This window comes from Cuculus canorus, chromosome 17 (genome assembly GCF_017976375.1).
Source record: "Cuculus canorus isolate bCucCan1 chromosome 17, bCucCan1.pri, whole genome shotgun sequence".
Classification (NCBI taxonomy): domain Eukaryota; kingdom Metazoa; phylum Chordata; class Aves; order Cuculiformes; family Cuculidae; genus Cuculus; species Cuculus canorus.
In genome coordinates this window covers 13557439-13701617 of record NC_071417.1, presented here as the reverse complement: position 1 = coordinate 13701617, position 144179 = coordinate 13557439, and the positions used below count along the sequence as shown (strand labels likewise).

At 48.0% G+C, this 144179-nt stretch overlaps 1 protein-coding gene across 6 annotated transcripts; it reads right to left on the bottom strand.

Annotated features, from left to right (window-relative positions):
• Positions 1-54454: 54454 nt before the first annotated feature.
• Positions 54455-139236, bottom strand: TBX5 (T-box transcription factor 5). 6 transcript variants are annotated; one of them, XM_054082778.1, is made up of 9 exons: positions 139126-139236; positions 93833-94008; positions 92096-92190; positions 89345-89464; positions 88302-88449; positions 85747-85899; positions 76140-76231; positions 64863-65089; positions 54455-56311 (listed from the first exon to the last, which is right to left on the bottom strand). In XM_054082778.1, exons 2-9 carry the CDS (start codon positions 93977-93979, stop codon positions 55728-55730), a joined length of 1566 nt encoding a protein of 521 aa, XP_053938753.1. In that variant the 5' UTR covers positions 93980-94008; positions 139126-139236; the 3' UTR covers positions 54455-55727. The 6 variants fall into 6 exon arrangements, with proteins under 6 accessions (XP_053938753.1, XP_053938749.1, XP_053938754.1 ...); XM_054082774.1 differs by lacking the exon at positions 139126-139236 and adding an exon at positions 101824-102570; XM_054082779.1 differs by lacking the exon at positions 139126-139236 and adding an exon at positions 101120-101327.
• Between the last annotated feature and the right edge of the window lie 4943 nt (positions 139237-144179).

The following is a 144179-nucleotide window of genomic DNA, read 5'->3' as shown; positions in this document are numbered from 1 at the left end:
CCCAGACACAGCACTGCCAGGCGCATCCATTCTGGGAAAAGCCCGAGGACTCTGGTTCCCAGAGCTGTCAGAGCAGCACTAAATCCACCAAGAACATGTTCAAACAAACATTACAGCAGATAAAGGATCAGATAGTTGGATATCTCCGGCTCCTACCTGAGAGCAGCACAATTGTACCCCGCCTGAATTTCATTCTCTCTGTATATCTTATATATAAGCCCCATCCTTCCCCTGCCCCTTCGCTTCTCCTTTTATCTAATTCTGCCTAAAGTCACCATCCTGTCTCAGGGCAAAGTTCCCACCGCTGCCAGCCCCTCCCCTCCTTTCTCTCGATAACCCAAAGCATTTTCGGCCCAATTTGCCTGTGCTCAGCTCTGTGGGTAAGCAGTAACTTGCTCATATAAGAGTGTTTACATTTGAATATAAGTACAATTACACCAGCCGATCTAATAGTCTTCTCTGTATATGTTACTGAGTACTTAGGGCCATTTTTTTGAAAGCCATTATGCTCATGTGATTTTCCTCAAAGCCTTTCCAAGGGATTTTGTTTTGACAGGAGGGCATTAAGGGGGTGAAACTGATAGCATAAGTACCACTTACAGACTTTGATCAGCTTGGGTCATAATTCTCTTGGAGAAACTCTTGTATATATTAGAGAGGGAAATTAATTTTATTGCTGCTGTGCTTTTTTTTTTTTCTCTGCTGGTAACATCCAAGCCCTTCGTGTTCGGAGCTGAAGCACAAGCTGAGCTGTCCCCCTCCCGAGGGGAAGGCACTGGAAAGAGGCTGTCAGCATGGCTTGGGCCCTCAGCTCAGTGCCCACGAGGATGGTTCTCTCTTACACCACCCCACAAGGTAAGGAGAGACACTTGCAAGCCTCTTCCTTCACATGTGCTGGATTTTAATGTTCTACAGATGAGTTACAGCAAAAATATACTCTTTTTATCAGCCTGTAAATACCCAAAGATAAGGAGGTGACTGGATCCCATAGATACTTAAGTAGCACTTGGGATGCCCAATTCCCAGGTTTGAGAAGAGCTACGTGATAACAATAAACGCATCAAATGTTTCTGCACTCATAGCACAACTTCTATCCCCAGCGTAGCCAGTACTCCAGGGAGAGGAGCAGAACTGACCGGCACTGCGTGCTTTGATGTGAAGAGACGTTTCCTCCCAATTGGCCGTAAGTAAAGCTCCTAACTCTGCATCTCATGCGCACACAGGGGAACAGCTGAGACTGTTCGGCAAGGAAGGAGATGAGCCAAGCTGAGACAGGGGTACACCATCACCACAAACACAGCTAGTGAGCCACAGGGGCTCAGGTGCATATTTGAAGCAGACTGAGTAGATACGGAGGAAGTAGACAGAAAAAGTTAAACTTGGGTCATTGCAGCTTTTGGCCAAATGAATAAGACCAAAGGAACAGCTCAGTGGGGAGATAGTGAAGTACCAAAACCACAGCACATCTGAGCAGGTCACAAAAAGAAACAAGGAAAATCATTCTGAAACTCTCCTTTTGCATTTCTGCTAGTGTTTTTGTTGTCTGTTCAGGTGGTTTTCCAGCCATCACTTTCTCTTGGTGCCACTCAGTGAGATGAAGGGACAGGAGAGCATGGACAAGCAACCTCTGGGAGCTGATAGCCATCTGCAGTTGTCACATCTCAGCAGCACCTTGTCAGCAGGTAGGAGCTGGCTGTGATCTGTACCCTGCAGTGGTCAAGAACATTCCCTCCTTAAAGACAAGTGGAATGCTGTCACCCAGAAGTGCAGGGTTGTGTGAATCTGTTCCCTCCTCCTTCCCAAAAAATAGCCCATGACTTGGTCTCCTCCACCGGAGGACAGAGAACTACACTATTCACCTTCCTGTGTTCACTGTAACACATTTACAAGATATTTGGAGTGGAATTAATCTCACCTGGCACTGACAATCTAAAAGCGATGTCTGGTCTAAGCTAATATTTAGTCTAACTGTAATGAGAAGATAGATCGACTCCTCAAGAAGATTCTTTCCACCTCCTTCACCATCTCTGGAGGCATCAATTTTTTGCCAAGTACAGTAGGAAAAGCACAGACGACTGAAGCAGAAATGTAACTTTTCTTTGGCTAGAGCCAACAAGATTCCTGTCTTCATTTGATATCTCTACAGTGATCCAGAATCTACATAATAAAGAAAAAAGTACTAAAAAAACCCTATAAGGAAGACCTGTAACAGAACAACTCCCTGAAAGGCAGAAGCGGCGTGCATTACCTGGGTTAGCCCATCCAGGTGGGCTACAACTGTGCTTCAGCCCAGCTGAACAAAAAGCTTCAAGGACTTTCCTCCTAGTAATACCGCAGTCCATGCTGCCGATGGAACATGTTTAAGGCCTACAGCTTGAATGAAGCCCAGATGAACTTCCAAAACAGTCACAAGCACGATACATAGAATCTCATAATGATTTGGTTTGGAAGGGACCTATAAAGGCCACCAAGTCCAACCACCCTGCAGTAAGCAGGGACATCTTCAACTTTATCAGTTGCTCAGAGCCTCATGGAACCTGACCTTGAACATTTCCAGGAATGGGGCTTCAACCATCTCTCTGGGCAACTTGTGACAGTGTTTCACCACCATCTGTAAAATACTCTAATATCTAGTCTAAACGTACCCTCTTCTAGTTCAAAACCATTTTCACTTGTCCTATCGCAACAGGCCCCACTAGAAAGTTTGTCCCCATCTTTCTCATAAGTCCCCTTTAAATACTGAAAGGCTGCAACCAGATCTCCCCAGAGCCTTCTCCTCTCCAGGCTGACCAAACCCAACTCTCTCAGCCTCTCTTCATAGGAGAGGTGCTTCAGCCCTCAGATTATCTTGGTGGCCTCCTCTGGTCCTGCTCCAACAGATCCATGTCCTCCCTGTGCTGAGGGCTCCAGAGTTGGACACAGTACTCCAGGTGAAGTCTCACCAGAGCAGAGGGGCAGAACCACCTCCCTCTACCTGCCTGCCACACTGCCCAGGATATGGTTGGGGTTTTGGGCTGCCAGTACATATTGCTGGCTCACATCCATCTTTTCATCACCCAATGCCTCCAAGCCCCTCTCTGCAAGACTGCTCTCAACTCATTCTCTGCACAGCCTGTATTGGTACTGGGATTACCCCAACTCGGATGCAGGACTTTGCACTTGGCCTTGTTGAACCTCATTATGCTCACACTGGCCCACTTCTCCAGCTTGTCCAGGACGCTCTGGATGGCCTCCTGTCCCTCAGGCACGTCAACTGCACCACTCTGCTTGCTGCCCCCTCAAAACTTGCCGAGGGTACACTCGATCCCACTGTGTCATCAATGAAGATATTCTTCAGCACTGGTCCCAGTACAGACCCCTGACTGGTATCACTTGTCACCAGTCTCCGTCTGGACATCAAGCCATTGATCACTACCCTCTTCCACGACCATCCGAACAATTCCTTATCCATTGAATAGTCCACCTATCAAATCCACATCTCTCCAACACAGAGAGAAGGATGTTGTGGAGATCCTCTATTGCTAGAGGCGGTAGTAAATAGATGCAGGAAAAATACTGGGATCTCATTTCGTTTGAAGTCTAACTGGGACCTAACTCTGGATCAGCAGTTACGTAGCCCTAATTCAACTCACATGTGAACATTTCGCTTTAAGGGAATGCTTCAATCCCTGTCCAGGTCAGCCCACCAGTCAAACAGAGCGAACCTTGGTCTGAGATCTCCCTGGAAGCAGGATGCTTTTAGCAGCATTGGGTCCTTTGACAGGGCGATACATCACTGACTGGTACTGAAAAGAATAGCCCCTCTTCATCCTTACCCCCGCTCCCTGCCAAATCCAGATTGGAATGGAGAGCGGAAATGTTTGTGCGTAGCTAGTGAAGCTGGTTGGAAATTTTTTGTCAAAACATATTTCCATCAGAAAACAACACCCTGTTGGCTTTGGCAAATTTTTGTTCAGGAACAAAGTGGAGAGAGAAAAAAAAATGTAAATGTCAGCGTGCCCTTTTGACATTTTCCTCAACGAAAAGGATGGACTTTCTTCCTTTGAAATGGCTTTTCCTTGACATTCATTTTCTACATTCAACTCAAAACAAATCAACTTTTCTACCAAAATGGAATTTGTCAACTACTCTAAGAGGTTTGGGTTTTTTTTCCTTTTGGAATTCAATACACAAATTCCAGGATGTTGGCTTTTTCCCAGTTCAGAATGGGATCTGAGGGGAAAAAAATGACCTGTCACTTTTTTCTGTCAAGTCAAAGATTCATTCTTCACAACAGCCAGGTCCCTGCAATCCTCTCACCTGATTTTCTTTCTTTTTTCCCCCATCCTGGAGAGATGTTCACCTTCAACTTCACTGTTCCCTGAATTTTCAGCACTAGCACTACCTTTCTGCTTCTCTTCTCCCAGACCCGAGTTGACATCAGACCCCCTCAGAAAAACCCAACAACAACTCGTGTATCGCACATTCAGCTGGAATGCAGCAGGTGTGAAATGTTTACCCTGGAGACCACCAGTTATTTCTGTCATCCCAGGGTTCAGCTGTGGCTCAGCCTGGGAGCAGGAGCTCTCTATGCCCTCTCCTGCTGCTGCTGGCCAGAGGGGCAACCATCCGCTCTCATCCTGTCTCTACCCAAACTCCCCTTCTCCACCAAAGACTGCAATCTACAAGGACTTTCCACTCCCTCTCCTGCAAAAACACAAATGTGGGGAGGAAAATCAACTGTGTCTTCTATAAAACCAGCTCCGATTTTTCAGCACAGGCATTGTCTGGTGAAATGCGATCTGCTTTTTCCTCTATGCAATAGGTTCCCAAAACAACAGGGAATTTAATTCAAGAGAGCTTAATATAGATGCGTTTTGCTTAAGCTTAACCATCTGCACCAAAGTGCTTCGTCTACGCTGACTGTGTGGCCGTCTCCTGCCGTCAACAGATGGTCGATCTACAGGGAGAGAGATCGCCATCGCATCGCTCCATTGGCCATAAAGGGCTCTTGGAGCTACAGTTTGCTCAAACGAATGGCACATCATTTCTTACCTTGGAGCGCAGTTCTGGACTCAGACCAGCTTTGGCACACGGGGAACTGAGACTCTGCTCCATCACTGCAGCATTTCCCAGCCTCTTTGCTGTAAAAAATAAGAACAAAAAGGTCTCAAATACGCTCTCATCTGACCTCAGTAAATACAGCTGCCGGTTACTGAGTACTGACATTACAAACAGGCTCTTTAATGAACCTGGAAAATGAGCAGTCCTCAACACAACGTCCTCAGCTTTTTTACCTACACATTCCGCTGGCATTGAAGGTCGTAAGTGCACAGCAGCAACCGCAAAGCAGGCGGCTCAGGCAGAGCAGAGCTGTGGCCTTTACTGTGCCATCCTGCACAACACAATTCCCAGGCAACGGCTATCAGACCCTCACAGAGCCACCGACTGCTACAAAGGGATCCATGAGAGATCCTAGGGAAAGCAAGTCTATAACCAGGAGCTTAATATGCCCGTGCAAGGCCCGTGGGGAATTTGGGGGGGAATCTGCAACTCAAAAAAAATATTGAAAACAGCTAGACTAAACCTCTATGTTTTACTCAGCCAAAGCTGATGAAATGTCTCCCTCCTCATCCCCACATCTCTCCTACACGCGGTAGATTTATCTTGCTTGAAACTGCTTAAATGTTCCTGCAGGGACTTTCCAGCGTACGTCTGCTCTCCGGCAAACAAGCAAACCTGCAAAGCCAAGCCACGCTCAGGTCCTGCCTTGCCCAAAAGCGCAGGAGTGTTTGAAGCCAGTGCCAAGGACTCCCCTTGGGTTTACAGCTGATTCAGAGTTAGGGCCAAACTCCAACTGTATTTCACCACAGGCGAGACCAAGCACCTCAGAAAGCATCATTCCCTCCCATCTTGGTAACCCTGGGGAAATTGTACCACAAAATAGCATCGCGATACAATTCAGCCACCCTGGCTTCTCCCTCAAGCGCTGGGGAAGAGGACTCTGAGCACAGAGCCAAAAAGTGACTGCGGCATTTTTGGTCAGTCTGATACACTCGGGGAGCAGTGGATTTCACCAAGGGGTTATAGGCTGCCAGACCTCCCCGGTGTGATGAAACTCAGCTGCTGGAGGCAGGAGAAAGCACTTTAGATAAGAGGCCAGCGGAAAGGAGCAAGCGTTCTAGATATTTGATGCTGTCAATCACAAATCTCACAAGGTCCATGTGGAAGAGGCTGGAGTTCAGAGCTACAAACATTCACACCTCTGTCCCACCAGGCAGGAGAGCTGCTGCTCTCAGCTCAGGCGGCCGTGCTGCACACACAGGACCCCCCACACCCTCCCTGGGATGATGCCTCCGGCACCACAGCCAGTGACCCTCAGTGATGCACAGAAATTCAGGCTGACAATTTATTGATAACACCAAGCGACACCTCAGCTTCTCTATGGACCTGAGCCCACCCTGTTCAGAAGGACACAGGTGGTACGAGCCAGGGACATTTTCTGAAGTCCCACCTGGCCTTGCGCTTTCCTTCCCTTCCCTTCACTTCCAGATGCCTTCATCAAGGACAATCGATGCATTGCAGCCCTCCCTCTCCTTACTGATAAAGGAGAAGTTCAGGGCTTTGCTCAGGTGCTGTGCTGACAAGGCAGGGGGAGTAACCCCAGGCTTCCTCTACAGAGTACCTTTTCAGCACTGACTTTCTTGGCTTATCTCTTGCTGGAAAGGAATAAAGGAACAGAACTGAACAGTACTTAAAATATACACAGACCTACTCAGTGGATCAAATCATTGATATCAATCAGTCTAGATTTAGACTGGGCATTAGGAAGAGTTTCTTCACTGTTAGAGTGGTGAGACACTGGGTTACAGGTTGCCCAGGGAAGCTGTGGCTGCCCCATCCCTGGAGATGTTCAAGGCCAGGTTGGATGAGCCTTGGGCAGCCTGAGCCAGTGGGATGTCCCTGCCCATGGCAGATGGGGTGGAACTAGGTGGTCTTTAAGGTCCCTTCCAACCCAAACTATTCTATGATTCTAGATCTCAGAGCAGCAGAGCAGCGCTGGAGACTACCAGAGAGAATCTAGCCCTAAACACTAGTCAGGATATTTAGCTGTATCATTTTTTCCTGCAAAAGCATCACTGTTATAATGTTAGAATTGCATAATTCCAGTCCTTGTGAAGGGAAAGCTGAAGTCAAGGAGCTGCATTGGCCATACTCCATGTCTCCATGAAAGGTAGTTGATGGTTATGTCTAAGCACAAACTCGCATGAAACACTGCACAAGTCTGGTGACATCAAAAGGGCAAAGAAAAGAACAAGGTGAGCCAAAAGTTGCATTTGCTTTGCCTTAAGAGCAGTGCGACCAACTGCCCTTCACGCTAGGAGTGCTGGAAAACAGCAGCATTTATTTTGGCCAGCCGAAAAGTGGAACGATGAAACAGATTAAAGGATGAATAATTGTATTTTTCTTAGATACAAAGAAACTCTTCAGTGGAAATATCTGTTTCCCAATATTTTGTTCAGATCTCTGCATCTGCAAACAAAATTTGTTCCGTAAATATTTAGACTCTTTCAGAATCATTTTCACATGCTTGACCTGAACAGTCCAACAAGCCAAAATCCCAGCTTCCTCCAGAGAGCGCAGCATCACCGGCTTATTTTGTCCTTGTGTAAAGGTTCTCTTCATGCATTATGGAGACTTTAATTGTCAAAGGCATTTCACACCTATGTGCTTTTTAATACCATCTCAATCAGAAAGCTTCCAATTCCCAGCTTGCAGCTGCCAGCATTCCCGAGCACTCCAGCTCACGCAGCGCTGCTGGGGACGGCAGCGTGGGCAGATGTGGTGGCATGCCATTTTTCCAGCCTCGTTAGCAGAAGCTCAGATGCTTCATGGTTCAGAACCCGGGCTCCTCTGCAGCACAGACACTGACAACAGCCAGAGTTACATGTGAAGCTACGGAAGCAAGCAAACCACTAAGGAAAGGACAGCATGGATAGCAGCCTAGGGTTGCTACTTCTGACATTTGGAGCAACATCTATTTTTACTCATTTTCCTGGTTCAAGGCACAGGAGTTCAGTCTAACCTGGAATTAGCTTCCGTGCACCGCCAGTGGAAACAGAACTCTTGCATTTCTTGTTCCCCTCTCTTTGAAGGGGTTGACCGGCCCTCTAGACCTGCCCATCCTTCTCCAGTGACTATAACAAACACCTGAAAACTCAGCAGAGGTGACACACCGCCTCTCTCGGTGACTCGGCTCCAGGAGGTGCCCCTGCTGGGGAGCAGCAGGAGCAGGGCTGCCACACAGAGAATGGAGCTGGCAGCTAAGGGTAACCCCAGCACAGACATCGCCCTCACTAATGGGCTGCTGTCCTGCAGGGTCTGAACATGGCAGGGACCACTGACAGTGCCACAAAAAGTGAGCTATGAACCAAGTCTAGAGCCCACCCAGAGCAGAAGAGGACAAGGACAAATCCAAAGACAGAACTAAAGTTAAAGGGTCCATCCAGAAGACAAGTCACCTGCAGCAGATATCCCAGGTCCAGCTAGGACAGGAGCCACGTTACTTACTTGTCCAAAGATAATGCAGGAGGTTGAGTTGGAGATAAGCCACCTACAGCAGACACTCCAGATGCACCACAGAGGCAGGGCAGGAGACAATCTACCTACAGCATAAATCACCAGTCCATCCAGGAGACCACAGCCATATCAGACACACCTACAACAAGGCCTAAGAAGGGAGCAAAGCTCCAGAGCCACCCTTAAATAGAACTCGAGGGTCATGGGAAAAGAGAGGGATGGGTGGAGGCTCCAAGTGAAGCTCGTCAGGTCAATTAAGGCCACTTAATGCCTCAACACAATTAGCTTACACCTGCTCCTGTTGTGGTGTCGTCATAACAGGTGAGAGGTTGGTGGGACAACCTCAAGGGACCCTGGGTCAGGATTGGAAAAAACACTTGAGAAAACAACTCTGAGGGCAGTAAGGACCTGAGCACGTGCTACTGACCAGGCTAGTGAGACAGGATAATGGGAAGCCAACAGGAGGATCTGATGTGGTGGAACTGCTGAGTGGTGACTGGAGGGATGGATGTGCCATTTCTGCCTTCAACAGCAAATAGGAGTTGTTTCTCATTGTTACACACGTGCCTGTGAATTGCTCAGATGCTTCACCTGTACCTGTTCCAGATGTACATCAGAGCAAAAGTCTTCCCTTGTAGCGCTCCTTCCCAACCAACAGACTCGCGTGCTGGTAAACATCCCTAAGCCATCAAACCACCTCTTTGTTTCCTGGGCTCAAAATGCTCTGGTTTGAGCACGTACACAGCAGAAAGGAAAAACCACCACCGTGACGTGGAAGACAACCCTCCACTGCACCTCTTGGAGATGACTTTGAAGGCGCACAAAGTTTCGTACAGCCTGCGACTCCGATTGTCGCTCCGCATCAGGCGTGCGGAACGAAGTGGGCTGCCAGTAGCAGGCAGGGGAGGGGGAAACTCGAAACGCTCTCTGCTGATTGCCGAACCGCCAGGCGTGAGGGCAGTTTCCAAGAACACATCGCCGTATTGTACAGCAGAGGGAGGCCTTCAGAGCACGCTTTGACTTTATGCCAGGCCTAGGCAGTGTGCTGCTTTGTATTAATTTGTGTGACTTCATGAATAAACTGTGCTTGGCTTGTATATGAATTTTAAATGAATTGTTAACACATTTTTATGAATCGAGGAGGAGGTGCTAGCTGGGGAGGTTGACTGTTTGTTGTTTAAAGCAGAGGAAATCAATCATGGTTTTTCACAAAATAAAACTTTATTGAGCTGTAATAAACAGACACTCCTAAAAAGCATTTAAAACCACATAAAAACCAAGTGGAAGGTGCTCAGCTGCTTCAGCACGAATCACAGGTCCGTGAATGCCTATCTATATTAAAGCTCCTCTTTGGTTTTTTTTCCTACCACCAAGGAGGATGCATTAAAGTGCTACATCAGTGCTTTCATGGCAGGTGGAATATGTGCCTACAGCCCAATGTCTGGGGTCACTGAGAGCCCCCGTGCAGCAGCTCCCAGGTGCCAGTTTGGAGGTGTTTTGATGCAGGATGCTTTGCTGTGCCAAAGGCTGCCTGTTGCACTTTGTAATGCAGGAATACACCCACCATCTGTGCTTTCTGCTCCCATCCATCCTCTCCCATCCTTTCCAGACCTGTAAGACGGTTGGGAAACGCAACCACTCGCCTCTACTTCTTCATCCTTCTTTTAGCAGTGGCAAAGGGGGTTCTGCTTAAGGTTGTTGCTGAGGAACAGGGAAAGCAGCAGTGAGAAAACTCTGGGGATTTCCCTATGAGCATCAGGAGCAAAGTGGCTTTAATTAAAAGCAGAGGAGCCGCTCTTACTATGGTGAGTCCCTCCCTCTCCTGCTATCTGCTGGCTGCTGCTGCTGGGAATGGGAGGCCACAGAGCTACAGAAAAGACACCTACTTTAAAGGGAGGTCACTTTGGCCATCGCAAGGAAAGTACTCCTCTTCCTCTATTCCACAGCCTCAAGAATGAAAAACTTCAAATGTCAGCATGGATGAGAGAGAGAGAGAAGAGAAATGAGGGAGACGGATAGGAAAAATGTGCAGGCTTACATGACTTCCAAGGTTTTTGCTGCTAGGTGGCAATTGGATCTCCAGCAGAGGGGGTAGAACATCTCCTGCAGTAGAATGAAGGCAATTCCCTCACTGTAATAGAGGTGTAAATAGAGAGTAAAAAGGAGATCGAGACCAATAGAAACCTCAAGTGGAGAAAGTTCCTGCAAGCCGAGTAAGCCAAAACTCCTCCAGCCGGGAGACAAACCAATTCTGCTCCTTTCCCTCCTCAAAATCCAAGTCATTCATCTTGGAATGGGAAACTCAGACTGGAAAACCAATGATTGGATCTTAGTGCTTCCATTACAGGCTTGCGTTACAGTGTTTTTCATAAAAGGTCCTGCAGACTGAATGACCAGTCCCTGGTTTGCTTCCAAGGATTATTTAAACTTTTCCATATTTTGTAGGTCTTGATTTGAACGTATGACTCTGGTCAGTGCAGTGATTGATGTCGCTAAAAACGCACGTTCCCTTCTTCCCCTCCCCCTGCTCCGGAAAGTATGTGTTTTGGAATGTCTTTGGATTGCTTTTAATAGTGAGCTTCTCGCTTGGAGCAGATCGCTGGTGTTTGTTGCTAAAATAAGTGGATTACTTCAAAATGCAACTCCCTGGTCCTCTGCCCGTGCACGCTGCTGCCATTTTGTGGTGGCTGAGGACAGCAGACAGCTTTTCAACACTCACAAACTGAAGGAAAATACAGTGTTGTTCCTTCAGCTGCAGAGGGCAGGTTTCTGCGCCTTTGTGTCAGGAGGCTGCAGTCCCCGATGTCTCATGAAACAACAGATTGGATCATTTTATGGCGTATCCATCCTGCACATAGCCCTGACGCTGATGTGTGGGGCCAGCAGGGTTCCTTCCTTGTCACCAGGTAATGCTATTTTTGCATTGAATATCACAGAACAGTGGCTTCAAATGGGCTTCTTCATCTCAACTCGTGCTAAACGTCAAAGCTGAAGGACAGAGAAAGAGCTGTCCAGACATCTTCAAGATCAAAGGGGAAAGGGCAGCCTTTCTAACATGCCACTCATCCACTGCCCCTGAGGCACGTCTGCCGCTGGGATGGGCTGTTCCCCAAAGAAAAACATTTCCATTTCTCCTCTAAGCTTAAAAGACTAACTTAAATTATACGTCATACTCTTGGATCACAAAGTCCAGAGTGAAACTTGTGCTGCCCGTAGCTGCACAGAGCCCAGGACATCTTGGAGTGCTTCCTGGGCCAGAAAGCACAAGGTTTATTTATGACTTTTACACTCATAGCACCTGTGCGCTGGAAGAAACAGCATCTTCAGCCCTCCTGCGCGGAGTTAAAAGAGGCAGGGAAACAAGTCAAACAAGAGACTTCAAAGCTGGGACCAGAACATTCGCTGCGTAGGGATTGGTGCGGTGTGGGATTATGGTTTGCCTGAGTCTTGGAAATGCAGCATCGCTCAGCAGAACAGAGCTCGTAAAAAACCTAGACTCTTGTGGGAGACAATTAAATCTGACCAGTGTAAACTCATGATTTTCTAATGGAATTCAAAACAAAGGATGGATCCAGGACATGCAGAGACAAGACAAGTCTTACCAGCAATAGGTTGTTCTTTAGGTTGGGATTTGCTAACATTTCACTTACCTTACGATGAGCAAAACTGTCTTTCACCAGGCAGAAAAGTATCGAAAACAACGTCTTGAAACCAATGGATTTGAGATGTTAACACCACAAAAGTATAAACTCCAGCTCATTCACAAAATTGCAAGGCTCAATGGGTAGAGAAAAAAGACTTCCAGTAACTCCAATCCACAAGAGAAGATTGTAAAAGAAAGCAGAAAAAGAAAGAATAAGAAAGAGTAAAGGTGGGGTTTCCACTATGTGGCTTCTGAGCTCGTAAGAGGTCACAATTTTCCAGCCATTCTTTGAAAATATAAATGTTAGAAATAGGCTTTATTTAAAGAAAATGAAAGCTCAAGTAATTATATGGCTTCAAGAGCCAGGACTCTAAGAAAAACACCAAGTATTTCAAGAACTGGCAACGCTGTCTGTGGAAAACGAGTGAGTCATGTTGTCTTTTTGGACTTCTGGATGGTGGAGGGAGAGTGGTAGAGCTGCTCCAGAGCAGCAGAGACTTTGCTCAGCTGCTGGTGTGGCTGTGGTCCACTGGCCATCTTCCCAGCATCACTGCACGTGGCTGCGATGGAGGACATGGAGGATGGCACCACCAGAACCGGGGATGCAGAACCTGCTGTGCCCTCAGGTACCTGCCCGGGGTCAGAAGGGTCAACGGTGCCGCAGTGTGGGCAAGGAGCAGGGCGATGATGAAGGGGAGTCCCTGGACTCGCAGGCACAATGGGAGCAGGCCTGGAGGCACGTCTTGGAGGAAACCCATTGCAAAGCAGCAGCTGCCAGCCTTGCAGGGTGGTAAAATCCATTCTTTTCCCAGGCAAAGACTTTGAAATCCTGAACTCTTCTTTCTTTAAATGAATGCAAACGAACCTGGAGTCATCCTGCCCAGAGCTGGAAGAGAAGGGTAGAGGAAGGATCAAAACGCTAAAAGCAGGTGGCACCATGGGAGCAGGGGTATGTTAGGCTTTGCTTGAAGAATGCCATCAATATTTTAGCAGTCCCAAAGCAGGTTTGTTGTTTTTCTTGTGTTTAACATCCTTCCGGTCTACCGTTCCTGTAGCCCTCCTGCTCTTCTTTGTCCTGCTTATGTCTCTGGTCCCGGTACGTTTTAGTTTACTTTCCCAAAGGGAGAGTCAGAGAACCTCTTCAGTCTGCTTGTCCGCTGTATGAAACAGTCAGACGAAGGGCATCCCTGGAATCAGGTCATGGCTGTTATCTTGGGTCTGAAAAACTATTCTACCTGAAAAAAACTTTTCTATCTGAAAAACCAGCCCCTGTTTCATTGCAATATCTGTACACTCACCCCCAGCCATGCTGTGCATCTCAGAGGACACTCTCCAGGCATCAGAAAGCCTCTGAAGTCATCGCTTGGGTGGCAGTGGTGGGACAGAGGGCAGCCCTGAGAAAGGAGGTAGGGACACTCTACTGGCTGGTGGTGCCCTCAGTGGGAGAAGGGGTGAGTGGGGTGTTCTGGGTGAGCAGCAGAGCGCACCCTGAGCATCCAGCTCCCCAAAGCCAAGCTGCAATCCATCTCAAGGAAATGGGAGCAGCTCATTACAGGGATTACTTCCAGACAGCCAGCTGCACAGACCAATAAGCTCCCCATTGATTTCTGACTGCCCTCCATCCCAGCAGAGGGAGTTCGGAAGACACTTCTGCATTGATCCAACCTGTTGTTTCCATAATGGGGTTGTTGCCAGATGAAGTTGACATTAAAAACAACAACAAAAAAATGTTATTTTAATGTGTGCTGAATCTCCCACGGCTCCAAGGAAAAGGCATTGGTACCATGTCAAAGAAATGATCCCCTTTTCCTTGACAGCCCAGTGAGCGGGGTGACAGCTTCGCTTCACCTCTCTCATACGCACTATGTCATTGCTGATACATCTTGAAGTCACAGTCAATGAATTGCAGCCAATGTTGCAGTCAATGGCAAAGATCCCATGGCTATTCTGGGGCACAATTAGCCCAAAGAGTCCCATCACCCTGTTCACGTTCTTTGTGCGATCAGCCAGACCATCGGTACTAGACCTGACTGTAAATGTTGGGATCAGGAGCTCACAGTCGGGGACGCGGTAAAAGCAAGCAGTTGCAGGGCTGTCTGGCTTCCCTGGGACACCAGAGAGGACTCCAGGGAGCTCTGGTGACTCCAGCAGGTCCCCGAGGGTGAGAAAGGTCCTACCAGCAGAGTTGCTGACTGGATCCAGGCCTGAGGAACAAGTTCTCCAGCCAGAAGTTAGGTGATTCAATCTGGATCCTATGCAGCCCACCCTCAAAGTCATATAACACACACAGCCATTTTTTTACCTAGACTAAACCAGTTTTCTCCCTCACCGTCATTTAATTGGCTCCACTGGGCAAAGAGACACTTATTTTCTGTCTTACAGAACTCTATTTCCCCTCGCATAGCAATTGAAGACACTAATAACTCCATCTAATTACAGAGTGAGTGATCCTTGTTAAGGGGAACGGCAGATACACTGGTATTATTTATGTCACCTGCTTTGCTCCACGCCGTGCTCCAGCCAGCTCCACTTGCTTTTTTTAGCAAGCACATTTCATTTTTCACTCCCCACTGTCATCCCCTTCCCTGTCTCATTCAGAAACTTCACCCACTCATTCTATCACCGCCCGTCTCTCTGCTACCCTGTGATATAAATCAGTATTAATTATGCTGGTAAAATCCTTTAAATCACTCATTGTCCTCATTATTATTATTAATCTTTGCCTGAAGGTGACACACGCAAACGCAATCTCTTCTGTTCCCCTAGCAAGGATTTTAATGGGTTTACTGGCTTGGCAACCCAGCTGCAACACTTTACACAGAGTTTCCTAATGAGGCCGTGTCCGGTTGGTTCTGCATCCCTCATTTTGGGTCCATCCATCCCCTGCAGGATGGTTCACAGCCTGGTCTGACCGCTCCCTTCGTGGATGGGGTTAAAATAAACCGCTTCGGGGTATATTTCTCTTGTGAGCATCGGGCTTGCTTTGGGATCACTGTTGCAAAGACTCTGTGCTGGAATCATCTAATGAAAACCACATTAATGTATGCAAGAAAGGCAACATTTGTCTGAGATTTTCAGAGTGGTTAAGCAGGCAGGTGTTAATATTTTTCCCCCCTCTCAGTTATCTCACAAACCAAAGGAGCGGAAGTTCTATAATTCTGGACAGTGCAGAAGAACAGTGTGTGTAAATACACAAATACCCCAGCCTCTTTCCTCCGCTGCCTCCCTTGATCGAGAAAGACAAATGTAAGAAATAAATTGGAACTAAAAAAGCTGGAAGCCAGCTCCTACTCCTGGAACCAACCCAGATCGAGCACAGAAGCCAAGGTGGCAGCTTCTGCTTTGGAGAAGGTCCCCAAATTGCAACTGCACTCATGGCACGCAGCCTAAAAACCCGTCTCTTTCCTCTGATGCCAGCCAAACGGCATATCTCTACCCTCGAACCTCCATAAGCTGTATTTTCCAGTCCACCTCCCCCGTGCCCCGGCAGGACAGCGCTGGCCCTGCACAGCTGCGATGGTGCAAGCCGACCTCCAGCCCCCCAGGAGCAATAATGCATGGGAGTATCGATCCTCGCACTTGTCACTTCGGATGGACGTGCCACTGCTAAATCCCTAACCTTTAGCTGCGCCTGGAGTCTATAAACTCCCACTCTCTCCTCTCGCCGGGCAGCGAACACCGTGTCCAACAGCCTATCAGCGGGAGAACAGCCTGTCCCCTGTCAAAACACACAAGGTGCCACCGTCCCAGGGGAATGCCGACGGGTGCTGACAGCGCTCTGGCTGCCCTGCCTGCCCCACCATCCCGCCAGCACCCCAAAACCCGCGCGGAGCAGCACCGGGGAGCTCCGGCTGCTCTGCAAAGGGATCCTGCAGAGTGAGGACGAAAGGTAGTCCGCTTGCTGCCTCCAAGACTTCTGACAGACGAAGGCAGGTAGTGAGCTCCGGGCAATTTATTTCTAGCAGGCAACCAAAAATCCCCATGACAACTTAAACCAGTCATTAACTATTTCAATAAAGACATGACCACACCAGAGCTGGATCCTGCCTGGGAACTCAGATATCATCTGAGTGTTTCAGAGACACTCAAAACCTTTGTGCACCCCGGCAGCTTTGAGGCATCCTTGGTTTAAAATTAATGTCTTTCAGTGGGTAAAATACAGCCTGGGCTGGTATGAATCTGTTGGCAACCTCAAATAGCAGGAATTAAGCACTCCTCAGACTCTTCAGAATAAACAATTTGCCTGAGGCTTAAACTCCTGCAGGGCAGTTCCTTTCCCACGCAACAAACCACCCTCTGGATGCATGGGTTTGGTTCAGTCTTTTTAAGCCTCATCCCGGTAGGACCTTCTGCCACCACTCTGCTGCACAGGGGCTGCGTTGCCCTGTGTCCTATTGCTCTGACAGACTTTCCATCACTCCACCCTCTGGATTAGACTTCCCTGGGCAGTCCCCACAGCTATACTGTTCATAATACTTATCCTAAGGTATGACCAACACCTTCACACATTCACGTGGCTCCGTCTTTCCTTTCCAGGTCCTAACTATTCATTTACTAAGTCTAGGTTTACCATATGGGGGGTTGAACCCTGTTAGACTTGAAACTCCTTCCCTGTCTCCCTCCACGTGGGAGCTTTGCTAACCAGCATCCCGCTGCGATGAAGCACACCAGCTCTGATCTCAACCCAAAACTCTTTTTTTTCGGTCATTTGTAAGGAATCTCACCATCCCTGTGGGTTACGAGGACCCTCCAGTAATAACTTCTGAAAACCGCGGGTCCATTTCAATCAACTCAGGCAGAAAAAGTCTCCAAAGCATTAGTAGTTGGCTCATTTTGATGGCTGCAGGCAGCTGGATAGAGGGAAAATGTTGTATTATTGCCCTGACTGGGAGAGGGACCACAGCTGGAGCTCAGCGAGGCCGTTAAATGCTGGAAAAGGCACAAAGGGGAGAGATGTTCGAAAGGCCTCAACCTCAGGAAATGTTTCAATCAGAGCTCACACCTTATTAGGCACTTGATAATCCAGCCGTGAGACACAGATCCGCAGGAAACCAAGCTCTCCTTGTGGATCAACTCCTGAAAAAAGAACCCCACAAGTCAAATACAACTTATACAAATACAACAACACAAATGCAGCAAAAAGCCTTTCATAAAGCAGAGACTTCTGGAGCAGAGGCACTTCTGTATCCCCCTGCAGCAGCAGAGATGGGCTCAGGGCTGCTTGGAAATGCAAACGCTGTTGCTAAAACAGAGAGAGAGACGCTAAAAGACAATGAAGAGCATTTCCACTCAGATTTAGAGAGGGTTGTAGGTGTGAAGTTCCACTTCAACGAGTCTGAGGAGCTAAAAGCTTTGAGAAACTCTACCTACTTCAGGATGACTTGGTTTTAACAGCAACTCTTGCCTGGATTTCTTCTTATTCTCTTTTTATCCTATTTTTATGAAAGCTGTGACAAGGTCAATAAAACCGTTGAATTCATATCAAAACCCCATTTCTCTAACTGGAGAAGATCCCCATGGCGAATGAGGTAGCTACAAGCCAGTAGCAAACAAGGTTTGATTAATTTGATCTTGATTAGAGCTAAAAGACTTTTTTTGGCTAGAGTTATATTTTGAAGCAAAATAACTGGAAATTCAATCACAGCAAACCACTCTGTCATACATTTTTTAAGTACAAATAATTTGGCAAGCTCAACAACAGAGAAAACTCCAACACTTTGTTTTGTTATTTTAAAGCAAAACATTTAATTACAGTCCACTTTAACTTAAAAATATCTTCCCATTTCCTTAAAAATTAGGCTCAAGATTTTTCTAATGCAAAATGAAATTCATTTGAAGTTGAATAGGAGGTTTTTTTGGCCAGAGGTTATCGTTGCTTATTTTCTAATTCATCAAAGTAAACGTAGCTGTGCTGCTGCTCATTCTCATGCGAACTGGACTGACACCGTTTCTTTCCTTAGCGCTAACAAATTCAAAGCTGCAGACTAAATAACAAAGCATAATATGAACTTTTGTGTGGCCAAACTTGTGGCTCGAGTGGGGATTTCAAGTTCAGCTTCAAATGCTACTTGTTGCTGTAGATGATACGCATGTTTGTAACCATGTTCTTAATGTGGGATGCGGGAGAGGACACATACTGGTGTTTTCATTTAACGTATCGCTAATATGAGGAGGTTTAGGAGTCCTGAGCTGTGACCTTCTCTTTCCCAGCAAGCTGCAAGTCCCAGCCCTCACTGGACTGGCGACTTCAGCCAGGAATTCCCTCTGGTTTCCTACTCAAACCACTTGATTCCTCCTGCTTCCTTTATTATTACTTTTAACGATCCCTGACATGCTTTTGGCAACCTCCTCAGAGATAATCAGGTTGTAGCGCTTGAGACCAGCTCCGCTCAGATAAAGCAAAAATGAGTGATAAAAACCAGCGATGTATGTGCAGATCAGAGGCAGGGCAGCAGAGAGCACGCTGGGGTTTGGACTTTTGATCAGAAGAGAACGCACGTTCCTCCTTAGTGCTGTAATACAACAGTCACAGGATTTTTCTGTATCAATTGTCAGGACGGGGTTAGAGCTGGAGCCTGCAGCCCTGTCTGCAAGACTCAATTCCCTTCCCTGGTGTATTGGACACGGCTCCTATTTTCTACTCTCACAGATATTTCTTAATACAAATCATGCCAAATGCTAGCAGACCTCAATTCTCTTGCAGCTAGCCTTCAAATCTCAGCCTTCCCAAGGGTTAAACCTGAAACATTTACAAGATAACAGGAAACTTAAAGGGAAAGGAGAGGGGAAAAATAAAAGAGAAAGAAAGAGAAGGAAAATAATCCAGCAACAATATTACAAAAAAAAAAAATCCCAAACAAAAAAAAAGAATCCCAAACCGAAACAAAAAAACAAACCCAACCCACCCTGTTGTTGTATCTGCAAATATCTCCACTCCAACTCTATTGATTTCATTGCACCTCTGCTGCCTGACCCATTAAGCATGGCTCACTGGCAAGGTGTAAGATATTCGACATCTCTTGTGCCTGGAGATGTTCAACACCTCTGCAGCTTTTAAATTTTATTAATTTAGTAGCAAATTCATGTAAACCTCTGAGCGAGAGGAATTTGTTCACAGCCCAGTTTGAAAGTGGTCCTTCCAGTCTGTGTCTTGACTCATCAGGGTTGACACCAGGGCTTGATACCGGCTGGGAGTTATCTATTCAACATTGCCCATCAAAAGTTGGCTGTCCTCAAGCCACATCTGTAGACCGTGTGAAGGGACTGACACCTCAGAAGGTCTTTCTTCCCACCTAAAAATGGCAGTTGGTTTGAAGGATGGTCTCTTGGGCTGCTCATCCATTGACTACAGATGGAGTCGGGACAACTGGAAGTCTGATTTGTAGATGAGGAGAGTCACTTGAGGAGAATCCCTCTCCTCCAGCATGGCTAACATCATTTCTCATCCCTCAGCGATGGGCTCCAGACATGCTGTCAGGCTTTGACAATCAAAATACGTTGGGATACACAACAGGGTTGCATGTCACAGCCTTTCCTTGGGGAGAAAAGTCACAGGGAAGTTCCTTTCCAGGGAAAAACAGGGACTGATTTTCCCACTTTTTCATGGATGTTTTCTTCTGTATAAAAAGCTGCCTTTGTTTCTGCACTTTCTCCTTATGCCTGTGCTCTGGAATGTTATTGTCTCTTTTTCCAGGACACTGGGCAAGAGGGCTGATAGAAGCAGAGGGCAGGGGGTTATCAGCCCACACCACAGCGTGGAGAGACCACAGACCAACCCGCCTCCTCCTTGGCATCAGGGGCTGACCCTGCCTGTGGGGATTCCCATTGCCATGGATGTGACTTCACATCATTTGTCAGGTGAAAACCCTGCAACCTGTATCTCTGACAAGATATCCAGAAAGCCCAGACAAGCGTCATTAAGCCTCAAACCTCCCCCAGATACAGTTTATGGAGAGAAAAAAAGGAAGGAAGCATAGGGATAAAACCCAACCGTAGGCAAATTCATTGACATCCCCACCGGTGTCCACTTCCTAAACCCCCAGGTGCATGACAGTACCCTGCAAAGGATGCTCCTGGATTTGGTGCAGACTTGATTGGGGCAAAAATAACAGAAAATGTTGCAGATTAGCAGACAGGGACCAAGGCAGAAGGAGAGCCTGACCAGCACAGGTCCAGCCTGCATGAAGTCCTGCCTTGGCATCCAGGAATGACATGAAAATGAATGCAATTCTGGCGTCCTGGGTGCTCTGAGGGATGAAAATCAGGGCCTGGTCAGTGCTGAGGTGAAAATTTCACCAGAGAAAACTCCTCCACATGCGAACGCACTTTGGAAACACCCAAGTCTGCAGTAGTTCCCACATCTTCCAGTGGGAGAAATGGTCTGTCTTTCCTAATCTTCTTCCCAAGTTTCTCCGTATGCTTTCCAATACACTGTGCCTTTTCCTGGAAGACGATTAGGTCAGTGGTTTTCCATATAGTGGATAATTCAGCCTCATGGGTCAATGCACAGATTTTTATCTCAGCTCTGAGTTCCCATCAGCCTGGCAGCTTAAGCTCTGACTGCTCGTAATGGATGTGCCTTCGCTGGTGTTTCAGCTTGATCCCGATCCTTACCCATAGTGAATCGCAGCCACTGGTGAAAAAAGACAGTATTTATCCCATGGGGATGACTCTGTCTTTTCTGGTGCTGGGTACCTTAAGAGAAGGTGCTGGCTAACTGCAGGATTTGGCCTATTGCTTTTGGTTGAAAATGTTACCACTGGTAGTACCTACACTGCTACTAACTTCAAATGGAAGTTTATATGAGTGAGGACTCCTTGAGACCTGAAAACCTCCTGTAATTCACATTTACCAGTCCATCTCTCAGGCAATCCCATTTACTGCAGAGGCACATCAAGAGTGTTCCAGTTTTACTCTTTAGGCAACAGAGAATAAATAGAACATTATGGAAACTGCTTACCACAGCCCAGGAGCAGATGCTCTGCAAGACCAGCTTTTTCCAGGCAGATGCTGGATGTTTCCTTGTTGTCCCCTCATTCTGGAAAGCCTTTTCCTTCCAATATTTTGGAGCTTCTGTTGCTAGTCTCACCCAAACTCATGAAATAGCATAACATTTGGAGCCTGATGCTCCAAAGGTCTGCTGTGACTTTGGGTGTGGTTGACCATGAGTGGTCACTTACCCTGCTATATTGCACAATTTCATGACACCTGCTATAATACACTCTGGAACGCTCCTGAAGAGACACAGGAGAAATTCTTAAGATGCATTTATCTCACACCACAATACATTCCATATGCTTCAGCAGTGGAGGAGAAGGGAACTGGTACATTGAGTTACCTTTGGTAAATCTATCATTCCCGGCTGGTGGGACAGGGAGGGGGGAGCAGGCAGAGCTTATCAGTGTTTTCTCTGCCTTTACAGCTGGAAGAAATTTACAGCCAAACACACACTTCTGTTGCAAAGGAGGGATAAACCCTCCCCAAACGTGCTTACAAGCCACTGTTGTTATCAGAGGATCAGGGGGCTTTGGATTACCTTTATTGCTGCCCACCAAGGGCTCTTCTAGCTTCTGCCCTTTGCAGAAGCCATTGGGCAAGCTCCTCCAGCAAGGGACTGTGATGTTCCCCCCAACCATCCTCTTGGAAAGCATGTTGACAAAATTTAGATCGTCTGTGAACATAGGTTTTTCTGAAGACTGCTGACATGGTAGGTTTTGCCCCCTCTTTCCAAAGCTCCCTCTTTGGGAAGCTCATAACCAAACTTTTTTTGCCTGCACACTGCAAAAACATTTTCTGCCGGGGAGCTTTCAGGTCCCACAGCCTCCTCCTGTTGCAGGAACCATGCAGAAGGTCAGGTGCATCGCTGTGGGTTCTGCTCTACAGGTGCTACAAGCTAAACATATGTGGGACCCAAATGTCTACCTGATTTGTGATTCCATTTGGACCTCACTCTTGGGCAGGGAGCGTTTTATATCTGAAATTCACGTTCTACTTTTGGCAAACCAGCAGTCTTTGAACACCCAGCTACTATTTTGGTTTCTGAAATGTCTATGGGCGTTTTAAAATGGAATTTTATAGGCTTTTTATTTACTCACCTTTCAGCAGCACTGCTTAATCTTCAGGATTTCAATCCACCGCTGAGCTCCTGCAGTCCCATGGAGAGGGTGAACTCTGCAGCGGAGGGAGCCCTGTTCTGACCATGAAGGCTGAGGATGTCCTCAAGATCTGTTGGGAAACGGGAGGGCAGCAAGGTAATTCATTGTTATCTAAGCAATTTAACTTATTTATGATTGCTTTTTACAATTAACATTGATTGTTGGTTTATATTTAGTTGATAATTATCTAAATGGCTATCTGAACTGCAGGCAGACTAAACAGTGCTTAAGACAGCCCCATCCTTGCGACTAATTTCTGCTGTTAAATATAGAATCAGGGAATCCTAGAATGCCCTGAGTGGGAAGGGACACACAAGGATCATCGAGTCCAAATCCTGCCCTGCACTGAACAACCCAAACATTCACACGGCGCGTCTGAGGGTGTTGGCCAAACGCTTCTGGAATGTTGTCAGGCTTGGGGTTGTGACTGCTTCCCTGGGAGCTGCTCCAGTGCTCCACCACCTTCCTAATGTCCAACCTAACCCTCCCCAGGCGCATCTTCCGTCCAGGTCCTATCTTCCTCAGGTCCTATCATTGGTCACCAGAGAGAAGAGAACAGCGGCTGCTCCTCCTCCTCCCCTTGTGAGGAAGCAGCAAACTGCAATGAGGTCCCTCCTCAGTCTCCTCCAGGCTGAGCAGACCACGGTAGATATCATATATGCTGGATTTCCTTCAGAGCACATTTTTCTGCATTCAAGTTTTTCCAGTTACATAAAAATACCTCATCGCTGATGCGCGTCTCTAGAATAATAAACCCTGTACACACCTGTGTGCGCACGTGGCCCACGATTCCCAAAAAACCTGTTCACTATTAAACCAGGGTTTGCTACCCAGAAAGCCAAATATGAAAACAGAGTGGGTTCATCATAGAAGGGAAGAAAGTCCATGAGGAAGTAGATGTAAAACTCAGGCTTTCACTGCACTCTAGCAAATAACCAATGAAAGAATAATAACTTGAAAGACACGGGGCCAAAGTCTGCGCTGGCACGACTCCATCAAAACCGGTGGACCCAGGCCAGCAGCGGATGTTTCCCACTTCGTCAGCTGAATGTGAAGAGTTTATTTTCCAAGGCACTCCTCCTCTGACTTCAATTCCCTGTCATTGATCGATGGGTGTCCCAAAGATGCTGAGTGGAGTAATCTGTCGCTTACAGAATTGGTACTTTGCTGTATATAAAAAAAACACCGTCTCCAGTCTGGAAATGGCAAAGAGATATTTTGCTTCACGCAGCTGCCAAAAAAAAAGATAAAAGAAAAATTATAAGCTAGAGGCTGCGCTTTCTGAGGCGACTGCCAATTTCTTAAAAGGATAATCCCTGTAGATACAGCATTATATGACAAAAGTCCTGCTGTGGAAAGGCTGCCAAGTTTTAAAATATCATCATTTAATCTCTTGGCAATAATACAAGTCCAATTATGCTTTTGTTTTTATTTTTTATGGGGGCTAATAACATATTTGTATGCATTATAGCGGCAACATGTGGTCTGAAGAAGGTTAATTTGCTCTGCAATAAATAGCGCCGTGCAAATCCAGACATGGCTAATACAGACTGAACCAACAGACAAAGTCATTGATGTTAGAGCTGAAACATGGAGAGGAGGGGAACATTTGCCAAGCACCTGATTCTGTTTCAACTCTTGTTTCCAGAGCAGCTGATAAAGGCAACAACAGGTTAAATCCAGTTCTATTAATGCAAAACTCCTGGTATTTCTACAGATGAAATTATTTGGGATTTGCAAAAAGTTTTTAAGGAGCTGGGACGCAAAAATTGACTTAGGGAAGGATTTTTCTAGACAGAAGAGCATGAATTCAGGGTCCTCACAATACCGGGCAGTGGGAGCAAGGATGCACTGGTGAGATGTAATGAAAAGCTGAGTGGGAAGAAGCCAAGGTGGAATGGTTGTGAAAACACTGATGGGGCACTCAGATCTGAGTAAGGAAGGAATTACATTTGCTATTATTATTTGTACATAAGCAAACAAATACCCTTGTTAATATTATCAGTACGCAAAACATTCAAAGTTTGGTGATCTATACATAGCGATACAACATTATTGCTGTGCCATCATAATAGTGACTTTGCATAGACATAGACCATTTTATCTGCAATATATACCAAAGAAATAATAGCAAGCAGCTCATTCACAGCAGCCCTGTCCCTCTGCTCCCTCCCACTGCCCGTCCCGCTCTGCCCAAGGCAGAAACCCTGGCTGTTTATCACCCAACCCTCCCATCCGGACAGGAGCCGGTCGCGTGGGATTGTTCACCTGTCATTTTGTTTTGCTGTAAGTTCTTTTATTGAGAGGGCAGGGCTGGATCCAGGGAGCTGGGCTTTGAAAATGGGCCCCCCGTGGAGGGGAAGAAGGCAATAAAGCCCTACCCTTCTGTGCATCGCACAGGGCTTTCGCCTTGCAGCAAAGCAGCAGGAGTTGGGGAGCAAGCGAGCATAAGGTCATCGGGTTTTGAAGAGGAAGGCTCTGCTCACAGGGGGAGGGGGAATGTCTCTGGTCTGCTTGGCTATAGGATTTCCTGGGTCTTTTATAATGATGTGGTCGCCCAGGGTTGTTTGGCTTTAATGAAGCGATTCATGTCCGGTTTGCTAATCGCGTTGGAGAGGTGCGGAGCTGCCCCTGCCTCACGTCTCTTGCTCTGAAGATTGGTATTTTCCATCTTGGCTAAAGGGAAAGGAATTAGGTTAGGAGGTTTATATTGCACAACCGCTCTGCAGGTGTATTATAGCAAGTAGTCCCCACGAATGCCCATAAAGGCAAAATGCCCAATTCACTTGACACAGCTGAAATCATTTGTCTCAACTCTATTAGGAGAAAGGTTCCTTCAGAAACAGGCTGACCCTGGGAAAGAACTCGTGTCCCTTTCCTAAACCTCATCACAGCAGACTTATTTTGTTTGTCTCAAGCCCCAGCTTCTGTAGTCATGCAATTACAGGGTAACTCGTCTTTAATTAAAAAAAGAAATAGAAGAAATTGAGAATGGTTCCTATTTGGGAAGGCTGGAACAATGTGAACCTGTAAAGGATCAGCAAATAAAAAGCTCCCCTACTAGCACTATTGTCAAGATTATTGCTAAAGACAAGAAGAATGTTTTCAGATGCTTTCATGACTCATTCCAAGTTACAAATTTCGAATGTCTTAATTCACACTCTAACGTTGGGTACCCAATTTGGCTGCAAGATGTACAGGGTGAGGAACCAGAGTGGTGGCAGCACTGGCTGGTGGCTCCGGGCATGGCATTCCCATGGGCTGGCAGAGACAGCAAAGCTCTGGATGGGGCAGGAGCTCATGGCCACAAAGGAGAGCACTGGGACAGAAATGCAGAAATGAGCCTTACTGGAGTTTTCCATCATCCACATCTGCCAAGAGGGAACCGAAGCAGAATGATTTCCCCAAATGGAGGTTTCATCGCTTAAAAGGATTCCCCGCGTAGCGGTTAGTCCAGACCGCACTATGTAGCGTTGAAAGGGTCAGCAAGGACTGGCAGCAAGAGCTGCCCTCGCGGGGGGATGCGGGGAGGGGGGAGAGCCCAAGGGGAGCACATTCACGTGCATGGCTGCAAACACGGGTCTCCTGCAGAGATGGCCCCTCTGCCATGCTCTTTGGTATCTCCAAAGTGAAATGGATTAGCAGCTCACTTTCAATCAGGCTGAATTATGAGTGCAGCGATTTGCTGGACATTTTACATGAACCAGAAGATGTGTTATCTGATGAAAATTGCTTAATTTAATATCCTGGCCTGACAAGCAATGAACTGTACATCTCCTGGAGAATTTACCAGTGCAGATGATTTTACTTAGCTAGAAGGATTCAGCAGTCAAACCACCTTTCTGCCCCTCAAAACTCATGGCAGAAAACTGACCAGAGAAACACTGAGGAGCTGCTGGTGCCCAGGTTACCAGCAGGCTGAGGAAAAAAAACAAAGGGTTGTTTTTTCCAGCAGAAAATATTGCAGAATTGCATGCACTTTGTCACTGCCACCCAAAAAAGAACAGTTCTTGGGAAGGAAAAGTAAAAGTCATAGGATCATTTGAATGGAAAAGACTTTTGATCTGTGAGGCCAACTGTACCTGTCCACAAAAACACCAAGAAGCAGATCAGATCTAACTCCCAGCGCTGCCTTGAGGATGCAGGATGTAATGCCCTACCACAAAGGCCAAGCTTCAGAGCAAGGCTTCTAGTTATGCTGCTCTGATAGATGGGAAGTCCTCCTGTGAGCTGTGTACAGGATGAGGAACCAGAGGCAGACCTCTGTGTGCCATGCCTCAGGGTACCTCAGGTGAACGAGTGTGGGCTCATCCCAGCGAGCTCTTGCTAATCCAGGTTTGGGTAGAGACAAACAGGAGGTGGGTGAGGTTGGTCTTCAAAGCGGGCGAGAGCTCTCGCTTACAGTAAGGACCTAGACAGAAATTAATCTGCCAGCAGAATTCTCTGACGGAGCCGGCCATTCCGCCATGGCCTGTGAGTACTAAGCCCAAGTGTATGCCTGTTTCCACAAGGAAGCTCTTCCAGGCTGATCCATAAGCACGGAATCAGTGGACAGGCTCAAAACGCAACTGCAGCCGGAGCAGAATTGTTCCTCAAGCCTTTGCAGATTCACAGGGAAGCATAAGTCGTAGGAAAAGCATCCATTACCCTGACCTTTCTCCTTAAACAAAAGAGACCACAGCAGTCTGCAAAGATGGATAAACCTTTCCTGCTAACTGCACGGGCGGAAAGAAAACAGATGGGCAGCTCTGTATAAACCAGACCTACCAAAGCACATGCCATCAGGCAGCCGAGGGCTGAAGGATCCTGAATTACCGGTCTCTCTTGAAGATCTTGCCATAAACCAGTTGTATGTACTCCCCACGCTTCCTATGAGGTTCCTATTACTGTAGACACAATACATGAATGTAGTTATGTAGACTTTATTCGTGCTGGCAATCTTATCCAAATTCAAAGCGTTTATTATAATTGAAGGCTATTCTGATCTATGGTTATGTTTTTAAACAACACATAATTAAGGGGTAGAACTCATTGTCATAGGGCGTTGTAGAAGCCAAAAGCATCAATGGGTTCAAATAACAATTAAAGACATTGAAAGATGCATTAAAGGCAATCTCACACAAGAATGTGGATATGATCCCATAGTTCAGGAAGTCCTCCAGCTGCAAATTGCCATGAGTTGGAAGAGCCATAGGAAGTATCACCAGGGGCTTGTCACAGTCTTATATCTTGCCCTAAGCATTTGCTGCTGGCGCATTAGAGACGGGATATCGGGCTGGACGCATCTTTGATCTGAGCAAGCCCATCTATTGATGTCTACACAGCATGACCTCTAAGAGATCCACTCTTTCCAACAGGCACTAGGCCAGGGCAAGCCTAGATTGTGGTTTAGGTTTGAAACATACAGACCCAGCTTATAAGCTGTACCTTCTCCATCTAGAAGACAGAGCCAGAACCTCAGGTCAGGAGACTGGTACATCTTCCAAGCTCCAGTCTGAAAAAGTCCTTGAAAAGGGAGGTTTTATTAAAGGAATTTTCTATGACCGGGAAGAAAACCTTGAAAAACAAATGTTGCAATATTTTCTACAATTTTCTGATTGCTTAAGTTGGCAATGCTTAAAAAAATAAATATCAGAGGAAAACATTAGCATCATCCCAGTTCACAAACCATGCAGCTGAGTTTCCTGCAATTATGGTGCCAACAGGGATCAGCATAGCCAAGGTGCAGGAGATAAGCTTCAGCCTGGGGAAACGGCTTTCCCAGGTGACGTGCATTCCCTGCATTTGCAGGGTTCATGAAAGAGCTCCTCTTTGAGGGGAAACTTGTTGGAACTTTGGTCTTACTTTGTGGTGGCGGTTTTGTGTTATCCCAGGAAAATGCAGCGTCAGAAAACATCGCTTAGAGATGCTTGTTAACATAGTGTAGGGTTTAGGCTGAAAGAGGGGAGATTTAGATTGGGAAGAAATGTTTTCTTGTGAGGGTGGGGAGGCCCTGGCACAAGTTGCCCAGAGAAGTCATGGCTGCCCCATCCCTGGAGGTGTTGAAGACGAGGTTGGATGGAGCTTGGAGTAACCGGATCCAGTGGGAGGTGTCTGTGCCCGTGGCAGGGGTGGAACTGGATGGGCTTTAAGGTTCCTTCCAACCCAAACCACTCTTCAATCTTACAATTCTAACATTAGAGGCAAATCTCTTTAATTTCAAACAAAATAGCTGAAGAATCCAGTCAAGACCTTTGTTGCGCTAGGAAGGAATCAGCGGTTCACACTCAAAGGTGCTTTAGAAGGCCCTTAAATATACCTGAGCAACTTGGAACTTCACCTACTTGAAACAAATCGCTGGAAAATGAGGTGGATTCCTCAGGAGTTGTATTTGATTGGGTTAACCTTCGTGTTGGTGCAGGAGGTGGCACGGATCTCTTGATGGCTCCTTGATACGGCACAAAACTGATGGTGACCATTCAGCAGCAGCTGGAGAACAGCACATCTGGAATTTCCCAGACTTCAGCTCAGGGAATCCTCCAGCTGCTACAGGTACTCATTTGTGTGATAAAAACAAGGGCTGACATGAAGCAAGCTGGGTTCAAACCTAGTGGTATTTAGGCATCTAACTCCCACTGGGGAAAATTAAGTGCCTTTGAGATCTCTGACAGGATCTCTTCGGCCACGTGGAGGCTGCGTGGGAGACCAGAGTGTGAAAACAAATATATTTACAGGCATTATTCAGAGCTATAAATGATGGCACCAAATAAAATACAAAGGACAATCTGGCCCTAAGATTTAGGCCTATGCCCTTTAATGGGGGAGTGTTTTGCAAGGACGGAGAGATGTCATAATCAAAATTAGCTCTTTAACTTGTTCTTAAATGGAAATCAAAGGGACCATCATCTGAGAAGTCATTTAGTCTCTGAAGATTTTCCACCCACTGAATTTTTGGCCAGCCAGGGCCTAGAGAGGACTTCCCTGCAGTGTCTTGGGATGGCTCAAGAAAGCCTTAGCAATTAATAAATGCCAGGCTTGTGGGCACAGAGGGGCTGGGTAACACCGCACCTCCCTGCCATAAGCCTGGGAGCATTCACATCACATTAGGCAACACCGAAGGGGAGGCGACAGCCCTGCAGCAGCCACAGCCCAGAGTAGCAGGGAAACCGGAGGGGACACAACAGCTGCGGCCACAGCGGAGCAGCTCGACGGAGCTCGGGCAGGGGGGAAATGGCACAGGAATTATACTGCGGATAGCAAGGCTGGTAAATGGGATAGGACAGGCTCAGGAACAGCCTGGCTGAACTCTTGCTCTGGTTTAGCAGCAACGAGAGTAGTAAGTCTTGGCACAGCCTGTTGATTTAATAAAGCCCTTAACAGCCCCCCGGAAGAGCCAAGCAAGTTCAGGACACTGGCTAATGTACAAACGGACAGACCTGAGAGGCCCTGCATGGTACAAGACACCACCCTTGAATCATCTTCCTAAATCCCTGCGTGTCCCTGCTCCACTGCTGTAGCTCCATCGCATCTTCACCTTCTACGTGACCAGGTGGGGCAGGGACACCTTTCCTCTACTGAAGACATTGTTCCAGCCTGACCACAGCTGACCACCCACATCAAGAAGGTCCCCTCAGCCCACGGCAGCCACTGATCCACACTCATCTCTCCATCCCAAAAAAAACCTACCTCCTGCTGTCGAACCCTCTCCAGCACACCTGGGCAAAAACCACACTCATTTTTATCCCAGGTGTAGCCTGGATGGCCAGGCAGCGCTGTAAGAACACAGCTGTCATGGAATCATTTGGTTGGAAAAGATCTTGGAGATCATCATGTCCAACAATACCTGTCCACCATTAAACCATATCCCTGAGCACCTACACCAGCTACCAGTTTTTTATATCCCTCCAGGGACGGTGTGTGTCCCAGCACAGCACAGCAAACGGTTCCCCTTGGCCAGGGAGATTCTGAGAGGCCAGTTTTGTCAGCAGCTGACAGACAGAAGCACAGACTGGAGAGCAAACCTTTTAGCAAGTGAATGAATGTGGCACAGAGCTGGAAAATAAGGTACTCCAGAGAAAGAAATATTTTAGGCTCACAAGAAAGCGGAATTCTTTTCAGCTTTTGAGACAGATTATATTGGCCAGTTCATGTACCAGTTATCACCCTCCCTAGCAGTTTACAACCTGCAGGGTTTGCTCTTTTTGTTGCTTTTTTTAGCCTAACAAAATGCTCTTGGCTTTGCATGCCCTGTTTTGTCTTCAGGCTGGCACGGGTCAAACTGCTTTCTGCCCACATAGAAGTGTTTATGTAACAGGACAGTTTCATTACAACAAATTTGCTTAGGTAAAAGAGCCAGCTAAGATTTCTTATTGCTGTCCATCGCAGGAAACCTAAGTGCTTTTGTAGTCACAGCTTCAAAGCAGCTCCTGGATGACAAATCCCTGTTCTGAGAAGGAACAGGGGAGTTGTTTTTGTTTGTATGGTTGATTTCCTTCTCTATTTGTGATTTGACTTAATGTGGGAGTGTGTTCGGGTTGCAGGAGGTGACTTGCTTAACTGTCAAAAGACTTCTTCAAAGGCACAGCCTTTCCTGCAGGCAGCCAAGCTGTGAATTTACCCTCTCCTCTTCAGAAATCGATTGTACAGCCAGATCCCTTCAACCAAGAATGCAGACCTGTCAAATCTCAGGCACCGAGCAGGAGACACACAATCTGCTCTGACCCTCTGCTCCCTTCCAGCACAGCCCAGCAATCCCCTGCTCCCTGACCCCAGGTGCCAGACACGGCCCCTCTTGTGTTTGGCAGAGCACCCACGCCTGGTGCCGGGGTGGTCACTGTCCCGGAGAGCAGCTGGGAGCCCGCATCCTGCTGCTGGAGGATGCCCGGTGCTCGGATGCTTCTCTAGCCACAGCTGTCCTCCAGCTCTCCCCTGGTGCCCTTTCCCTCGTCGCTGCATAACCGAGCACAGCATGATCTTCCACGTCAGTGATGGAGAAATCAGAGAATGGTCCACCTCCACTTTGTGAGCACTTCCCTCCTGGCTTGCGCAGGGTATCCCACAAGAATGCAGCCATCTCAGGCCAGGATCACTTTCGTAAAGCAGGAGAGAAGATAAACTTTTTCCCCTGCTTTTTCCTGATTTACATTTTCATTGCCTAATGGCTTGTCCACAAACATCCCAGCTTGGTTGAGTCTTTGACATGTAAAGCATTTCCAGAAATTCTTGCTGCCATCCAACAAGAAAAATGGGTAGGACTGGGCTTTTTTTTTTTTTTTTAAAGGAAAAAAAAATTAGAAGAGACTCCTCACTTTTCTTCTGTTTTCTTCTTTCTAGTGTGACTTCGTCTCTGGCTTTCCCAAAGCAACGCGCTCATTTATCAGGCTTGGGAGTTCTTACGCATTGGCAGACTCCACGGCTTTCTGCTTGGCTCAGAGCTTTCAGCCACCATATGGAACGAGTTGCACGTTTTCACTCCTTATCGGAGTTTAAGATGGAAATATTTCCTTGGTTCTTCTCGGGGTATTTCTGCAATTGCACACATGCTGGGAGTATTTAACCCTGACATTGCTGATGAGTAGCTATTACTATTAAAATGCCATCAAAGATTGAACTGAAAATCTTTTACAGTGAACTATGCCAGCAGATTGATTCTGTTCGTAGTTACAAATAGTTCCTTTAATAGTTTTGGAGTTACATGCATATAACAGAGAAGAATCTGGCTAGCTGTCTATTTGTCTGTCTGCTTGTCTCTCTAAAGAGACAACTTTTTCTCCCCCTCTGCATCTTGATCCAGTTTTGCTTTAGTGCTGTTGTAGCTGCAATAGTCTAAAGAGGTAAGAAAAGCTATTCCCTCTCCATCCTGCCTCTATTATGTTAGATGACAGCTGAAGACAGACAATTTTTCAGACACAGCTCTTCCATGCATGCGCCGAGGAATTTTCTCTCTTCCATACCAAGACGCACATCATACTCAGGTTTATTCGAGCCCCCTTTGTTAGCACAGACTACCAGACACGGTAAGCTGAGTATGAGCTCACGCAAGTGAGGCTTTCTACGTTAGCGGTAATAGTATTGAAAGCAGAACTGTCCTCCAAGATCACCTGTAGCCTGGGAAGCTCAGGACACATAGGACTGATCTGAACTCTCGCTCTGCCTTCCTCCCTCAGGTCACACCAACACACCAGTAACAATGCTGGGATGCAGCTTTCCTGCTTTTCCAAGGCACTTCAGAAGATAAAAAAGCCAAAGCCAACCGTGGTGCGGAGATCAGGAATGGCCTCCCCAAGCCCTGACTCACATGTCCATAGCTCTGCTGAGGACCCCCAATGAGCAACAACCTCAAAGCTCAGTAGATGCAAAGGTCTGGCTGCCCCGGCACAGGTCGGGGGAAACAAGTAGGGTAAAACCTTTCCTACTCCTCCACTGTGCTCTGCGCAGCAACAGTGACAATTTCTGCTCAAGCTGCCACCTCCAGCACTACAACCAAGGCATCGGCGTTTCCTCATTAGACACTCAAGCCTAGAAACTCTTGGATGATATCAGTGATGATGCGTGCATGTAATTTTTTACAAGTTAGGACATAATAATTTGCACGTCTTCGGTAAGCTGAGAACGAAGGATGAAATCCCTAAATCCACATGCAGGGAAGAATTGCAGCAAAATTTAGAGGGTAAATATAATGCCAGACCCGAATCTTAGACATCAGTGTCTCTTCCTTAGGGTCTCTTCCTTAGGGTCTCTTCCAAGGAGGTGGGGAACTTCCATAATATGCCACAACAAAGGCTGGAGTCTGTATCAATTCATTCTTCATTTCATTTGGCATTTTGTGGCAGCTCAAATAAGTCACTGCACTCTGTAAAAATACTTTCCACACTGTTCAATCCTGCTTTTCTCATTGTGTGTGGTTTCTGCACATATTAAGACCTGTCCTCTGTTATCCCATAATTTAGTCTGCAGAGGTAGAATACACAGGTCTTCAGCGTGAAGGGAACTGAATACAACATTCAGGCTAAGAAATGCTGGCAAAAGGTTGTAAAGCGATATTATTATAAAGAGAAAATAGGGCCTTGTGTCCATATACCTGAGACTGGACATTAGTCCTCCATTTGGTTATTTTTGGTCAACTTTAATGTTTTCTTCCATACAGACTTCACCTTATTTGTATGGCTGGCCTTAGAACATTTCCCTGCAAGCAACATGTTTTTCCATCAAGCTTAACATTAGTCCTACATTGTTTTCCACGTTAGATCCACTGGTTTCAGCATTAACTCAGGGAATTCCAGCACTAACTCCAGCTGCCAAAACTTCACCTTCGGTGAACATACATCATCAGTCTCCAGAATTGTTAAAAACTCCATGGTTTCCATGGAAATCATTGTTGATACTAGTCTACATGTCTGCTTCCTGTGCCTATAGTTAACATAGCAGCAAAAGAAAGCCCTATTTTGCAAAATTTCTCTCTTTGTGATGGAAAAATAAGTATGGCTAAAAGATAGAGGAGAGGGAGGGTGCTTAAATTCCAGGTCCAAGGTCCAAGGAAGCTGTCTGCCAGGAGCTGAAGCCACACTGACGCTGCAATCTGGGCAGGAAGGTGCCTGTCCACTACCTCTCCTGCCTTTCTTGAGTGAGATGGGGCAATGATTGCACAGCATTCATTTATCCATCTATGTTTGCATTAATCTGGAGACAAGGGAGATAGCCAGAAACACATCCTCTGCAGTACAAGGTGGAAGATCTACCTGTGGTCAAAGAGAGACGCTGAAGTTGCTGGCAGAGGATGGCTCGGGTAGAGATGGTGTAGATACACTGAAGGATGAGAAAGCAATAGCCAACTTGTACCATCCAACAGAGCATATGCACCACCTATGATGGGTGTAACTGCTCAGCCAACCCTCTCTACTGATAGCCAAAATGAGCCAGACAAAGAATTTTCCTTCTTTTTGCTCCTAGTGAACCTGTGAGCGCACTACAGTCAAAGACCTCTTTGGACACTTGGGCAAAGCAATAGGAAAAAAAAATACAAAACCATTGGCCAACTTTAACCTCCATTACAGGATGGCCAAAAAGCTTCATGTAGCTTCCCACGTGCTTGTCTCCTCCTGCACCAGCTTGTAGGATACAGAGAGACATGACCTAAGGGAGAGTTTGGGTTGAGTTCCTAGCAAGAAAATGACATTTCCCCATGGAAATGGGTAAGCCTGGAAAAGCACCAGGTTGACACTGTACCAGTCAATTTTTTCCTTATGTTCAAAGGAAACCCTAGATATGTTTTCTAAATTGCTTTCCAGTCCTTTCAGCGAACAGGAGGCTTTGAAAATACATTCTGAAATCCTTCTCTTCATGTAGATGCATCTGTTCTTTCTCTTCTCCATCTGGACAGCAGCACAGGTACGCAGACTAGACCCTGGCCTTTGGCCGACGTGATCGTTCCAAGTAATTTTTGGACATGAAATAAAAAATCAGTCCAAAGCTTACTCTGCAAAGGGCTTTTATTTCCATTTGAGTCCACTTCAAGGGGCTGCAACAGGCTTCGTTTTGTTATTTTTGTTCCGCTTTCCAAAATAATAGCCGAATGATCCAAAGTTTGGATTTAGAGAATTATTGGGCTGTTGCTGAAAAAGCAAATAGCAGAAGCTGCACCTCTTTGCTTGTGTCTCTAGAGCTGAGCCTTGACCACTAATTGTACATGAGATTAAGTCCTTGCTGTCATCCTCTAATTCAAGATCAGACTCCTGGACTGACTTCAGACAGTTGCATTAGGCAGAAGTAAGAGCTGACGCGGCCAAGAGGTACCGTTATTCATCCTGACGTTGGCTGGTAGAGAGCAGGCACCTCGTGGAGGCAGGAGGTGACTGCTGGCTGCGAGATGGCATGCTCGTGGAGCCAGGACAGAGGGCTCAAGCTGACACATCTGACATTGGTAATCTACTGCCACTTCTGCAGTTAAAATGCAGCCTGGAGAGGAGCTGGGGGAGAGATTTTGGCTAAGGGAAAGAAGAGATAACTAATGAGGCAGCGCGCCAGAGGCTTCGGGAGAGAGAGACAGACTCATATCTACCTGCAATATTTAAGAAGTACCATGCCAGGAGGAGCATCTCTGCCAACTTCCCTCAAGGATCTGAGTTCACAGAGCAGGTGTTTTGGCTTCACACAAAGCACTTTGGAAACTCCTGGAAGTAGTGAGCAAACCGAAGTGTGGGAAACCGAAGAAGCCAAGGCTTCGCAACAGGGCAGCACCGCGACAAGTTTGAGAAGAGGAAACCAGCTTCCAGCTTCACCCTCCTCTGCCAGGAGCTGTGCTGCCAACAGGTGACAGAGTGACACTGTGCTCTGGGGAGGGACAGGGCCAGCGGGAGGGTTGGGAGCACTGCTCCGCTTCCTCCTCAGAACGCTGGCCGGAAAGGCACAAAAGAAGAGGGAGGTGAAGCACATCCATGCACAGCTGAGAAATCTGGAGCTTGCTGTTCCAAAATAAATGCTTGGCTTCCCGAGCTTGACATCCTGCCTCCCCAGGCAGCCAGGACATGATTCCTCCTATGTAACGAGCCACCCTTTCCATGCACCAAACCACTTCTCTTTCTCCCTTTTCAGGGCCAGATGGGAGGAAGTCTTTAGTGCTGGATTGGAAATGGCCAATGGCTTTTCCATTCGTGGTAGATTCTATCATTTCCTTGTGCAGAACACACAGCCCCTGCCATGACCTAGAATTAGACAAGAATTTCCTCTTTAAAGGTTTTTTTTCCAACCACTTCCTTTTATTTTGTTCCCCTCTTCTTTGAGCTGGAGAGCAGCACAAGATGAAGGGTAAGGTTAGGATTTTAGCAGAGATTAGCAAGCTCACATCCAGACTGAATTAATTTTGATCAACCACCGATTGCCTATTTGGTGAATGAAAGGATGGACATAAGCTGACAATGTGCACTTACAGCCCAGAAAGCCAACTGTGTCACGGGCTGAACAAAAGCAGCAGGGAGGTGATTCTGGCCCTCTAGTCTGCTCTGATGAGACTTTACCTGAAGCACTGGGTCCAGCTCTGGAGTTCTCAGCACAAGAGGGACACAGACCTGTTGGAGTATGTCCAAAGGAGGCCCACAAAGGTTAATGGAACACCTCTCCTATGAGGACAGGCCACGATAGTTGGGTTTGTTCAGCCTGGAGAATAAAAGGCTTCAGGGACACCTTATAGTGGCTTTCCAGTACCTATAAGGGGCCTGCAAGAAACCTGGAGAGGGACTTTCTGAAAGGGCACGCATAGGGATAGTAGATAGGATAGGGGGTAGTGGCTTTAAAACAAAAAAGCTAAATTTAGATTAGATACAGGAAAAAATTCTTTACTATGAGAGTGATGAGGCACTGGAGAAAGGTCGCCCAGAAGCCGTGGCTGTCCTGTCCCTAGAAGTGTTGAAGATCAGACTGGATGGGCCTTTGAGCAACCTGGTCCAGTGGAAGGTGTCCCTGCTTATAGGAGAGATGTTGGAATTGGATGATTTTTGAAGTCTCCCACAACCGAAACCATTCCACATTTCTGCGATTCTACTTGTTTGTCTGTCCAACAGTGGTAAACCCCCATTCCTTGTCCCACAGTATGTGGCCCATTTTGTAGAGGAGCCGCTCGTGCATGACTTTCATTGACATCCAGGTTGTAAACCAGTGATTAATCCTAGTGCCTAGAGATTTTAGCCAAGTCCAAGAAAGCTTTTTTTGTGGTTTCTACAGACAGCCATTCCTCATGAATTGCCTTTCAAGTTCATCTCTGAACTCAAGAAAAAACAAAAACATTTCGCTTTTTTACTCTAAGGCAATGTTTTCTTTCCCTCAATTCACTTGGGTCAGCAAGAAACTTTCCACAGATTTTCCCAGGTCTCTTCTTTAGGAACAGAGCAAAATTATTCATGGAAAGCAGTCCTCATCTTCTTGCATGCTGAAATGTTTGCTTTGGAGGGTAAAAGAATGTATGTGTCAGTGGGGTGAAAAATGAAGATTAGGTGTTCTCACGCAGTTATCCATCTCCTGGGCCCACCTCTGTGAAATAGTTGAGCAGGTGCATAATTTGCCGGAAAATGAAAATGTACAGTGAGCTTGTGCTGAATGAAGCACAACAATGCTGGTGGAGGTGCAGTAGGCTGAGCTCAGCACATGCCCAGCATCGGACATGGTTTGCAGTCCATGCAAGCACAGCGATCTTCACTGAGCTTGCCGAAGATCCCTTGAGATCAATAGATCTAAACAAACGGTCAATGTTAACTATTAGGAGTTTTTTTCTGGTCTAAGCCTTGGTGAAATATAAGTGCTCCCTAAGGCTAGTCCTTGGGCAGAAATCTTGGCTTTACAGAGGCCACCTCTGTCTCCCGCACACCTCACAATGGACAGAGAAAGCAGAGAATCCGGCACTCTCCATTGGCCTTGCAAGCTCAAGCCCACGCCTGCTGGAAAAGTTCTCTGCTCCATCACACAGCACGCTTGCCAGCCTCTGTAGATGTTGGTTTGGAAAGGATTTGCCGTGAGTGGGAAGAACAGCAAGAACAAGGCAACAGACTCAGTGAAGAACTATAGGAGCCCAGGAGGGGCCACATCTGACGAACCACAAGCTGCACAAAACTTCTCCTTTCCAAACAGGAAGAAGAAGTTGTCTTTTATTTTATCATCGCACTTCGCCAATCCATGGAACTTTCTGGTAAAGCATCCATCATTTTTTCTAACACAAGTCCACAGCTACCTTATACCTAAAGTGAAAAAGAGGTCCTAGACCAACGGGCTTTGGCCAAAGCATGGTTGTGTCAGTGGTCTATGTTCCATTCACCTCACTGGTGCCTCAATCTCAGCATATTTGATTAAAGCAGAGATATTTCAGTTTTGACCAGCAGATTAACTCGCTGCCCATCAAAGAGAAAGGAAAAGTTCTCCTTGATTTGCAGTACCGCACTGGGCTCTGGGGTGTTGAACCACAAAGTCAGCCCTGGGGAAAGCCTCAAGGCGGTCGGTTTCCTTTTGTAGCGCTGTATCTCTCTTTCTATTTCTAGTGCACTTTAAAGTACAGGAGGTTGTGTGCTTCTTATCGCTTCCAAGCAGTGCTGTAACACAAGCAGCAGACAGTCTGTGCCAAAGCATGAGCTAGGAAACAGGTCTAATGGGGATTTTTCTGTTGTTGCTGCTGTGATTATTATAGTTTGTTGTTGACTTTGTCTCTGCTTTGCAAGAATGTAAACACCAAGAGCAAATATCAGAATAGAAGCTGCCTTTCTGTTGATCCAGCCACTGTTTCCCATCTCTATTTATCTTTCTGTCTAGGCATACGAGAGGCTTGGAGCAGAAATCTGACTCTGTGCCAACACCCTGTCCTCACCCAAAGCCAGAGCACCACCTCTCCCTGCTGGGCCATCCCTGTAGCCATGTGCTTTACCTGGGCTTTCACTGCCAAACTGACCCGCAGCGTCTCTAGGAACCAGAGGACATGTGTTTTGTTCAAAGAAAAAGCCTGGATAAGTGTCTTAGATTTGATGTCTAAATTTTCAGTTGCTAAATTGAGATGATGAGGACACCCAGCCCCAACTGCAAGATCTCTCTGGGAGGTAGAGTCATCTCCCACAAGGAAAGCATACACAGGGGTTGGGTTACACGGCCAGAAACTCCACGCTGCCCTGGAAGTGTGGTAGATGCTGCTCTTGTGGGGATATTGCATGTGCTGGTGCAGTCTACGCAAGGTTCCCATATATGCTTCGGTGATTTAATTTGTTTTTTCAACAGGTTGATGATTACAGCACTTGTAGGAACAAACATCAGCCGGACGCAAGCACCAGGTGCAGCTCACAGGCACATTCCCCCAGAAAACTGTACGGGCGCTGCTCTATTTGGGTGTGTTTGCCCCAGGGTCTTGGTTCAAGGCAGCCTCGTGCACAACAAGCCAGAGAGGGAGTTTGTTGGAAAAGCCCCTTTCAGGGGGCCATTAGACAGGTCAGGACACAGATCACAGGAGACAATCGTACAGAGGGTTCTCAGGAAACGCTGAGAGCCCCAAAACCCACCCCTGTTAAGGCTTATTGCATCTCACCCCTCTCCTCTCCCCATTTACTTTCGCTCCCTCCCCTCTGAGCTCCACACAAAGTCTTTTTTCTATTAAAATATCTAGCTGGGTCTTAGAAGCACATAAGGCCCTTGTGGTATTCTTGGTAACTGCCTCCACTTCACTGCCCTGTCAGGGAGGCTTTGCCTGGAATTCCCTTCTTCCTAACAAGAAAACGGTGACCCCACTGACTTTGAGCCTCCTCACTAGGACCTGTACAAGCCATTACCCTGCTCAGTTCCTTCCTAATTTGGAAAACCTCAGTTTAGAGGTCATCCTCTCCCCTAAAGGTTATGCTTTGGACCTGAACTCATCCTGATTGCCCCAGTCCATAGGACAGTAACATCCTTCTTTCTGACCACAAGCAAAAGAATCATTGATTTAAGTACAATCCCTCCCACAAAGTGATGCCACAACTGTATCTTGTCTAAGTTCCAAGCTGATTCCTTACTAAAGTGAACCCCAGTGTTCCATATCTTTTTTTGGCTGTGGTTTTTACCCCATTGTAGCTTTAGAGCTGAAGGCATCAAAAGATTTCTATGATTTATAAGGCGGCTTTATATGCCTTCCTCCTTTCCCTTTTGTTCCAGTAGTCTGGCCTCTCAACATGACCTTGAAAGCATTCTAACGTCTCATTGTATGGCTTCAGAAGTGCATATATTTGTGCCAAAAGTGATTATTGACCAGGAATTAAAGTGATCTTGTTGTTTAGACCCTGGAGAGCAGAGCAGAAAGAAGCTGTTTGGTCCCTTGTCTCGAGTAAGAGCAGAAGCTAAGTCTATAAATGCTGTCTGTCTCTCTGCTTTACTCCCTTTTGGACACATCTTTCAAAGCTTCAAATGTGATATTCCAAAAGTTACAACCTTATCAAAGGAGAAGGAACACAGCCCAGTCACTGTCATTCCCTAAAGTATTGAAAATGATATACAAACAAATAAACCCAAAAATTACATCATGAAAAATTCTACTGGCGCTTTTGAAAGACAGCGTCTATACAGGGCTGTGCGTTCCAGCCCCTCGAGCACTGCAAGCTCCAGGGATACCGAAACTCCTTCCTTTTGCGAACATTAATAAGGCATATCTTGAGGTCATTGTTCACACCAAAAACCAAAGCTATCCGACTTCTCTTATCTGCTCCCCTGTCCTTATCCAGCTGGAAAACACTGTGTATTCATTTAGCCATCTTTCAGACGCAGTCTACTTATTCATTAGATCCCGAAATTGAGGCTCCAGTGCCTTGGACAGAATGTTAAGCACTTGAAAGAGGAGGGATGGATTTATCAGGGATGTGGCTTTCCACTTGGGGCCATCGTTCCTTGGGGACCCCGTGGCTCACAGTCAAAGGGAAGGGCTGGTGCCAGTGGGTTTGACGCTCACCCTTGCAGAGGAAACTTCTCAGAGACTCCAGACAGACAGCTGATCAAAATGATGGTAGCAAAGAGAAAAACAAAGGGGTGGAAGCCCCTCAGGAGGTGGAGGAGCAAAAATGGGATGGAAGTACAGCCCAGATTTATTTTTCTTTCACTTCCAGTGTGACTTCTACCCCTGTATTCACTCCAAGGGAAAACAGTCTGAGTGGGCACCAGGGGAGACCTACAAAGTCAAGACAGACTAGAGGAGAGAGGAATTGAACTCACTGGGGTACAGCCCCCTGGGTTGCACCCAACTTGGCTACACAATTCCCAGCCTACGCACCCACTTCCCAGAGCTCGAAGGGCTACTCACCAGCTGCCGTACCTCAAAACACCGTCCTTCCGCTTACAGCTTAAACAACCAACACACGGGACAGCAGTCCCTCTCCTTGCAGGAGAAAACTCAAGCCTAAAGGGGCACCTTGGGAAGCCCTGAAATAATCTTCTCCCAGGTGAAGCAGCCATCCCTCCACCACTCCAAATTGCTCCCAGCTGCCAGGGAGGAGGAGCAGAAGTGAATGATGTTAGCTGAGTAAACAGCTTGATGGACAGGCAGACAGAGATTTACATCTACATACACACACATATATACTTGTATATTCATAAATTTTGAGTTGAATGGGTAGAGAAAACTGCAGCTTCTTGAGGCAAGTTTCTGCTCCACAGCTTATTTGACCTCATATTCTGTTTCTCCCTTGCTAAGCTAATAATCTCACTTGTGGAAACTTATCAAGTGATGTTTGACAATCCGGTAACTATATTGCATCCAGCAGTTTTTTGTCCTGCTCCATAGCAGCAATATCTCCAAAGAACTCCTACTAAAGCCAGGACCACTCCTCATAAATCACACACACACATTGGCTGTCTCTTAATCAATCTTCCACGGGTGTTCCCTCACTCAACCTCACCACCATCATCTTGAGGCTTTTCCTGGCAACTTTTATTTTTCCCCCTCCCCTGCAAAAGAAACTGCCTGGCCAAGCTCAGGGTCTTTGGCTTTTGTGTTTTCTCCCTGGTAATATCCTGCTACCACTTTTCTTTTTGTGGAAGTCTCAATGGTCCGTAGGTATCTTCTTCAAAAGGCTGAAGAGGTTTTAACTCCCACAAAGGCATCAAACTGGCATCTCTACTTTAGTGTTTTGTTGCCCACCAATCAAGTAGATTAAAAATGTTTTATAGAAACCTTACATATACTTTATATATACATACAAATCGTCCCCCTTCACTCCTTTCCCCTATTACTATAGAATGAAGCTACAGATCTCCGGGAGTCCTTCACTGGTGTGTAGAGAAAGCCTTTTCTCTTGATACCTGTTTTTCGAGAGGAAAATGTAACTTTTCAACAGAGTGATAATTTTTAACTTGAGTTACCCAATATATCTAAAGACAGCTGACAAATCAAAGCCAGGTTGGATGCAGCCTTGAGCACTCTGATCCAGTGGAAGGTGCTCCTACCTATGCCAGGAGTGTTGGAACTGGAGGATCTTTAAGGTCCCTTACAACCCAAACCATTCTATGATTAAAAAAGTGAAACATTTCCTTGCGTTGAATCGTCTTGTAATGAAAAGGATTGATTTTGCCATAGCTTCAGTATTGGACAACTGTTTTTAGGCTTTCATCTCAGCCTCTCATGAAAAAACTGCTCTTTGCTGGTAAAAGAGCTCCTACTTCTAATTTATAAAAAGTCATTTTAAAAAGCAGTGAGGGCATTTTTAATGCCTATTTTTGGTAATAGCTCAGGCTGAGCACCACGTTGACAAAGCTACATGCCTTCTAGTGCCGAGCTGGCTGACATCCAGCCAGCTGAGGGCATGGGCAGCGAAGGTCACGTCTACTTGCAGAAGACCAAATAGATGTCCCCTGAAATTCCTCACAGGTTCTGTGCCTAAACACACAAGGTGGCATCAAAAAAGCTCCATCCCTGAGAATAGCTTTGATAGTCTTTCACAAACAGAAGCTAGGAATTAGCCCAGGGACGCCCCTTCTCCACCCCTGTCTTTTCCCTGCCTCCCATCAAGGTCATGGAGAACGCCTGCAGTGGCGAGATGTTCTGTGTGACACCACCAGGTAGGGACATCATTGTCAGTGCATCTGCAGCAGCACAGAGAGAGTTTAAACTGCCTCTCCCAGCCAGAACAGAGGTTCCCAGACCAGAGGGCACAGAGCTGCCCTGGGTACATAGGCCACTTCACAATGGTATTTGAAGTGCTTGAATGCAGCCCAGGGAGCTAAGTGCCTTCTCCTGTGCAGCATGTGGTCCCTACGCAGAGTGGGAGCTGCCACCACTGTCGGCTGCTGCTTCCGACATGCACACAAGCAGCTTCCCAAATGTCTGTGCTGAGCTGGGGACCAAATGTGCCCTTCACTGGCTGCGTTTTGGGGCTGGGTAAAGCACAAATGTCACAACTCAGGGTAAAAAAGCTTTTCCAAGTAGTGTCTCTCTACTGCTGCCCTGAAGCCCTCTGGGTCAGAAAGTAAAATATGAAAAACTGGCATGTTTGATTTTTTTTTTCCTCCTTTGCTGATAATAAAAGCATGATGTGCATAAAATTGCATCTTACACTCCTTCCCCCTGGACCGTTTATGTGAGATAACTGCTCTGAACCATCACTGGAGCTGCCCAAAAACCTTGGGTTGCCTCAGCAGTCTGAGTCTGTTTGGGATGTTGGGACACAAAGGATTTCTTAGAGGGAAAAAAATAAAAAGATGCTGTTTCTAAGCAACTTTAATGTATAGCCAAGGGAGACCGCTCCTCTGAAATTGAGCCTGTTGTGTCTAAAGTGTTAGCCACTTGAGATAGCACAGAAGAGTCACAGTCCCTGCCCTTTTTATATCTATTGCCTAGTTCTGGAAACCATCCTCCAAGTAGTCACTTGGACTTTAATAGGATGAATCATTGTTAAATCCATCATGTGCTTATAAATATTTACATGAATGGGCCTTAAATAGAGATACCGTGGAGGGGGAAAAGCTACAAGATGCAGCCAGAGCTGAAAGACGCTTGTCTGGAGCATTTCAAATCTGCTCTTTCTTGATTTGAGATCAAACTGTCCCCCCAGGTACAGAATTACTAACCCCATCACTTGGGAGATCCCTGGAATTTCTTCTGCTAATAAACGCCACCAATAAGAGCAGCGCCCAACACAGAGGTAGCAGCAACACTAAAGAGGTAACTAATCCAAGGTAATAAATATCTCCTGGCACCAGGAGCCTTAGGACTATTCATATTTTGGGATTGGCTCATGGAAGAATCTAAATCTACAATAAGAAGCCCATGCTCATCCAAAAGAGATCATGGAGAAGCAGCAAAGAGCAGCACAGAAAGGACAACTCGACAGTGCCTTTCCCCTGAAGAGCATCCAAAGCACACGTACATACACACACATACATATACACACATATTTACTCCAGTGAATGCTGTTCCCCTCTGCCATCTACCTTTAGAAGAAATTCCTAACGCATCATCCCCTCAGACATCAATTCACTGTGTCTTTCTTGGTTTATCCTTTATTCAAGGTATCACACTGTATACATGAGATCAATTCCAGTCTTAGACCAAAGTTTAGGAAACTTTGAGACTGTTTCTTGCAACCACGTGTGTTGTTTTTAAATAGCACGTACACACCGAATACTGTCAGATAGGCAGGGTACATTCAAAGCCATGGTAAAAAAAAAGCTCCTCAGAGTTAGTGGTAAGATTCCCACCAATCTTAGCAGCTTTCAGATCAAGCCCTCTACGAGATAAACCTTAGGCCCCTACCAGACTTCTCTGGCACAGGGTCTGGGAGGTTTGTCTTTGGCTTTGAGACTTTGAATTGGGGCCAAATGATTGCAGCTCCTGGTTTAAGGGAAAAGGAAACAGAAAGGAACTACGGGCTTAAAGGATTAGAAGGAAGAGCTAAAAATAAAGAAGCAGTGCCAGACCCTAAACTTTTACAGCTTTCATTGCAAAGAGAATGGGTTTTCCTGTTGTTTTACTGCGGGAATCAGCCTTCTGTACAGCTTAGAAGACCAGGACACTGATGAAAATTTTAGTGATACTGCTCTCAAAGAGCAGAGTCGTTCTGTTGTTCTCCCTGCTTCCCGAGACTCATCCTCTGGCTAAACATGAAGAGCAACAAATGATTCAGCCTCTTCCTGGTGAGCATTTTTCAGCACTTCATGCGATTCAAATGAAGAGTTACAGCCCATCAATGTGAAAAGATAACACAATTAAAAGACGTTGGGCATTTCTACTCACGCAGCCTCCGACGGGGACCTAAGCACAGAGAAATATCCTCTTCTCTTGCCATCCATCTCTTGCCTTTTCCTTCAGGTCTACGTTATCCTTTTCACATCATCCAGACAGAGGTGGCACCGAGGAAACGGCGGTGGAAAAGAAGTTGTGGGAGTAATAAACGGGTAGATACCAAGCTGATTGGAAGGGATTGTGGGGTGGGAGGATAAAGAGGGAAGAGCTGCATGGCTGATGCTGCTCTTGAGATGGGGAAAGGCAGTCCCACGGGCACCGTGGGCTGGAGGTATGCTGTCACTCCCAGACTGGGAACCAGACATGATTTCAGCTGCAGGGTCAGGCAGGCTCCAACATCACAGTAAGCCCAGCTCGTGGGCGAGCATCAGCCCAGTCATGGGATGTTAGCAGAGCATCTACTGCGCTTTTGAGCTTCACTTGCTGCTGACATCCAAATCCAGGGCTGTGTGAGGCCCGGCTCATGGCTAGGATTACCAAAAATCCTGCCAGAGCCTTTGGACCAAAAATCACAGTTTTCAACCTAGTTGGATCCTGCCTTGGGGCCTGGATGGCCTTTCGGGGTCCTTCAGGTTCTCCAACTATAGTCCCCTGGCAGGTCACCCCACCAAAGATCAACAGGTGCCACCAGGAGACTGCTCAGCCAATTAAGGCTCAATGAGGGATTTTTCCAGGAATAAGGGAACAGCACAGAACCACATTCAAACTTTTCCTGAGCAGACAGTTCACTCTTGAGAAGGAGCCCAATGCTTGGACCTAAAAAACTATACACACACAGATATGTTACATATTTATTCAAGGCAGAAATTGGCCAGGAAATGGCTATAAAACACACATTTTGAATAAAAGGAGGGAGATTTATGGCTCTTTTGCGAATCTGAGTCATATCTTTCTGCATCCCCCAGGCAGGAATACCCTAATCACTAACATACCCCAAACATGTACACACAGTGGGCTGAGAATTGCTTCCTTCTGGCCGTAGCTCCAGCTAAAGACGTGATACGGATTGAGCTACTTTATCTGACAGTTGGTAAATGAATTGCCAATTCATTCTGAGCTCAGAGGGGGATTTTTTCCCCTTAAAAAAAAAAAAAGGTCCTTTTATATACGTCTTTGATCAGTCAGGGCCTTGACAAATTATTTTCCAAGGAATTTCTTGAGCCCTAATGCCACAAGGAGGAAAAAAAATATGGATTTGCTCTCAACGAAAAGCTTTTACGTCTCAAAAATTACAACAATGTAAGGGGTTTTCCTCCATTTCCCTTCACCTTCTTCACTTCAAGAAATGGAGGCAGGTAGCCTGAAGGTTTTGCCATCCCACCTAAAGCCGGAAGGTGGATGGGGAGGAAGCACTGCCAGATCTCCCAGCTCGATTCCTCCCCAGCACGGGGGAGCACCGTGAACTCTAGCATAGACTGAACGGAAAGGTCATGGTCATCAATGACACTAATGAAGAGGCCCCTCAGCACCAGCAGGAGGAATGGGAGCGGAGAACAGCTCAGGGTTGTGTCACCAAGGAGCTGCTCGCTTCCCACAAACGGCAGCGCTAAGCACTTCACAAGGGTTGAGACACAAGGGAGCATCTCCCCACCGGCACTGCCGGCTGCTGGGGTCACTCCAAAGGGGGAGAATAAAGCAATGTTTATTTGCCTTTGAACTAAAGTCTGTGCCAGGGGACGGTTTTCTGGGTTTGCCCCTTTACTCTTTTTATCCTATCATTTAATTCCTCTTCTCCAGGCAAGTATCCTGTCCTTGATTGAATCCCAAACAGCGCAAACGAGCTGCACGAGCCACCTCTGGGCAACAGCTGCACTTTCTAATACCATTAATGTACAGATAGCCTATCCCCAGTTATCCCACTCACCTGTCCTGCAGGAGGACAGACTCCCGACAGCACAGGATTCAATTAATACACTTCCAACTACACTTAACTTCATCAGGATGCCTCAAGCTCAAAAAAAAACACCACCACAAGACCTCCTTTCCAGACTAACCCTGCATGGGCACAGATGTAACCTGCCTACGGGAATATTCCTACTGGAGTCCCAATAGCAGATAGAGAAGACCAATGGATAAAATCTTCTGGTTAGGGTCCAGAAAGTACGTTATAGCTGAATTTCCAAAAGAAATGAGGCTAATCAAATAACTGCAGCCGTGTTTTGGGAGCTTTTCACCTTCACCAGTGAAATTCAACACCCTTCAACAAAAAAAGAAAGAATTAACAATTTCAGGTTGAATATTGTTGAGGGACCTCAGGAAGCAGACATTGAGCTTGAAGAGTTTTTCAAGCTAATTCGCTCTGTAAGTAGTACCTGTTAAACTTTTCCTGGCTCACAAAGCTTCCAGATTTGGCTTCAGATTAAGTCCTAATTTAGGTTCTCTATAGCTACCGTGACGTCTCAGCTAGCTGCACTTCTCAGACATAGGATTACCTCTCCTGCTCTTGGAAGTCAATCCTCCTGGAAAGAACAGCAGCCGTCTGCCAACCAGCAGGAACAGAGGACAGGATTACAGACTGGACCCAGCTATGGAACTGAAGGGGGGTTTGTCCCATCCATCGATAACCGATCAAGCTGTTAAAGTTGTCCTAGAAGCTGCCACAATCAGATGAGGAAGGAGATATACAGAGCTTTCCTGTACTCCATTAACAGCTGTTTAAACACGTGTAAAATCCAAGCACACCAACACTGCAAATAATCCCATATAAGGACCAGCAATGCCCTGTGATGGTGATAATCCCACTCTGGCCAAGAGCTCACTTCCTTATGGGCAGAAGTCTTCAAATGTTGGCATAGACTGAACCATGATGTTTGGAATACAGGCATTAGCAAAGCATTTAAGAGTTTTCTAGATTTTTTTCATGCTATAGTGCAGCTAAGAATGAGGTGAGTCTCTTGGTTCTCAGTCCTGATTTTGCCTTATTTAATTTTTTATTTTGAATAGTCATAAAAGCATAACAACATTTGGGATGGCATGAGGTGAGAATTGTCTTTTTCCACCACCACCCCACTTAAAAAAGCAGATTAGATACAATTAGATGAAATTTTAATGAAATAATTCAGCAACCACTATGAGAACTATCCTCATGTGCCATTCCAGCAATGTTTTATGTCAAAGCTTAAGAAGATTCGATGTTTCCTAGTCTGGAAGATGCTTCACATAGAAATCTACTTTATTGTTTCATGCAATTTGTTTAAAAATTGAGGGAAAAGTACGGTTGTTTCTTTCTAAGATAACCGTGGAATTCAAGCCTGAACAGCGTTTTGGTGCTGATTAAATACACAGCAAAAAAAAGCTCTTCCCCACATTGGTCCAATAGTCATATTTAACTTCCTTTGCAAACTGTTTTTGGAGGCTTTGAAGGTCAATTTAGCAGCATAAGGTTGCCTCATCGGTGGCCCACGACCCTGGCTGCGTGCAGTGCTGCCTCCTTCCCTTGCTGCACAATCTTAGCGTAAGACACTTGGAAATGAACCAAAACAGAGTTTTATTATTTGCTACCCACAGAGGCGAGTGCTGCAGTCCCTGCCAAGCTGGATTTGTCATCATCACCTTGGCTGGCACCTGCCCAAAAGTAATATTGGTGTCTGTCATTCAGTGAGGCTGTTAAAGTGTCTGTGTACAGGCAAACGCTCTCGTAATTCACTGCCCAACTCCAGACTGCTTACAGCATCGCGGACCATCCGTGATCCATTGACGCTCCGCCTTAAATTAAAAGGTCTTCAAGCCTGGAATTACCTCTCTTTCCCTGCCTAAGCGCACCGAATGCCAAGCTCAGGCAGGGTAACCAACGCTCCTTGAACAGCAGCAAATACATCATGCTAACCTAGTTTTTCAAGCAGGTTTCACCTAGGCTTACTTTCCCCAGATATGTGCTCCGTAAAAAACGTCCCACGTTTCAGTGGGCTGCAGTGTTTCTAATTAAAAAAAAAACTTTGATGAAGAAGGTGCACGCAGATGTCCTCATGCTTGCAGTGATCTCGACATGGAAAATGTCAGGGGACCTTCCCAGTAAGTTTCTGATGAACATTAGGACTTGCAACCGCCTTTGACAGTGACACATAGTGTTCTTCAAGTCCAAATTGATGAGGTATGGATTGGATAAGTGGTCAACAAGGGAGGTCGGGAGGGAATTAGCTAGACAATGAGGTACAAAGGTGATCATTAGCAACAAAACTTCCAGCTACTGGTTGGCTACTAACAGCATCCCTCAAGGGTCAGCATGGACATCAACAGCATCTCTCAAGGGTCAGTATGGACATCAACGCTCTTTAATATCTTAATACGTGAACAACCAGGATGCTGGGGCAGAACACACCCTCACCAGATTCATGGATGGTACTAAACCTGGAGAGCTGCTACTCGGAGGGATCCCAGCACGCTGGAGATGTGAGATGGCAGGAGCCTCGTGACTTTCAAAGGTTCAAAAGCAAAGCCCCAACTCTGGCATGGACAAACCCTGCGCAACAGGACAGGCTGAGGCTAGAAAGCAGGAAAGAACCTGGGGGTCCTGGTGAACAACCAGCTGAACAGGAGCCAGCCATGCATCCTCGCAGCAACGGTCAGCTGCACCCTAAACTGTACGAGCAGAAACGTAGCCAGCAGGTCCAGGGATGTGAACATCAAGAGCAGGAAAAGAGGAAACAGTACTCCATCGTGACCACTTCATTGCCTTTTGATGAGAATGTTCCCCTGAAAACCCCAAGGACAACAAACAAATTTCCTATTCATCAGAGCCCAGGTTTAAGTAAAAGCTGAAGTGAAATATGGATGACTTTGGGCTCCTTGGAGCTAACCGTGGGGATATCACAACAGCACAAAGCCCCGCAGTGCTACAGACACGCATTAACACTGGTGCTCTCCACGTGCCAGATCATACAAAGCAGAGGAAGAGCAGCAGTACATTATTATCATCGTCATCATAAAAGCAGTAATGTACTTGTTTGGCCTTATACGACAGGAACATCTCAACACCAGCATTTACGGATATAAGTACTACCAGAGCCCTCGGTCCCTTGCTATTAAAAGGCTCCCTATGCGCTGCAGCAGGTTTCTACCCCCTCCCCTCCAATTTAGGGATGTTCTTTCTGTTCATAATTCAAGCAACGTTTTTTTGCCTGGAGGCAGATTACAAGTCATTTGTTATGTCTTAAGTAGAGGCCAACCCCCTCCCATCTTGCAACATATTACACAGCCCTGGGACCACTGCACAGGTTACACAGGAACCCATTCACAGGAGCTACTTTCCATCTTCGCATCACATCCTTCTTCTTGAGTTACTTGTGCTTAAACGCACTCCCCGAGCAGCAGTGCTTCTGAGCCGACAGCATCACCGGGAACTGCTGATGCAAAAACTAACCCTGTTCTTGACTCTGCCTTTAATCCCTGTGGTGGGAGGGCACACGCAGGTGGAAATGATGCTGGTGGGAAGCTCTGGGGAGTGTCCACAGCTGCTGCCGCCTAATTCAGGGCAGCTGCAGAGCCCAGGGGACTCTCCCGCTGCTGATGGGCAGCAATGGGCATTGCTTGGGTATCCTCAGGAGAGAGGCAACGCTAAGAGCCCGACTGGCCAGGATGCTCAAACAAGCAGCGTTGCCCCACCATCAGCCCTTCTGGTTGATGTTAGGAGCTGTCACACCTAAATGTGTGACATTTATCATGTAGAGGAATAATGGTGTACGCTTGTTGACTTTTAGCAACACGTTACTGTGGCTGAGTCCTCTTGGGTGCAGGGTGAAGGCTGCAAAACTCAGTTAGATCCAGCTGCTGAGGCTGTAAGATTCATTTCATCCAAACAAAGAGAGCAGAAGACATCACAGCTGCCAGGTTGCGGTGGGTTCCAAGTGAAACACAACGGTATTCCAGTCTGAAATTACTTTGAGTTGAAAAATTTCCTTTGAAATTTCAAAAGAGTAAAATCTTCTAAATGTAAAGAAGATATTTCTCCTTTTTGAGAGGGAGAATTTATTCAAGCCACTTTCTAAATGTTTTCCACTCACTCAAAACTTTGAAATTTTTATTACTCAAAAAAAAAAAAAGGCAGAAAAAACCTTCACTTTTCCAGCAAAAACTAAAAAAAAAAAAGGCAAAATATTTTTTTATAGAATGGTTTGGGTTGGAAGGGACCTTAAGGCCCATCCAGTTCCATCCCTGCCTTAGGCAGGAGCATCTTCACTGGCTCAGGGGCTCCAAGCCCCATCCAACCTGGCCTGGAACCCCTCCAGGGATGGGGCAGCCACCACTGCTCTGGGCAACCTGGGCCAGGGCCTCACCACTCTCACAGGAGAACATCTCTCCCTAAGATCTCATCTCCATCTCCCCTCTTTCCACTGAAAACCATTCCCCCTCATCCTATCCCTGATGGAGAGCCCCTCCCCAGCTTTCCTGGACCCCCTTTCAGTACTGGGAACTGCTTTAAGGTCTCCCCACAGCCTTCTCTTCTCCAGTCTGAGCAACTCCAACTCTCTCCTCCTGTCCTCGTACGGGAGGTTCTCCAGCCCTCGGATCATCTCTGTGGTCTCCTCTTTTGTCTGGTGACGAGTTCTAGTCCCACCCCCAGACAAATGATTTTTTTTTTCTCTGCCTCACTTTCCTTGTCAGTGAAATTCCCAACTTTATTATACATCCTAAAATGCAGCAAAGAAAAAAAGTGTGGGAGGAGACTCAAAATCCCTTGAGATTCTCGTGTAATCATGGAACTCCAGGAACTGGAAACTTCAAGAGGGAAAAAAGAAAGCCAAACCACTTTTCTAAATCACATGAGACCCATCATAAAAATTGTCAGAGTTGGCAGCACCATAAAATATATGATATTGTGGTCTGGATTTATGAGCAAGAATCCTGAGGCTTTGGGATATAATTTTCCCTCAGCCCTCAACACACAAAGGCAGTTTCAGCCCTGGGAAGTAGGGAAGAAAGACGGCTCTGCCCTGGGAGCAGAGCCTGGAGCAGGAGAGGGGTGACAAGTGTCCTCGTCCCTGGGAAAACATCTCAGCAATGCAGGTTTGGGAGGTACCGATCCCGCACTGGGGAGAAGCCACTTTCAAAAACCACCCAGCGTCCTGGCTGATGGATGAAATGTGGAGGTGAGCTGATAGGGACAGACAAAGAGCCCTCTGTGCACCGGCTCAGAGCATCCGCAGCCTCCCCAGGTACGAGCTACGGTAACTGCAGGGAGTATTTTAGCCCAGGAAGGCAGCTGAAAAAACAGCAATGCCACCACAGCCCAGGAATTCATATTTGCTCTTTGAAAGATGTTTTTAGCAGAGGCTGGGTTGCTTTCTCTCTTCCTTCACTTGAAGGAATTGCGCAGCCTCTACTTATTTATTATAGTTCATATGTAAAGCCCTGTTTTTCTTCTACCTGGTGATGTTTCACGGCGACTTTCCACGCTGCCAGAGCAGTGAGCCTGCTCCAATGCTGGTACCAAAAGGGAGAGGTTTATGGTGAGGAAGGTCTTCTGCCCATGAGGAGGACGGTTGGCCACCATTGCCTTCTCCACCCACTACACCAGCCCTCCTCCACCAGCTTTGCAGGGCTCCCCTCGGTGCCCAAGCTCCCTTCTTGCCTGGGAACATGGTTTACACTCCAAGCCACTTTCCAGAAAGTGGGACTGGAAAGTCTAGCTCTCCAGGACTCTTCCACCATCCCTGTCCACAGGCCCATGGTGGAAGGCCCATGTCCGGCCCACCCCCTCAGCACCCTCCATGGTGCCTATGGTGCTGGGAAGCCAGCAGACAGCCCTGAGGATTGTTTTATGGCTCCTGGGACTTCTAGGCGAGAGAGAAAGGCCTCGGAGTCACCTTGGGCCTTTGAACAAGTCACCTTTTTCTTTCGTGTCTTATCTGACTCCTCACATTCCTACTTGTTCACATGGAAGGATTCACATGGCACAACTGGACTCTTTCAAGCCCAGAAACGCCATATGGAAGAAGCAGCCGGTAACAAACTGTTCAACAGGAAGAGAAGGCTATATCGCATCCTCCCACCCACCTTTGCCTTCATCCCGGATTTCGCTGGTGTGACAGGTCCATCCTCACGTCACTGATGGTCTCCTTGCTCATCACGCCAACGTGGTTGCACCAGGCTGTGTCCCTGTGGAGTTACCTGGCTTTGCCAAAACCCAGTGATCAGAGCCCATCACGGCACCACGAACTCCATGTGAGGAGTTCAGAGGAAATTAAGTAAGTTGAAATCTTGAGAAGTAATTCACCACGTGGGTTTAGTTTTCTTAACGCTCTGAGATGCATGGCACACATTTCTGGTAACACCGCTTTACTTACGGAGTAATCACTGGCCATTTAATTACACGTAAATTACCATATAGTGATAAGGTGGTTACACGATTAGCAGAGGGATAACGAAGCCTGGAAAGTACAATGTGATTGACAGTGAAATACAGTGTAATTTTTTATTCTTTAACTCAGAATGCAGCTTCCTCAGTCATTTACTCTGTCTGTCCCCAGCGCCTGGCCAAGCCGCTCCCTGGCGTGGCTGTGGCTCACCAGCCATGCAGAGAAGACCTTCCTGCTGGGCTTCTCAGCGGCAATCTCTTTATTTCTCTGGAGATGTGGTTTTTTTCCCCATCTTATTTCCAATCCACAAAGCATCCAGCATTCTCTCCTCCTCGGCTGAGGCTGGGACATGGCCCCACACCTCCCCTGGGATGGACATCCCCCACCAACCCTATCTGCACGGGAAGAGGGGGCAGCCCCACATCTAGGACGACTTCCCAGGGCCACCTCAGCACCTCCTTGGATTCCCAAGGTCACTTTCTAAAGCAGCCTCGACAGGGAAGTGACTCCAAGAGGGCATCTCCCTTGGGAATGTGTTGGATGGGAAGGACCTGGGGGTCCTAGAGAGCTCTTTAGCAGAGAAAGACACAGCCCCAGACACAATAGTTTCAAGCTCGGACCATCGCTGCCTAACGGCCTTCCTCACCGGGATGCCGCACCTCCTCCAGCAGGCCAGAAATAAACACAAATCAACCTTACAGGCATTGAGCAGCAAGAACAAAACAAAACCCACCCCAAAACAAACCACAACATAATAATAAAAGGTGGGCAGGTCCCTGGCACTGCCGAGGATGAGGGGTTTATTAGACATAAATTGGCACACAGGAAGGAAAGCCCAGCTGGGTAGGGACTATCACTTTCTTAGCTAGATGGTTTGGGGTACCCGTCTGTGATCCCTCCCACGCGCGTACCAGCACTCCCACACACTCACCCCCACCCTCCCAGTTGCTGACACACAGGTATACTTCTTGAGTTCATTAGAATTATTTTTAATTAAAAATATATGTAAATTATATAGAGTGTGCACAGCTTGGAGAGAAAAAAAAAAGAAGAAAAGAAAGCAAACTTCCATTTCAATAAAAATTTTAACTTCTTTGAATCAGCTGCTTTGTTGGCTTTCTGACATACTATGAGTTATTTGAAGTCCCGTGTATAAATAAATAGTACCAGGAAATTTTACACCTGACAATTTTTGCAGTAGACGTTTTTGCTTACACGCATTTGCTTTTTCTTTTCTTCTCGCCTCCCCCACTCCCAACCTCTCACGGTCATTTTCTGCTCCTTTTAAGCACATTTCCTTGATATCTCACTTCACATACCCAGAGCAGTAGCCTTTTTCATTTTTTTTTTTGTTAGAGGAAGAAAAAGAACGCAAAATAATATGAAAGTCCAGGATTGCAAACAAGCGTCATCATCATTTTTATGAGCAAATTTTTTCCTTTCACTGTCTGCATCCTCTCCCCCCACTCTCCCCCCTCAGTGCTGGCTCAGAGCCTCACTTTCCACATGCCGGTAGAAATGCAGCAGGAGACAAAGCTGGGGGTGCTTCCGTCAGGGCCAGCTGATGGACCAGGAAAGACTGGGAGATGGAAAGGAAAGAAGTGGGAAAGGAGATGATTTTACAGGGCTGGTTCCTGCAGAGAGGTGTTTGGGGACTTTTGTAAGGAAACACAGCACCCCGCAAGGAGTGATTTTGCTCGTGGTACAAGGTAGCGAGGTAGGTACCTGCTTTTCTTATTTGTGGGTTTGTAAAACCTCTTCCTTTTGAAAAGTAGCGACGATAACACTAAGGAGAATAAAAAAAAAGAGAAACACCACTCCAAAATCCGCCCTTTGTGAAAAGGGCCGGTGTCTTTTTTCGAGGAAATTTAAAGAAAAAAATATATATATATTATTATTTATTATATAACATCGTCAACATCAACACCACAAAAAAAAAAAAAAAAGTAACATCCTAGTTGTTTTCGTTCAAGCACTCTGAGTGTGTGGAGAAAGGCAGCAGGAGGTTGGTGGCCCTTGGAGAACAAAAAGAGCAGGAGGGCAGAGGCGGGAGACGGGGGCACGGGGCTGGCGGTGGCAGCAACACAAACTGGGTGGGGACAGTGGCGGGGGAGAAGTGTGCCGAACTGTTGATTTTTTTCTTTCGAAACAAAAAAAAAAAGAGGGGGCAAGTCGCACCAAGGCCGCTGACTGCTTCATCCGTGGTTTCAATCAGTGTCCGTCCCTCTCGAGTGCTATCGGTGAACATTCAGTTAAAGCAGTCTTGCAAAATACTCTCACTTTTATTATCAACCGGGTATTTTTTTTCTTTTTCCTTTTTCTTTCCCCATTTCTCGGTTTTCCACGGCTAACGCTCTTGCACTTCCCTGACCGCCTTGTTAGCTGTTCTCGCTCCACTCTGGCACCATGCCCACGCCGTGGACCGAGTGGTACTGGTGGGGCGAAAGGGTTCGAGGCACGCCGTGGGAATACAGGAACTCCGCGGGCTGTAAGCTGCTAGGGGGGGACTGGATGCTGGTTTGAGGTCCACACTGCCGCACGATGGGTTGGTGAGAAACCGAGGTTTGGTGCTGAAACATGCTATGAGTATCTCCTATTTGGGGGGAGGTATGGTTGCCCACGCTGCCGAGCCGGGGCATCAGCGGCCCCGAGGTGAAGTGGGCAGAGAAATGCTGGTAGGGTAACCTGTCCATCGGCTGCATGGCAGACACGGTGCAACTGCTGTAGGACGGCACGCTCGGCCACGTGTTACAGCTAATGTCTTCCAGGCTGGGCACAGGGTCCGTGGGGGGAGCAGAGCTGGCGTACATACATGCTTGACGCTGGGCTGATTCAGTCCTGTACGAAGTGTTCAGTCCCTGCTGCTGGGGGTAACTGGACCTGTAGAAAGGATCCTCTTCTGCCGGAGAAGTTTCCATGTAGGGTTTCTTGTAGGGATGCTCGGCGGTGGAACATTCCTCATCTGTTGGAAGAGAAAACTCCTGGTAGAAAACAACAATACCATGCCCTCGGCTGAACCTCCCTCTCCGCAATCCTCATTTTAACAAGGATAGAGTCTGCACAGAGCTGATCCAGATTGTTCTCTCAGTCATGTCAGTGTAAATCCAGATCCCTTCCTCGGAATCTGAATCCATCCTGCTGAAACAAGTCTTGCACGTGGCCCTTGCGCTTGGGAAAGGATTAGCTAGGAGCTTTTGGAGGAAAATCAAGGCTTTAAGATGCTGGAGGGATCCTGATAAACTATACACACCCCCACAGCACCAAGATCCTCACCTCCTTTCTGCTGCCAGCACATTGACCAGAGGAGTAACATCTGCCTGCGGATACAGTGCACCTAACAGAGGTCCCCACTCCCAGCTGAGAGGCTCAGAGCTGATGCTGGTAACTAAAAGCCTTTACAATGATATATTTTTATGATAAATGAGACAAAAATGGAGATCACAATAAAAATCTCCCAGGAGAGCATCAGCGACGACACAGTTGAGACAATCAGATTTGGAGTTTTACAGCCCTGGTCTTTAGCTGTGCCAGGGCTGGGCACATAAATCCAAGCAAGAGCTGTGCGCTGCGTGGCAGAGCCAAGCGTAACAAAAAAGAAAAGTAAATTTCACAGCTAAAAACAACAAGGCGCAGCTTGCAGGGCCCTTTGTTTCCTGCAGCATCCTGGGCCAACAGAGGGAAGGAGATAAACAATTTAGGTGAAATCTCTAGGGTGAAGCAAAATGAATAAATGAATATGCACTTATTTATTCATTCTCAGGGTCATCAAATGAAATCCAGCTCTGCTGGAATGGATGGCAAAGTTCCCAGGGACAAGCACTTCACCAAGAGATTTTAAGGACAGCAAGGCAAGGGAAGGGGAGCTTGTTCTGACCCAGAGTAACTTTGCTGCTGCTTCAAGAACAAGATTTTTGGTGCAGACAGAAAAAATACCCCAATTCACTTTAAGCCCTCTTGGCTGCACCCTTTCAACAGGGGTAAAACTTGAAAGAATACTGCAAGAAAGACTGAAAGAAAGGGTTCCTCGCTGACAGAGTGATGAAGCATTGGACCAGGCTGCCGGGGGAAGCGGTGGAGTCACCACCCCTGGAGGCGTTCAAAAAGCGTGTAGGTGTGGGGCTTCAGGACGTGGTTTAGCCGGCGCGGTGGTGTTGGGTCGAGAGTCGGACTTGATGATCTTAGGGGTCTTTTCCAACCTTAATGATTCTATGATTCTAAGAAATGGCCCTTTTCAAATTTTCTCGGCCAATGTGTTTTGAGCTGCAATTCTTTTTATCCCCAAAATATAAAGAAAAAAAACAGAGTTGCCAAAACACAGGTGTGGCCACCGGGCAGCTCCAACACGAATGCCCACGTCTCACTTCAAGGACATGGAGATGGGCAGTGCGGACACCTTTTGTTTCTCGTGAACACGTACATGCGCACACCCTTGTTGCTATAAACAGCCGTGTGTTTTCTCCTGGAAGCTGCACCCACCCTGCTCGTAAAATAACCCATTACTCCCACTCAGGTGCCTGCTAAGTCCAGCTGGAACAACTGCTGCTGTTACTCTTCTTAGCCCGACAACCTGAGAAGACGTCAGGTACCGAGGTACACACCATGGGGACGTTCCCCTTGGCATCCTTTGACTTTGTAACAGCAGCTGCCATAAATTCAGCTGGAAAACCACAGTCATATTTCACGCTTTCTTCCTGACAGCAGCAAAACTTGGCTCCTTAATCCCAGCAACACAGAGCCCTGATAACCAAATTATCTGCCTCCCCTGCCTTCTCTTAAATTGGGGCAGAAAGTAGGATGGGATAAGCAAGGAATGCAATCACATCTTTAAAAGAGCTGAAACAGCGAGCAGAGAGATGTGAAAGTGCATCAGTGTCCTGAATCCTGATCAGGTAATGTTGGGGTTGTCCTGTGCCGGGAGAGGATTTGGACTCAATGATCCTTGTGGGTCCCTTCCAACTCAGAACATTCTCTGATTCTCCACAGGACTGGTGGAGAGGATGAGGTCCCCTGGAAGACAAAAGCTGGAAGCACAGGTCAAAGCTCCCTCTATTGCAAGGGGTACATCAGGAAGGACCGCCTGAGCTCCAACCTTTACAGACAGCCTGAGAGTTTTGGATCCCTAACCCACCACTGAGTAATAAGAACACCAGGGTGGAAAAACAATGTCTTGTAAAATGAAGCATTGTTCTGCTAATAAAGTTCTCAGCATCAAACCACACTGCTCTGCTGGCATTAGAAATCATTGGCCTGGGGTTTGACTGTTTATTTTATTTTTATTTTTTTAAATATACAACACAAAACAGTCAAAGTCTGTTTTCCGTTGTGTAAAAATGTGCCTGACTTACAACCTGAGGTTGCTGATTTTTCCATTTGACCCAGACGTTTTGCTGCCTGCCACGGCCCATCCAGGCAGAGTCACAGTTAGGGATTCGCTTCCAGAATTCATCACAGGTGAAATAAGAAAAACAAAAACAACCAGCACTGCAGTGAAAACCCTATAGGTGCCTTCTCCTCTAAGCCTCGCAATCTCTCTGCTGGCCTCTCTAAAGCCAGGCTTCTTCATGTCATATGTGGAAAGGGAATCACCACTCCAGATTTTAAGATGTGCAAGGACACTGTGCCCATCTCCAAAGAGGACACAGCATCTAATGAAGGATTACAGCCTACCCTAATGGCTCTTGCCTGCTCTCTGGCCCCTCTTCCTGGTGATTTTCCTATCTACGTAACCTCAAAGTGCTGGAGATGGAAGAGGACAGTCTTTATCTTCATCGTCAGATGGGATGATGCAGAACAGAGACCCTCTGCTGGTGCCAGCTGACCAATCTGCACTTGGTCCAGGCTCTCTAGCCTGATATGGCATTGTCCCACTACTTCTCATGGAGGAGACCAGAGCAGGTGGAGTGCAGCTCCAAGGTGTGTGGAGCAGATCTGGGGGTGGGAAGGGGACATCTTCAAGTAAGAGAATAGCAAAAGAAGGACAAGTCAAACAGAGCTCTCCTGCAGTGCTGAAGGTTGCAGTTTAGAGTCATTCCCACCTGCTCTGGAGCACGCACAGTGTGTCCCGTGGCCATGATCCTCTTTCTGAAGGTCCTCTCAGCTCCTCAGAAGCAGTGTAAGCAGGACATAGGTGACAACTGTCTGGTCTGTTCTGGGTTTGTTTCTTGATGTTTGCTCTCACTTCATTGTTCTTTTCCTGTTGCCACTCAGCCCGAGGAGGTGCTGGGCACCTCTGGGAGATGCTGACCATCCTCCACTTTTACTGCTATTCTTGGAAGCCATGGGTGGCAATCAGCTCTTGTGACCAGACCCTTGTTACTGTGCAAACCTCAAAAAGCAGAAGGGTCTGCCAAGCCAGAGAAGCTGCCAGCGTTTAGGAGAAGCTGCATCGAAGTGGATCCAAGGAAAACAGAGCCTGCAGAATGGGGTGGAAACTGGCTCCCTCACAAGGAATTTCATGATCTATCTAATGAAGGAGCTTGAGCGAGAGCATAAGCAGTTCCAAGATTTCCGGTATTTACTACTTCCAGCTGGGTTGTAAATACCACACAAATGGCTTTTTAAATGGAATTTTCCCATTCCAAGATTAGGGTGATCCAGAATGAAATACAAACACGTAAAATCTTTGGACTTCAGGGTGCACTGGGCCCACCTCTTCCCCTACTATAAAGCCAGGAGAGCTCCCCTCCAATCCATGACAATCAGCTCCCTGGGACAGAAGACAATGGAGAATGGGACCCAACTGTTTTAATTTTTAAAGCTCACCCATACTTCCAAGACATTACAGTAGGTTCATCCCAACTTTTTGAGGGAGACACAATGGGTGATTATCACTAACACTGTTGTTTTATCCAGTCTGGTTTCCAGTCTGGATCTAGCAAGAGCCTGTACGGCAAATAGCACTGTGCAAGACTGATGAGGGTTGTCAAAGAAGAAAAGAAAAAGACGAATTAAATCAAAACGGGCATCCCTAAAGGGCAAACAAGACCTACGTCCTAGGATGTGAAACCTTAGATACATTACCTGTTTCAGGAATCGCACAGTTTGCAATATGTCCATGTTGCGTTGCAAAAGAACACAACCAAAATGCTTGTGGGGTAGAGTCAATCCAACAGCACAAGCTGGAACTTCTTTCAGAGGTACTCACTGCCTACAGAGGCACAGAAGGCACCTCCTGATAGGAGACAGGGACGCTTACATGAAGCTGCTGAAACTACAGTGCCACAAGCAATGTGGATGCACAGCAAAAGCTGGGAGCGCACCTCCCCCTGGATATCTCCCCACTGTGCAGGGAGGCTCTTCTTCACTCTTGGTGCCCCAGCAGCCACTTTGCTCTGGGTTCCACTCAAGCTGCAGACATCTCCAGCTGCAGCATAGCTCAAGCCTTGGCCAAATCGTTGCATCTCCCAACATCAGCAGGATGAGCAGCACGTCCTCCAAGAAGACATGAAGACATCCCATACTTGACTGTTTCCTACAGATTCTTTGAGTGAAAGAAAAGCTGGCTGGTAGGAGGAGCTTTTTGATGTTAGATGTCAAGAAAAATATATCTATCCACCCTACCAAGCATCTGTTCTTGGTGAGACGGGGGAAAGGCATTGTTGTATCTCCTCCGACCTCAGCAGAGCAGGAAGGAGATGAAAGATATATTCTTGCCCGCAGGCAGGGTCACGTCCAAGATAGGTGGCTGAAGGATACGGTCCTCACTGGTTGAAGCCAGTGGATTCCACCACGTCCCTCTTCTCCCTCAGAGTGCCAACATGACAACTTTCATAACCTCCCCAGGGAGAGGCTGTTCCAGTCGCCTCCTGTTCAGCATCACAAGCATCCCAGAAATCTGCCAAGTGGCTGAGATTGTGTAAGGCTGGGAGGGAGCAGAGGTTTAGGGAGACGGCTTTTTAGTTCACAGGAAGTCTGAGGGTGAGGATAACACAAGAGAAAACAAGGCCCGATGCCCTAATTGCAACGTGGGGCTAAAATGAAAGACAGAAAGCAAGCTGCCTGCTGGAAAGTCCTTTTGGATTTCTCTAAGCACAACAATGGGAGCGTGAAGAGGTAGAGAACAACCAGAAATAAAGACAAAGCCCTAACTGGTCTTCGTTGCAGCCTAAAAGTATATATCAAGACCTGAGACTACTCTCCAGTAGGATACAGGATTTGAGTTAATCCATCCTCTCCAGGCCAGTATCTTTGTGAAATGCCACAAGCAATCTCAGTGTGGAGCTGGGATACAATGCAGGATGACTCTCACCTTGAGGACGGCTATTACCCAGCCTTCAGCATGTTCAGAAGGTGCCTGGCGCAGCAACTCCGTTGCATCACGCTGGGGTCATTCCCAACGCGGTGACCCCGCGCTCCCACCCGCACACCAGGAATTGCCAGATTTGGGGCTCTGGGATGTGTCCTTCCTTTCTTCCTCACCCAGAAGAGCATCAGCTCCCTGAAACAGAGGAGCCTTCAGAGATAACATCCCCTCTCCGCCCTGCTGCTCTCCCCTAATGTAACTCCATATCAGATGCCCAGAGTGAATCCATCTTGACTTGACAGCTAAGAACAACACTGTCAACCACAGAGCTAAGTCTTTGTCTTAGGTCACCAAGGAAGTAGAGGTAGAACAAGGTGCTCAGATACAGACATATTCTTAACCAAGCCTAAACCAAGGCTTGACCTCCTGATTGAAAAAGATGCAGAGAAACATCATGAGATGTCAAAGCTGGAGCGAGCAGTATCTGAGAGGCTATCTTGGAAAACAGTGCTGGCATTTGTTACAAGAAAATACAGACACCAGCTGCTCTCAACCCCAGCGCAATTGCCCTCTGCCCCTGCGAGCCCTTATCCATAACCGCAGCCTTGAGGAAAGGAAATAATCCACTTGAGGTAAATCATAAACTGACTGAGGAGGAGTCTATGTTTGAAGAGTTGGTGATCCAACGAAATCAATGAAACTTCCAGTCCAGAAAATAGGGCGAGGCTATAGGAGCGAATACGCTCTTGCTTTCATTTTTCCTTCGATGGAGAGGCTTGTTAGAAGTCATGCAGAAAAAGGTTTAAGTAGGAAAGCAGGAGAACTGTGAGGGAATGCTTAATATTTCATTTAGAAATGAGACACTGGAAAACAAAGAAGAAGAGGAATATTATAGGTAAGGTTGTTTTCGGGAGTTCGATAAAGATCCTTGCTCAGTGCTGGAGGAAAACCCTGTGCTCGGTCTGAGTTTGAGACGAAACCTTGGATCACGTTCTGATTTATCCGAACAGAATTGCTCATCTCTAGTGACTTTTTTTTTAATTAATGTCATTTTACAAAGAGCTGCTTGGCAGCTTACGCTGGTCCTCTGTTTCCCATTAACTTTGTGTTTCTTTTCTGTAAGCCCTGGTGGCTGTTTTCGATTTACTAGATGCACGGGGAGGGGGAAAAAGGCACAGGGAGGAAAGCAGAGACTCCGGTTCCTGAGACATACAGCTTCACGGAAGAAGCCGGTGATATCGGACAGGACACTGCCTCTCTTTGATTAAAGCATTTGGTGGCTTTGATAAAAAAAGCCTTTAACTGCTTGTGCCACTCAAGCCATCATAGAGATAATGAGGGGCCATCAGCCATAGAGACAAGGACAGCTTTGCCAGTCTCCTGCACTTTCACAAGGGCCACGCAGGCCAAAAGGGGCTGGGGAGCTTATTACCGGGCAGATAGTCGTCTCTTTTGTGACAATAAGAGGAAGTGAGATAATTGGGGGATTGAGGGAAACCACCCATGGAGACACCACTTAGCGGGAATCCCAAAACTGGAAGGAAACCTCTGTTGATTCCTTATCACGTCACAATGTGGAGGCAAATGATGAATTGCCCTGCGGTGCAGGGACAGGCAGCAGTCAGAGATTGTCCAAAGGGTTTGTTGCCATTTGGGTCAGCCTGTTTTGGTTAGTTTTTGCAAAGGGGAAGGGGAGCGGTGAAAGCTCAGCTCTCAGGGCAAAGGAGCACCGAGGATGGATCACAGGCTGAAGGACACCAACATGACCTGCCTTTCCATCACTAACAGAGGGGCTTTGCAGCAACCCAGCTGTGTCCCAAAGCCTCACACCAGCACAGGGATAGCAAGAGCCACAGAACCCACCTCTGACCTTAGCGGACACTCTGGCAGCCCACTGCAACTCCTCATTCCCTACCTTACATCCACCTTAAGTCTACCATCACTGTTTCCAATCACAGCTCTGATGAGCTCTATGTGAGCACAAAGGTCACCTGGTCAGCTGGAGGGGTCAGAAAATTATGCCACTCTTTTCCACTGTCTGGCTCGATTTTACATCAGGAAAACACTAAGATTTATCAACTTTATGTATATATATATATTTATACACCACACACATGCTCTTACAACACTCAGGGGATTCACCAAGGATGTGAGACATATTTCCACTGCCCTCCTCCTGCCTCGTCTGCCAGCACTTCCCAGAATCCGCTACCTTAGACTGTGTGTCTACACCGCACATCCCAGTGCCCCAGGGGTTATGTTACTAAAAATAATGACATGTGGCTGACTGATAGGACCGTGCAGGGAAGCAGGAAGGGATCTGCTATGGGGAGAGGCTACCAAGCTGAAGGAATTCTTGGTGCATTCGAATGCCATGGTGCATGCCAACTTCTGTTACATTTTCCTGTGCAGTGCAGGCTAAATCCCGAGAAAGAGGAATGGGAGTCGGCAATAACCATGTCCTGCCCATCCCATAGGATTGCATTCATGGAAATTCCCTATTTTCTTCTGAGTGTATGGGGCAGAGCTGATCTGGTATCTGAGTCCTGTAAGAGTTTCTGCATCTAAGCATTCCCATTGCTTTGGGAGAGGAAGGGAGAGACTGCAAACCACTCGCTCCCGCCCGAGAACAATTATCCCATCGATATCATGGGGTTCTTCACGCCAGGACGAGCAGAGCAACCAGTGTAAAGCCCTCACAGTTTGACTCCTCAAGCTCTGTCAAAGCAGGTCAGTCATGCCAGAGGGGAACGAACATGGATATCATGATTTTTCAATCCTACACCCCGTTCATTAGACTGGGCATTTAGGCGGAATTGCTCTCCGCATATGGACAACTGCTCCGAATCGTGAGACTCTTAGTTGAAAACTGTGCAAAATCCAAGCTGTCAAGGTATCTCTGCCTGGAGATTAACCCTGTCTGAGGGGCTATGGAGACAGATAAGTCATCTTTATCTCCGGCACCAGCTATCTTACTGAATGTGTATTCAACATGGGTGAAGGGTGCTGTAACTCCTCCAAACAGCTCCCTCCCAGCCCATCAGCAGAGATGAGGTTTTAGGCTAACACCAGAGAGACGAGTTTCCTAACCCAGCCTGGGGGAGCTGCCCACCTCCCAACACACGACCTTCATCCCTTGCTCATCCTCAAGTGTCACCATAAAGCAGGCTGGGGCTGTCCAGCCTGTGGGCAAGGAGAAACATCAGAAAACAATGCTGACAGTCATGTTAGGAAAGGGAAAGTGCCAAGCGAGGAGCAGTCAAGGTCTGACCTTTTCTCTTGGTGCAGTGGTAGATCTGGTTGTGCTCCTGGGAGATCGGGTAGGGGTTGGCAGGCGGTAGCAGGTCCTGGGAGGTGCTTGACACCCCGTTCTCACACTGGTACTGGGAGCCCAGGTTGGAGGAGGCAGAAAGGACCCTGGTCTCTCCGCTGAAGGGACTGTGATTCGAGGACACTTTTTGTCTCACTGTGCTCCTGGGAACAACCGGGTACTCTTTACTAAAAGCAAAGAAACGAAACAACAAGGCAGAAAAACAATCAATTAATAAATAGTTCAGTGGATTAATAAGTGAAAGCAGCACATTAGTGTCATGGTGTTTGCTTAGACTTCCAGGGAAATAGACACATCCCTCCCAGAAGACTGCAGCCCTGTCAGGCTTTATCCATGCAGCACTCCGCTGTTTCACTCTCCTTTTAGTATCTTTCCCTTTAGATTTGTGCCTCTTCCACCACAGCTGCTACTTTACACCCTCGCATCAAACAGATATATGCAGTTATAGCAAAATACACAAGATGTATATTTACATATTATGATAGCATTTATAAATTTTATACTACTTACATTGTATATGCGGATGCGCACGTGTGTGTAAATAAAGAAAAATCATTTCTGCCAAGCAGGGTTGGAGATGGATTAAATATTTAGATCTACTTTTTCCCCCTATGGTCATTGTCCCCATTCCTTTCCCCCTGGGGTCTGCCAGCGTGGTTGTCCTGGATGGGAGATCCCTGGACCAGAGAAGAAGCTCCACTCCAGAGCACTCAGAAAAGAGAAATAAATAAATCACCAAGACCTGATGCATGCCAGAGCCACGAGCCTCAGCAGAGCCAGCCTCGAGGGCGAGCACCGATGGAAAGTCAGGTTTGTTCTCTTATTCTGAAATCCAGTCTGATGCAGCGGTGTTTTGCCAACGCTGGCTGGAAACCCCACCTCCTACAAGAACCTACAGCGTTTTAGAGACATTTCTCCGAGCGCACCAGTAACGTGGCTGGACAAGATTATTCCTGCTCTACAGAAGGGAGAACTGAAGCTGATTAGGGGGTCTCAGAGACTTCAGGTGAGGTGCAAGCCTCCTCCTGGACTGTCTCCAAGATAGCAGAATGCTGTTTGAACCCAAGAACTTGCTAAGATATGTAAAGATCAGGTGGTACAGCAGCACCTCATAAGTGCCACCAGGCTCAGAGCAGCCACGAACCAAACCAGAGCCTAGATTCCAACACAAGCTTTCTTCTTTGAGGCTATAACCATTTGGTCAAGCTGGCTCATTTGCCCAACATCATTATGGTGGAGCAAGGATAGGTCCTTAAATGCCATCAACAGGCTCATCTGAACACTTTCATGTGGAGAAGGAGCACTGAATCTTTGATTACATCCCTTAGAAAGGGTCTGTCCCTGTAACAACTCAGAACTTATTGACAAAACAATACCAATTATATGAACCTACTCACAGCAGGGAGCTTTCATCCAAACCACTGCTGTGGTGGCTGCCGGAAACATCAGCAACCGAGCTGTAATGGAGGCGAAACTCACCCAGGAGCTCAAAAACAAATAAATATGTCCCTCATTGTGCCATGAAAGCTTTCCAAACCCTGGGCACTGGTGGCTTGCCAAGCAGAGCCTACTCCAAAGGTGGGGTTTCTTCCCCTGGAAGCCCAGGAGCTCCTCCCCGCAGGGCCGGCAGAAGGAGGGCTTGCCACCCACTGGGGCTGACTGACCAGGCAGCATTTTCCCAGAACTGAATTTCAGGCTGTACATAAGGAACAAAAGAGAGAGAGTAGGAAGAAGGAGCAACATATCCCTTATCCTTCAGAAATGCAAGACAGCAATAGGTGCCAGGGATTGCAGTGGGCTTCAGAGGATCTCTCTGCCTGTGGACAACAGCATCAGTATTTCCATCTCAGGAGCATTTGCTGGAGGGCAGCTTTGGACGTTTTTCAGGACAGTCGAGTACGGCCTTTTAACCTTCTAGGTTCTCAGGGGTCTCTCAACCTTACCAGGTCATGGTTTTGAGCTGCCTTCTCCTGTCGTGCTTCACCTTCACACAGGGATCCTTATAGACATAGTACAGCATGACCCTGTAAAGCTGCATCCCACCGTGTTTGCTTTCCAAGGAGACAAGACATAGAAAAGTGATGCACGGACCCTGCCTTTACCTCTCCTCCCTAAAGAAAGATGGATTGGCTGGTTCCTTCTTCCTCGACTCCAACACCACCACCCTCCTCTCCCTCACCAAGAACTGAGTCTCTTTTTTTTCCGGTGGGATGCCTATGAGCTGTGGTGGAGGAGGAGGGACATACCATGACATGATGCCGCGTCACGTTCTCTGTGGCCCTTTTGGAGGATATATAGATAGATGCTTGCTTCCACAGTTTCTCCTGGCGTTGGTGGGAAAGAACTGGATATCTCTTTGGAATTGCCTTCCCCTCCCCGTTCACACATGGGATGAGATCTGCACGGAGGTTTCTTACAGCAAATTCTCAGGGTAGCTCACAGGGACCCCATCCACATCAAAGTGCAAAGAACCATGCAAACTAAGAAGCCATCCCCCTACCAAACACTTCTCACTTAAAGGGGAACATTGATAACATAATGCTGTTTTCTTAATAAAAAATAATTCCTTTCAGTAAAGGATCTCTGTGTCTGAAACAGCACTATCTTTACCCCGAAATGCCGGCGTCGGGTGACATCGGGATCCCACACATCGGGATCCCACACTCCCATTGCGTACTGGGGACCAAATTCCTTTCAAACTGCATTTCCTATGGGACACAACAGCCTCCATGGCTGTAGGACAGAAACCGCGGTGCTCTGCGGGAGACCCGGTGGGAGCAGGGAGTCACGCTGGAGAGAGAACAGGTTGGAGACACCACGTGATAGAGATACCTCCCAGGAGGTATCGCTATGACTTTTCTCCAGACTGAAATATTTCCCTTTCAGTCAAAACACGTTGGGTGCTATTTTTGCCACAAAATCAACTACTTGAGGAGGGAAAGGAAGGAAAATATTTTCTAATGAAATATCTAAAATACTCTTTTTCTTCCACTTTGCCATTTTTCTATGCACAAAGGCATTCATTTCTATATTTCTACCTTTTTCTTCCTTATCAGAGCCGAGCTCTAATAAGGAGATATATTTGGTACCTTGCAAAGCAACAGTCATCTTGAGACATTTATACCATTTCCCGAACCCACTCAATATGCAGCGTGCACAGCTACCATTGTAGTTATAAATGTATCAGTCTCCTTTTTTTTTTTGGATGCCTAAAAGTCACTTTTCCCAAAATAGCTGGTTGTAATCATGGGCCATAGTTTAATGGAATGAAAGGTTTTGTTCACCGCTGGCACAAAATAACCGTTATGCCCAGAAGTTTTGCTGTCCAAAATAATCGTAGGAAAGGGGGGAAAAAAAGGCGTTAAAACTTGACTTAAACAGGCAATGTAAGAAACTGCCCGCGTGGCAAGGAAGAGGCCGCTGTTCCTGGGCCAGAATGTGAGCTAGTTTTACACCAGGGTATTAATGGACTATGGGGTTTTTGCATTAAAAATTGTAAAATTAGAAAGAAAAAAAGGAAAAGTTAGTTGGGGAAAGAATTTACCAGGAAGGAAGCTGTCACCGGTCTATTTAAAGTCTGTTGGAGGTTAATGATGAATATTCAGTTACCATAGATGGTGTATTACAATAGCAGAGGGGAAGAGGGAGGAAGGGGGAACCACACTGCTCAAGGTGCTGCACAGTCTCTGCACCACCAGGCTTCCAGCACAAGGGTCACCAGCAGAGGTTACTACTTTGATTTTCGTTAGAGCTTGCTGGAAGAAAGCAGAGATGAGGTCTAAGTCTATAGGGAAGGCCCTTCCTTGGTCCCAAAGTCCGGACTCCATTCTTAACTCCCACTTGGATAGATGTTTCCCAGACCTGTAGGACCAGACACCGGCTCTGCATGACTATTTCCTAACAGCACACACTCTTTAGAGTTCACTGTATAACCCCCACCCTACAGAACAAGGTAACAAGGGAACCCCTCCTGCATCTCCCAAGCACTCCTACCCAAATCAGACCTCTTCCAGCCGGCATTAGCAAACTCGGTTTGATTTTCTCTTATGACATCTTCCTCTCCCCCTGACCAAACGATGCCCTCACCACGACAGACTCGGGAGCTCCGTAAGATCACTTATGCCACAAATCTAGCAAAGAATTCAAAGGAGCAAATGCAAGAAGGTTTTGCACTCCCAGATCTGGAAACCTTGTTGGCTGCTGCAAACTAATAAAAACTGGCAAACATATAAATACAGATCTCCACAGAGCAGCTTCCAGTCCACTTTCTTGCTTATCACTACACTGTAAGAGAGTAATCATTTTCAATATATTTTCATGCGCAGTTTCCCTATGTACCAACCAACGCATAGTAAATGCAGCTGCCAGGCAAAAACCTTGTTAAAAATTCTCTTTGAAGACCCATGGTTTGTAACCAGGGAACTTCTGTGCTGAAGCATTCAGTCCCTGCTGCCCCTAAGCAAATAATTTTAGAAGATGCTGCTGATATTTCTGCAACAAAGCATTATAGAACCAGACTGTCAGAGCTACTGTAGCTCATGGGACAAGATTTCAAAAGGCTTATTCAACATCAGGTCCCAAGGATGATGCTGATACCTGAGGTCAAGTTGAGGAATGGTATAGAAGAGGATTTCCCATGTTTAGCTGCTGCCATGTCCTTATGGCATCCTTTGGAGCCCCTGAGCTGGGCACTGTCCAGATCTTGTTCACAGTGTTGATCTCTAATCTAAAACCTGACCAAACAGTGGTCAAACACAGTGGTTTCCCTCCACCCTTTCCAAACTGCCAGGAGATAGTGACTCCTCTTGGTCAGTCACTGTGAAAGGACAAAAGTTTGTCATCTTATCAGTTTTGTCCCCTCCACCCACTCAGCACCTGTGGATACAGTGGTGCAGAACGAGACCCCAATTCCAGATGTGAAGATAAAACTGAAACTCATTTGGATTTATATTCCCAGACCACGAGTTGTTGTCCTTCCTGCTGAGACTTGAGAGTGGGGAAGCAATGGAAGTCAGCCATAACAGACATAGAAAGAGGAAGAGGAAAAAAAAAATGAATGGAATAAATATACCATCTCCCAGAAAAAAAAAAATAAACCGGAATACAACCATCAATTGTTGATGTGCATTCATTTCAGCTTATTCCCAGCACAGTGAAATAAAACTGAACCACTCTCAAGAGACTGTCTGGAGAGCCTGAAGTGAAGTAGGAAAGGAACTACTGAGCACTTCGTTCAGTCTTACCTCAAATCAAGTATGAGCTCTCTCTGCACAGGGATTGCAGCCCCACTGCAAATAATACCCTAAACTGCAAAGCTTGTGGTATAAGTCAAACTGTCTACTGAGAAGTAAGGGAGGCTGCTAAATGCAGCAAGCTCCGCCAACGTACCAAATGGTCTTGCCAGAATATAAGGGTCAATAACACTGTTTTGTGTGCACGCATGGCACGCTAATGATTCCAGTGCTTCCATCACTCATGGAAGTGCTTCCATCACTCAAGATCACTGCAACAAACCCAACAACCAGCAGTGAAAAGAACCAGCTAGAAATCTAGAGCCACCATTACCAAGAAAATAAAAATCTAGACTCCTACAGACAAATACAGCTGTTTGTACTGGAGTTAAAGGAACATGAGAGGAGATGGAGAAAGGATGTTGGCCAAAAGAAACAGCATCAGCATCCATCCACGCTGAGCTCAGCTTCTGTAGGTCACGTCCTGCTGGACAGGTCCCCCAGAGAAGGGGCCATGGAGGAAACTACAGCTACCCTGTGTTTCTTGAGCTGACTTTCTCACCTTGAAAGAGCTGTGGATATCCTCTAGTGAAGTCTGTAGAGTCTTATTTTGGATTTCATCCGAATTTCATCAAATTCTATAGAACATGACTCGAGCCTGCAGTTTCCACTGGGGCTTTGACCAGGAAAATTTCCTTGGAGACGTTTGTTAGAGGAAAGCATCATCTCTCCAACAGATGTTTAACTCTAATTCTCACACTGAAGATGTTTAATACAGCACGTGGCTGTTGGGAGATTTCAGTGACAGAACAAGGGAAATGAAAGCTGCTATAAAGATGCCATGAGAAGATGCAAGGAGAGCGAGGTCATTTGCAGGACATTGACACCTACTTGCATTAATCAGATCGGTGCCTATTGGCCAAGGTGATGTTGGCATGCCAGGGTAGACAACCTTTTCGGAGCTTAGAGACTCATTTTTTCTACTGGCACCCACAATGCAGCATCTTCTCTGTTATGCCAGCTCTGAATTATGTACAGATTTTATGTCCTTTGCGTCTGGCCCATTTTCTGTTCTTGGTTACACCAGGAAATCTTTGGAATAATTCCTTTTGAGCCAAGAATATTACTGAGGATTAATGCCAAAGGCAGCAAACTGGCTCATGATCTTTGACAGAGAAACTATATACATAACATCAAACTATGCTGCTACTCTTTGTCAACGAGATCATCCTGAATCTCCGTCTCACTTTGAAAGGGCCCAGGATACCCTTCAAGGGAAATAAGAGCCACCCTTTCACATAATCATCTTTCCTCTTTCCCAATAAGAAGCTTCAAGGACTAATCGCATTAAGTCAAGAGAACAGTAACTGGAGCCTACGACTTCCAGAAGCTCTTCAGCACCCGTAATAACCACTGAAGACAATGGGAGTCGCACATGATCAGTAAAAATTGGTTAAAGGGTTTAACAGAATTGCTCCTCACAATGCTTTACCCCAGACTCACAAACACTTCTCCCCTGCTGTCTTCTGGCAGCCACAGAGATAGAAAAAAAGACTAAAAGCTACGACTTGCCTGCAACCCCCAAATCACCCGATAGCTCCAGTTTATTAGTACAGCTCCACTGACCCTCATGCAGGGAATTTCAAGGGCCAAGTCCTACACTGGCATCTGTAATGTAGATCTCATTATCCCTCTACATAAACCTCACCTTCTGCAGATTTCTACATGTTTTGCTCTTGGCCTGCACACCAAATTCCCTTTGGCACCAGCAGAAGTTCTAAGCAGACACAAAAGGAAGTTTTACATGCAGCAGGACAAGAGATCTGAAAGGAAGAATTTGCCTGAAATTCCCAGCATCGCAACTACATAATTTTTAGCTGACTGATATTTTTCAATTGCAGCATGAACACGCGATACGCAGTACTACTCACATCCTTCTACACATTTTCCTCTGCTCTGTTTTCCTTTTTCTTTCTTAATTATTTTTTTTAAAGCAAGGACATAATCTTGGTCTCATGCTCAGAAACTTCAAAACTAAAAAAAAAAGCTGTTCTCCCAGAGCACTCATCTTGTCAAAGAAACCGACAAAGGGATCCCGTGTGTCTCAGGAAAGAAAGGCAGTGGTGGATAAAATAAACATGTACCAGAAGTCTGTGTTGACTGGAATTCGGATCTCTCTGGAGTTCATGGCTGTTCTTCTTGAATGAAATGATCTGCTGCTGAAAGGCTTACTATCACTACTGAGTGAAACGTTCTACCTGGAAAGACTTATCAACTTTTCTTTTGGGAAACAGGAGGAGAAAAATTAACACGGAAGCCATGCAAAGGAGAAAGCCACGGAGAGGGATGGGCTTGCAAAGACATCTCCTCCCACCCTGCAATGCTCCTGTCCCCAGAGGCCACATCGGCCAATGCGTTGCTCTTGCTTGGCCAGAGCTTATGCAGGCAAGCAGAGATGGAGGAAAAGCCCTCAAAGAGGCACATGAGACCTCGCTCTGAGCTCACTCTTGGCACTGGAAGTTGTCTTTCTCCTCTGCTTTGTTTTTCTTTCTCTCGGTCCCTACCATTTGCCAAAGTTAGGTGTTCAGTGGATGAATCATCAGGCTCGGTCTCCATCAACACCTACACCTACTTCTACTTCTTCCCACAGCAAGACCTGCTCTGAGGTGAGCAAAATCATTTTGGACCCAGCAAACAGGTCTCCCTCCCACCCCATGACAATCAAAGGTGCAAGGAGACCCCCAGGGCTGGCCAGGGGGCAATTCTTTCTATGAGAATAGACTTCAACTCATGGAATTTTAGCTATTTAAAAGGCAGGCCTTTACTCTAAGCAAATCGTTTAGACTCTGGAGGTAAGACAGGCAGAGGGAGGGATCCTCGCCCGTCTTGACATCTGTGGTGTGAGCTCTCAAAGGAAAGATTTGCTTTCTGAAAGCATCCATCATGCTCTGCTTTTCTCAAAGAGAGCCCAGACATCAGCCCAGCTTGGGAACGCTGCTTCTAGATGGTATCTTCAACCATCACACCCCTACTCCCATCTGATCCAAGCCCCACGCAACAAGGACCTGAAGGTTTAGTGCTGGAAGCACATCTTGACCAGGACTCGGGCTGCTCTGAAGCACATGAGTGCAGGAGGATGAGCAGAGGGACACATTTTGGCCGTAGCCGGGGCCAGGCTTCTCCAAAAAAGGGATGCCACAAGCCAGTTCATGCACCCCGCTGGGTTAGCGCTGCCTGTCCACCTCATCTGCTGGGATTTGCTTCTCCCAGGGCTGCTTTCAGCTAGGACATGCCTCTCTGCAACAGCTCTATGCAGGGCATTAAGAAAAGCTTGAGATTTAAATAAAGAACACAGAGGCGCTGAGGCTTTCCTCAGCATGAAAAATTCATTCCCTTCGTTGCTATACCCCTTAATGAGATGATCAGTGACCTGATGAATGTCAGGTCACCAGTTTCCAGTACAAAAGGCTGTGCACTGTTTTAAAAAGGGGTGGGTTTTCCAGCTTTTTTTTTTTTTCTATAATGAAAAAGCAGCGCTAAAAATACTTCCCATTGTATTCTCCAAGGGAGACATCACTCCAAGGAAGCCAAGACAGACATGCCTGTACCTGCCAGCTGGGGAGCGTGTCCGTCGCTGGGAAACAGCTTCACTACATGTGCACATGCGCATATACATTTATATATTAAAATATATTTTATACCTATTTAATTACATTTTAATATATGTTTCTGCATGAAACCTGTATAAACCCACAAAGGTAGTTCATACTTTCGTAACATACTCAGTCTTGAATGGTTCTTTATCTTAAATATACACAGTTTTTTATATATATAATATGTTTTATGTATGTTTCCATCTATTTACACATATATTTTTTGTGTATTCAGATTATACATGAAAAACCCACAGAGGTGAGTGCATATTTCTCTAATATTGTCAACATTCAATGGGTCTTTATTTTACTACAATAATCTTACCTTTCTTTCCCTTAAAAAAAACCCATCTTTGTAACGTTACAAAGTCATTTCTATGCTACCAGTACAGAGGATAGGTTATTAAGGAAGTAAGCATCAGAAATTATCCTTTAAAGTTAACGCTGTGGATTTTAACCCTTTCAGCCCTAGCAGGTCTGCGCTGGTGTATTTATATATTCCGAGTGTTTCTGTTCTCTGTATCGTCAACTATGACCGCAAGCCCGCACAGAAATGCCAAGCAATTTTTAGCACATGCTCAGCGTGGCGAGATGCCATGCTCTTCATAGGGCATGAAGCCCTTCTAATAGTCCTCACTGTTTTACTTCCTCCCTCTCGTTCCAAAAAACCCCACGGTGAATGTAAACCTTCAAATCTTTCCATTGACCATAATGAAAGGATAGTTTAGCAGCAAAAAATATGTGGGGGACGTCGTTGCTCAAGCTCCAGTAGAGGTTGGGAGGTTGGCACAGGAGGAAGGAGAGAGAGGGAAGCTGTTTCAAGTGGTAGTACAGCCATAAATAAATAAATATTGACATATTATGCCAGGATCCGTGCTGTCATTGGAAAGGGCAGGCAGGCAGGGAACACAGAGCACATTCAGAAGACCACAGAGATGATTTAGATTGAGAAAAGTGTTATATATATATTTATATATGTGTGTGTGTTTATTTTTATATACATATTCATTGTTTTTTCTGGGTTTGAGCCTCAAAAGGTTTGTACACAGAGTACATTTGCCCATTTAAACAGGGTTATGGGTATAAGCATTTCCAGGATTACAGGCACATATATATATCACCCCCCAGTATGAGATGCACAACTAGAGAGAGCCGTGCTCAGGTCGCCAACGACAGCAATGGGAAGGGACTTCTGCATCTGCATTTGCATCTACAATCCAGCCTATAGCAACCACCTACAGCCAATTCTGTGTGGGAGGTGAAGAAAGCCCTCCCAGGAGAAGGGCACAATGCAGGTCCCCTCCAGCCCTCCACCGAGAGCCAGCTCTGCTGGTCCCGGAGAATGAGGGATTTGAGTCAATCCTACCCTCCTGGATGGAAAATGCTATATTGAGCCTCTACATCTGTCTTAGGTATAATCATGGGTATGGCAAGGTTCCTGCAAAACATTTGCACCAGGAAGCAGCTTGACACACAGACAAAGTTCCAAGTGAAGTGAAAGGCACGAAGTTAATTACTGGCAGGACCTGACATTTAGAAAAGGACTTCAAACGGGATTTTTAAACAGGATTTAGGATTGATTTTCAGCTTAAATACTTACATCCAAAACTGAGATCTAAAAAGACCTCTTCAGCCACCTGGCCCTGGAGATTCCAACGATTTCTAATACCTTCCTTCTTCAACCTGAAACCACCACGTCTACACTCCAGTTCTGCACGTCCAGAACCAACCAGGCAAACACTCCCCTCCTGCCAAGGGCCCTCAGAAAGTCAGAAACCAGCACAACATATGTCTCCACACCAAGGTCTCTAGAGGCATCTGGAGCATCCCTAACAAACCTGCTCCCAGAACAGGGCTGAGAGCTTTGTCTATAAAGTTCTGCCACCTGGGGAAAAAAATTAGCCAACAGCTCTTCTGCAGTAGCTCGATGACCAGAGCTTCTCAGAGCTAGTCCAAGCCTCTTGTTGCTTTAAACAGATTTATGCCCGCATGCAGCCACAGAGACATTTGTTTAGCACAAAGCAAGAGGTTGTTGTGGATGAGGACATGTCGGAAAAAAAATACAAGGTCCCTGCAGCCAAGAGGACAACCCACAAGTGAGATCCTGCCTCTGTAACCCAGCCCTTAAGACATCCACCTCAGTGGGAAGTCCTGGATTTTGGCCCCACGTCTTGGTGATGTTTCAACAGCTTGACGTAAAATGCACAAGTCAATGCCAGAGAAGGGACCATTGCTGAGTCCTGGCTTAGCGAAAGCCACGTGAGACATGCAAAGCAAAGCCCAGGCAGGTCTCGCAAGCCTGAGTGGGTCCCCACGATGGAAGCATGTGTTACCTCTGCATCCTGGACATCCTGTGGAGCTCCATGTCGTCACTGCCACGGAAACCTTTCGCAAAGGGGTTGTTCTCAATCTTTAACTGGGTGATCTGAAAGGGAGGAAATGCAATGGGTTCATCGCAAGTCCAAGGCATGGCCTGGGAGAGAAGGGATATTGTTTATTGAGCTCAAGCCAATAGGAAAGTTGGAGAAAACATCTTTAAGGAACTCAAGTCATCCTTCAGATCGGGCATTGAGCACTCCAGACTGGGCCTTCATCTAGATCTCTCCACTGGAAAAATACCTCTTGTCAACAACATTTCGCTCCTCTCAAGCTCATTCCATAACTATCTAAACATCTCTCAATGGAGGAAACTTGCTTTCTTAGAGTTATTTACTTTCTTTTTGCTGTGGGGACAGAAGGGGCTGCGCTGACCAGAGGACCAGGGATGAGAGTTACACTGCCTGAACAAATCCCACTGACACCAACAAGTATTTTCCTGTCAATGTGCAGCCATGACTCAAACCTTATCTCTCAGACCGCAGATCCTCTTACTCGGACGGATGAGGCTCGCGCTTCCTGTATGTCAGACTAGCTAAATGTACCCCAGGTGTTCTGCACCTGACACCTGCCCCAACCAGCCCCACACCTTCAAGCACTGCATGGACTAACCACCTAAGGTTCTCGGAGGGCAGCTCCGCCTCTGACCATCGTGCCCTAGAAGAATATTTGCCTCCTCATTAACTCTAGAAGGAATTAGGAGGGACTAGTTTGCTTGCCTAGTTAGTTACCTTCAGCATCTAAAGTTTGCTGGGATTAATCCCCTCAGACTCCTAACTTTGGTCCTCTTACAACATCTAAGTTAAACATTTAAAGCAGCTGCTGTATAGAATATACCCTTATACAAAGCAACTGGGTTGCTCAAAGAGGTGCATCATTCATCGCGCGGCTCTCCTGAGGACTTCGCTGAGTAGGATTTCTCAAGCCAGTGGCTGTCATTTAAGCAAATATTAACTGTGGGCCAGTAACCCCCTCAAATCCCTGCTGATCTTGCACAAAGCAAATCTGCCATGCGGAATTTAATGCAAATGCTTCTGTGACTTCGCAGAGCAGGACCAAGTCTAGATCAGGTGTGAACTGCCCAGCCTTGCACCATCTGCTCCTCCAGAGCTGGTACGGCAAAGCAAAGGGACCACAAGCTCTGGTTCATTCAGCAAAAACATAACCATAAACCCACTCATATATGAAATATAATTCTATCCTCGGCAGTAGTTAGAGTTTGCATTCAGGGAACACGGCCTCAGAGGAGGAGAAGATCAGTCTCTGGGCATAGTCCTGTCCCAGCCTTCATCTTTTAATACTTTTAATAATTTTTAATATTAATATTTTAATGATTTTTAATATTCAAGCAGAAGAGGCAACAATTCCCTTTCTTCTCTTTCTTCATCACTGCCTGTTAATCTGAGCCCTCAGCCAGGAATCAGGAGAGCGACTTGCACTTGCCCAAGAGAGACAACTCTGTGTTTGCCATTGGAGGAACTTCATGTCTCACCTCATTTTATGGAAACACTGTCCTTCCTTCCTATTGAAAGTTGGCCAATGGGAAGGAAAGAGCTCGAGATTAGTGGTGGCAGAACAGAGAGAGGTTCATTTTCACCAAGTCAAGCACATACAAGTGCACCTACCTCTTTGCCAAAATTCAAAGAGAAATATCTGGCTGGGCTCGTGTCAATAACAAACCTGCCAGATGTCTGAACAACCAGATTATTTTGCTATTTTCTCATCTTATAGCCATTTCTTTTCTAAAGGCCATTTATTTATTTGCCATTTTTGCCCAGTTCATCCCCAAAACTCACATAAAGACCCCATCACCCTTACTGTGGTCCTCATGAACATTCCCAGTTAAATCTGGACCTAATTTAACACATAAACAGAGCATTGCTTTTCTTTCGGTCACACATTTCAGATTTAAAAACAAAAAAAAAAAGGTGAACAAACAATCTGTTTGGTCCAATTTGCTATTTGAGCTGTTCTGAAACAGTAAAACAGGGGTATATTTTATAGTTAAAAGCCCTGAAGAATCAGACAACCAGCTGTGCATTTGGCAAAGAAACTGCCTATCAGTTTCCACTGGAGAGGTGGTGGCATTTCTATAATGAATAATAGGCATTATTCAACGTTTCTATGAAATTTGCATTCTGAAGCACACTAAATGTACGAGTTGTCCTCACTCGCCGAACCCAATGGCAATATTTGCTCTCATAAGTGAAGTCCTTCACTGAGCAAGGATTTATAGCGTTGGCACCAGCACACAAATGTACAAAGGGCCGGATTCATCCCAACCTAACCGAAGGCATTTTAACCAAGGTACTTGGGAACCTCGTCTCCCAGCATTCCTGCTGGAATCAATGGAGAGAGATGGGGACTGCCAGAGGGCACTGGTGCTCTGACGTGGGTAGCGTTGCCCTCACAGGTCCCCAACGCTCTCCATTCCCTAATTTAAGGACCTCAGCTGAATGCCCCGTTTGATGAACCAAGCCTTTAACCACCCACAAAATGCTGGACAAAATATCTTATGGGACTTCGATCTTGCAAATACATTGCTTTATGAGTAGAGAAACCCCCTAACCCTCACCAGAAAGTCTCCTACAACAACATCTCTTACAGCAAGAGCATTAACGTAGGTATTGGTGGCAAAAGACCCATGTGAAGCATAGATAACTTCAGCCTCCTTAAAACTAAAGATCTGCTAGACTTGAAGGCATGGAGGAACCAGGAACTAAAGAAGGCTTTAAACTAAGGTCTCAGCATTTTGGTGTACTTCAGATAGATTTCAGCAGGAGCTTTAAGAATAGTTTCCCTAGATGAAAGCCTCGGGGCCTACAGGAAAGCTGGAGAGGAGTTCTTGATCAGGGAGCACAGGGATAGGATGACGGGGAAAGGTTTTAAGCTGAAAGAGGATATATTTAGATTAGATATTAGGAAGAAATGTTTTCCTGTGAGGGTCACAGCCCAGAGCAGCGGTGGCTGCCCCATCTCTGGAGGTGTTCAAGGCCAGGTTGGACGGGGATTTGAGCAACCTGATCCATTGGAGGTGTCCCTGCCCATGGGAGGGGGTTGGAAGTGGATGGGCTTTAAGGTCCCTCATGACCCCAACCATTCTATGATTCTGCAATAGCTGATGGCAGCAGCTCTAGCGCTAAGCCAGAAGAGCCCAAGCCAGATTTAACAAAACCATACACAACAAAAGAGAAGACAGAAAAAAAGTTAGTGAATCCCTGCTTTAGAAAATAGCCTGCGCAAGATATTTTCTTTTGCCAGTTTTTGTCTGACTTACAAATTATTTCAGAGGTGGAAAAGGCAAACAAATGGGTGGAAATAACCACCTTCTGGATCAATTTTACCACAGTGAACCCCAGTTTATTTCCTCCCCGGGGGGGAGGAAAAGCTGTCAGAAAGTCAAATGACAATTACATCATGAAAAATAAAATAATACAACATCCTGCAAGATCATTAACACAAAGTGCCCAAAGCTAAATTATACAGCACAGATTGAACAGAACTGTAGGGCTTTGTTTATGTATTTGTTACTGAAAGAAACCGATGACAAAGTTTGCTTCTGAACATCGATTTCTAAAGCTGCTGCAGATCATTTGAGACTAGAGCTTTCCAGGGTGAAGCTCCTAGATTTACACTTTTCAGAGCTCATCTGACCTATGGGTTCATCTTCACTCTAACGGGAAGCGACAGTTTCCAATGATGTCTCGGCGCCGCTTCTCTGTGCTCCTCTCTCTGGACTAACTGACCACCAAGCACTTCTGCCAAGACATTTCCAAAGGCATCTTTAGCTCCTGCATGATAAAATTTAGCTTTGCATCTAGTTACATCAAGGAAAGATGCTTTACTTTTTCATTTATTTCTTTTGTAAGGCCATGTATTCCTATGGGTATTTGTTTCTACAGGCTCCTGAATACTGTTATGGCTGGAATCAAAACTGCCAGAAATACTTAGTATTACTTCTTGTCAGGCATTTGCCATAAGATGATTTTTCTCAGCTGCTTCTAACTTTGCAAACCTTTGCTAGAACTGAAATATTCCACCCTGGATATATGCCCTAAGGCTCCTTTTTATTCACTTATTTTACTATCAACCAGTCCCCACTTCTTTCGAGCACTTCAGCTAAAGGAAAACACAGCACCCTGAGGCTTTTCCGCAACCTTCTTAAAGGCTGGGAATTTTGGAAGAGGGACTGCGTGTTCTGCAAAGGGAGATCTTAGTTTATAAGTTCTCTTCTTGTGAAAATCTGCTCCACTTGAACAGCTTAAAAGCCTGAATGGGAAAAAGAAAATCACCATTCGGGGTGTCCCATTTAGTGAAGAAGACATCGGGGTGATTGACCTTGAGCTGAGCACGCATGAACCTCCCCATGCTGTTGGGGTACAGGCTCTACCCACCCTGCAGGCGACCATGGTCCTGCTTAGCATGGCAGAGACAGGCAGGGAGCATCCCTGCTGCCACCACCGCAGCCGGCTGCGCTGGGAGAAACCGAGAGGCTGAGCTTCAGGACTGAAAGCACAGAGCCTTTTTCTTTCACACTCTCACGTACCCCAGGTGGAAACCAAGTCAGCATGGAGGAGGAAGCCAAACCAGAGAAGCGGGAAGGAAAGAAACAGATGAAGACAAGGTGCCTGCTGAGACTATGTGCATCTGGCTGGGCCAAACAGAGGAGCTGGATGGGGAGTGGGGATCAGAACATGAGGTAAAGGCCAGGGAGAGGGAGGGCTGCTGGCTGGGGAGAAGATGCTGAACCCCGAAGCCGGTGAAGGAAATGGGAGGGACTGAGAGCCAGTAGCTCATCAGAGGGGCTGGTGAGAGACAGAGGGGCTCATTGAGAAGGGCGTTGGCTGAACTGGGAGACAAGAATGGAGAATGAGAAGAGACAGACCTTGCACAGTGTTGAGCCGGACAGAGAGGAGGTGGGAGAGAGGGATAGGACATCTTTGCAGAGCTTAGGGAGGAGAACTGGACTGAGGACCAAAAGGGGCTCTGGACTGGCAGAGTGCCCTGTCCCGGGGCTGGTAGGGCAGTGGGGACAAGGCTGAGGACAAACAGACAGAGGGAGGCAGGACTGGTTCAAACACCAGGAGTGAAGGACACAAGACCTCTTGAAGGAAGCATTCTCCCACTGAAGCATGGAACAGGACGAAGAATTTCAGAGTAGAGACATGAGGAGCCCCAGAGAGGGTGAGTGAGAGGAGAAGAGCTGACTGTGTTCCCCAAGCAACCAGAAGCTGCACAGAAGCCACCAGTCTTGGCAATGAAGAGGAGATATATGATCTCACCTCATTTAACTCCAAGGAGCCCTGCGTCTTTCAGTGCTTGGGGGTTTCCCCCTTCGGAGAAGCCCTGAGTAAGGAGAAGGGCTGCCCCTGCTTGTCATGGAGATGGGAAGACAAAGCCAACAGCCCCAGTCTGGACAGAGAGAGGGGATACAGCCCTGCAAGGCTGTTTCAGGGCACTGCACAGAGGCACTCCATGGTATGCTAACCAGGACAACACATCAACGGCCTCTACTGAAGTGATGGAAGTGGTCACCTGCAACCAAAGCCAAGAAGACCTGACCTCTCGGGAAAAACATCCTGAGCCCAAGTACCTACCTGTGTCCAGCAGCAGCTACACCTACACAACCCTGCAAGACGCCTTGGCAGAGCAGCAAAAGCCCACAGGCTGACAGGAGAGCCACATAGTCAGCTCTCCAAAATGCAGCAGAATAGAGCACCAGTTGACTCGGCCAATTTACCTGCGCTCTTTTAGTACAAGGGTCTTGCTGAGGGTGGGATGAACCCACATACTCTGAAAGCCCACCAGCACGTTCCTCTATGCCCACCGGCTATTTGGAGCAGATTAGCCTCCAGCCAAGCCCATCTCTGGCTCTCCACATGGGTACGGTGCACGTAACGTTTCTGGGTGCTTTTAGCATCCCAGCTGAGGCTAACATTTCCTTAAAAGAATTTAGGCTACCAAGAATGTTAAATAACTTATGGGGAAAAAAAACTCAAATCAGCATAAAAACAGATATCCTGGGGGGGGGGGGGAATCAATATAAAGCCCAAGTCCAGCTAATGGGGAAAGTAAGTTGTAAAAATTAATGAGAATAATTGTTGTGAATTCTTGCTTTTGAAAGAACCCTCATGAGGGCATAACCTTAAGTATTTCTGTCTATTAGGGTTCATTTCCTGGTCCTAAGCAGCGAGCTAGTACCTAATAAATACAAGCCAGTAACACAATGATTTAAGCTACAGCAAAATGGTACTTAACTGCAGGGGAAGTTAATACTTGGGAATCAACCTGATTGCAAGCACCCATTGTGTAAATGGCAAGGAAATGAAATGTGCATGTGACCTATTTTAACACCTCAGTAGTTCATGGGGATTTTTTTCAGGGTTGCAGAGAGGGGGGAGGGCGCTCGGCTGAGCTGCTGACAACCGCACTGAAAACTTTACCAAAACTTTCTTCGTAGCTAAAGCCTCCATTTGGGGAGCAGAGCTGGGGAGGGGGACATCCCAGGGTGCTTAAATATCTTTTCAGGCTGTCTAAAATACCAGGGGAAATAAGTACAAGCCCTCCACTGGGTTTGCAGCTGTGCAATTGAAATAAATTGGTAGATCAGAAATCAGGCAGCTATTTCTATAAGCTGTGTAAGCATATACTCAAATGCATTTCTAGGCAAATCATACAATTAATCATAGAATTATAGAATGGGTTGGGTTGGAAAGGACCTCAAAGCCCATCCAGTTCCACCCTCTGCCATGGACAGGGACACCTCCCACTGGATATGGTGCTCCAAGCCCCATCCAACCTGGCCTGGAACCCCTCCAGCGATGGGGCAGCCACCACTTCTTGAGGCAACGTGGGCCACTGCGTTCCCACCTTCACAGGAAAACATTTCTTTCTAAGATCTCATCTCAATCTCCCCTCTTTCAGCTTAAAACCGTCAAAACCATTATTATATTAATACTGTAATATAATCCACATACAACATAGCTCTTGAAACCTAAATTTGTTTGTATAGACGTGTGTGCTTAAAATACATGGATGTATAAAACCCATGTGCAAAATACGTTGGCATATATAAACTGTGTGTGATTGCATGGATAGAAAAGTTGGCACGAAGGATGCGCTACAGGTGATGGGTGGAAGTGGGAGCAAGGTGGCTGTAAATGAGATAAAAATAGGTAGCACACTGACAAAGAGAAGTGGGGATGGATGGGCAGACTCTCCTTGGGGAGCTCAATGCAGACCACAGGCAATACAGAACAAATTGCAACATGAAAATACACTTTGCCAAGCAACATCTCAGCTGGCAAAAGTGAACTTTGGTTTCTGCCTGTGGAAAAGACTCCACGTGCCACTAAATTCAGCTGCATCTGCAACAGCATCAGCTGCACATTGCCTCAGCCCTGGCATTATTCTCCATCTGCACTGGGGCAAGCTACAAGTTTTATTCCCTTCCCTGGAGGGAGATGCCATTTAGGGTAGATCATTCCCTGGTTTATTTTTATGGCTCTATCTTTCTCAGTTGGGTCTTTATCTTGGGGCTACAGCGACTCTTGATTTGTTCCCCCAACGATTCAGCGCAGCAAGAGGAGGAATGTGTGTGTCGGGGGGGGGGAAAGGAGGATGTCAGTGCGTGTAAAACATGTAGGGGGGGATGTAAAATATGTAGTGGTGTCTGGGTGCGGGTGACTGCTGGGATGCGAGCGCGTGTGTGTCTGTAGGGATTCCTGCGTTTGTCAGAGCGTATGTTTTGACAGAGACGGATACGCAGATGTCATTTCTTATCAACCAGATGTTGTTGATTTACAATCAAATATTCCTGCTCCTCCTAATATGGCAGTTTTCCCAAACTACTGTACTTACATGTTTCTGCTTTGCTTTTGTTTTATTTGCATGATCTTTTTTTTTTTTTCTATGAAACAGTCCTATGTTTCTTCAAATGAAAGCAGTTAAAATCTGGTCTGTTTTCTCACAGGGAAATATCTTTAAAGCGAGCAGCGTGTCCTGTATTATTAACTCCCAGTTCTATTAATATTATATTCTTTCTCCAAATCCACCAAGCAGAAGTTAAACTTGATTTTATAGCATCCACGGCGGAATTATAATTTAAGGCATAATTTGGCGAGGGCTCAGTTTGGATTCAGTTTGCTTGTCCTGCTTGTGCCAACAGCTCCTATTTTAAAGGGCAGGGAAGTGTTTTCTTTTCTCCCTAGTTACGGGGAAACACTCTTTTCTTCTCCAGCCTGACTCTGCTCTCTGCATCTCCCTTCCTACCTGATGGACGGAGGAAACGCAATCATTTCGTGCGGGTTTAGGAGCTTCCTACTCAAATCTCCAGGAAAGCATCCAGGATTGACCCAGGGTGTTAAATGACCTTTCGCCATTTGAAACAAGCACATGATTTCACTCTGTCAAGCGCAAAGGAGCCATCCTACCTGCCCGTAAGTACCAGTTAGAGCCTGTAGTGATTGCTTTCTACGCGATTTGGGGAGGAATCTGCTTTTTTCCTGAAGGAAATTTGGCTTTTCATGGGGCTTTGCCTTCGAGAGGGGCTATTGGGGTCTGTGGTGAGGGATGCTCAGTGCAAGGCATCGCTAAACAGGTCTGCTGATAATTACTCCAGTCCTGAGTGCTAAAATGCATCTGCTGGGAAATACCCCAGCCCTAAGCGTTCCTCCCCAGCCCTGAGCCGTCTTCCACCTCCTTCCTTGCTGAGTGGGAAAGCCTAAAGCCAAGCAGGGGAAGGAAAGAGGACAGCAGCCCCACAGAGGGTTCCCCCCGGGTGGGCAGGAAGAGGGGACCAGCAGAGGGGACCCATGCGTGTCCCGCAGCAGCACCCCAAGAAAAGCTTACTTGCTTTTTTTTTCCCCGGCTTTGTTTTGCTTGGGCAGGCAGGAGCTGATTTCAGGCACAGAGCCTCCCTTTCCTTCCAGGGCCTCCTGGCTGCCAAGCCTGCAGCCCCTCGCCGACCTCCCCACAGGGCTGGGGAAGGAGCCCTTCCCAAACAAAGGGCCGGAGCGCGGGCAGCCCGGGTTATCAGTGCCCCGACTGTGGTGGGGAGCGCCGGGCTCCCTCTGCCAGATTAGGGGGCTTTGAGCGATGCGGGGGAAAGAAGATAAAGCCAACTTCCTCCGTTGGTCATCTCCTCTCCAAGCAAACCATCCTGTTGAGCTCATTCCCCCTTGGCTCGCCCTAAGCCCCGTCTTTAGGCGCTTTGTCTGTGTCGCCAGGAATAACAGAGCAGATGGGATGGGAGTGGGGTGAGGGGAAAGGGAGAAAAAGAGGGGACAGGGAGAAGGAGAGAGAAGAAGCAGGGGAAAAAGAAGAATGGGGTAAAGCAGAAGTAGTAGTGGGGGTAAAGAAGAGGAGGAAGAAGTGGGGGAAAGAAGGAGGAGGAGGTTGGGGGAAGAAGAGAAAGAAAAAGGAAAGGGGGAAAAGAAGGTGTTGGGGGAAAAAGAGGGGAAGTGGAAGAAGGGAAAGGGAGAGCTGAGGCCCTTGGGAGGACCAGCGGGAGGAAGGAAGGAGAGAGGATGGGTTTGTCAATGTGAAGCCAGCCCAGCCCCTCACCTTGTGGTTTTGGTAGGAGGTGACGGCGATGAAGGCGGTCTCCGGGAAGACATGGGTGCAAAAGGCGGTGTTCTTGGAGCCGAAGCCGTTGTTTTCGTCCGCTTTCACGATGTGGAGCCGGGGCTGGTATTTGTGCATGGAGTTCAGGATGATCTGGGCAAAGGGAGAAGGAGAAGATATCCCATGGGAATGGAGGGAGCACAGAGTGGCGCAGCCCAGCCTGGGAACAGGGAGAGGAGGAGTGGGGCCACGGGTCTTCTCATCCCCTTCCACATAAGCTTCACCCTCTTTATGGCTCCCCTAGAGGAGCTGATTTAAGTGCTGGCATTGGGGGGACTTACCTCAAGAAAACCACCCTCCCCACCCTAGGAGCCCTTCAGGGCCAGGTGACGCGGTGAAAGGTGGCTCCTTACCCGCAGCCCCCCACCAGCCCTGAGTTGTGCTGCTGACCCTCACCAACCCGGGCCTGGGGAGAGGGAGGGGAGCTGCTCCCCCTATAACGGCTGTAAGTTGGAGGGGAGAAGATTTAGACTAGACGTTAGGAAGAAATTCTTCATGATGAGGGTGGGGAGGCCCTGGAACAGGTTACTCAGGGAAATTGTGGCTGCCCCATCCCTGGAGGGGTTCCAGGCCAGGTTGGATGGGGCTCGGAGCCCCTGATCCAGTGGGAGGTGTCTCTGCCCGTGGCAGAGGGTGGAACTGGATGGGCTTTGAGGTCCTTTCCAACCCAAACCGTTCTATGCTTCTACAATTCTCCATGTGTGTTGGCACCCTGAGCCTGCGGTTTGGGCTCTCTCTCCACCTTTCCAGGCTCTTCATAACCCCCAAACCCCTCACTCACCAACACCACCACGGCTCGGGGGCAGATGGGACCCCAAAAGGAGGACAAAGAGGCAAAAAGGGGGGTGAGGAAGAGAAGGGGAGGGAAAAGAAGGGGTGGCAGGGGGAGGGATGGGGTAGGAGCCCACGGGAGGGGATGGATGGAGTGCAGATAAAAAGCGTTCAGGATAAAAAGCGGTCCTCGCTCTGTCCCGGGTTAATAGCGGGGGGGAGGAGGGGGCGGCGGGGGCCGCTCTGTCCCGATAATGACTGCGGGACCCTTGGCGACAGCGAGAGCAGCGCGCCCCGCCGCCGCCTCCCCCGTCCCCGGGGCTTAAGCAAATTGCTTTGACATCCAGAAAAGTCGTAGACATCAACGGTGAACGATCTAATGGTTTTTAATTTCATTACAGCGACTCTAATTGAGAGACTCCTGGTGCAGCTCCTCCTCTGAAGTCCCTTATTGTCCCCTTCAGCGCCTTCGGTCTGTTTAGAGGGACTTTTTCCCCAGAGCCGCCTGGTCGCAGCGGGGGATGCTCGGCCCCGTCCCCCCGGGCCGGATCCGTGCCCAGGATGGCTCCCCAAAATCCCCCCGGGGACTGAGAGAGGTCACCCTGGGGAGAGGGAGGTGATGCGCTGCTGTGGAGTCCTATCTCTCGCCTCCCTCTTCCCTGTCGTGATCCCTGGAAAGCAGCGCTTGCAAACCGCTTTGTCCCCAGCTCAAGACAAAAATGGAATAAAACAAAATATAAAAAGAAAAAATAATAAAGAAATCAACCCCCCCAGCTCGAGGGAGGTAGGAGCGCTCATAAAAAGATGCTCAACACTAATTTGGGTTTGGGGTTTGTCTGGCCACTTGCCCCAGCAGCCCCCTCCACTTCGTAGCGACCACATGGGCGAGGATTTAATAACACCAAATTTATCATTAAAAAGAGAAGGGGGAAAGAAAAAAAAAAAAAATCAAGAACTTGGAAGAAAAAAATAAAACTGAAGTGTTGAAACGAGGCTGGAGAAAAATACGCTCTTGGAAAAGGAAGTCGGGATCTGGATTCCCATACACGCTTAAGTAATTATATATATATTTTTATAGATGGATATATTATTCATACATGCACATATATATTTGCTCAGAGGAACACGCGTCTTTGGAGACCTTCGAAGGAGGGCTGGTTCTGGCTGCAGAATTCACACAAGCTTTCAGGGCCCCACGAGCCTAGCAAAGACCTTTTTACATCCAAGAAGCTCTAGCGGGATTTCAGTTTGGTTTTTATAGTCTTAATTATTGTTACTTTTTTTTGATGGAGGGATCCACATGGGTTTAGGTCCTATTTCCTCCAATAATTATGCCTGATTAATTTTACCTGTTAGCCAATTCACGGAGGTAACCAGCAGGTTTTAAAGATCCAAGACTCTCCATGAGGTTAAAACCAGGTAGCTAAAGAGTCAATTAAGCCAGGAGCGTTTCACCCACTTGTGGACTGCAGACCCAGGGGGGTCTGTAACCAATTCCCACCCAGTGTTGTGAAATAACCCATTTTTAACGTTTATGCTTCCATCGGGGAGGGGAGGAAGGGGGTCCCTCACAGGGGTTCATCCCACCTTCTCAGGGAAGAAGAGAACACCCCTGCCAAGACAATGGATGTGGGGATAGGTGACATTGCCATGATCGTGGTGGGAGAGGCCACGCGTGGGTGAAGGACACGTCGTGGTGCCCTTCTCCCGCCCCCGGTACTCACATGTCCGAAGGGATCGAGGTGGTTGTTGGTGAGCTTGAGCTTCTGGAAGGAAACCAGCTGCCTCATCCAGTGGGCACCGGTGGCTGGGGAGTCGGGGTGCACGTACAGCCGCCCGGGCATGGCCGGCTCTGCCTTCCCCGTCACCGACCTGCGTGGGGACACGGGCACTCAGCTCCGGGCAGGGAAAAGGCTCCCGTGGGCTCCTGCACCCCATCCATCCCCTCCGGTGGGATCCTTCCCATGAGCTCCTGCTGCCCTTCTACGGTCTCCAGTGGGGTTCCTCCCGTGGGCTCCTACTCTTATCCATCCCCTCCGGTGGGACCCTTCCAGTGGGCTTCTGCTTCCATCCATCCCCTCCGTAGGGATCCCTCCCGTGGGATCCTGCTCCCATCCATCCTCTCCGGTGGGATCCTTCCCATGGGCTCCCCCTCCCAGCTCATCCCCCGTTCCCGCGGGCTCCCGCACCCCATCCCCTGCGGCGGGGTCCCCGCAGGCGGGGGGCAGCGAGGTGCAGGCCGGTCACGCCGGGCTTGGGGAGAAAAGGCATTTACAAACACTGCTCCGGGAATTAATTGAGCTCTTTGGCACCTTTCCCGGTGGAGATGGCTCTCGCTGTTTCCCCGTTTAACCCCATCCTTACCCCCTCCCTAATTACCAGCACCCAAGCCAGGAGCGAAGAACGGACCCTGTACTGATCCTTAAAGATTTTCCTGCCTGGAGATCTCCGCTCCCTTAATATAATTAAACTATTGTCTCCACAACAGCCAATAATCTCATCCTCAAACGAGATTACACCTATCATTAGCTCATTGCGACTGTTTTCCCCCCTTTTCTTTGGATGCATTTCTCTCCCAAGGACTGTGAGAGCATCCCAGGAGGCTTAAGTGGAGCCCCTTCAGCCCAACAACTCTCCTTTGCGGGGAAAAAAAAGGGATGAGCAGTTGATTCAAGGGCATCTTCCAAACTTTGCTGCCCGAGCTCGGCCAGCCCCGAAAGCCTGACACAGAGGTCTCCTCCCTCCCCTTTCCCCCACGCGTGCATACCATTTATTATCTGCAAATTTGTATCTGTGGTCATCCGCTGGTACAATATCCATCAACAGTATGTACTTGGTTTTTGGATTCAGGCCAGTGACCTTCACTTTGTAACTGGGGAACATACGCCTATTAAAAAAAAAAAAGAAAAAAAAAAACCAAAAAACAAACACACACACAAAAAAAAAGTATAAAAGCAAAGAAGGGAATTTTTCCCGAGGTGTTTTCGAGGAGGAGAACGGGGAATCATTCAACAAAAGGGCCACGCTACCCTCTCAGATGCACCTTCCCGAAAGGCTCGGGTGGAGGCTGCGTGCCCCCTTCCCCTGGGCTGGGGGAGATGTTTGGGTACCGCTCCAAGTCCCAGCTAAGGGGAAAATTAGGTTATCAAGGCAGAATCTTAATTATGAGACTAGTGGGATTATTTGTTCACCTATTCGTCTCCCTGATTGCCTATTCGTATTTTTCCTAATTGTTTGTTTGTCCGAGAGTTCTGCTCTCCCTTCTTTGAACAAATCTGGTCGTGAGAACTTTTGGAAGCAAGTTACTTCCCTCTGTACATAAACCGCTGGAAGAGGAGGAAAGATTTGCCAAAAAAAAAAAAAGGAAGAAAAAGTAAAAAGAGGAAAAAAGGAAAAAAATATATGTTTTTATAGAAATATATATATTTAAATATATATATTTTTAAATATATATATTTCAACCACTCCTATTTCTATCAATGATTCATTGTGCAGATATAAAAAAACAACCCTGCTGGCATTCAGGTGTGACACCAAATCTGCGCAGCGTACAGAGACATCAGCAGACACACCTGACAAATACTTGGAAACCTTCGATACACAGTGAAGACAGGGGCTTTTCGAAATATTTTCCATTACTGCAAGGCAGGGACTTAAAACACTGGTGTTATTTTAGTTCAAGCTTTCCAAATATTTAAAAATAAAGCAGATGAAAATGTATCCCTGGGACCTAAACCGCGCGTTAACAAAAACCCCCACACCTCTATAAATACGGCGCTCTTATCGCTGCCACGGGGCATCTGGGCTGGGCTCTAATTCCGATATAAAAAGTCGAGGGAAGACAAAAGCTACCAAAGAAGAAAGCAGGGGTTTGGCTTGAACATTTTAAGAGAGAATTAACCGAATTCCACCTGAAGAACGATCCCGAACTCCATCGAAAACACCTGACCAGCAAGAACGCGGACTTCTCCAACAATAAACACGGGGAATGTTATAAATAAGGAAAGCTATCCCATACCTCCCCTAAAGCCCCTGTAAATGTCGATTTTATTGCTCTCCAGATGAGCTTTCTGTCCTCTGCGATATTTGTTTGAGATCTCGGCAAGGTGGTTTATGTCTCTCTCCTCGCGCTGCTTTTTTTCGGGCACCTGGTTGGGCATTTTTTTTTTCCCGGACGGTCTCTCAGCTCCCCCCGTGTCCCAACACCGAGCTGGGGGGGTCGGCAGGATCCCGGCCCCAGCAGCTTCCACACCCCCTCCTCTTCGTACCCCCTTGGACACAAGATCCTTCTTTAAACCCGCGGTTGAAGGCGAAGGAGAGCCGTGAGACGGATCTATTCGCTAAAACTTTATACAACCAACCAGCTCAGTATTTTTTCCCCCCCCCCCCTCCTCCCTCTTCAGTCAAATTTTGGGAGACCACAACAAACACCAGATGACAGAGCAAAATGAAAGTTTGACTTCGCATTGTTTATGGTGCCCTTGCAATCTAAAGCTACTGCTATTGCTACGCGTGGAAAAGTTTTTCCCCTCCCTTCCTCCGAGGATTTTAATCTAAAACCACAACGAAAAGAGCCTCTGTCTGCTCCCAGTTTGCTGATGGGACTGGCGAGGCTGTTTTACTGGCTCTCGCTGGCTTGGGCACTCCTCAATTTAACAGTCCTCCAACGTATTAATATTAAAGATAAAGTTAAACAGCCTCAAATATACGCTCGTACGCTTATAAATATCTACGGATCGCGTTTACTAAGGCGGTCATGGAATCGATTACGTTGGTCCCAATAAAGTTGGATTTGCGAGGCTGTATATTTTTCTACACACCCACACAAAGGCGCACACATCTAGAGATGTGTGTCTGGGCGCAGTTAGATCCGCATGCTCTTTATTTGCGGGCACATCTCTGCATCGAAACAGCTCCTCTATCAGTATAAAAACAGTAGCTTAAGACCGCATATACTTTTAAATGGAGCGGTGTACCCGTTCTGGATATATTCGCCTCCGTGTGCGCATAATAAATAAGAAACTTCAGTAAACAGCGTAAGGCGTCGCAAAATTGCAGAAGGGACGAGCTTTTCCTTTAATTAAAAATAACGAAACGGCCCAGCGAGTTGCTCTAAACAAAATTAGGTTTTGGCCAAGTGGTTGCAGCTCCCCTTCGCCTGGAAAACTTCCAAAGGCCTGAAATTGGGATTTAACGATCCAACTGCTCTGGTTAAAAAAAATAAATAAATAAAATAATAATAATAAAAAAAAAAGAAGCCAGAAGAAACAATTCCTCCGATCTCCATCCTCGCAGGGAGGGCTCCGCACCGGCTCCTGGGGCTGCGACACCCGCACGGGGCAGGGGAATCGCCGCAAGAGACGAAACCGGAGCGGTGTCGGGGAGGGAAGGGTCACGGGCACAGATCCCCACGCACGGGGGTGTGCGAACACGCGTGGTCCCCCCTCCCCGTGGGTAATTCTCCCCCCAAAACACGCACCAAGGCGGCTGCGCCCCCGCCCCCCCTCTTCTCTCTTACCTCCCGGCCTTTGTTATGATCATCTCCGTCCCCACTTCGTGGAATTTCAGCCACAGCTCCCGCTCGTGCAAAAACACCTTTATGCCCTCCATGCCCTGCGGAGGAGGAAGGCAGAAGGCGTCAGCCCCGAGCCGGGGAGGAGACCCCGCGCAGCCCCGCCGGGAACCTCGGAGGGAAAAGGATGGGCGGTTGGGAGCGTTCCCGAGAAAATCCAACCGTTTGTGCCTTTGCAAAGACGGGGAGAATGGGATTTCAGGCCGGAGCCCCGCGGTGCCGGCCGGGGGGGGGCTGGGGTGGGATCCTGCCGGGCTCGGCGCTCCCGGGGAGCGGAGGGAAGAGCAGAGAGCTCCCGGAGCGGCTCCAGCCGCATCCTCCCAGCCCAGCTGCCGCCCGGAGCCGCGTCCCAGCGCTTCGGCCCGGCTGCGCTCCGGAGCTCAGCCGGAGGAGATTTACACCCCTTCCCTGGGTGATTTACATCCGTCGGGGCCTCGGGTGCAGGCTGGAGCGGTGTGGGGTGCCCTCTCTGCTCCCCTCGCCCTCTCTGCTCCCCCCTCCGTCTCATTTTCTTCACCCCCAGCCCACTCCCCAACAAGGGCTGCTCCACAAGAGCCCCACATTTGGCACCGCGGGGGCGAGGCATCCCCCCAACACGGGGTGGGAGCCACAGTGGAAACCAAGCACGTATTCCCCCCACTGGAGCAGAACCCCTCCAAAGGCACCGGGGGGGGTGGTTTCCAAACTCCCTCGGTGGCCCCGAGCCCCAGGACGGGCAGCACAGCCCCGGACCGACGCCCGGAGCCCCGTGGGCAGTGGCTGCAACGGGGGATGTCTCCCCACAAAGATTTACCTACGAGGGGACAAGAGGTGCTCTCCACAGGGGCTCCGCAGCCGCTGGAGGAGAAGAGGTCTGGGTGGAAAAGCCCCTCTTCTCTGCCTCCCCACAGACGGTTGGGGCTGAGGACCGTGGGACTGCTCCCCAGCACCTCCCGACAGCAGGGGAGGAGAAGCTGAGGGGTGTCGCGGCCCTTTGCCCCCTCGGCTCGCTCTCCTCAGCAGCAGGGAGCTCCTCCAGGAGCTTCATATCCTGCGTGGGAGCCCAAGTGTGTCCCCAAAACATGCAAGCACCCAGAGGGGCAAGGGGTGATGGAGGCTTCGAGGGGCACCCCAGGGTGTGCTTGGCCCCTGGGTCTCTACGGGGGTGCCCAAAGGTGACATCCTCACCCTGTCCTCACAGCTCACGGTGCGCGCCACCAGCGTGGCTGTGTCTGCGTGTGCAGGCGTACACTTCGGTGTGCAAGGGGTGCACAGATGTATAGCTTTCTCCGTCATACAAATACACACTAACATAGCAAATATATACACTCACAAGCTGTCGGTGAGCGCGTTTGCACGTTCATTTACACACTCACACATGAGCGTGCAGGCGCTTCTCTGCAAGCGAGCGTCTTGGGTATTTCGGGTGCTTTTCCATGAGCGCCCCTCCACGCACCTCAATACTCGCGCGTGCGCTTCCCCGCAGGTTTAGCAACTGAACACAACCCCAAATAACGCTAAAGCAGGATGAGGCCCACAGCTCTGACAACCAGGTGAGACTTTTCATCCCTATGGGGCCTAAGACAACTCATCGCCACCAGAGCAGGAGCAGCCACCCAGCTGAGATTATATTTGGGGGGAAAACACGGAGAAAAAGGGTGGGGAAAGAGCGAGGGGGAGAAAAAGAGGAGGGTAGGTCTTTACCTGCTGCGTGAAAGCTGCTTGAGGTGAGGTGGGGGACTTGCTGGTGGCCCCCAGCTGAGTGTCCTGCTTGGCTTCAGCCTGGAGCTCCTTGGCCTCCGAGTCAGCCGGCGTGGTCGGGAGCCCAAAGCCTTCCTCGCTATCCGCCATGTTATGAGCTTCCTTCGCTGAATCCCCCACTGCAGGCACACATCAGGGAAAGAGCAGAGATAAGAGACGCATAAGTCAACGCTGACGTTTAATAAAATATATCTTTATGTACGTAGGCAATGGGGAACGAGCCGGAGCGCGAGGCAGGGGCTGCCCAACAAACCGCGCTGCCCGCGACTCACTTCCAGCTGCCCGGGAAGGGAACAAGGCCCTTTAACTTTGGGAGAGGGAGAAATAAAGACTTTTATTTATTATCGCAGCCCGCAAGGGATGATAGGATTTGGGGAGGGTGGGAGGGAGGGGAAGGGGGGAGGCGGTATTATTAAATGCATCTTTTGGAAGAGGTAAACAGCGCACTTTATGTCTGTCTGGCAGGGCTCGGGGAGCGAGGCACAAGGGGGCCATGGGCCGGCCAACTCATCACACAAGTGACTCTGGAGGTCAGGGGTCCGAGGTTGGGAGCAGGCAGATCCTCCCCTGAGCCTTGAACACCTCCAGTTCCCCCAAGTTTGCTGCGGTCAAGGAGGGGGGCTGAAAGACCCCACTGCCCTCCCAGGGAAGTGGAAGCTTTCACCCCACTTCAGTTCTGACCAGGCAAACACCACCGTCACGCAAGACCTTTTCTACAAACCCATTTCCCAGGAAAATTCAACTTTCCTACGGGAAAGGGGGGGCTAAAACAACCAAAACAAGCCTTTTTTCCCCCCAACCCAGCCAGCTGCAAGTAAAGGAAAGGATAAATGAGATAAATAAAATATAGAAGTGCAAATAGCTCAATCGGTCAAATGCTGCGCAAGGTAACGTCCACTCGGGCTGCTGAACAGGGGCGGAATTGGGGCTGAAGTGAATTAAGTCATAACATTTAGAGTAAAACTGCACGAGCAGAGAAAACAAGCTTTAAAAATACACGGTTTATATCTGATGCGAGTTACTACAGTGAGTTTTAAAAGCAGTATTTTGACGTAGCTTTAAAGGCTCTATCAGGAGTGGTAAAAGTTTCAAAGCAGCACCCAAAACAACAAAAAAAAAAAAGATAAAAGCAATTGAACTATCTGTTAGTTTTTTTGTTCTTAAGGAGTTTAGAGTTTTAGTAGCTTTAAAAAAAAATATCTCTGGTATGTTTCAAAGAAGGGGAATATTTTTTGAAAGGCCAGCCATATGGAGGCAATATTGGTTTTAAGTACATGAGAATGTTTTGAAATGAGTCCTTCTCCCTGCAACAACATTTAAAACCGTTTAAAAAAAAAAAAAAAAAGAGGGGGAAAAGGGCAATTCTCCTTTAAATGTAGAGAAAATTGGGAGTGGAAAGGAGGGGGGAGAAAATGATCTTCTCTGCTAGTGGTGGGTAACATATACATGTATATAATTTAAAAGGACAAAAAGCATGGGGACTGCAGCCCCACACCTCCAGAGCTGAGCAGCCCGGGCTCCCTCCTTCCCTTCCCAAACGCTCTTTTCCCACCGCACATCAGCCAAGAGACTGAAAGGAGAAGCAAAACAGCTCCGAGCGCGGAAAGTGCGCTGCCCCGAGCCCGGGCACAGCCGCAGCTCCAGGGACCATTTAAGGCTTTTCTCTCCCCTCCTCCGCTTTCTTATTTTTTTTTTTATTTTCCCCAGGACTGTTGCGGGTTTTTTCCTTGCTGCAGCTTGGGAAGTGTCCGTTATCTATTTTTCAATCGATTTCCCTTCAGCTTGGAGATGTTATTCCCCTCGAGCTGGCAAAGTTAGGGATGAGGACGAGAGGAGGGGTGTGGAAATAAAGCGTGTTTATTAAAACAAAGAGAGACCCAGCCGCGGCTCCAGCGAGCCCCTCCGGTGCTCTCTGCATCCAGTTATAATTAAGCAGATATAAAAATAATAATTATTAAAAAAAGAGGAGCGGGGTGAAGGCAAAAATTAACCCAACAATTAAGAGGAATCGGCGATCCGTTGCTTCTAATTTTTTTTTTTCCCCTTAAAAGAGCTTCTGAGAAGAAATGGAGCTTGACAGAACCAGGCCGCGGTGGCCGTATGAAAAATGCATCTCGCCTCGCTAAAGTAGCACCAAGTGGGTGTGCGAGAGGGGAGGAAAAAAGGGGAAGAAAAAAAATAACCCACGCTCTGCTTTTGTTGCAGCTTCGCCCCGGCTCCCCCAGCCCCATGCACCGCCTGGGGAGAGCAACCCCGCAGTTTCTCCAGCACCCCAACTCTCCCGAGGCCTCGCAGCTCCTCGGCAAAGGCAATTTGTGCCTAACAATTCCCCCAGCCGCTTTCGCTCTCCCTCGGTCACACACACACACACAGATTACAGACACCGACGGACATACATGGCAATGGAAGAGCTGTTACCTTGCTCGTTGAATTCCATGCAATCAATGCATCTCCATATATACAATGTATGTGTCTATTTTCCCCCTTTGCAATGGAAATTACAATGGGATCAGGCTTCTCGTGTGCATATTTCCTTTTATTTATTTATTTGCGGATCAGCATGTGAAAACCCAGCCTGAAAGAAAAAAATCTATCCAATGCAAGCCTGCTTGCCTGCTTCTCTCTCTCTCTCTCTCTCTCTCTCCTCTGCTCTCTCCAAACACTTCCAGGTTGTCAGACGCACTGGGAAGGATCCTGAGAGTAAGATAAAGCCCCCACCCCCACCCTTCTTCTCAGCCTGATCTGGAAGATACAGTTTTCCCCACCCCGCTCTTTCTACTCTCCACCTAAAAATAATAATTACAAAAAAAAATCGTAATAAAAAAAAAGAGGGAGAGGACTAAAGAGAGGAAAAAATAAAACAGCACCCCCTTGGAGAGGGGGAAAAAAAAAAAAAGAAAAAGGAAGAAAATGAGAAGTTTCGGGCGGTCTGGCAGCCGCCGCTCCTCCGGGCAGGTTCGCGGCGCTGCCGCCGGGGCTGCGCGGAGCGCGGAGGTGACGTGGGCTCGTCCAGCTCCCTTCGCCAAGTGCCGGGACCCACTGCCCAACCAGCTGGGATCCTGCTCCGGAGAGACTCACTCTCCCACAGCCCTCCCTCCCGTCCCCTCCCCCCCCACCACCACCAAAGCTCCTTTTCCAGCCTATTTTTCTGGCCGGCAAACAAGAACAAGGCACAAAGACAATCATCAAACTCTCCAGCAACCCTCCCCCTCTTCTTTACCCCCTTCCCCGCTCCCTCCCTCCCTCCTCCATCCATCTCTCCCAACCAAAGAGAAAATTCAGCGTCCAGGAATATTTCCCCCCCCCTCCTTCTCCTCCCTCACCCCTTTAAATAAATCGCTGGCTCCGCTAACCTCGCACCACCCCCGGCCCCCCCCGCCCTCAAAAGCAGCTCGAGGTGTGGATTTAAACCCAACTCTCTATTTGCCAGCGCTCACTGAGGCCTTTATTGGAGGGCCGTGGGGGGAAACCCCCCAAATGCACTCACTTAAGGGGTATAACCTGGGGGGGAAAAAAAAAAGGGGGACGAAACGCGACGGAGTGGGACTAAAACCCAGCGAGGGTGAAACTCAGGGGGTGTGCGTGGAATTCCCACTTCTGAAAGCATCCAGGATCCTTCCCTTGCCTTTCTCCATCCTCTTCCTCACCCCTGGCAGCGCTGCCCTGCCGGCGGGGCTCGGTTGCCCCTCGCCCCCCGCTCAAATAATCAAACCGTCAGCGAGGAGCGGGGATGTGGGTTTATCTGCATCTTCCCTTCGCTCCCTTTCTTTCTTTCTTTCTTTTTTTTTTTTTAATGTATTATTTGGAGGGTAAAGTTGAATAGGTCAGCGCAGGGTAAACAGCCTTCCTGTCGCATTCTGCAGGCTGAAGAGAACCAGATTGGCGAGGCGGGTTTTTGATAAGGCTCGGAATAAATGGCAATGGTTTAGGATCTGCTCTGCCCACCCTCCTCTCCTGTGCGCCCCTCTACTCGTCGGTGCGTTCCCCCACCCCATGTCCCAAATCCTTCGCTCTTTTCTGCCTCTCGGCCATTTCTTTGGCGTTTCGTGGAAGTTTTCAGCAAATCCACGCTCTCTCCCAGCTCCCGCAGGGCGCGATGATGCCAGAGCCCTCTGGAAGCTGGAGGTGGGGAAGGGAAAAGTCTGGGGGTGAGCAGCTACTGGGAAGGGGGGTGCGTGTGGAGTTTGGCATCCCCCAAAGCCCTCTCCCATGTGCACAACAGCCACTTGAGAAGAAACAGCCAACAGTAAACGCTTGCAAATAAGAATAATAAAATAACTGCACTTGTAGCCGCAGAGAATAAGCCAGAGAACGCTACTTAAACAAACAGAACAAAGCCTGCCCCATATTTCATTATTTTTAGAGGGGAAAGGAGCCGTGAAGCCCTTCCAAACACAAACAAACGAAGGAGCAAAGCGGGCGTTCCTTCCCCGGGAAAGGCAGCGGGATCAGCCCCGGCCCCGGCGCTCCTGCAAAGCCTTTCCCATCGCACGGGGACTGCTCGGAAAGGTGCACAGCTGGGGGGGGGGGGGAAATAAAGGGGGAATGAAAAATAAAGGAGGCGATCACTGTGCTGATGGTGGGGAAAAGCCAAGGAAGGAGCGCAGCCGCCCCGCACCGCACGTGCGCTGGGGAGCATCCCCCAAGGCGCTCGGCTCCACCGAAATAAGAGCTTTTCGCTTAAAAAAAACACCAACGCAAATAGCGAGGAGAAAGGTTTCTCGCAGCTGGTAGTGAGAGAAAACACGAGCTTCCCTCCCCTCGCCGGAAAAGAAAAAAAAAAAAGGCAAAAATTGATAATCGCTGAAGTTTGTAAGAGTGAACCCGAGCCCGGCCGCTGCCTGGGAAAGCACTCACCTCTCCAATGCCAAACTAGCTCCCAAACACCTTGAAGACAAGTTGAAAACGATGCAAATAAATCGAATTTATTTCCGTCTGCAGGTTGGGGGGGTGAAAAAGAAAGGAAGAAGGAAAAAAAAAAAAAAAAAAAAAAAAAGCAGCTGGGAAAAGGACAGCAAGTCCAGGCTCTTAGGAGTATAATGTCAAGGTAAAGGAGCCTTCCAGCTAGCAGCCGATTTGTGGTCTCAGACAAATTAAATATTACTGTTTATTACCAGCCATACTCCAATAAAATAAAGAGAGTTCAAGGCGATAGCTGCTATCTCACGAGCTTTGCTCCTATAGGACACGGAGACGTCACCAGCCACGCAACTGGCCTATTCTGTCATGGTTGACTGCAGCAGTAATGGAAGGTTAATTTGTATTATTCTCCTCTTTTTAAAGCCCTATCAGTGAGATTCCTGGATTACTTTTTTCCTCCTAAAGAAATCCATTCATTTCAACCCAAAATATAGCGAGGCGGTGTGTGTGTGTGCAACCTCTATAGACGGATGTATGTGTAAATATACACGTAAATATATATATATATTGACATGCCGAGACGCACAAGGCGGACGTATATACGCGGGGGTGAGGGGGTATATATCATAAATGAGTGTGCATCACCCGAGCAGAGACGGAGTAGCTGACAACTCAAGGAAAACCCACTTTTTCTTGGAAATGAAAAGGGGGAAAACAGTAGCAAAGCTCCCGCTGCATCAGGAGTACCCTAGTTAATCCAACAGTATTAGCAATACTCAGCTTAATTAATTGTCTTTTAAAAATTATCTTTATAGAGAGCGGGAAACTTGTCAGATGGGTGCTCAGGCGCCCCTGGAAGGGAGCACGCTGGGCTATATATAGTAAATCATAATCTGGTTATTTGCAAATTCGAATGTGCATTGGGAACCAATTAATTACTCTCGTTAAAAAAATAAAAATTAAACAATTTGAATAAATTAAAAAATAAAAAGAAAATAAAGGAAAAAAAAAAGAAAGTAGTAAATCGAAGTGATAATTTGCCAAATGAGACTGATAAAAAGGAATTAAAAAAAACACACATCCACCACCCAAACCCCCCGAAGTCCATCCAAGCGCAGCCAGTGGCCTCAGAGGAGCCACCGCCGCTTCCCAGCTCTCCCGCAGCGTTTTGGGATGCACTCGGGGCCACTGCAGAAAGATTCCGAGAAAAAAAAACCCGTGCTAAAACGTTGTTTCCTCCAGCAGAAAAAAAAAAGAGAGGAGGAAGAGGAGGAGGAGAAATAGGGAGAGAGAAAATAAAGCGCAACACCTAAGGAAAAGCGAGACGTCCCTGCAGGATCTGGACACTGCAGAGGGTGAGTGTTCCCAGGCAGGGACCCCCAGCCCTGCTCCGCCCGAGGGGGCTGCAGGCAGGAGAAATCCTGCCGGGATTGCCCCGGTTTGGCCAGGCCGAGCTGTCCCCACGGCACCGGGGGAAGGCAGGGCCGCGGCGAAGACCAGCAGCAAGCGGGTAGAAAAGGGGGGGGCGGCGGCGAGAAAAGCCCCCCCCTTCCCTTGCCCCACTTTGCTCCAGTGCAGCGCTGGATCCGGCCGCGCTTCACAGCTCGAGGTCCCCCCAAATCATTGGGAAAACTCCTCGGAGGATGATGATGCACTTTGCAGTGCCTTCTCCAGGCTGGCACCTTCCTGCCCGGAGCTGCTGGAGCAGCATAGCACCTTCCTGCCAAAGGCGCACCCCAGATCAGAAAGAAAAGCCTCTCCTCACCCCCTGCACCCCCTCCCCGGTGTCCCCCGAAGCGGTTGACACACACACAGTTTGCAAACGCGCGCACGCACCATGATTTCTCGCTCAACTCCTTAAGCAGATTTTATATCTTCAGGCTTTATATCTTTAGGCTTAAAGTGCCACACAAAGGCGTGTGCGCAGAGATACGCGTGAATCTACGCGCCTGTTTACATAGGTATCTACACACAAACACATCAACAAACGGTACGTGCGTGGGCCTGGGGATAATGAGAACGTTCTGCACACCCACACAACAGCATCCGTGCAAGGAAGAGCCTCCCGTGCCCCTTCTATCGCACATACGCGTTAATATTTACATTACGCCTACGGTTTACACGCAGGTTTTGGGTGCGCACAAGCATCATCCTCCCTCCACACAGCTCCGGGCGAATATCTGCACAACCCCAAAACCCGGGCGAGTGGATAAATACGTGCACAACACGTATTTGCCGTACTCCATATATATATATACACACACACTCGCGCACGTACATATATACATATATATAAGCTCCCGCATGCATAGAAATAAAGAGCATCCATCAGCAGCCACGGACCCAAACACCCACAGCGTGGGCACTTACCTCCGTGGGTGAGGGGGTGCGTGGCTGGGCTGGGGGGCACCCCGAGCCTTCTGCAGCCCCCTCGGGCTCTCTCGCTGTTGCTCAGCTCCTCGCTGCAGTCAGGAGCGCAGGATCAGGCCCGGGCCCCGCTGCCCAGCCCGGGCTCCCCCCGTTTTTGGGGTGCACATGGCCTCTCTACCCTCTTGCTACCTTTGGAGGGTGCCAATAACCTTCGAGGTTTCTCCTCTCGGATTTTACCCTGGAGAGGAGGAGGAAGGAGCGGGGGGGGTGGCGGGGTAGCTGGGGTGCTGGCTCGCAGTGGGGTCGAGGTGTCAGCAGTAAGAAATAGTGCCGAACATGAACTCGCTTCCCCCCTCCACCCCAACCCCGAAACACACACCCTTTAAAATCTTCTTGGGGCGGCTGACCCAAACGGAGGAGCCTTCAGCCTCCAGCCGGCAGCCGCCCTCTGCCAGGGATGGGGAGCTGCTGCCCTCCCGCCTTGTAAAACAGACACACTTCGGCATTTGGGGCTTTTTAACTCGCTTTTTTTTCCTTCCCCCCCCACCCCCACCCCCCAAAGAGATTTAACTCCCCCGTAGCAGGGATTATTTTTTTCCCCTCCCTTCCATTTTTAGGTACTTCACTTTCCCGACCACTTCCCTCTCCTTTTTATTTCTAACTCCCTTTTCTTGGCCACATACCCGCTTAGGCAAAATACGCACCTGGGAGAAAGCAAGTATTTAAAATAACCATCCTCCCTGGAAGCATTTCGGTCCATTCACTTGTTTTGGGTTTTGTTGGTTTCGGGTTTTTTTTTTCCTAAATTATGGTAGCAATGACTGACTGCATTGATTTTAGGGTTTATCAAAGAAACTCCAATACAGCTCTCCGCGTGTCATTATTTCCATTACAAAACCGTGCATTTAGTGGTCTAGAATTTGTATACTTAGACGAGCCTTCAGGGTAGATACCTGGCTCAGGCTTTTTTTTATATATATATATTATTTTGTTGGAATTACAGGTGAACGGCATTTGTTTTTTTTTTAAGTTTGTGGTTTCGGGTCCTTTTTTTTTCACGCCCGTCTGGCTACGTGGAAAAAAAATATTTGCGATTAAACCCCGTTCCCCCTCCTCCCTTCAATCCATTCATTTCCCAGGCGAAATCCAGGCTTCAAAACGGTGACAAAAATGAAAAAGCAGCAGCCGGGCAGGGGCAGAGCTGCGCGGTGCTGTCCCGCGGAGCCTCCCACAACTGCCCGTGGGACCGAGGCCACTTTTCCTCCCACATGGCAAGCAGAGAGGGGGCGAGAGGTTCCCCAAGTCAAGCTAGGAGCATCCCTGGAGCAAGAGGGACCTATTCACTCTCCACTCTCTGCCTCCAAAAAGGCATCTCGGCGAGAATTAACTGCAGCTCAGGGGAGCCGAGGCTCGGCCCCCTCCCCAAATTTTCCTGTGGGCACAGGAGCAAGGAAAAATTAGGCTGCACTTCTCTTCCACTCCCTCTTAGGGAGAGAAGGGAATGATTTTTTGGCTCACGGTGCCCATCGGATCCCCCGCCCCGCCGCTATCAGTGACTGATGCTCCCGATGGAGAGGGAAAGGCTAATCAGCTCTTGCCAAACAGGGTGTCAATCAGGGCGTTATCTCGGCCCGAAGGAGAAAATAAAAGCAGATAAGGCCTTCGCTCTCGCCCTGGGAAGAAAGCTAATGGGGGAAAGAGGGGGAAAGCACTCAGCGCCCCGTGCCTTTCCCTGAAAGTGATCTTGCAATGACCTTGAAGAGGGGCTGGGGGGGGGGGCGGGATGGACTGGGGGGTTGTAAGGAAAGGAGCCCGAACCGAAAGGCTTTGAACCAGTCGCTGGAAAAAAAAAGGCCGCACAAAGGACACCTGTAATTGTCCCGTGTGTGTCCCCTCGACGGGCAGGACCGCCCCCCCCCACCCCCCGGGAGATGAGCCCTTAGCAGAGAGGGGGCAGCCAGGGGCACACGCACCGCTCCCTCATCCCGCCAAACTTTCTTCCTCCCTTTCTTTCCAACTCATTTTTCTTTCTCTCTTTCCTCCTTCCCAATCCGTCTCGCTCTCTTCCTTCCTTTTTTTTTCCGCGTCCCCCCCCTTTTCCCCTCCCTTCCCCCCCATTTTCTCGCCCCCGGTTCTCTTTCTTTCCTCTGTCCAAAACAATACAGAGTGAAAGCTCAGACCAGCCTGGCAGATCAGCTATGACCATATTATTCCTTATATTAAACAGGATATTCACAAATTTCAGGAGCCGGAGACTGTCCCAGGGTGGCAAAGGGGCGGCTGTGCCCCCCCAGCCCCGCTCCACGGCTGGGAACCGTATTAACGGGGTTCCTGTGGGTGCCGTGGGCATCCCAAAAAATACCAAGGGGGGGGATACAGCTTACGTAAATCACCTCAACAGCTCCTTTCTCTTCTCTTCAAAAATTGTTAAATGCAAAAATATATCCACGAGAGAAAGAGAAATGAAAAGAAATTGAGTATTGCACACCCTCGACCCTCGGACAGGGACTCGTCCCTTGTGCCGGATGAGGCCACAAGCTGTAAACCTCAGGGCTCTGCACTCTCCGAGGCCACAAGCGAGGCAGAAATTCGGTTTAAGAGGGGCAGAAACTCACGGGTGTCCGGGGAAATACCAGCGATATTTGCCAGCAGTTGGCCTCGGCCGAATCCTGCCGCCTGCAGTGCTGGGGCTCCGATTCTGGGGGTTGCAGGTGGTTTTCCAGGGGAGTTTCTGCATGCGAATAAATGTGCGGAACGGGGCTGAGTATCCGAGTGCGAATAGAGGCTGGTGTTGTCTTTCGGTTTGGTGGATCCCATTTTCCCTCTATAGAAGGTTTATAAAGCAGATTCATACCTGCCTCGCGTATATTAAGCGTTTGTGGTGGGTACCAGCGTGTCTGTTTTGATCTAGGTGAAGGAATGGTTGTGGGCACAGAAAATCCTACTTTCACTCATTTAAGGAATTATTAGGAGCTCATTTTGTGCCTGGCTGGGGTATTTTTTTGGAGACAAATATGTTACCTGTTCCAATCGCAGGCAGCCAGCACAGGGATTGTGGGTGCCTTTGCGAGCACGTTTTGATTACTGTCCCCTTGAAAACCGTTCATTTCCAACGAATAATTCTTTTTTAGGGGAAAGGAGAGCTCAAATCTCCGCGTAAAAGCCTCCCTCGGTGGAGGCGGTGGCTCGGGCGGTGCTTGCGGAGCCCCGTTCTTGCCCTGACTGCCGGGGCAGGAGCCGCCAGCAGCCCCGTTCGGGGCCCGAAGCAGCCGCTGTTGAAGACAATGCCTATTTTCTGTCATTAATAACTCGTTTCTGTTTTAAAAAAAAAAAAAAATCTCCTTTGGATCCAAGATTGTTTTTTATGATTCAGTTGGACAAGACGGAACACATGTTAGTTTAAGCAGGTTCATGAAATAGCTGTAAATCAAATAAAGTTTACGAGTTTAGCAGGAAATACTGAAAAGATGAAGAAAAAAAAAAAAATCCACCGAGGCAGAGACCAGAAGGGTAAAATAGTTGGTGGAGTTTTGTCCTGCTCTGTGTTTCTCTCTGTTCTCTTGTGCATCTTGCCGATTAAAGGCCTCGAGACCCCGTGTTGGCGCCAAGTGGCATGTTATTAATCAGTTATCCCTAGGTTCAGTCCACATAAGAGAGAAATTTAATCACCAGAAACCAGACCCGACATAAAAGAGAAATCTAAAATCAATTCCCGCCCGGCCCCCCTCCCTTCCCCACCTCCGAAGCTATCAGAACGAGCAGAAGCAATCAAGATCTCGCTCCCTCTCCCTCTTAATTGCAGCGGGAGAACTGCAAACTACGCTGAGCTTTACCCCGAAGAGCATTTGGAAGGAAAACAGAAAAAAAATTCATTAAATTAAAAAAAAAAAAAAAAGAAAGAAAGAAAAAAGAAAGAAAAAAAGAAAAGAGGAAAAAAAAAAAAACCCAAGCACAACGCAACAAGTTTCTCCTTGATCTCGCTGTAAAAACATGATGGGGGAGAAATATCCCAGGCGGGGCCTTTAATAATGGAAAAGAGCGAGGGGGGGTTCGCATTTATCGCTGTTAAAATGATCTTTGAAGGCTCCCAGGGTACGGGCTCGCTGGGGAGCCCCCCCCGACGCCCCAAGCCCAGGTTCCACCCGGGGGTGGGAATGCCGGGTGCGTGCGTGGATGTGTATCTCTCCTAAAAGCTGTGCGCCCCCCCACCAGGGGAGCTTCCTGACCCCCAAAGCTGTGTCCCCTCCGCTTTCCCTCCAGTTGGGGTGGGAATGGCCAGGTTCGGGTTAGGCCGCCTGGGTGGGAGGAGAAATCCTTGGCTCTCCTCACTGACTCCATGACTAGAGGTGACAGAAGGAAAGAAGAGACCAAAACATCCGATTCCCTCCCGAAAATGCCTACTTTAAACCTGGGAAAAGTGAAGGGCAGCCGCGAGAGTCCCTCGGGGTTGGACCCGCGGCTTTCCACGCGTGTTTTTCCGTGGGAGCCCCCCCGGCCGGGTTTCCTCCTGGCTGCTGGGCATGTGGGGGGACAAAGGGGGGTCGCAACTGTCCCTGAGCCGAAGGGCACACGGGGGGAGGCGGGAGGCCGTCCCCGGGCTATATTTGGAAAAGAATTTGGAAACCCTTCCAACAAATCTGTGCGAAAGGTACCGGCCCCGATGGGAGAGGCTGTCCCGGGGGCTGCCTCTTCCCCTGAACCCCCCCGAGGGCCACCCCATACTCCGGGGCCACCCGGTGGAAGCGCCTTGCTCCCCACCTGCGTGTTTATTCCTCGAAAGAGAAGCGAGACAAGAAAAAAAACCAGTGTAAACCTTTGCCCGCCCAAGCCCGAAGAGAGGCGACTTCTCCCTGGTCTATCCCCACCCGCGGCAGCCACGGGTTAACGAATGCCCTCATCCCGCTTGGGTTAAGGCTTCGTAGAGAGGCTCTAACTTCGTGCCAGCCAGATTTCCTTGTCCTACCTTACAAAAGTAGCGGGAGGTATGGGGGAGTCCTGAGGACCTCTACCCCGGGAGGACAAGGGGCGAGGGACAGACGGACGCTGCCTCTCCACGTTGCTCCCACCCCGACATCCCACCTGAGCAAACCTGCTTGGGGTATTTTAACGAAAACCCTGTTTTCCCCCACATTTTTCCTCACCATCAACACCCCCCACAAAAAAAAACCCCAAACCCTAGAAAGCAATGGCTTGATTTGGGCTGCCTGATAGGGTTTCTCCCCTCCCTCTCTACTCTATCTGATTGTTTTCCTACAACCCAAATAGACTGGAAACCACAGGGATAATAATCAAAGTGCAGCATGTTTTCCCACAGTAGGAATGCATGTTAGCACTCTCTCTATGTCTTCATCCTCTGTTTGCGTGTGGGCATCCATACGGAGATGCCTTCGGAAGCAGATGCACAGATGCAGAATGCGTTTGGGTGTCCGGAAAACACCCGGGACCCACCAACATCGTCAGTCCACGGCCGTGGGATGAGGATGGATGCGTGGATTTAAGTATTTCGATATAAACACGGGAATACGCGTGGCACAGAGCCAACGCCACCCCGCTCGCACCGGTGTTTGTCTGCACCCCGGGGCTCCGTGCCAGCAGAACGGGGGGCACAGCACCCACCCGTGCCCGTGGGGGCTGCTGTCGGCGTTGCCTTCATAAATCTGCTTCTCTGCCACCGGGAAAAGGGTGAAAAATGAAAGGAAAGAGCAAGATTTGGGGCACGAGCTGAGCCCTGCGGGTGGGGGGGTTCCCCCCGCCCCGGGAAGGCTGCGGCAAGGAGGGGTGTGCTCCGAGGGGAAGAAGGGGGAGAGCTCCTTCTCCAGCAGAAAATGATTTTTCAGCCCCCCCCTCGCTGTCAGGCACATCCGTAACTCCTCCTCTGCCTGCGGAGCGGCTGCGCTCCCCCCTCCCCGGCGTAGGTAGCTCCAGATAAGTGAAAGTGGTATTTTTATAGGCTGATAAAAGAGACTTATCTCGGCTTTCCCGAATCTGACAAAGATTCCCTAATTGGTCATTTGCCCACAGCAGCCTCCCCAGCCTGGGGCCCGGCAGACGCTATTTTCAGCCTCCAAAAGGGGTGTCGCGCCCCCGGGCTCCCGCTCCGCTGCTGCTCCCCGGGCTGTTCCCTTCCCAAACCCTCCGAGATCGCTGCTCCTCATTCCCATCCACCCGCATACCCCGGGGCTGGGGTAGATAGGGAAGCTCCGCATCTCCAGACGAGGACAGAGGTGCTGCGGGACCCACCACAGCCCCGCACGCACCCCGGGGGGGACCTTCCAGGGGAGAATTTCCCAACCCGGTCTCCCCCGCAGGAATCACTTCCTCGGGACTACCCACCCTGCAGCCCGGTCCCACTAACCATCCTCTGTGTCTCGGCTGAGAGCAGCCACAAACTGTTTATTAAGTCTTTTTGCGACACCAAATACGTTTTATCAGCTGGAAAAAATACTTTCCATCCCATACAAATGCGCATTCAACCAGGGTGAAAACTCTCTCCTACAGATTAACAGACAACAAGTAGAGACGCACAAAGTTTTGCACCAAACCTGCCTCCTCCGACGAACCAGATGCTGAGATAAAGTAGAAATTTAATCGCCGAGATTAAACACAAACAGCAAAGCAACATCACCTCATTTCTTCCACAGCTTCCTGGGGAGCCTGGGTCCCCCTGAAACATGCCACAACCATCTCACTGCCAGTCTTAGCTCTCTCACCAGATAGGATTTTTTCCCTCCAATGCATTTTAGCCACCAGGCTACCAAAAAAAATAAATAAAAATAAAAATATCCTGGAGGAAATGTATTTCTGAACATCCAGACCTTGCAGCCAGTTCACATCACAAACCTTGAAGCAAGCCGGGAAGTCACCCGCTAAACTTATTTCTCATTTTCCTTTTTTTTTTCTGGGGGAAGGCACTTGGGATTAACGGCCCATCTGACCTACCAGTGGTGTATGCCCATGAATCAAACACAATCAAAGGCCCCAGTGTCAACATTAGCTTGACCCCTAAGACTGGCTCGGGTCTCAGTGTGCAGCAAGGCCTGTTCTGGCCAGAGCAGCACAAACCTTCCCCCAGGTTATTAATGCCTGTGGAGGGCTCTGCCTGGCCCAGCCAAGCCCGTCGGGTTGGGGTTACGGCCACCTCAGCTGCCCTGGGGTGCGGGGCTGTGCGCACGGACCCGGCTCTGCCCTGCGACGGCAACACCAACAGCATGGCCCCACTCCATTGAGTGAAAACAGCTCTCAAACCTAAACCATCCACTCAAAATCACGGAGAAGAAGGGAATTGGGTTTTTTTCTACTTATTTTTCTTTTGTGGGGTCGGATTTTTTGTTTTGTTGCATTTTTTTTTCCCCTTGTGCTCATATCTTTTGCCTTTCCACAACTTCTTTGGCATGATTTCTCAAGTGGGTTTGGAAAGGGAAGCAGCTCTTGACATCCCATTATCCCCGTTGCAGCCAGCAGTGTGGGACAAGGCCAAGCATCACGGGAACAGGCGAAGTCCCACCCCATCATGCAGTGATTCGGGACCCACATCCCAGCGAATGTGCTCCAGACTTGGCCCTGCGGCTCAGCAGGTGCTGAGCACGGTGGAACTGAGCTTTATTAAAGTCTAGACAAATGCCCCATGGCATCTTAAGAAACAGGAGTGGCTCCTGAGCACATCTTTTAGTACCCTTTTTCCTCCCAGAGAGAAACAAAGAGGAGCACATTGGTTAGTTCCCAAATTAAACGTCCAGCAGGAGAGTAGTTTGTTTGTAGGAGCTAATTTCGACATAAGCATTTCAGAAAATATCCCGTGAACCCTCTTTTCGGTGAACTTTTTGCACACCCAGTAGGAGCACACAAATTAACAAGTGATCATTGGGGGGGAAAACCACGCTGCCCCTGCTCTGCAGGAGCAGTCTCCGAAGGGGGTATAAACGGTCCTGTCAAAGTTTCAAGCTCACCCTCCATTTAAATGTCATTTTTAATGGAAATAGCACAACCTCCTCTTCTCCCCACCTACTGCAACCTGGGCTATTTTTATTTCTTTCGTGCACTCTTTAACTTAACATTGACTTTTGCTTTTAACCTGCTCCTTCTAAATATATATAAATAAAATTCTCCTATTAAAAAAAAAATAGATTCCAACAATCTCCCTCAGCAACACTTGGCTCTTCAGCTTTAATAGGTTAGCTATCATTAATCTTGCTTTATTTTTTTGGAACAACTGGATGAGCAAGGGTTTCCATGGGAAACCTGGGAGCTGGGCAGGAGTCTGGAAGGTGAGAGGGCTCCACCCAGCTCTGAGCATGGACTGCACTCCCCCTCCTCACCACTGCTGAGATGGGAGCCTGCAGCAAAGGTTCCCATCAAACCCAACCTTCTAGAGAGTTCAGCATGCTCAGATATCTGCCTGAGCTTTCCAAGAGTGAATTCAGAGGAGACTGAATGTCCATCCAGAGTAAATACAAGGCCAGGAAGATGCGTGAGCTTTGAAGAGTGGCTGCTTAAACCAATTGCCCTGTTTTGGATCGTTATGTCAATCAGCCAGGCATGCTGGCAATCCCAGAAACCACCAGGTTTCAGAGGAGCAGCACACTGATGAATTCCAACCAGCAGCCACTGCCCAGGCTGCCTGCAAGCCACCCTCCTGGGGCCAGAGATGCTCCTCAGCACAGCCAAAACAGAGACAAGGTCCCCAGGACGGAGCAGGGAAGACAGATCCACTGATGGCAAACACCACGGCTGCAGGGCTTAGACCTCATCCTAGAGAAGTTCCTGGCTGAGGTTCTCCGTGCCCCTGTTTGGTCTCCCATGGCTGCACCTGGGACTCCTCTGCAGCACTCACAGAGCTGGAAATATTGGGTAGGACAACTACTTTGAGATCCCGCGCTGGGTTCCTCTGCTGTGGAAATGAGGTCTTCAGTATCGCACAACTTTGTAAAAGTATTGAAGAACAAGGGAGTGCCTACTCAGTCCCTCCCAGCCCTTCTCTTAATTCCATCCAGAGCACTAGCAAGGCTGGAAACTCAGCAGTCCTCTAGCCTGGATAAGTCTTGCTGGAAAATGCTCTAAGATCCATCTGCTTCTACAGACACAGTTAAAGTGCAGCCTTGATAGCTCTCACTGCAATTACTGCCGTAACGAGAACAGAAAGTCAAATCAAAAGGAACAGAGATGGAAAAGAGAAAAATTGGGTTGGGACTGCAGGAAACAGAAGCAAATTTGCCTTGAGAACAAGTCCTTCTGTATCCGTCAGCTGGGTTTAAGTGGTACTTAGGACTTTTACAAGCCCTGTGCATCAGGAGAATTCCATCGGAGGCAGAGAGTAGCTGCATTGTGCTAAATCAGCCACGGTAGATGTACCAACTCTTAGCAAGACTCTTCAGACCAGGACCTTGAGTAAACCCACCAAAAAGCTCTGTCTTGCTTTCAAAAGATTGAGATTGATTGTAAGGAATAAATCCAATATATCTCAGCTTTCTAGGGACTGACAAGGGGGAAAAAAGAAAAGCAGCTCCAGCTAGGTAAAGCCTCTTTCCCTAAGCAACCTGGGCTACCTATAGATAGTCCTCCAGCTAGCACCAGTCATGGTGTGGTGGGATGGAAGTACCTCACTCGTTGCAGCATTTCTATAGCTTTTCCATTTCTCCTTCTACGGGAAGTTCTTAGCACACATTTGGCGCAGTTTACAGGATGATGATGACAATGTGTTTCTCCTAAATAAAATCCATTTTTAAAGAGTACATGTGCAATTACTTTGAGTTTTGGCCTCTATTCAGGAAAGAATTTCCCCTCGGGTCAGTTTTGGCAGGGACTGGTAAGGTTTTCTTGCTTTCCTCTGTAGGGTGGGCCATGGTCCACTTCCTAAGATCATCTGGACATTTTCACCTAACAATTTCCCTGCTACTGCCGGGACCCGGGACACTGGCAATGCCCTTGATCTCTCCTGCATATTGGAGCTTTTGTGGCTTTTGGTCTTTTGTACTAACGGTCTTAAATTTGTTATAGGGTGTTGGGAAGTGTTTTACGGCCTGCAGCGTATGCAGTGGATGTTCTGGGGACCTCTCTGGATTAAGCGGCTACTTACATGGTCACCTGTAATTGTGAGCGCCTGTACTCGATGAGGCAGGTGGTCCCTCTCCATTCTCTGTCACCCCTCCCTTATCTTCCAGCAGCAGGGCTCTGACATCCAACTACGAGGCAATTACACTCCCAGCGCAGTCAGGTGTGACATCTCCCTTTTCTCCTATTTGGAGTGTGGCGCTTATAAAAACCAAGGTGATGGGGGATATTTGGATAATGAACAAGGTGGAAGTCATGGAATTGGGAAATTATGAAGCCCGGGCTCTGCTCCTGCTTTGCTACTAACCGCTTAAATGGGAGCCTTCTCTCCTGCACATCCTTTGATTCAACATTTAGACTGTGCTGGTTATCCCAGGCTCCCTCTGAAGTTAAAAGTAAGGTGTTTTATCTAGTCCTAAGATACCTCCTTGCAACAGCAGGATCGACTCGCCCTTACCCATCCACCAATAACAAAGACAGCTGAAGCAACCAGCTTAAACTAAGTATTTACTTTTTAGATCTCTTAGCCCTGGTGAATATGTGCAATGAGCTTAGCGCTAAGAGTCTGACTTTGTCGGGGTCTCCAGCACTCCTGCAGAACAGGTGACATGGACAGATTCATCCACGTTAAGCACAAGACCTTTGAAACAGGGCAAGAAGCGGTGCTGCGTGATGCCTCCCGCTCTGCGACACGGGTATGCGTTTCATCCCTGGTTATGCTATTAAGGTCTCCACGCAGACAGAGTAGGACAGGAGCTGCTCTTGCCCTCGTCGTTTCCAAGAGGGGAAGGTAACGGAAATAAGAGATACAGCAATTCAGTTCTAAATCGCTAAATTTCAGCCTAGGCAAAACCAGTGCCTGTGCATCAGGTATACTTATTGGATGAGCCATCACCGGGAAGCTTGTATCTGGGTGCTCATGTCTCACTCACCTCTGAGTGACAGCAGCAATTTTGTTTAAAGCACACCACGCTCCCTTAGACCCCTGCACACCCCCACCTGGACAGCGCGCACACAGTGTCGAGTTCACCTCCAGAAACACAAAATATCCAATGGACAGAATTGCCGGTCCTAAGGCTTGCTTGGGATCAGGGTATCTGTGGGCTGCTCGAGTCCTCGGCCGTGACCCGAGCTCCACTTCTGTGCATAACTGGGAAAACTGGCTCAAAACTGGCAACAGAAACACCCCCCTCTGCTACCAGATCCAATGCGCAGCACAGATAGATTTCCCCCTAATCCTCCAACGAGAAAAACAAAAAAGCATACAAATACCAAAACATTAATTACTACCCAGACTGCTGCTAATTAGTATAAATTTACAGCAGCTGCACTACTGGAAAGTGAGCTCAGCCTTTGTGCGCTGGAAATTACTAGTGAGTATAATTTTTCTACAGTTTCCCTGAACCTCTAGAAATCTACAGGAATGTTCCAGTATACTAACTAACTTCATCAACATTTCTAAGCCTTCTTTATTCTGCTTATACTGGGGTAACCATGAAGCTCACAGGCATGAAATCCACAGATGCATTCCCTCTCAAAGACTCCTGTACACAAAAAGTTCAGCGATGTCTGTCCAGAGAACCACAGAGGAGAGGGTGTGGAACTCTCTAGGCTGCTCTCTTACACCTCATTCATCAGCTCTTACTGATCAGCACAGATCAATGTGGAGGACTTTGGAGGTGTTCATCATGTTTGGATTTCGTTTCTCCCTTTCCTGGTGGAATTACTGAGCAGTGATTTTCTGTGTGCATTATGAAGGCTTGGTCTCAGCAGAATACGATGCAATGCATTTTTCTGGCAGGACAAGCTGCAGATCTGATTATCACTTTTCTTTAGAAAGGTGGAAATACGCTCTGGGTAGTACTAGCCTTGAGTACCAGTCTGAGTTTGCAGCATCCGTTAGGTTCTGCTATCATTCACCTGCCTTAGCGTCTGTATTTCTCACCGAGACCACAGAGCTTCTGCAGTAAAATATAACCATTAATCTAATACAACACTGACTGGCAGATTATTTAGCTACATTAAGTCTATTACAACCCATCAGACTTTCCTCCCTCAGTAATTCTCACACATTTAAATCTCAGTTCCTGCTCCAGAACTGGCAATAAGATCATAAACAGCTTATGTGTGCTTAAGGAATTGATACTACGGTAACAGCAGGTAGGCAGACAGGTAGACAGACAGACAGACATGATGATAAGCCATACATCTGGCATGTAAGTATCATGGCACTGGAATTACCATTCCCCAGCCAAGTTTCACGCTTTAGGGAGTTGTTTTGACATGCTGTCAATGCTGCACCAGAATAACCTGATTTATTTCCCTTGTTCTCTTTGAAAAGGTCTATTTGGTGCCATTTATTTTGCACTCACTTACTCGCCATCCTATCAGGAGGTGGGAGGTCAGCAGGGTCACTCCTAAGAGAGTATCACGTTCTGTACAAAATAGAGAAAACGCTCTAAGTTAGCGGGAAGGGAAGAATTCATGCTGGGGCCTCCTTTCAGCCTTTGCTCTCCCACAGTGGACTCGTATACCTCTTCCCTTCCCACATCCTTGCTCTTCCTTTCAAATGGAAAAGCCAGTGCCACTTTTGCCTCTATCCCACCAGCAGTCATCCCTTCCCCCACAAAGACCCTGCTTCGGTTTAGTTTCATTTGCGCCTCCGCTGAGCCTTGGCTGGGAATTCTCAGGACTCCCATCTCAATCCATCCTCCCTGTATCACACAATAAAATCTTTTAGTCTTTTCTGTCTTGGTATATAAAATAGATGTCATGTCCCAAAGGGCCGTGAGAGTAACTGAAGGCACAGCAGCAGACAGAAGAGAGATGCATTGCTTGTTTCAGACAGGGATCGTTACAAAGGACTAAGGCATTTTTAGGCATAAAATATACAGCGAATACCCATATTGGCATATATGTTTGTAAACACAGCCTTCACGCCTCGTGCACAATTTGCACGTCAGCCACCACACTGTTTTTTCTCTGAGATAGCAAACCTCACATCCCTCCAAGCCAACCTCAACCAAGCAAGAGACACAGATTGGCAAGAGCTGCCCGAGTGAGGACAACCGCTTCTGCCTCGTGGGAGCAAAAAACTGGTTGTGATAAGAGAGCTGCTACTGAGACACTTCAAACCCACAAACCATTGCAGCAAAAGTGCACTTGATGATCAAAATGCAGTCGTTTCAAAAGCGGGCAGCACGAGAGAGAAACCACGAGCATGTGACCTTTTTCTTCTTCTGGAATATGACGTGGCTGGGCAAGGCTGGCACAAGAGTGGGAATAGAGTCAGAGTTTGATAGATGCATGTGTAGCAGGAGGAGCAGCCCAGGGAAGCAGAGAGCACAGGCAACTGTCCAAGCCACTTGACTTCAACAGCAGAAGCTCAGACCTGCTCAGTAGCAAGGCAGGATTCTCCTTCTTGCTGAATAACACCCATTTTATCACTGCCTCCCGCACACAACCGCCTCTTACACTCTTTTTTTGACGGTTACATCAGTCAAGAATATTGCCTACATCTCCTAGGAGCACAGCCAAGGCCCTAACAGAACAATCTTAAGCAGAGACTCTTCAGCTGGCACCTTTGCTTTGTTTAGTTCATTAGTTGGGGAACATCTAAGCTCAGTATTACGGAGTGACTGGCCTGGGCGTTAGCTCATGGAATAACACGAGCTCCGTGTGCAGCTGAGAGCCAACACTTGACACCTGCCTTCTTCCATCTTCGCAGCCTGGTACTTCTGCTGCTCCAGCCTCCAGAACTTCATTCAGTTAATCACCCTCACACTTGATAGCTACTGCCTACCCAGCTGTCCCGACGTTTCCAAACACATGAACCCAGTCCCCTGGTCCTCTACACAGAGGAATGAGCATTGCATTCGCCACATTGTGTGTGTCACAGAAATCAGTAGAGCACTGGAAGAATTATGTATGGTTGAGATAAGCACGGAAGTAAAGTACAGACATTTATGCAAAGGTCTCCTTCCCCCCAGGCTGAGCCAGCAGCATAAGAGAAGAGGTAACCTTGCTGAATCAAAAATAATAATAATAATAACAACAATAGCCAAAAGGCAAAAATAGAAAGCAAATAGCACTAGGACTAATAATAGCACCCCAGAAGTAGCAATCAAAGAACCCAAAATTGTGACCTAAGGTAACATAAAAATAGCCATGAAATCCAAGGGAAAAGAGGAAGATATTTCTAGCACAGACACGGCAAAATTCCCTCTGGAAATGCAGACAGGTTTGCTTCATTTCCTCTTAAGCTTTTGCTGAAATATCAAACAGCACAAAAGCCCCTGATTTGCACTGAGAATACAAACTGTTGAGTGCATAAGCTCTCTCCAAATCGCATTAGGCACATTGCCATTCAGCAACCAGCCTCTTTCGACTCCCATTCCTACTCCAAAAAGGAGAGAAATCTGAACCGAGGAGCTAGTTTTGACAGTTCTTTATTTGCAAATCTACTTGTCTTTCAAAGGCATTTTAGTTAGGAAACTTCACTGAATGAGAAAATGAAACTCTCACCAATTCTTGCATCTGTGAAGAGCAAGGTCTTCCCCAGAGGAAGAACCAAGCTCGTCAAGGAGGCTCTCTCCTCCTGTTCCCTGCTGACATGCCCTCTTTTCCCTTTCCCACTATTCAGTCTGAGCTCTTCCACATCCTTATTATTTAAAATCCAGCTGCTCTTCCAGTCTCTACTACCCAGATCTGTCTCCTCTTCCAGTCACAGAAGGCTTCTCCCAGAGCTGCACGAGGACCATTTCCTATTCCACGTGTTCCTCTTAAATTAATGTAGTAGCTAGAAATAAAAAAAAAAAGGAGGAAGAAAGGCAGATGAGCTTTTGGGCTCTCAGACCGAGGAGCAGGAGGGGGTGATGGCTGCATCATGGTAAACAGGCTGATAGACATCCCCAGACCAGGCTCTTGGAAATGAGAGTTGAATAAATACTTCAATATCCTTCTTAATTACTCTTTTTATTACGATGTTTTAGTTACCTCAAATGGAGTGCGTGAAGGGATTAGTAAATAACACTTTCCTTTGTTAACCTTTCTGTCTGCTTTTTGCTGCTTTGCCAAGATCTGACACCCTCCAAAACAAACAGAAAATACGCGAATGAATAAAGACTTCATCAGCTCCACAAGGTGTTGAAACAAGAGCAGTGCAAAGAGGCTCAGTCGTGTTAGCTAGATGGAGAGAACATCCCCAGAATTCCCATTACAGGATCTTTTATGGTAGCAATCAATACTGTGGGACCAAGCGAGTTGCGAGATCTTTCCATGTGTGAATTTGTCCCATTTTCTGGAGCTCAGAGGCTGTGCCCTGGTTCTTGCAGTACAGCAGGGATGATAAAACTCTCAGAGGGACTGTAAGTGTAATGCTACTAGGGATGCTCAAACTATTTATCTTGGACCATTTGGGATCCATAGAGAGCATCCTAGTAGCCTGAGCAGGGGTGCCTGGCCTGCTACCTTGTTTTAAGCCTCACGGCCACATGCCAACGTGTGTAATCTAGGGAGACAGAAGATCATAGCCTGCTTTCCTGATGTATTTCTATGAAAGCAAAGACATCACGGGGACCTCACGGCCGCAGGGGCAGAAAGAGGCTGTGTGTGAGATCATTTATGGCCGAGAAGTTGTCTTCAAGACAACCTTACCCATAGAATTATGGGTCACTGAAGAACAGTGACAATGATCAGAAAGGTGATGGTATGAGCACGGACCAGCCCCTGTCTCCTGTGACAAGAGAAGGATCTGCTGGATGTTTGTCTACCCTCCTGCAGGCTGGCAGCATCTCCCACAAACACAGAGGTGTGCTGGATGCACAGTGAGTGTATCTTGGTCCTGCCAAAGAGAAGATGCCGGCTCTCCATCTGCCCTCCGGGAAAGGTGGAGAGGCTTCTGCCACGAGCCTTCAGCCTCCTGGTGGCATCTCGAGCTGCTTTACCCTCAGGCTTTGCCCACCTCCATTCCCCCAGGTCCAGCAGGGCTCTGAGCCCCTGCTACAGCGTGCACTGCCGGAGAGCCAGGATAGCACCATGACCAACTCACTCGGCGCTTTTTTCCTTCCTCTCTTCTCTACTGTGTATTTCCATCACAGCCCTCTTTCTTGCCAATTTGCTTTACCCTGCTGGGGGGGAAATGAGGAAGAGAGAATCACAATGCCCAGACCGCAAGATCCTTCTGAGAGTTTTCTCCTGCTGCAGAAAGTCCCTTCATCATCCCTAAGATTAACGCAAAAGTGGCTGAGGTTAATATCGGAGAAGCCAAACTATAAACTGAGAATTACGTTTTAGCCTAAATAAATCATCGCCTTCGAAGCTGTGTCTGTGGTTGGGCAGGGAGAGGAGGGATGAAAGCTCCGGGGAGTGCTGGGACTCCCTGAGGAGCTGGGAGGGATGCTGCGCGCAGGGGCTGAGCGCGCGGAGCCCTTATCCAGTTCACTGGGGCCAATCTCTTTGGTGCTAGCTGGGGGAATCTGCCCTGCTTTCGGGGGGCTCCTGGAAGGACCCTAGCCTTCAGCAGACCCAAGGCACTTGGCAGAGCCTCCCCCTCACCCTGGGCTGCTTCCTCTCTCCCTGCGGGAAATGCCCCTCTAATGATTCCCCTGCCTCCCTGCTCTGCAGTTTGTCAGGCCGGCTGACTTCAAGCCATCCTGCATCTGTTTTGCCTATAGAGCCGCGCTCGCCTACATTTTAATAAACCCTATAATTTACACATTTCCCTCATACCCTGTAATTTCACCACCCCAAGACACAACGAAGGGAGAAAGCGCAGAGCTGGGAGCGCTCACGGAAAGCGCTGCCAGAGAATCAAGAAATAAGTAGAGGGCTTAAATCTGCAGCAGTAAAATAATCCAGGGGAGGGAGCCAACAATGACTGAAAAATAAACATCTCCCCCTGCGAAAGCCCGCAGCCAGCCCCGCTCCTCGCAGGCCGGCGCTGCCAAGAGAGCGGGTGCGCTGGGAAACACGCCTGGGGACTCCTGGCAAAAAGAAAAAAAATTATATGGGTTATATGGACCCCTTTTATAAGGCAACTGTTAGCGGCAACTAAGTTTAAATTTATATGTTCAATAAAGTCTCTTCCCCCCCCCCCCCCCTTCAGTGCCAGAACCACTTGAGGAAGCCGACACACGCTTCCCATTTGAAAATGTGTTATTTGACAATTTTTATTCTCTGCTTTTGTTCTCGAGGCTGCAGCCCCTCCGAAGGCGAGGGGGGGCATTTCTGCGCCGAGATCAAAGGGGCCCTGTGTATACACACACTCGCACAAATTATGTATTTGTGATCAAGTAACGCAGCATCAGGAAAAGCTAGGCGGGCATGTGGGAGAGTGAGATATTTACACAGGCCTGGCCAGAGGCAGAGAAATTATTTTAAGTGTTTTTCGCTGGTGCCAAGTCATCTGTTCACATATACGCGTGCACGCGTAAAGATGATGAAGAGACTAGCTCGCCAGAGCCAGGAAATTCAGCATGAACCCCCCCCAATTCACCAATATATCCTGCTCAGACTCCTACCACCTTCCAAATTTGCGTGTCCCCCCCATTCTATTTGTATTGGGGTGACGGTGCTGCTCAGGGTCCCTATCACTATAGATCATGATCGCGCACAAACCAGGACCGCTCTGCAACGCACCCCGGCCCCTCTCGCTTCCCCAGCGCAGCTTTATAGCCCACATAAAGGAATATATATATTTCCCCTATAAAGACACAGCTCAACCGAAGGATCTCAGGTTCTTCATCATTGGGAGGAATAAAAAAAAAAAATAAAAAGTGAAAAAGAAAAGAAATCTGGGCTGGGCTGTGGTCTCCCCAAATGGGAAACAAAACGCTGCAGCAGCAGCTGCTGGGCAGGAACGGTAAAATGCAGGGGGCGAGGAGGGAGGATCCACCAGGATGCCAAGACCTCCGTGTCTGGGGGATCATTCCCTCCTGCTCCTACCAGCCAGGATTTGGGCAAAGAGAAAATTCTCCCCCTGGAGAGCCAGGAGCACCCAGGCTGCCCTCCCCATCCCATCGCTTGGGTGCACGGTGGGAGCCCTTCCCCAAGCACCCCAGGGAAGCTGCCATCGGAAAGAGGAATAAGAGAGAAGCCATATCTGGCAGCGTGTTTATGATGTAAAATCACAATAAAACTTACACTGAAATTATTTCACAACCAAAGCGAGGAGGAGATGATGCTCAAATTGACTCGAAATGTTCTGTCTAGGCGGGTGGCCGCAGGCCGGCGGGAGGGTGAAGGTCCCCTTAGGAACTGTACGGCAGGGATTCTCTCCTCTGAGCCACCACAAAGCCCGGGAGGCTCAGAAACGGTGGAGGAGCTCCAAAATAGGGAGCAAAACCGCAGCTCTCCGGAGCCTTGGGAAACGAGGAGACACCCCACCATCCCCCAAGCCCATGGCAAGGAGGGAGTTCCTGGGGTGGGGAAAGGGACCCCGACTCGCAGCAGTCCTCTACGCCCTTCCTTTGCCCCAAGCGTGGCGGGGGGGATGCAGCCCCGGCTCCGCGGAGCATCCCCAGCCCGGCCGGCTGCGAGGCTTCTCCCCTCCTCCCCGCTGTTTCCCCCTTCTCCTTCCACTCAATCTGCATTATTATTAGCAGTATTTTATCCTAGGAAAAACAAACGTCTCCCTCCCTTCCCACCACACACCGGGGGGGGGGAGTAAGGGGTGGCAGACCCAGATAACAAAGCAGCTGGTGTGGAACGAAGTTGTAAGGAAATAATTGATATGTAATAAGGCTGAGTGAATCTATCCCAAAGAAAATATTGCGTAAGCGGTTATGATTAAACATGCCCGGGCGAAAGGCGCTCTCATAAAGGAGTAATGGAGCTAAGGAAACAAATGATCATTGGGAATGTTAAACACAGAGGGGCATTTCATCACACAAACATAAATTCAGCTTGAAAGAGACTTAAGAAGGGGGGAGGAAAGAAAAAAAGCCACCCCCCCCCTTTCCACTCCTCGCTACCCTCAGGTTGTGCGATGGACGCCGTTTGAAGATGCTGGCAGTGGGGTGGGGGTGGCAGGGGACCCTGCTGGCAACGGAGGGCCCGATCCTGCTTCACGGCGTTAGACCTAGAGCAGACCCGAGCCTCCATCCCGGGGCTCCGAGCCGTGGATCGGGGCCGGATTCTTCCTCCTGCAGCCCGTGCGGAGCCGCAGCATCGCCTCCACCCCCCGCTGCACGATTTCCACCCCGCCAGGAAGGGATTTCCACCCCTTCCATCCCCTGCTAAATCCTTGGCCTTTCCTTATTTTTATTTACAACCAAAAAAAAAACCCCCCAAAAACCAATATTACCCCAAATAAACGAAAGAAAAGCAAACAAGTTGACAGAGCCTCCTTTCCTCTTAACGTCGTTCTTTTTTCCCCGGATAAATCCCATTTCCAAGCCAAGGAGCGCGTTCACACAGCGGGAAAACTTGCACCGCTTATTCCGGGGCCAAACCTCCGCCGCTTGCCTAGTTTGGAGCTGGCGGCTTTACAGGCGGCAACGTGCTCTTGGCTGAAGCCCTCGCCGTCAGGCACAGGAATCCGGGCTAGAAAATTCATTAGGAGGGAAATAATTTGCTACCCTGACCGCTCTTGGGTGATTTTGGCACAGAGGAACCGGCCCGAAGCACAGCCGGGATCCGCTCCGGTCCCACCTGGCTGCAAAACCAGGCGGTGTGCCGGCTCCTTATTAAGCATTTTAGCCAATTTAAAACATCCTTCTCGTTTCCACACCCCCCCCTAAAAGCAGCCGAGGGGGGTGTTTGCACCCACTTGGGGCTGCAGGACCGGCTCTGCCATTGCCCCAAGCCCGGGCTGTTTGCGGGGCTGATGGAGCTCTTTTTCGTTTGAATTAAATCCCATGAAGGGTGGGGGGGGAGAAGGAGAGAGGAGGGAGATATTTGTATAACAAGTTGAAATAATTTACCCCAGAAAAAGGAAATCTGGGCAAGAGTTTATCAGGCAGTTCCCTTTGCCAGCATGTTTAAAATGTATAAGTAATTTTAAAGTGTGTCTTCACTTAATATATTTTCCCCTTTCTCCTTCAGATGACAAGAAAGACCAGTGATTGCAAGATGTCTACAGATAGCGCCCTTTAAGAGTTTCCACATTGTATGGTCGGGGAGGGAAATGCGTTTGTGGTTCCTACGTCCCTGCCTACAACTTTCTTCCAGTCTCCGTTTACTGTTCCCATTGTTCAGGCTACACACGGCGGCTTTGAAATTATACTGGTCTCCCCCGGGGCGGGGGGGAAGGAGAAATTCAGGGGTGCCTCTGTGTGGCTAATGGGACAGAAAAGGATTTCCTCTGAAAAAATATTATTTCCTCTAGAAATTCCGTATTAAAAATAATAAATCCCCCCCCAAAACGCTCCCGAAGTGGCTCCCAGCAAATCCAAGTTTAACGGTGGCTTTGGTTTGGATTTGATGCGGCATTTCGGGGGAGAATCACCGAAACTTTGGGGTTTGGGGGGGGGGGGGAATAAAGCAGTTTGTGGGTAATATTTGCGAGACACCCGTTTTCTTGGCAGACACAGGGCCGGTCTGCAAGGGGAAGGAGCGACCTGGCCTCGGGCAAAGCGTAACTACCTTTGGGCTCGGGATTAAAACCATCATCGCGATCGTTATGGAATCAGAGCCGCTCGCGTAATAAATTAGAACGGCTTCGACATAAAAGCATGAAGTACCTTTTTTCATTTGGAAAAAGGAGACGATTTCCTTGTTTTCCAGACAGAAAACATTTCTCTTTTTCTTTCCCCGTAATTTAAAACACGAATCTCTCGCTCCGGAGAGGTTTCTCCATGCACTTGCAGGAGCAAACACGGCCAGGGAGAGCTCCCGGGCGGGTGTGAGTGTCTGAAGAGCTTTCCCAGGACTTGCTCCATCTCGAAGGGAAGATGTTTAATTTCTGATTTCCTCTCTGCCTCATCTAAAGCAGAGAGGAGAGCCCCTCTCCCACCACCCTGTTCTCAAATCAATACTTTGAAACAACCTTTAAAGCCGAAGGAAGAATGATCTGGTTCAGTCCTTCGGCTCCGAGGTTAAATATTAAGTTTGGCCGGACAAATTAGCCGGGATTTCTGTAGAACGGAGCAACCTCGCAAAGAGAAGGATGGAGGAAATTGTTCTGGGCTCCAGAAAAATGTTTTCTTGGAGCAGGCAGCAAAGGCAGCCAAGAATTTGTTTGTGTACAAGCACCTACAGCAGGATCGGGCAGGAGAAATAACATTTTGCAAATAACTGCACAGAGACTCGTTTACCCATAGGCTTCCCAAGAGATCAAACCGATCGCAGAATGGGGTTCTTGAACAGCCAGGTATACGGTTAATTTTGTTTGGTTTAGGAGCGAAAAACTATTAGGACCCTGAATCTATTTTATTCTGACGTGGACGAATAAAAGCCAGAAGTTACTCACAGTTTTGGTTTATATAAAACCCCGTCCTAATATCAGCCCCCACCCAAACCCGTGCCGCTACCGTCGCGCACCAAACTCGATGTTAACTCCGAAATCACAGATTTACTCCAAATCACCCCAAGGCAAACACGTTCTTTTTCCCCGTGTAAGGAGCTACACCCGCTTTTCGATTTACGAATTTGTGAACGGGCAGGGAGGCTCCTTCGGGTTCTCGGGCAACGAGGAAATTATCGAAATGCGCTTTTCCCGGCAGATAGTACATTCTTTAAAGGGGGGCTGTGGTGGGAGGAATGCCCTTTGTTGGTGCCCGGGGTTCGTTTCCGCAGCCGCGGGGCCGCAGCTCGGACCCCGCAAACCCCATTCAGATGCATTTCGAGTCTCCTTTCTTAACCGCCTGCACGCTTGACACAGGCAGCGCGGAGCTGCCGGGCCGTGGTTCCTATGAATAATGTTTTTCATTATTTTCGAGCCGGGAGGGAGGCGGAAATAGGAAAGAAATATATATATTTATGTTGAGCTACTTCTTGGACACCATCAGCAGCAAAGATGCAGGGCAGAGCCTCGAAAGGACCAGGCGATGCTGTGCAGCAGCTCTCCAAACCCAGGCGTGTTTCCCCCCGGTCCTGCCTGCCCTCGGCGGAGACTGCGCGCTCCCCTCCGCACCCGCGGGGCCGCAGCCGCTCCCCCTCATCCCTCCCGGCAGGCAGGAGAGAAGAACCAACCAACCCCTCAACTCTTCCTGACAAGCTGCTAAGGCGCATCGCCAAACAGCAAAACAAAACGGACCGAAAAAAACCCCCTCACAACTACCCCTCCAAACACAAAGCTTTGTGCCGTCTACAATCAGGGGGTGCCGGATCCCCCCGACAGCGCAGGAAAGGGGAGGCGGGGAAAGGGGGTGGGTTTTTCTTTGATGAATTCCTAAACAATTCCTATTATTACTCTCTTCACCAACCAAGGGCGAATACAGGGTCCAAATGGCAAGATTTACTTTTCAAAGAGTAACATGAAATCAAAACACCTGTTATACATTAGCCCTCTCCCACTTCCACCTCCCCTGTAAATGAAATCATTTAAATAAAGAAAGGAAAAATAGGAGAGAGAATAACTGTATTGTTTTTCTGCCCTGACATGTGGGATCCGAGCTGGAGAACTGGGCATCGCTTCAGGTGAATAAATTAATAATAAAGCATTTGGGCAGTGACTAGGCAAGTTCTACCAGAGCATCTTTAGGCACATTCACATCCAAAACCCAACAGAGGCCCCCCTAGGACCTACCCCCCCCAGATTCCTCTGCTGGGTACAGACACCCAGAGGCAACCATCAAACGCTCACAGCCCCAGCCAGCGCACCCCAAACCCTCTACACCCATGGGTGGGGCCCCAACACCTCCCCCCATCCAGCACGTGTCTGCCTCATGCACGTCAGGTCAACTCCACTCGTGCCAACCCAACTCAGGTAATTCCTCCCAACGCTCATGTCCACCCCATCAGTGCCAACCCCAGGCATGGCCCTGCAGCCCAAACCAGAGGAGCTGAAGAGTGGCCCCCAGGCAGGGGGAGCTTGGGGGAGCCCCCCTTTACCTTGGCGGTAGGCAGGGGCTTGGCAGAGGTCTCATGGATGCCGAGGCCGCAGTGCCCCTGGCAGCAGGCTCGCCTGGCTACCGGCCCTATTTCCGCTTGTAACTATGAGGGGACCCAATGCCTCTCCTCGATAAGGTATCACAGTGTCTCTGCAGTCGGCGGTCAGCACCTTAGCTCGGAGATCCACGGCACCACTGGCAGCCGTGCCGGGACAGCGGGGAGATGTCGAGGCATTTCTGGGAATAATCACATCACACAAGTGCTTACATTCCGGCTTCCTTTCTCTTTATCCCTACCACCAAGTTTGAAGTCACACCTTCTACCGGATTGTTTAAGGTCTCTGGGTTGGAGTGGGGGTGGGCGGCAGTGCAGGAGAGCGTCTGTGTGTGTGTGTGTGTTGAGGGGGGGGGGGGGGGTTGCTGGTTGTTAATCTATAGGGTTCCTCCAGGCCAATAAAACCAACACGGTCAGAAATTTCTTCTTTTCAATAGAAACGTCTCCCTTTACCCCCACCCCAACCCCTAACCTTTTCTGTTTGTTTTTTTCCTGGACTTAAGGGTCTCTGCAAGGAGCGCTGCAAGACTGGGAGTCCTGAAAGCTGTTTGGAGGGAGCAGCAAAGTAACAAAAAGACTTTGTTTTCCCTATACAGTCATGTAGGGGTTCTGCTATATGCATACACATTGTGGAAAACGCACCTGGAAAGACCACTATATAAAAGTATCTGATACATAGGCACACACACACACTAGCGTAGGTCTCCCAAAATGCAACTGAAGGTCTTAAACCTGTAGCATCCAGGAGGTTAAGTATATGTATTGGTACGAAAATAATCCACAGTAAACATCTGTGGGTGTGTGCACACAAATACCTCTTTACACATCCAATACACACAGGCATTTATCTTAATTAGCTGTAATTCTTAAAAGCCTGAAAGGTAGGATTTTGACTTGGACATAGGTGATGTAAGTAGCTCTGGAACTCCACACTTTTCTTGCAGAAAATCACTCACCAGAGCCTTTTCCATTGGGTATTTTGCTATATTCCCTCCCTGCTCGCTCTTCAGATTACCTACGGCTTTGTGCTACCATCTACTGTACGCTCTGCTCACCTCTTCATCCGAGCAGCAACTGGAGATCTACTCGGAAATCTTAAAATCAACCCGAGTACTCATCAGAGTAACAAGTCGGCAGAAACAAACACTGATGCAAATTGCTGGCGGGTCAGATAAATCCCCTCTGCCTACGTTTTCTATCAGGCACTCAGCTTGTCCTCTGAGCAGTAGCAGTCCAGAAGACAGAGACTGGTTTATATCTTTTCCTTTTTTTTTTTCCTCTCCCCCTAAGATATTGAATTTTACAGAAATGGCAATTTGGCACATCGGAAGCTGGTTGTGAAGCATCCAGCACTCGCACGCTTGAATGGGGAAGGTAAAATCAAGCAGATGGAGACAAGTGCTATCTGACTGAGATGCAGCACGGACTATTGCATGGCTACTGTCAGAGGGCAAAGCCTTTGACAGTGCCCTTAGTCTCGCCGTCACCCTTCTCATCCTTCATTCAGGTAACTCTTCTTTATACTATAACCACCCTGGGACCAGGAATTGTCTCTCTCCTTCATGCAGCTTCTTTGCCAAAACCAGGACCCCCACCACACTGTGACTCTGCTGTTTCGTAATAAATAATCAGAGCATATGTGCACCATGCCTATCACCGCAAAACCCAGGGTTTGGCTTGGATTTCTAGTTATCGCCTAGTGCCAATAATAATAACAATAATAATAATAATATGAACATTGCTTTGTGGATTCAAACCTGCCAGAAAGGCAGTAAGCCAAGTATTACACTTGTGGGAGGTATCTCGCAGAGTACTCCAAGGATCTTTTGTTAGGTCTGGCCTTACTTAATATTTTCATTAATGACCCTGTAAATGGATTACACAGCCCATTAATAAAATTGGCAGATGCTACCCAGTTAAAGGAATTCATGAAAATCAAGAGAGGGTTAAAAAAGGGGGGGAAAAAAGGACAGAGAATAGCAGAAAGGACAGAGAAAGGGCACAAAATTACTTGCGTGGATCAAACCTAGGGGAAAGTGGCTGGAGGTTTGTGCAAAATCCAGATTTTTCAATTGTGGTTTTACCCCAACCCCAGTAAAAAAAAATTATTAATCCCAAAGAGAGCACGGGGCAGAAAGTCAGCCTCAAGTTCGTAGTAAGGAGTGCTGGAAGGGCAGGTACTGCATGCGGCAGGAGCTCTGCTCACACACGGAGGTGGGACACAAGGGACATGCACCCTGTTGGTGGGCAATCCCCCCAAAAAGCACCAAAAGTTTGACAACAACAAAAATTACTGCTAGCGATGAAAGGAGCAGAGAAGGGCTGAGAAGGGTGGGTGGTGTTGCAGTTCTCCACTGATCAGAAGCTTAAAATGAGATAGAAGCTCATGAACAAAAATTGATCAGGTACAGAGTAGAAACAAGGAAAAAAAAGGGGCAAACAATATGGCCCAAGAGGTGTTTTTACCTCTTCCACCACCGACAGCCATTTCAGGATGTGTAGGTGGTGGCAAAGCAAGGAGCAGCATGGGCTTTCTGAGCAGTTACACCCATGCTGGTAGAAGAGCTCGGACACCGAACACATGCACTGGGTTGTTCGGAGTCTGTCAGACCGGGTCTATGGATTTAAACTGAACCAAGGACACCACATGAGCACAAAAGCACCAGATGTTCCACCGCTGGAAATCCAAACGGAGCCAACGATGCCGGGAAGCTTACAGCGATGTAGGACAGGCTGTGGGTCTGGTGCTTTATATACGCAAAGGCTGTGGATTTAAGCACGTGTTCTGCTTACAGAGACAGGCAGCCCGGCACGGACAAAGCACTCCTACCTTAAGCTTTTACGGGTACTGGACACTTAACTTTTGAGGAGCTGTTATACTAAGGACTGCGGCTTGATTGGGATCTGCTTCCAGTCGTCTCACTTTTTATACCACATAATAACGATACCATTACTTCCAAAAGTCAAAGAAGGAAAAACCAAACCCCAAACCCAACACTGGACCCAGTTCGTTATTACGTTACACCTGTTTTATATCACACACCAGAAATTAATTATCCCAGTATAAAAGCTACCTGTATCAAAGAATCAACCCTCTATTCCAATCCTGACCATTTCACATATAAATCCTAAAGAAAAAGAATAAAAGAGAGTGAGTATTTTAATATTTTTCTCTTTCCTTTTCAGCACTCGATATTTAGCCGATTGCTTTTTTTTTCTTACGCTGGGTCACCATTACAAAAATCTTAGCCAACCTGTATGAAGCTATGAATACGATTAAGGCTCACTAATACAAACAGGCAGGAAGGGGTAAAAGAGACTCTGTGTGTGTGTGTCTGTGTGTGAGAGAGAGAGAGAGAGAGAAGGATCCAGATCCAGTTTATAAACATCCATCTCCAGTAATGAGTCCTCTAGGAAGAAATGAAAAATAGCCCAGGCCTGGTAAAGTCAATTAAGTTGCTTTTAAATAAGAGGTTACCCAGAGAGGCCAAGAGTTAACATGTAAAGGCTTATTGCCAGTCCTGTAAAAAAATAAAAGGAGGCTTGAATATTTGAAGACATTTGGTTGCTATTATAAACAAGTGGATCTAATAGTGTGGGTACATTCATAGACTAACTGTAGAAGTTGGGCATCTTATAAGGACACATTGAAAGGAAAAACTGCAAGGTTCCCTGGCTAAATAATTCCAAATGGGTCATTATAAAACCACTGATACAACACGTGTGGTTAGGACACAGGGCATTTATAAGAAAAGCTTTTCAAACCGACCAATAATGAGCAGCTAACAACAAGAGCGCAGCCAAAGGTGTATGTAATCTGCGGAGAACACATGGCAAAGCTTTACAGTGCAAATTCTTATAATGACCTGGAGAGCAGATGGCCCCAACACCAGTTCAAACCATTTGGAAAAACCAACTAAGGTTTATCACATTCCTGAGATTCGGAATCGGGAAAATGAGCTTAGCGACAGCACCTTCCAGGGAGGAAAGGACTATATTTCAAGAGACAGAAAAAGAAATGAAAGGAAAGACAAAGGGAGAAGAAAGATGTTCCTCTTTTATGCTGGAAAGTCCAAATTTTTCTTCTCAAAAACTCATTTTTGTAATGGGTTTCAAGGGCAATCTGGGCACAAACCTGTAATTCCTGCAAAGACAAGTAACATAACCCACTCAGGCATCAAACCACCTCCTCGCAGAGGTCACTGCACCCCATGACACCTTGTGAGACGTAACACATCCATCCATACCAATGGAGCTGTGTCTGCAAGACTTGCTAGCTTTCAAGGGAAGATCATCACTGTTTGCCTGGTATAATTGACAAATCCACAGCATTCCTTCCCAAAGGGAGAATCAAAACATCTGGTGGAAGTTTTTGACCGCCAGCGACCCTACCTGCCATAGCCTGATGAGCGGCTCAAAGCTCGCCACTGACCTGACCTATTCATCCCCGCACACTTCATATTAAAACATCTGAGCCTCCCCTCATCCTTCACGCATTCGTCTTTGCATCATACAAGCGAGGGACTGTAGATGGGAAAAGGAGATCCAAAGAAACAACAGTGGTCGTGGTTTATGATCCTAAAGAGGAAGACGGAAAACGAGGAGCTTTTCAGAAGCATCAACAAAAACTTGAGTTAAGCTTTAAGCCGCTCCTGTCTACTCAGTAGCAGCAATTTGCCTCTATCCTTGTTAAATCCAGAGGTGAGAATGGCTCAGGTGAAGGTAAAATGTGAATTCCCAGGAAACTCAGTGTCCCCACGCAGGATGCATCTCTTCAGGATAACAAAGGGGAATCTGGGAGCAGGATTCCCATTTGGAAAATGAAATACAATGAACAGATCCCTCAGCATGGATGAATAAGTCACTGCTTCCAGTCTGGAGCCCAGCACGGATTTCCAGCAGGATGGTAGGAGCACGTGTCCTGCTTTTCCTGAGCCTCCTGCCTGCCTGCCTCCTTCACACCCGCCTGTCAGCTGCAAGGGAACACGAGAGCAGCCAACAAGGGGTCAAGCGAATTAACATCACCAGAAAGGAAATGGGGTCAGAGTTAAGCAGCGTTCCCCCGCATTGACCGCGGGCTGAGAGTGTGGACGAGGACAATTAATTCAGCAGCTTGATGAGGAAACGTCGTCTTCAGCCCGCTTATCCTTCAGAAGGAAAGTGTAGTCATCAGAAATCATTGCTGCCTTCTGACACCCACCTGAAGGATCATTCAGGAGCACAGCCCCACCGTAGCAGGCAGAAATCAAGCGACCTGATAGCAAAGGTGGCTGTCGCCCCGGCTGCCCTCCGGAGCAGAGCGTGGGATGGCAAAGGACACGGCAGAAGTGCAAATCTACCTCTATTTGTTTAAGTCAATGGTAAATTAGTGCTGCAAATCTGCCAGGCTGACCCTGCGGTTTCAGGGAGATTTTTTCTGGCTTTCTGGTCTGGGGTATTATACACACAGGTTTCCTTTCTAGCCCTTGATAAACATTTCTGACCAACTACTCTGGAGGAACAGGGTGGGGGAACATTCCCAAATCCCAGTGCGAAAACCCCAACGCCTCCCCCTTGTGTAAACACTGCTCTCGTCACGGAAGTCCTACACATGGTTCCCAGGGTGGGGAATCTCTCTCCCAGCCACAGTACCTGCTGCAAGAAGGGTCAGGGTGGGCACCACAGTGTGTACCACATCAGGGAAGCCCTGAGATTATTTGTTAACTTGTGCTAGTACTGTCAAAGAGAATAGCAAGAGCCTGGAGACCCTGGGGAGAAAGGAAGGAGAGGCCAGGTCCATGCGGTGAAGAAGTCAGGTCTGGGGATGTGCTGAAGGGTCTCTGAAAATTCCCTAAAATACGGGTCCAGAAATTGTGCAGAGCCCAACTCCTGCCTTCTGGAGACTCCACCAGCACCCCAAGCCCGCAGGGACGGGGGGAGCAGACACGGCTTGGGCAGAACTCTCCGTGCTTGCCAGCCATGAGCTGAGCGGGCACTTGTTCTAAAGCTGCAGCAACGAGTTTTAGCTTGGAGCAAACATGCAGAATAAGGAACTAAATAAAGCCTTTTTGGAGCTATTTTATTAGAGAAAATTCCCTCTTTTAGGCATGTGCTTAGTGTTACAGCATCCAGTGCTATAGGTCATAAGACCTGGGGACATTCCCAAGGACTCCAGCTTGGTGTGATTCTCTGTAGAACAAGACCCCGGTGCTTGGTCTATTTCCCTAAGGAAAGGAGATGAGCTGTGCATACCTGTACCTGCCTCCTGTCATCTGTCTCTCTTGCCTCCATTCACAGTTGTTAAGTATTTTTTCCCCTTTCCACCACCTTTCACAGCCTACCTTCACTCTTACAGAAACAAAGCTCCTATGCAACGTGCAAGAAGTCATTGCCCTCTTGGAGACAGCTGTATGGCTTCAGCCACGCTGTTGGACATCAGAGAATCCACAAATAAGAGCATCAGTAGAAAAGTGACACACAACAAAAAATTCACCAGACTAGACACCAGAAAAACCACTCCCTGAGATCGTGTTGGCAACTGAGTTTCTTGAGTTTCACTACTCGTTTGCCCTTTGCAAACGCACCTTTAACGTCTCCTACTGCACAGGAGGTCACTAGGGAGAGGGGGTTCACACCGTGGCAGGGCTGATCCACCGTTACCCATGCTGACCGTAGTCTTTCTGCTTATGAGGGGGAACCACAAGTCAAGCGGTTCTCCAAGAGCGTGAGGCGTCACATTGTGCAGCATAACTACTGTGGCGGGGAGAGACACAGTGGCACTGCAAACCCAGGTGTTATAGATGGGCAGGGAATGTTTCTTGGACTAATGGGCAACGGACGAGGAGAGGGTGTGGAAACACGAGCATCAAGCGCAATTCAGAGGGTTGGCTCTAGGCATACACAATTCAGCAGGTGCCTTGGCAACAAACTGCTATATAATCAAAGAGCTGTCATTTGTGCCAGATCCCTGGGAAGCCAGGCTGGCTGCTGCTGTGGAGAGCAAAGGGCTGTCACGTCATCCTGAAAAGGTCCCCCAGCAGAAAAATCCCAAGTCCTCCAGCAGCAGCAGCAAGCCAAACCCAGGTGGACTCCTTGCCAGCTCTTCTCCTATTGCTCTCCCTTCCCACGGCACAGGCAGCCCAGCCCCAGCCTCTCTGCTGTGACCGGCAGATTCAGTTTGTTCTGCAGCACTGAAAAGCCTCAGCCCCGTGCTGGCTGTGCTCCTCCCAGGTTATACCTGTCACGCATATAAACCTCATTACATGCACCTCATCTCTTCTTCCCCCCTCTCCCCCAGCATCTCTCCTAAATCCCCCTTGTGCTAAAATACAAGAGCAGGAAAGAGAAAAGAAAGAGAGATGTGCGACGGAGTTATGATTTCACTGCCAGGTGGGGCTAAGTCAGGTCTTGCAGCTGGAAGAAACTGGATGGTCTCATAAATCCTTGGATTCTCAAGGACAGAAATCCTCTGTCTGACTTTATTCAAATTTCATCCAAACTTCAACCCTGCAACACTCTACCTGTGTAGCGGGAAGGACCAGGAGCTGATCTGTGCCCGTACGAGCCTTGTGCCGGCACTTGGCTTTGCACGCTGAAGTGGTGCACAGAGACCTGGACTGCTCAGCCCAGGGTGCAGAGCAACAGGGTGGCTCTTAACCCCCTTCTCCCTGTCCTTTGCTTCCATGTGTCTCATTTAGCCCACCTGCAAAAGGAAGACCATGACTTCTCACACAGGAAAAAAAACCCCTCTTGTATCAGCCAGGGGACAAAATCCACTTAGTATTGCATGAAAAAAGGAAAAGTGCCCCTAGAGGGAGATCAGTCAGCACGGGGTTGTCCTACGCCCCAGCTTCGATTAGATCCTCCACCATGGAATAAACAACTTTCACCTTGCCGTGACCCCAGGGAGTCCTACAGCCCGCCTACATGGCCAAGCTGCCAGCATCCCCACGCAGAGCTGAAGAAGACCAGAGCCACCCATTTGCAAGGGATGACCGGGCAGCATGGCCAGAGCCAAGCCTGGCAAGGACCCGTGCCTGCCTGACCATGGGTTCCACACCACCAGTGTAAGGGACACCTAAACAGCAGAGCAACGGCAGCCTCCAGCTGAAACAAGGCAGCTAAGCACTTGGGAAAGAGCAGAGTTCTATTGTGCTTCACATATATATAAATAAAATAATTGTACTTCTTTGGGATGAAATATATATTAAATATATGACATACTGTGCTTCATAGCTGAAATACATGTATTCGGTCTGCCCGTATATTACTTTTCTACTGCTTGTCAGGCATCTCCCCCAAGCTGAGGGGAGGGGGGGGGAAATCCATCTGAGCTACCAATTAAAGCCCAGCTCTCGTTAAAGGCACCATTGTAGGGAAGGCAAAAAAAAAAGAAAAAGATAATTCTGTCAGCACAGATGTCTCCTACGCCGAGGGGTTTGCAAAGAAGTAAAACCTGAGCAGCTATTATACCATTTGCAAAGTTATAGACTGTAAATAAACAGACCGGAGCAGTTCCCCAGCCTATAAGATACCGCAAGTCAGTGGACAGCACTGACAAGCCCGAGTCCTGCTGTAACTGGCTTATCTTTCTAATCCTCTGGATTATTAATAGTAGTAGGGCTGTGATAGAGTCCAGAGGCCACGCTGTGACAGACACCACCATGTGAAGCATCCTAAAATCACACGGGGAGAGGCCAGTTCTGCCTTTCTGGAGCTTGTGAGGCAGAAGGATGGGGGTAAAGCAGGCACCGAGAGATTAGGTGAGGTGTCTGAGTCCACGGAGCATCCTAGTAGTGGAGGAGAAAATTAAGCTGCTTTGCTTATCCTGCCAAGTTCAGAGCAGGACTCTCATTGATCCCATCTCCTACTTTCCCTTCCGCTGTCCTTTGTTAAGGATTTGTTAAGGACGCAGTTAAAGTATTGGCAGCAGCCTCCCTTGTCTTGATGGTACAGCAAAGCCACACTAAAGGCAGCGAGGAGATCAGGACCACGCAGGATCCAGCCATAAAGTGATCAGCTCAGTACCTGATCCGACACAAAATCCAAATCTTCTGCCATATTTAAGGGGGTTAATCCACCATCAGCCCAACAAGCTCAACCTTTTCACCCGACAGCCAGCCCTTGCTGGATCTGCTGCAAAGGATGCATCAGCAGCTGAAGGGATGGAGGCAAGGAGAGACAGAGATGGAGGCAAGGAGAGACAGGATTAGCCCACCCCTTTCCACCGTGGCTGGCTGACGCTAGAGCTGAGCTAGGACATTAAAACAGATACAAAGCTAATGAGAAAAAAAACATGAACCAAGTTTCATTCAGCTGTTTCTCCCCACAGCATAGAAGGGGAGTCACTGCTCCTCTCCTTCCAAAATACCCAAAGATTATGATGATCGTACGCTGGAATATAGACATAAGGAGCAACAGCACCGCAGAGCATCTGCTGGAAGACCAAGCATGTGAGTCCCTGCCAGACAGCACGTGCAGAACGGGGAAGAGTCAGCACCCTGTGTCGTGGTTCAGCCCTCCTGTGAGACTGACCCCGAGGAAGGACTGCAGCATCTCATTGCTGAAACCAGAGACGGGAATGAGATGGGCTAGGAAGCACAGATGCTGTCTAGGATAGGATTTCTAGGGTTTTTTTTTCCTTTTATTCAAGGTTTAGTTAGCTGATTTTATTTTTTATTTTTTTTAAAGAGAAATCAGTGTTTTCTAAGGGTCTGGGCTAAGGAAAGCTGTAAGAGGAGGTTGTTCTTGCCTCTCCAGCCTCACTGAGACCCTCCAGTGAGATGCCAGCATGCTCCTGGATGTCCAAAAGGAGAGTCTAAAGTTCAACAGGAGCTCACAGCAATGTCAAACCCACGGTCTATGCCTGCCTCCTGCCCCACCTCATACTTCCACTCCCTGCATTAGAGAGAACTCTCGTGGTCCTAGCTCTGCCCATACTTCTGGGACAACATGGAGCTGGGTGAATAAGACAACTCTTTTCCCTCAGACAGCTCTCTTAAGCCACCCGCAGCCCTCAGCCAAGTCACCAGCCTGATTACTGTCACAACGCCAAACACTTGGAGCAACCCTACTGCCATGGCTAAAATTGCACATCATCCTCTTCCTGCATCTTCCTACCCAGAGCTGAGCCTCTGCTCCGAGGGGCTCCAAATATGCTGCACTTGAGCGCATTCCCTTTACCTCTTGCTCATTTGATTTGGCTCCTGCATGGATACCCACAAAGCCTTGAATTTCCTGCTAGCTCAGGACTGCTCGAGCTCAGCCCCGTTTCCTCCAGAGGCAAATGGGTGCATTCACGGTAGCAATAAAAACCGAGCGACATTCTGGGCACAGGGCCTAATCCAACTCCCAGTGAGGTGGAGGAGAGTTACTCCACTAAAGGGGAGGGGGATATAGGGAAAGCCAGGAGGAGGGTCTGCGTTGCAGGGATGGGACAGTGACACTGCCAGCATGGGGGACCCCTTCCAAGGTCACCACTGGGAAGGCAGCAAGTGGTAAACAGCTTCTCCGTTGCATGGATGCCCCCTTGTTCTTAGTCATGTTTTCTCAGTGCTACCTTGTGCTTCTTAAGCAAGCCATAAATTCAGTCATATGGGTTTTCTCTGTCCTCTTTTTTTTTTTTTCTGACATCCATTTAATGACTTTTCTCTTTAATATATGGCAGGCATTTTCCTTCTAAAATACCTGAGGTTTAGGACAGGTAGTAAATGGAGACCTCTCACAGAACCACTGGCCCAGAACCCAGCCTCATTGGCGCTCAGAAAAGGAGATCCATTTTTCCTCTCCGCTCTTCAATTAGCTGTAATGTTTGCCTTTAAAACATAAAATTAGAAGCCTTTTTGGAGGCACAAAGCAATATTATACTGCAAAACACATTTTTATTCTCCCCTCCCTGCTACCAGTTTAGCGCAGCAGATATATTAGACAGCTGGTTTCTAGGCACTGCTCTCTTCTGAAGATTTAGGGTCCGACTTTCAGTTCCTGTGAAAATAATGACCTCCCTTGCTCTTTGTAGGTCTGTGCTTGATCCTACTCATATTAGCAGGACCTTTCAGGTCGAATACTACAGGATTTAGTGCTGGAAAGCAGAGGCACTGAGCAGACAAACATCTCAAAATCCATCCGACTAAGCCATTCATTGGATATATATAGATCACAGCTCTCGGGTATGCGAGAGCTACTTAAGAAAAGGTATAACATGGTCATTCTCACCCAGCCAGATGTCTTTTTTACAGAGGAATCAAAGAACAGGGATGGGGAAGACTCTGGGTGTGGGTCACGAGTGGGAGATGGTGGCTGAAATCCTAGGAATTCATCATTGAAGGAGGTTGTGCTGAATGTGAGACCGGGTCTAACACCAGCCCCTTCAGCCCTAACTCCTGCCTGGACCAGGATTACCTGTGGTAAACCCACCATGACAAAGCCCTGGCACAGGAGCCACAGCCAAAGGACCAGAGAGCCTCATGCAGCTCACGAATCGCAGGTGGCTACTCTTGGTTAAAAAGACCAGGACACGACTTCGTGTTCCTGCTGAACCTGATTGCGCACAACAGCCTTCAAACTCCGATCCCTCAGAGATCCCTTTTGCATCCAGCTTGAAGTGGCTTTAAACCCGTCGCTACTCCAGGTAGACAGCTTGAGCTCAAACTGTAGCAGTCGATGCTTTTGGGTCTGGAGGTCTCTGCTTTGATCAGTGGGAGACTGTCCAACACAGCCACAGCCTCCCATATTTTTATGACTCTTTAGGCGGGTGGGATTACAAAGGTGAAGCTAACCAAACCCGGTGGAACAACTCAACTGGTTGTACTCAGTGGGGATATCCAGCTGGTCCATGCCATTCTCTTCCTGGCACTGGCCTTGCTGTTACCAAACCATAAATAAACACATTCTAGAGACAAAAAGGAGTTGACATTCGTGTTTTCTTAAAGTGGTTCAAATCACCCACAGCATATGAGAATGAAAAATATCCCAGGATGGGAGCTATTGATCTCAAGAGGCACTGAATTGCTCTCCATTTTGGATCAAAGGGGAGCACAAAGCAGAGAAGAGTCACTTTCTCCATCACACACCAATGATTTTCCAGATGTCTTTTATGGGAAATAGTGGCACTCAGTGCACTTTTAACAAAAAGCAGCCAAATCACAGGAAAGGGAGTCTTGACTCTTTTATCTCACTAGCGTTAGTCATCCATCTCTAGAGCTAGCTGATAGCAGAGTGATTGATTCTGAAATTACAGGAAAAGGGGGAAAAAAAGTCAATAAAATCACTGGAACACACTAGCAGATGTACCTGCCCCGATAATCCTCTCTGTGGCCTCAATTCCCATCTGCCTTCATTATCTGTCGGGACACAGGACATACATTTGATGACATCAGTGACCAAAAAGAGAGGACGATGGACAGACCAGTGGAGCTTCAGCTGTTACATCAGAACCCCCGTATTTCTTGACAACGCACCAAAACCTAGAAATGCCCATGAGAAATCATGACATGTGTTGCCTTGACACTTGCCAGCTCCCACCCCAGTTCTGTGGGCTCTTTACCCTGAAACAACAGCAGGGGAAGCTTCCGAGACAAACCACTGAATCAAAATACAGAAAAGACCGACATCCATTCAAAAGATCCCATTCCAACATCTGGCAATGACCCGAGCGCTTAAAGTCCCCTGCTTCAGTCCTGGGGTTCTCCACAACTTGGCAGCTGGTTGGTTTCCCCCTCCATCCCTCAAGTGTTCGTTCTGGGCAGAGGGAGAAGTTTCACGGTGCCGATGCTCTGGGAAGCCTTCTCGGGCCATTATGGTATTGCCCAGGAACGCAAGGCTGAGCGGCCAAGGTGGTTCCTCTCAGACCGTCTATATATCTAACTTAACGCAGGTATGTTGCCCTATCGCTCTCAAGCCTTTTGAAGTTCACCAAGTACTTCAAGACCCTTACTTTGCTGAATACAGAAGTACTTTTCCTGCTTCTCCGGGTATTCTCTAAGAGGAAATGATAAAGGCAGCTGAACACAACAGCCAGTTCAAGTGTCTAATGTCACATGTGGACAGCAAGAGAAAAGAGGCTAAGTTTTACAGGCACTGAACCAGAGCTGTCCTCCTTGTCTTCGCCCAGATTTGTGAGGGTTCAGCACGACTGAGAATGGCTCCATTTCTATTTAGGTGCCTAAAATTGGCTGGAGATGCATAAATTTAGATTTGCCCCTCCAAAGCCTTAGCGCAGAGCTTGACGTTCAAGAGCTCATTGAAAAAACATGGGATATTTTGCGTGTGTGTGAACCCTGTTCATTGACATGTCTGAGGAGCTCCGAGTTTTCCACTCCCTCTGAGTTGTTTTAAAACTATGCGTTTTCAACCAAAAATATTCACCCAAACCAAAACAAAACAAGTGGACTGTTTTCTGTCAAAGTTTCAAAAACGCCAACCCGCTTACAAGACACAGCTTACGAATCCCCCAATTAATGAAAACGTTAAATCGGAGGGAAAAGAAAAACTTTCAGGAAAACCGAAGAGAAGTTAAAAACAACTGCTACAGGAAAGAGAATTTTAATTAAAAATAATATCCTGGTGCATAATTTATGTTTCTATGTAAGGATTTAAATTGCAGAAGCAGCAAAGGGGTTTATGTTTTTTTTAATGCCATCAGCATCCAAGAGTGGAAAACACCAGATTTCAAATTCATACATTCTATATTTGAACATCTTGTTTCTATTTAATAGAAAAGGGCTTCTTTCTCTGCGTTTTTCTTTTTTCCCTCCCCCCTTTTTTTGCCTTTTTTTAAAAAAAAAACATATAATTCATCCTAATATATTACAAATGGCACACTAAAAGAGCATGCCCGGAAAATATTAATAATTGAATTCAAACGAGTTTTTCCTAGGAGTTGCTAGAATCTAGGGGAGAAATTCCTAGTGTATTTGTGAGAGAGGAAAAAAAAGTAGAGACAGAAGGATTTTTTTTTTTCCAGGCGCTGTGTGTGCTGCGTGGAGTCTCTCCGAGCATGACAGAAAAGGGATTAAAGCAGGTGACACTTTGAACTTAGCTTAGATAAGTGACCCTCAAAATCAACAGTCCAAAAGTTTAGTACACAGATTCCCTGGACACGTCTAGTCGGGTCTCCATCAAAACCTTCCCGACTTCACTAAGTCAAATTAAAATAAAGAAGACAGGTTGCTCGGGTTATCTTCCAATATTGTTTTAGCCACTTATTAGCGCTAATGGACAATTAGTGGGCAGCGCAGATATTTTCTGTAATACAAAGTAGAAGGGGAAAATTCTTTGTTTGCTTCTGTGTGCGGGGGGGGAACCTCTTCTGTGGTTGAATGTATAAAAATAGCAGCCAGGAAAGAAGTGTGAAAGACACTGGTTAAACAGTCCAATTTCCAAAGAAGAATATAGTTGAAAACAGATCCTTCTGCAGAGTTAAGGAATCCTCCTGATACACTTGAAGCATAAGGAAGTCTGCACTTTATAAACAACCAAATATATGCCCAGGATAAAAGGCGAGGCTTTTTGAACTCCTCGCTGGCGTGTTAGGAAGACCTTTAATGACATTAGCAGTTCTTCAAAACCAGAAAGGCCACATTATTTCTGATCCTATATGGTCACCACATGTAGCTTTTATAAAGAGGGAAAGGGGGTGTGGGGGTGGGGGGGGAAATCCTCTCTTCATGCCAATAAATAACTTGCCAGAAGAGAAAATATTTACCGCTGCTTTTCAAAATTCTTTATGCATGCAGTAAAAGCCTCCTCGGAGAAAATGAGCCCGTAAAGAACCCCGAGGCGTCCCCGTCCCCCCCCTTCCAGCACTACCGGCGGTGCGGGGCTCCGCGCCCCTCGTTATCACCTCGGGGCTGATGCGCTCCCCGGAGCCGGGATGAGCGGAGAGGAGGGAGCACCGGAGGAGAGAATCGTCACGATAGTAATAACGATAATACCTGACAATCTGCGCGCTTCGCCTCCGCTGCCCGGCTCCGCGGCCGCGCTGCCGGCCCTGCACACCGGATTAACGGAGTTATAATTGAGGGCGAAGAGGCGCCTCCAGCGCTGGGCAGGAGAGGCTCGAGCGCTTCCTTAAGGGCTAAAATTAAGTCGGGACTTAAAGCGAGAGCGGCGTGCGGGTGCCTCCCCCGCCGAGCCAAGGTTTGGGCAGTGAAAAATGGCCATTCCTTGGCTTCGAGCAGAGAGGGAAAACACCCAGCCCTGCGGCCCCGGCTGCTCCCCGGGTTTTCGCCTTTCAGGGAGATCAATTGTTCGATTTTGGGGGGAAGGATGGCAAACACCGCCTCCCCCCCGCAGCATCTCTGGCCGCTCCGCGGGTCCCCCGGCCCGGGCTCTGCTTCCCAGCGATCCTCCTCTGGCTCCCAGGGCATTTGAACGGTTACAGGGAACCGGGATTGAACACCTTCCCCCAAACTCCCGCTTCCCTATTTTCCCTTATTTTCTTTTCCCTTCTTTTCCACGTTTTCTATTAAAACTCCACAATTCTACTTTGGGTTCCCCCCTCCTAAATAGAACAAATCTGCTTTTATTTTTATATTTTTAGATTACCGGGAAGAAATAAAACCACCTGAAGGATCCCAGCCTAAAGCACACCCGCATTTTAACCCGTGGATCGCATCTTTGCCCGAGCGGGGAAGCACGGAGGGGTTTTCGCTCGCTGCCGCCGCACCGGGAGCTCAAGAAAGTGGTTTGTGCGGGAAGAAAAACGATATTCAAAGCCCCCGAGCAGGCAGAAAATTTTATCCTGGAGTGCAGGCTGTTTCCTATCTAGTAATTCACGGGATCGCCTTAGTAAGAATTAGGAAAAAATAAATATACGTAACGAATTGAACAAAAATGTAAGGCAAACTATGGGATTTTTGTCCCTACAAATAAACGTGGAAAGCAAGAGAGGGTAACAGCTCAAGCAGATGGACTGGACATCCCTATGAGCTCTCAGACAATTGCAGTTCTCCCTTTTTCTCCTGCTGTATCCAACTTTAGGAACGCTGCTGCAGGGAAGGATTTTGGCGGAGGATTGCGGCTCGGGAAGGGCAGAACCGGCTCCCCGGCCAGGGAAGGAGACACGCTGGCACCCTCGGTGGGCGACAGCACCCAGGCGCACACGTCCCGAAGAAAAGCTTCATTTTCTACAGAGTTTGGCTTTTTTTTTTAATCTTCCCCCGCCCTCCACAAACTGCAGTCCTCTCAATTCGGAGCCGCGCTCCTCACGGCTGGCTGGACACGGCTTTACTTTTAACCTGTGCGCTCCTAGCTCCGCCGTCCCTATAAAATACGGAGCCCAAATTATTATTATTATCCGTCCTCTGACAAAGGAGCGGAGCCGTCTGTGTGTCCGTCCTGGGCAGTCTCCCAGGCAGGAGCACCCTGCTCCATCACCTACAGCTTCCCACGCCTGACTCTGCTTTTAGTGGGCTATTTACAAACTAAAACTACCCTTGTGCCATGGGGTTTTTTGTTTGTTTGTTTGATATCAACTCGCACAAGCTTAAAGAGAGTGATGCCCCAGAGCTTTACAAGTGTTGGATTCTCTAAAGCTGCTTGCAGAAGAGCTAAATTCCCCTAATAATATATATAATATATATATATTATCCTCACGGTTTTCCTCTATGTCTAATTTTTTTGGAGGGGTGTTTCTACCCGTTTTTCGGCTGGGGGAAGGGGGGCCACGGCCAGCCCGGAGCGCTGCGGGGGCGACCCGAGGGCTGGGAAGCCTTCACAGCCACAGCGCCCTTTTCCTTCCCCAACACCCGACCCCAGTTCTGCCCGGCAAATTCTCCAGCTTCTTTCCAGGAACAGGAGGGAGAAAAGCTCTTTGCCAAACCATTTGCAAGAGCACTTCAAAATAAATTAGTTGCCTACTAAAACTTAATGTTATACAAGATGTCCATTTGTCTATATTAGATTTTAAGCAGCTGTTCGTATGCTCAAATCCACACACACACCCTCCAACGAATTTAACCGAAGAGGGGAAGCAAAGAGATAAAACAGAGCATTGTTTATTTGCCCGGCTCTCCCCCCCCCCTCCTCCGCGGAGCCTCCGCGCTCGCTCAGCCTGCGCGGAGCTGCCGGCTCTGCACAAACAACGCCCCGTTCGTTAGGACGGGACTGCTGATTTCCCCAGAGCTGGCTTTAAATTGTTTCTTTGTTCCCTGGAAAAAAAAAAAAAAAGAAAAAGAAAAAATCTCGGCTGAGAACCGGGAGATGGAGGGAAACGAGACAAAAGAGAAGCGCGGGGGTCCGCGTCCCCCCCTCGCAACCGGCCTTATCGGAGCCCAGAGGAGATAATTTGGACCGTGAGGCGGTGTGTTTGGGGTGATTTGGTTAGGTTTGGGTTTCTTTTTTCCGCAAGTCCCCCACCCTCCTGCTTCCACACCCGCTGGGCTTAGGGGGGGCGGCGGGGACACCCCCTGTCCCATAGACGGGGTCCCTCCACGGCTTCCCAGCCCAGCGCAGGAGCCATCGCCAAGGGGAAAAAGGAAAACCGAAAATGAATGTATAAGAAGCGAGTTTTCCCCGTTGGAAAGGCCGGGGTTTGCCAGGCGGGGGGGCAGGGACCGCGACTGCCCCCCCCCCGTGCCCAGAGTCCCCCCCAATCTCGACCCCATCCTCATTACAGCAGCCCTTTCTCAGCCCTTTTCCTCCTTCCCGGTCTCGTCCCGTGTCTGGGAACGGCAGCTCCCAGCGCGGGGCTCCGGCACCGCTCGGGCAGAGCCAGCGCTACGCGCTCCATACATCCCCACACCACCCATACACACACACACACACTCTCTTCCTGCCGCCTTGAGCTGCTCCACTACCATTTACTTCGCTCTTTCTACCTCTCTCATCCATCTCCCCTGCCAATTCAAACCGTTTCCCTTCTGTTGCACGGATTTTTAATCTATTTTTTTTTAGGGAAGGGTGTATTTTCTAAGCCGCTCGCAGACAGGACCCGATGTGGCCGCTCCCATCTCCCCTTCAGTTTTTCGCTGGATGGAACCCCTAAAATTCTTTCCCCGCATTGTTCGGTAATCAGAGGTCTTTAGGGAGAGGTAATAAGGATTTTTTTTCATTAAACCAACTGACATCTTAGGGTGGGGAGATAAACTTGCCGACACACAAGACCTTCTTCGAGGTTTAAATGTTTGCTCGAAGCCAAAATTCGTTGCTCTACTCGTGTAAAAAAAAAAAAAACAAAACAAAAAAAACCCCAAAACAGCTAAAAAAACCCAAACAACCAACAACCTCCAGCTTGTAGGGCTTGGGGTTAACAGCTTAAGTGAGAGAGGCTCGGGCACGGAATGCAGGATCGGCTCCCTCCCCCCATTAATAGCCTTAAACGACTTTACGTTTTTATACTCGGAGTTGAGTACTCAAGAACTCTGAGCCTGTTTGTGAGACTAGAAAGATCTATTGAGAGACTTTCTTTTTTTTTAATAGCGCATTAATGTTTCCCAAGACTTCGTATTAACTCAAGAATCACTGAAGGTCGATTTGTAAGTGTCTGGACGCTATAAAAGTGTTTGTAAAGCAAAGTCAGTTGCGTGCATTAAAATAAGGAGGTTCCTTTGTGAGATTTCATGCCAGGCCAGGAGCCCTTTTAAATGCTATTCAACTGCCTCATTAGAAGGAGCTAACAGGAGTCAGGCCTCCTCTTTAACCCTCCCTCCCCCCGTGTCCTCCCCTCAAATCAGCCCTTTAATACATAGGCTGGCAGATTAGGGGCTTTTAAAAGCAGGGTCTGTCCCGGACAGCCAGTTTCCTATCCTGCTATTGTGACAGCTCTTCCCTGCTATCAATTACATCCCACCCCGAGCTAAAGACCCCGTCCGGCCTCCGCCGAGCATCTCCCCCGGCTCCTGGGAGGGGAGCGAGCCCCGGCTCTCAGCCTCCTCTCCCCGGGCACCGGCTCCAAGGACCCAAGGAGATCCTTCCCTTTCCCCTCTCCGCCAGAAAAAAAAAAAATAGGATGCGTGGACCCGAAAATCCGTTTCCGAATAGATTAACAACGTCTCCTGTGTTAACACCAGCTCTGTTCTTTTTCTTATTAGATCGAAGAGATGAATGGGGCGGTGGGGGGAGAAGGAGCGAAGCGGAGGGGGGAAGGTTGGTCACCATTATCTGCGCTCCACATGTTCTCTGTGGGTATATATAAAATATAGGAACGGAGTCCCCTTTAAGTAGTTCTTTTATGACTTGTTTTAACAGAAAACACAGAATAAGCCAATGTTTGATATTACAATATAAAACACATTTGTGGTATGCTAGGGGCTGGCTTGTTCCTCCCTCCTTCCCCCAAATTCTGTTCCTCACCCAAATCTGGTCCAGACCCCACCCTTCTTCATCAAGTGGGCACAGACTTTCCACCCCCCTGATATGGAGCGTCCTCCTCCACAGTCTGCAGCCATGCAGACGTTCAGTCCCATGAAAGAATGTGGGCTTGCAGTTCATGAATATGAACGTCCAGTTCTTTATTATTATTGCTACTAGGCATAATGTTAGAATCATAATTCTCCATTTATATGGGGGTCTGGATTCAAAAAGCCTATTGGGGCCTGATAGAACAGAACTTATAAATCTGAAATCAAAGCCAAACATGTCCTAATAAAAAACAACCCGATGCAAAGAGCTGGTGGAGAAACAGCAAACCCGTTCTCATTCCCATGCACCAAGCCCCCAGTCCACAACTATATTATAATAATTAAAAAGAACCCCAAGCCCTCAAGCTGGCCACAAACGCAGTCCCAAATGCCACGCACAGTCTTGAATGTGAGGGCAGAAATTAGAAGTGTCAAGAGAAAAAGCACAGTGGAGGACTCGCTTGCGGCATTTACTTTTGCAAAGGCTCACAGGGTTGTTACCCAGGAGCAGAAGCAGCCATCGTGCCCAGGCTGAGGTCTCACATCTACTCTAAACCCAAACTCAGCCTCCCTTGGAAAGTCTGCATGCTTCCAATTTTAAACAGAATCACAAGGGTTTTCTCTTACAGTGGGAGAAGTCCGTGAGG

Coding starts and splice junctions, on each gene's coding strand:
- TBX5 (XM_054082774.1), bottom strand. CDS start 101,869: ATGCTTCCAGGGAGGATGGTTATTTTAAATACTTGCTTTCTCCCAG. Junction 94,009..101,823: donor AAATACTTGCTTTCTCCCAG/GTGCGTATTTTG, acceptor GTGTGCCTGCAG/TGGGGGATTCAGCGAAGGAA. Junction 56,312..64,862: donor CCACTGCACCAAGAGAAAAG/GTCAGACCTTGA, acceptor CTCTTCCAACAG/ATGAGGAATGTTCCACCGCC.